Genomic DNA, 144179 nt, shown 5'->3' with positions numbered 1-144179 from the left:
TTGCTTGCCATTGCCAGTGTACATTTTATATCCTCTCTACTTCGACCATCATCAGTTATTTTGCTCCCCAAATAGCAAAATTCATCTACTGCTGAAAGTTTCTCATTTCCTAATCTAATTCCCTCAACGTCACCTGATTTTGTTCGAATACTTTCCATCATCCTCGTTTTGCTTTTGTTGATGTTCGTCTTATATCCTCATTTCCGTTCAACTGCTCTTCCAGTTCCTTTGCTGTCTCTGACAGAATAACAATGTCATCGGCAAACCTCAAAGTTTTTATTTCTTCTCCATGGATTTTAATTCCTATCTAAATTTTTCTTTAGTTTCCTTTACTGCTTGCTCAGTATATAGATTGAATAACATCGGGGAGAGGCTACAATCCTATCTCACTCCTTTCCCAATCACTGCTTTCCTTTCATGGCCCTCGACTCTTATAACTGCCATCTGGTTTCTGTACGAATTGTAAATAGCCTTTCGCTCTTTGTATTTTACCCCCTGCCACCTACGGAACTTGAAAGAGAGAGAGCTTAACTAGAACGCCTATTTCGATGTATTGAACGTAACTGTCACATATCGCTTTGCGATTTTGTTTCAGCTCTAGTAAAATTACGCAATAATTAACTGTGTGAGCTTGGTACATTTCGCTGGGAGTGGAAAGTATTGGATTTCTCGCCAGAAATGACTGGGTCTGGAGGGTTTGGAAGTCCTATAGGAACTGCACAAGGTTTTCCATAGTGTCTCAAGGGCAGGGAACGAGGGTCTCCTGAGTGGTAGCCAGTTCTCGCGGAAATGGTCCTGTTTCCCTAAATGTTTATTGTGGATGGTTCCTGGCACTAACCCGCTTGTCACTTGCACAGTGATTTCGGTTGCCAGAACTAAGGGTGCTTGAGAGTAAGATTTGTCTTTCCGCTCGAACATCCGATGGGAGCCACCTATTACCACTTCCCTCGTGTGAGAAAGTTCGTTACTTCCCTCCAGAATTGCCGACCGTCCAATGCGAAGCAGCGCCATCTCTACCACATGCAGTACGGCTGGTGCTGAGCAAAGGAGAGAGACTGTTGGGAACCAGTACTAGCCTTATGAATCGAAATGATGGTTTTTGCAATGTTTGAGTAGGAAGTGTCTGCAGCGTATTCGTTCGTCAGATTGGCAGCGGTATTCAGTCCCCCTTCCAAGTTGAGTTTGGGTATTGCGGGAGAGTTCAGGAGGGAATTTAAATTGCAGAGGATTCACTTCCCGGCTCTCATCTGGTGCTGACTGGTGCCCTCTTGTTGCACTTCAAGAATGTTACGCTCACTCGGGCAGCAGCGTAGATTCTCTTCTGGCAAGGGAACTCCCCATCGCACACCCTCACATTTAGTGGTAAATGTCCCAGTGGATAGCCCGTCAAAAACTGAACACAGATCAAAGCATGAAAACAGGAAGGAGAGTACTGAGCCGTAAAAAAGAAGCAAAATAGAAACAGTGAACGGTCCAAGCACAATATGTGCAATCCTGAACAAGTTACGAGAACAACGACGGTGTGGTGTTGGGGTCACACCGTTGGGCTGCAAAGCTGGAGATCTGTGTTCAAATCCCTCTCTCGCCATAATTTCTTTTTCACAACATTACGAACTTCCCCCATGAACCATGGACCTTGCCGTTAGTGGGGAGGCTTGCGTGCCTCAGCGATACAGATGGCCGTACCGTAGGTGCAACCACAACGGAGGGGTATCTGTTGAGAGGAAAGACAAACATGTGGTTCCTGAAGAGGGGCAGCAGCCTTTTCAGTAGTTGCAGGGGCAACAGTCTGGATGATTGACTGATCGGGCCTTGTAACATTAACCAAAACGGCCTTCCTGTGCTGGTACTGCGAACGGCTGTAAGCAAGGGGAAACTACAGCCGTAATTTTTCCCGAGGACATGCAGCTTTACTGTATGTTTAAATGATGATGGCGACCTCTTGGGTAAAATATTCCGGAGGTAAAATAGTCCCCTATTCGGATCTCTGGGCGGGGACTACTCAAGAGGACGTCGTTATCAGGAGAAAGAAAAGTGGCATTCTACGGATCGGAGCGTGGAATGTCAGATCCCTTAATCGGGCAGGTAGGTTAGAAAATTTAAAAAGGGAAATGGATAGATTAAAGTTAGATATAGTGGGAATTAGTGAAGTTCGGTGGCAGGAGGAACAAGACTTCTGGTCAGGTGATTACAGGGTTATAAATACAAAATCAAATAGGGGTAATGCAGGAGTAGGTTTAATAATGAATAAAAAAATAGGAGTGCGGGTTAGCTACTACAAACAGCATAGTGAACGCATTATTGTGGCCAAGATAGACACAAAGCCCATGCCTACTACAGTAGTACAAGTTTATATGCCAACTAGCTCTGCAGATGATGAAGAAATTGATGAAATGTATGACGAGATAAAAGAAATTATTCAGGTAGTGAAGGGAGACGAAAATTTAATAGTCATGGGTGACTGGAATTCGTCAGTAGGAAAAGGGAGAGAAGGAAACATAGTAGGTGAATATGGATTGGGGGGAAGAAATCAAAGAGGAAGCCGCCTTGTAGAATTTTGCACAGAGCATAACTTAATCATAGCTAACACTTGGTTCAAGAATCATAAAAGAAGGTTGTATACCTGGAAGAATCCTGGGGATACTAATAGGTATCAGATAGATTATATAATGGTAAGACAGAGATTTAGGAACCAGGTTTTAAATTGTAAGACATTTCCAGGGGCAGATGTGGATTCTGACCACAATCTATTGGTTATGAACTGCAGATTGAAACTGAAGAAACTGCAAAATGGTGGGAATTTAAGGAGATAGGACCTGGATAAACTGAAAGAACCAGAGGTTGTAGAGAGTTTCAGGGAGAGCATAAGGGAACAATTGACAGGAATGGGGGAAAGAAATACAGTAGAAGAAGAATGGGTAGCTCTGAGGGATGAAGTAGTGAAGGCAGCAGAGGATCAAGTAGGTAAAAAAACGAGGGCTAATAGAAATCCTTGGGTAACAGCAGAAATATTGAATTTAATTGATGAAAGGAGAAAATATAAAAATGCAGTAAATGAAGCAGGCAAAAGGGAATACAAACGTCTCAAAAATGAGATCGACAGAAAGTGCAAAATGGCTAAGCAGGGATGGCTAGAGGACAAATGTAAGGATGTAGAGGCTTGTCTCACTAGGGGTAAGATAGATACTGCCTACAGGAAAATTAAAGAGACCTTTGGAGAGAAGAGAACCACTTGTATGAATATCAAGAGCTCAGATGGCAACCCAGTTCTAAGCAAAGAAGGGAAGGCAGAAAGGTGGAAGGAGTATATAGAGGGTTTATACAAGGGCGATGTACTTGAGGACAATATTATGGAAATGGAAGAGGATGTAGATGAAGATGAAATGGGAAGATAAGATACTGCGTGAAGAGTTTGACACAGCACTGAAAGACCTGAGTCGAAACAAGGCCCCGGGAGTAGACAACATTCCATTAGAACTACTGATGGCCTTGGGAGAGCCAGTCATGACAAAACTCTACCATCTGGTGAGCAAGATGTATGAGACAGGCGAAATACCCATAGACTTCAAGAAGAATATAATAATTCCAATCCCAAAGAAAGCAGGTGTTGACAGATGTGAAAATTACCGAACTATCAGTTTAATAAGTCACAGCTGCAAAATACTAACGCGAATTCTTTACAGACGAATAGAAAAACTGGTAGAAGCGGACCTCGGGGAAGATCAGTTTGGATTCCGTAGAAATGTTGGAACACGTGAGGCAATACTAACCTTACGACTTATCTTAGAAGAAAGATTAAGAAAAGGCAAACCTACGTTTCTAGCATTTGTAGACTTAGAGAAAGCTTTTGACAACGTTAAGTGGAATACTCTCTTTCAAATTCTGAAGGTGGCAGGGGTAAAATACAGGGAGCGAAAGGCTATTTACAATTTGTACAGAAACCAGATGGCAGTTATAAGAGTCTAGGGGCATGAAAGGGAAGCAGTGGTTGGGAAAGGAGTGAGACAGGGTTGTAGCCTCTCCCCGATGTTATTCAATCTGTATATTGAGCAAGCAGTAAAGGAAACAAAAGAAAAATTCGGAGTAGGTATTAAAATTCATGGAGAAGAAGTAAAAACTTTGAGGTTCGCCGATGACATTGTAATTCTGTCAGAGACAGCAAAGGACTTGGAAGAGCAGCTGAACGGAATGGACAGTGTCTTGAAAGGAGGATATAAGATGAACATCAACAAAAGCAAAACGAGGATAATGGTATGTAGTCAAGTTAAATCGGGTGATGCTGAGGGGATTAGATTAGGAAATGAGACACTTAAAGTAGTAAAGGAGTTTTGCTATTTAGGGAGTAAAATAACTGATGATGGTCGAAGTAGAGAGGATATAAAATGTACACTGGCAATGGCAAGGAAATCGTTTCGGAAGAAGAGAAATTTGTTAACATCGAGTATAGATTTAAGTGTCAGGAAGTCGTTTCTGAAAGTATTTGTATGGAGTGTAGCCATGTATGGAAGTGAAACATGGACGATAACCGGTTTGGACAAGAAGAGAATAGAAGCTTTCGAAATGTGGTGCTACAGAAGAATGCTGAAGATTAGATGGGTAGATCACGTAACTAATGAGGAGGTATTGAATAGGATTGGGGAGAAGAGAAGTTTGTGGCACAACTTGACTAGAAGAAGGGATCGGTTGGTAGGACATGTTTTGAGGCATCAAGGGATCACAAATTTAGCATTGGAGGGCAGCGTGGAGGGTAAAAATCGTAGAGGGAGACCAAGATGGTGGTGGTGGTGGTTAGTGCTTAACGTCCCGTCGACAACGAGGTCATTAGAGACGGAGCTCATGCTCGGGTTAGGGAAGGATTGGGAAGGAAATCGGCCGTGCCCTTTCAAAGGAACCATCCCGGCATGGAGACCAAGAGATCAATACACTAAGCAGATTCAGAATGATGTAGGTTGCAGTAGGTACTGGGAGATGAAGAAGCTTGCACAGGATAGAGTAGCATGGAGAGCTGCATCAAACCAGTCTCAGGACTGAAGACCACAACAACAACAACAACAACATTACGAACTCTCCGTCCGATCATTGAGGTGTCTGTTCTTTTTCTGTAGTCTTGGCAATTGTCATACTATACATTGGTTACAGAATATGAGGCATCTGGTAAGAATATATTACCATCGCAAGTAAATGTGAAGAATAGTGAGAGCAGGCGAGATGCCGCATTGACCTCTCACAGAAATGCTAACAACAAATAATTGGGTGCGAACTATGTTACAACAAAGAAGGTACTTACGTCTGGAGGTCTTTTCCGGACACCTCGGCATTGCAAACGGTCGTTACGCCACGACACAGTCACAAATTTGAATACAGCGAAGAGATACGTCAATTTTGTGAAAAAAATATGTGTGGGACGGAAGGAGATTTGGACACGGATCTCCTGCTTCACAGCCAAACCCTGTGACCACAAAGCCCCATAACGGCAGTTCGACTTTCATCAATGTTGCCCATCTGAAGCTTGGACCGTTCACTGTTTGTATTCTGCTGCTTTTTTCACAATTCAGTACACCTTCTTCCTGTTGGCAAGCTTGATCTGAGTTCAGCTTCTGGTTGACTATCCAATGGGCCATCTTATCACTAAATCTGAGAGGGGAGTTTCCCTTGTGCTCAGCTCACAACTAACTCATTTGGCTGTGTCTCTTGAATTCTCAATTATCATCAACTGAGAAAAACAATACCGAATTGTCTAATTTAAAAATATTATTGTAATAGTTCTTATAAGGTTTTTAGGGAAAGAAGCACTGGAAAAGTTGCCCGGAAACTTGGAATATTCCAGAAAACCAGGAACTGTTTTTTCCTGTGGGATTTTTGTATGAACTCAAGACCATAACTCATAATTCGAACGATGGAAAAGCGTAATTCTTTTTGTGTTTTATTCTTTATGGTCCTGGAAAACATTTCAGGAACAAAAAATTAGGATCAGTTGCAAAGGGACGTGGGCAAAATTGGACAAACTTCAAAAATCATAATTCTGGTATGCACTCTCGATCATAGGTGACAATAGGAACTACATATCATGTTGATTCCTCTTTGCTTTGCTCGTTATGCTCCCGGAATGGAAATAACTCAGTTAAATCTTTTCAGACGAACAAAACAAAAATCTAGAGGCTTTGGAGAAAAATCGGGATAAATGCATTGCAGCCTAAATTGAAACAAAATTATATTCGTTTTCGTTTTTGTATTGTTTCACGATCTGTCAAACAGATGTGGTTATCTTCTTTCTGTTTTAATTCAAATTTACTTCGCTACTACGTGCGCAAATGTCGCTTGACAGCTGTTTGTCAAATTGTAAATCAAGCCAATACGTTACATAGCGACGAAAAATTGAGTTTCAGTTGAATTGTGATTTTTTGTAACCGATTTATTATTATACAGTAACAATAAAGTGAATCAGTTCTCCATTTTCAGTTTTATTGTGGTTATTCGTTTCGTAAGTAGTGGTGCAATCGCACAAGTGAAGTGAATTGAATTGACACCACTGAATCGCACTGCAATGACGCCAACGACACGGAACATTGGAAGTCATAGAACTCTCGACGCTGCAAACAAAACGTGTTTTCGACTTACTCAAACTGCAGAGCAATGCGAAAGAGCGAAATGAAATTGAACGGAATCGATTATCATTAAAACGTTCATCACATCCACAAGAGGAAAGAGAAAATGCAGACGAAGATCATACGCATAGAATGAGACATCATCGGCCAATAGGAAGCAATCGCCCGGCAACGAAAATGAATAACTGTGCAAATATTGCGCTGAATACTCATCGAGGTTTATTCCGTTAAACATGGCACCTGATTACGGTACACACCGTTGCTATTGGATCGATGATTGTTGTGTGGCATTGAAATACAGAAATGAAACCTCTGTATCGTGTTGCGCTTGTGAAAAAAGTCAAACTGGCTCCAATGATTCCGTCACCAGAGTCATGGCGCTCTTTGGTGTCTGGAGCAGAAAGAGAGTCCACACATTTCCTAACACAAATCCAGAAATGCAACCATTGCTTCCAAATGACTTCATTTGGTGAAGCAAATGTGGTTCGGGACAATTTCATGCCCAGTTTCAAGATAATAGTAACACAATCATTTTTCACACCGTAAATCTCGTATGTAAAATTTCCCATTGGTGAACTTCTGAACGTACTCCTCCTCAAATATCTATGACGACAGTCAATAACAGATACAATGATCACTCAAAAATATGTTCTTTTCTTATTTTTATTTTGTTTACATATTTCCATAAAAAAAACACTCCGTCTACAGGCCACAAGTGGCCCATCGGGACCATCCGACCGCCGTGTCATCCTCAGAGGAGGATGCGGATAGGAGGGGCGTGGGGTCAGCACTCCGCTCTCCCGGTCGTTATGATGGTATTCTTGACCGAAGCCGCTACTATTCGGTCGAGTAGCTCCTCAATTGACATTACGAGACTGAGTGCACCCCGAAAAATGGCAACAGCGCATGGCGGCCTGGATGGTCTCCCATCCAAGTGCCGACCACGCCCGACAGTGCTTAACTTCAGTGATCTCACTGGAACCGGTGTAGCCACTGTGGCAAGGCCGTTGCCATTTACATATTTCCACTAGCTTTTCACAAATTCACAAAACGATCACAAACAAATTTATTAAAATTTGGACAAGAGAATGTCTGCCAGGCCACCTAGTTTGTGTGAAATGTTTGTCTCACTTCCTTACTTTTGCGAGCTGCCCAGATGTGTAAATCCTGTTCATTTTAACTTCCTGTAGGGTTACAGTTAAGTGGGACTCCCACAGGGTTTAGACTGATTTTATTTTAGTTTTCTACAATTTCCAGAAAATTTCTGTCTATTATTCATTGTCAGTTATTCACTTGGTTAGATTAAATAGAAGTTTCGTATTCTGGACCTGACTTACATTTTGGAATCCCTCATGTCATACAACTTTGCTATGGTGAAGTGACTCGTAAATAATAAATATAACCAGCTGCATTTCTAGGAAGTTTGCTTCATTGTGAAGATCTTACGTTGTACGCAGTGGACAAAAGTTAAATAAATAAAAATATAAGAGACACAGTGTTTATAGCAGGTACAGTTGAAGCACAAACTACCGAGCCTCATATCCGCCTCTGTTGACTGCGTCACTATTCATGTTAACCGTGCCCGTGCACCTCGCCTAGGAATATTTTGCACATTTCGCATTTATTTTCCGCAGGCACAAAAACCCGCTAACTGAACGTCGGTATACGTCTTCTTTACAACACGAGGACGGTAATTTTCAGTATTCAGTAATTTGCTAGTGCGAACAGGGTCAAACGCCACAGTAGCTTGACACGAGGACACGTACACTGGCGACTTACAGTAGCGAGTGTGGGCCTCCTCCATCAAGGACTGCCACAGGAAAACATTCCATAGAGCGGCCACGAGGCGGCCCCGGCTGGATTGTCATCTGAACCGTGCATCAGCTTCCTACAATAGTTGCTACATCTTCTCTGTAATGTGTTAATTACTCGTATACTTTCTCACGATTATTTTTGTTTTATTAATTGCTGTATACTTATAAACGACTCGATCCGTGACCAAGTAACTTTAGTTCGCATGGTCCCTCCGAACCAGATAAATAAATAAACTGAGTTATCTACCATCGACATTATTAACTACATACTTACTGTTTTCTTAAACACTTTTCATACGACGTCTTATTTTATATTCTTTGTGATTCAAAAAAGGTTTGCCATAAGTTGCTTGTATATCACTTTCACGCATTTTATTCTATTTTATCTAAATACTATTGCTACATCGTGTATTACGTCTTACTGTTTACTCTTTGGCACACTAACTGTTGGTGTCATGGCCTGTAGTTCGGAAACTGGTTTGATGCAGCTGTCCGTGCTACGCTATCGTGTGCAAGCTACTTCATCTCTGAATAAATACTGCAACTTACATCCATATGAGTCTGTGTGCTGTATTCGTCTCCTATCAGCCGATCCCTTCTTCTAGTCAGGTTGTGCCACAAATTTCTTTTGTCTCCAGTGTTGTTGAGTACCTTCTCATTAGCAACGTGATCTGTCCACCTAATCTTTAGCATTCTTCTGTAGATATGAAGGTAGTAACTGTTCTCGAAAGAATAGATACCATTGATGACCTGTCGGCAGCTGAGGGTTTCAGTTAATTATCATTTATTACAGAGAAGCTGCACGGTTATCAATGGTATCTGTTGTTTCGAGAATAGTTACTGTCTTCATTTATATAGTTAAAGTCTACCCAGCCACTGACCTTCGTCTGTGGGAATGCGCACAGGTTGCCCGAACTCTTACGGGAATCGTCACTTAGCGTGCGCGAGTAATGAGTGTATGGCCAAATATCTATTAGGTACATTACGTATGTAGATTGTGGACAGTTGGGAATGTGGGTCTCACGGGAAGCGTGCAAGGGATAAGTCACTGCAGTCCCGCTATTCATCTGTGTCCTCGGTGGCTCAGATGGACTGAGCGTCTGCCATGTAAGCAGGAGATCCCTGGTTCGAGTACCGGTCAGGGCACACGATTTCAGCTGTCGCCATCGAGGTATATCAACAACACCTGTCGGCAGCTGAGTGTTTCATTTAATTATCTTTCTTCTGTAGCACCACATTTCAAAAGCTTCTGCTCTCATTTCGTCTATTTATCGTCCATGTTTCACTTTCATACATCGCTACACTATAGACAAATACTTTCGGAAAAGACTTCCTAACACTTAAATCTATATTCAATGTTAGCAAATTTCTCATATTCAGAAATGCTTTCTCGCCATTGCCAGTCAACATATTATGTTCTTTCTACTTCAGCCATCATCAGTTATTTTGCTGCCCAAACGACAAAGCTCATCTATTACTTTAAGCGTCTAGTTTCCCTTGTCTAATTTCCTCACAACACCCGCTTTAATTCGACTACATTCCATTGGCCTTGTTTTGCTTCTGTTGATATTCATCTTACATTCTTTCAAGACACTGTCCATTCCGTTCAATTGTTCTTCCAAGTACTTCACTGTCTCTGACAGAATTATGCTGTCATCGGCAAATCTCTAAGTTTTTATTTTTTCTACCTGACATTTTTCTTCGGTTTCCTTTACTGCTTGTAAACGCACAGAGTGAATAATATCCGACAGCTACAACCCTGTCTCACTCGCTTCTCAACCAGTCCTGCCCTTTCATGTCCCTCAACTATGATTACTGCCGTCTGGTTTCTGTATGAGTTGTAAACAGCCTTTCGCTCTCTGTATTTTACTCCTTCTACCTTCAGAATTTGAAAGATGGTGTTAGAGTCAACATTGTGAAAATCTTTCTCTAACCCTACACATGCCATAAACAAAGATTTGCCTTCTATTAATTGTCTCCTAAAGTAAGTCTTCATCATCTCCTAAAATAAGTCTACAAATGCCATAAACTTAGGTTTGTCTTTTCTTAATTATGTCCTAAAATAAATTGTACCGTCAGCATTGCCTCGCCTTCTCCTACATTTCTCCGATATCCAATTCTTTTATAAAGAATTCGTGTTAGCATTTTGCAATCGTAACTTTTTAAACTGATGGTTCGGTAATTTTCACACCTGTCAGCAAATGCTTTCTATGGAATTGGAATTATTACATTCTTCTTGAAGTCTCATACATCTTGCGCACCAAATGGAGGAGTTTTCTGATGAAATATTGTCTACTACCGAAGTCTTGTTTCGGCTGAGGACTTTTAGTGCTCTGTTAAATTCTTCTCACACTATAATATCTCCCATCTCATCTTCATCTACGTCCCCTTCCATTTCTATAATATTGCCTTCAGGTTCATCTCACTTGCATAGATCTTTTATATACTCGATCCACCTTTCAGTTGTCCCTTCTTTGCCTAGGACTGGTTTTCCATCTGAGCTCTTGACATTCATACAGCTGCTTCTCTTCTCTCTACAGGCCTCTTTAATATTCGTGTGGTCGGTATCTATCTTTCCCCTAGTGAAATATACTTCTAAATCCCTATGTTTGTCCTCTAACCATTCTTGCTTAGCCATTTTGCACTTCCGTCAATTTCATTTTTTAGACTCTGTATTCCCTTTCGCCTGCTTCATTTGTAGTATTTTTATATTTTTTTTTCCTTTCATCAAATGGACTCAGTATCTCCTGTGCTATCCAAGAATTTCTATCAACCCTTGTCTTTTACCTATTTGATATTTTCGTGCCTTCATTATTTCATATCTCAAAGCTACTCATTCGTATTCTATTGCATTCATATCCCCTTTTCTATTCAGTTGTTGCTAATGCTTCCTCTGAAACACTCAATAACTTCTGGTTCTCTGGAACTGCCAGGGTACGATCTCCTTCACTTCCTATCTTTTTGCAATTTCTTTAGTTTTAATCTACAGTTCATAACCAAAAACTGTTCTGAGACTCTACATCTGCCCCTGGAAATGTCTTGCAATTTAAAATCTGGTCTCTGTCTTACCATTATAGGATCAGTCTGAAACCTTCAGGTGTCCGTAGGTCACTTCATTCTTTCATGATTCTTAAACCAAGCGATCGCGATGTGTAAATTAAGCTCCGTGCAAAATTCTACCAGGCAGCTTCCTCTTTCATTCCTTTCCCCCAGTCCACAATCACCTACAAGTTTTCCTTCTCTTCCTTTTCCTACTATCGAATTCCAGTCCCCTATCACAAATTTTTGTCTCCCTTAACTATCTGAATTACTTCCTTTATCTCACCACACGTTTCTTCAATCACTTCATCATGTGCGTAGCTAGTTGGTACGTAAATTTGTACTACTGAGGTGGGTGATAGCTCTTTGTCTATCTTGGCTACGCAAATGTGTTCACTATGCTGGAGTGTTGGTAAGCTACTATGCTGTTTATAGTAGCTTACCCGCGTTATAATTTTCTTATTCATTGTTAAAGCTAATCCTGCATTACACGTATTTTATTTCGTATGTATAATCCTGTATTCATCTGACCTAAAGTCCTGTTCCTCCTGCCACTGAACTTCACTAATTCCCATTATATCTAACTTCAACCTATCCATTTCTCTTTTTAAACTTTCTAACCTATCTAAGCGATTAAGGGATCTAACATTCCACGCTGGAATCCGTAGAAAATCAGTTTTCCTTCCCCTGATGATCACCTTCAGAGTTCCAAATAAGGGCTATTTTAGCCCCGTGATATTTTACCCAAGAGCGTAACTTCATCATTCAGACATACAGTAGATGTCCTGGTGAAAACCTACGGCTGTAGATACCCTCGCTTTCAGTCATTCGCAGTACTTGCACCGCAAGGGCATTTTGATTGATGTTACAAAGTGAAGACAGTCAGTCCTCCAAACTGATTCCCCTGGAATTACTGAAAAGACTGCTGTCCGTCTTGAGGAACCACACGTTTATCTGGTCTCTAATCAGATGCGCTACCCCTCCGTTGTGGTTGCACCTGCGGTACGCTCTCTGTATCGGCGAGACATGCAAGTAACCTCAACAACGGCAAGTTCCATGGTCCATGGAGTAGTAGTAGTAGTAGTAGTAGTAGTAGTAGCTTTATTCGTTCATAGATATCTTTTTATAAGGGTATAGGACATGACAAAGTATTTACAAATTTAGATCAATTTAAAATAAGCTAAATCGTGTACAGATATATATTTACAGACTTTTAGTTAGAGACAATCATTAGATTTACTCCTGGTATACAATACTTTTTTTACAAATAACTTATTAAATAATGTAATGCCACATTGTTCACTCATATCTCACTATCAGTCACTGCACACACTATACGCACATTGTTTCATAACACTTCACTCACTGCACACACAGACACACACACACACACACACACACACACACACACACACACACACTGGTGAGCACTGAAACTTCCCATTTGCTATCCTAAAAAGCTGGGTCAGCATCCCTCCATAATGAGTGAGATGTTGAGCTCAGAAAGAGGAAGAGGTGTTAGTATTGGGAGAGTGGACTATTTCAACTAATGATCATGAATATCCTATATAAAGAATTGAATCAGTGGTGCTGAACACTTACGTTACCTTATCACTGGAGACCTCCGCCAACTATAACTCTTGTTTGCGTAAGTTGACGATAGCCTGAAGCCATCGCTAGTTCTCGCTCATGAACCTGCATGTACAGAGTTTTTGCATTGATGATCGTATCAGAATATTCGTAAGTGTGTGTTAAGGCCATCCGCTATGATATCCTTAGTATGTACTGTTAGTTTCTCCTGATGATGAACTCCTCCTGAGAATCCCCGCCCAGAATTCCAAATAAGGGCTATTTTAGCTCCGCGATATTTTACCCAAGAACGTACTATTATTTCGCTGTACACTTGGCCTTCAGCCATATTGTTCCGTTCTTATTTTTAGTTACTTACATGCTCCATTAGATCATCTGAACGATTCTTTTATCGAAACGATGTGAAACGAGTCAGTCTGCAGGCCGGCCGCGGTGGTCTCGCGGTTCTGGGCGCGAAGTCCGGAACCGTGCGACCGCTACGGTCGCAGGTTCGAATCCTGCCTCGGGCATGGATGTGTGTGATGTCCTTAGGTTGGTTAGGTTTAAGTAGTTCTAAGTTCTAGGGGACTGATGACCACAGCAGTTGAGTCCCATAGTGCTCAGAGCCATTTGAACCATTTCTTTCAGTTTACAGGATATGTAAACAAATACGCACAGTATCATTTTATATTTACTCATGCAACTACACTTAAAATACTACATTGAAAAACAAGGTTTTTTAAATAGTGGGTACCAGTTTTTAAGTAGAAATTGGACTAGGAGGAGCTGTCCAGGATAAATTACTTTAAATTAGATTTAAACCTTGCTCCGCTATCTGTCAGACATTTTATATTATTGAGCAAATGATAAAAAATTTATTGCTGCACACTGAAGTCCCCTTTCAGCCAGCGTATTCTATCGCTGTTTTTCCATTTTGTGTTAACACTTGTGATGATAGTAGAAAGCTGAAACCAGTAATATTTTGAGTTATATGATAAAGTCAAGACGGACAACTTTTTTTCTGTTACTAGCACCACGTCTCAAATGCTTGAATTCTCTTTTGTTCCGGTTTTCACTGCCATATAGTGCTGCACTCCAAACGTATATTCTCAGAAATTTCTTCCTCAAATTAAGGCCTATGTTTGATTCTAGTAGACTTCTACTGCCCAGGAATGCCCTTTTTGACAGTGCTAGTCTGCTTTTAATGTCCTTGCAACGTCTACCATTGGTTTTTTGGTGACTAGGCAGCAGAATTCCTTAATTTCATCTGCTTCGTGACCATCGATCCTGATGTTAAGTTCCTGGCTATTCTCATTTCTGCTACTTCTCATTACTTTCCTCTTTATTTGATTTACTTTCAGTCCACATTGTGTACTCATTAGATTGTTCATTCCATTCAGCAGATCATGTAAACCTTCTTCACGTTCACTCAAGATAGCAATATCATCAACGAATTTTATCTTTGATATCGTTTCACCTTAAATTTTAATTCCACTCTTGAACCTTTCTTTTATTTCTGATGTTGTTTCTTCGATGTGTAGATTGAACAGCAGGGCCACAAGACTACATCCCAGCCTTATATCCTTTTCAATATGAGCGCTTCGTTCTTGGTCTTCCACTCTTATTATTACGTCTTGGCTCTGGTACATGTATTACCCGTCTCTCCCTACAGCTTACCCCTATTTTCGAACATCGTGCGCCATTTTCCACTGTCGAAAGCCTTTTCCAAGTCGACAAATGCCATGTAGGTGTCTTAATTTTTCTTTACTCTTGATTCCATTATCAACCGCAACGTCAGTGCTGCCACTCTTGTCCTTTATCTTTCCTAAATCCAAGCTGATCGTCGCCTTACACATCATCAATTTTCTTTCCCACTCTTTTGTATATTATTCTTGTAGCATCTTAGATGCACAAACTGATTGTGCGATAATTCTCGCACCTGTGATCTCTTGCAGTCTTCGGAATTATGTGGATGATATTTTTCGGAAAGTCATGGTATATCGGGAGACTCATACGCTCTACACACCAACGTGAATAGTCATCTTGTTGCCACTTCCCCCAAAGATGTGAAAAATTCTGATGGAATCTTATCTATTCCTTTTGCAATATTTGATCTTAAGTCTTGCAATGTTCTTTTAAGTTCCGACTCTAATACTGGATCCCCTATCTCTTCTACGTCCACTCCTGTTTCTTCTTCTATCACATCTGACAAATCGTCCCCCCCATAGAGCTCTCCAGTGTGCTCTCCCTGCACAGCTCACATCGTACAGGATTGGTCTTGTGACCAAGAGGATAAATCGTCGTATCTCCCCTGGCCACCACAGTTATCAGATCTCAATATTGTTGAGCCTTTTCGTTCTTAGTATTGCGTGTATCCAAATACAAGGGCTAGACGAAAATATGGAAACACTACGAGCAATGCATGCTTGAACGTAAATACAGATGCTAGCCAAGCCTTCAGGTTGCACTGTTGTATTCGATCACGAACAGCACCTGTGAAATGCTCTCAATACATTGCAAGTGTCAGTCGTGGACAGAACAGTGTTCTGGTTAGTTGAGAATGCATTACGTCGGAGCTAAGTAAATTCTAAACGTGGGCACATTTTTGGTGTTCGTATGATGAGTGCACCCTAGCCAAAGTAACCGAAAGTGTGGTGTTCCAGTAGGCTCCGTATCGAATATTTATACCGTATTCAGCGAAGGCGGAAAAATAACAGTCGATAAGTCACAACGCGGACGAAAGTATGAGTTGAGTGATCGTGACGGACTGTCACTGAAGAGGATTGTGACGAAAAATAAGAGGACGACAGCATTCACAGTCACTGCAGTACTGAATGTCGCACACGCGACCACTGTAACACCAAGAACATGAAGGAAACGCCAGAAACAGAGAATTTAAGGGCGAGCTGACATTCCGAAACCGCTCATCAGTGATACATCTACATCTACATCTATGTGATTACTCTGCTAATCACAATAAAGTGCCTGGCAGAGGGTTGAATGAACCACCTTCAAGCTGTCTCTCTACCGCTCCACTCTCGAACGGCACGCGGGAAAAACGAGCACTTAAATTTTTCTGTGTGAGACCTGACTTCTCTTATTTTATTGTGATGATCATTTCTACCTATATAGGTGGGTAACAACAGAATGTTTTCGCAATCGGAGGAGAAAACTGGTGACTGAAATTTCATGAGAATATCCCGTCGCAAAGAAAAACGCATTTGTTTTAATGATTGCCACTCCACTTCACGTATCATGTCTGTGACACTATCTCGCCTATTTCGCGATAATACAAAACGAGCTGCCCTTCTTTGTACTTTTTCGATGTCATCCGTCAGTCCCACCTGACGCGGATCCCACACCGCACAGCAATACTCCAGAATAGGGCGGACAAGCGTGGTGTAAGCAGTCTCTTTAGTAGACCTGTTGCACCTTCTAAGTGTTCTGCGAATGAATCTCAGTCTTTGGTTTGCTCTACCCACAATATTATCTATGTGATCGTTCCAATTTAGGTTATTTGTAATTGTAATCCCTAAGTATTTACTTGAATTTACAGCCTTCACATTCGTGTGACTTACCGCGTAATCGGAATTTAGCTAATTTCTTTTAGTACTCATGTGAATAACTTCACACTTTTCCTTATTCAGGGTCAATTGCTACTTTTCGCACCATACAGATACCTTATCTAAATCATTTTGCAAGTCGTATTGATCATCTGATGTCTTTACAAGAGCCGTCCGGGGTGACCGAGCGGTTCTAGGCGCTACAGTCTGGAACCGCTTGAACGCTACGGTCCCAGGTTCGAATCCTGCCTCGGGCATGGATGTGTGTGATGTCCTTGGGTTAGTTAGGTTTAAGTAGTTCTATGTTCTAGGGGACTGATGACCTCAGAAGTTAAGTCCCATAGTGCTCAGAGCCATTGAACCATTTTTGAACTTTTCAAGACGGTTAATGACAGCATCATGTGCAAACAATCTAAGACGGCTACTAAGATTGTCCCCTGTGTTGTTAATATAGATCAGGAACAACAGAGGGCCTATAACACTTCCTTGGGGAACGCCGGATAGTATTTCTGCTTTACTCCATGACTTTGCGTCTATTACTACGCACAACTGAGGCGATACTCCGTAGGCACGCAGTTTGGTTAGAAGACGCTTGTGAGGAACGGTGTCGAAAGCCTTCTGTAAATCTAAAAATATGGAATCAATTTGACATCCCCTGCCGATAGCACTTATTACTTCTTGAGTATAAAGAGCTAGTTGTGTTTCACAAGAACGATATTTTCTGAAACCGTGCTGACTATGTGTCAATAAATCGTTTTCTTCGAGGTACTTCATAATGTTCGAATGCAGTATATGTTCCAAAACCCTACTGCAAATCGACGTTAGTGATATAGGCCTGTAATTCAGCGGATTACTGCTACTACCATTTTGGGTATTGGTGTGACTTGAGCAATTTTCCAGTCTTTAGGTACGGATCTTTGGCTGGCTCTGCGCACTATGCGACTTAACTTCTGAGGTCATCAGTCGCCTAGAACTTAGAACTAATTAAACCGAACTAACCTAAGGACATCACACACATCCATGCCCGAGGCAGGATTCGAACCTGCGACCGTAGCGGTCACGCGGTTCCAGACTGAAGCGCCTTTAACCGCACGGCCACACCGGCCGGCACGGATCTTTCTGTGAGCGAGTGGTTGTATATAATTGCTAAATATGGAGTTATTTTATCAACATACTCTGAGAGGAACCTGAGTGGTATACAATCTGGACCTGAGGCCTTGCCTTTATTAAGTGATTTAAGCAGGAAAATTTGGTGCCGAAGCCATAAAATCTGGAATACCGAGAAGTCGAAGAAAGTGATTCGGTGAGGTGTGTCTTGTCTCACACTGTTTTCTTGTCTGATAATGTTTCCCAATTTCTGACCGAGTTTACGTACCAAGATAGAGGATGTTCGGTAACGATTTGGGCAGCCATATCGTGGTACTGCATTGGTCACATGGTTACTCCTTGAGGTCGAATTACTGCCAAGTATTATGTGACCATTTTGGCTGATCAGGTCCGTCCCACGGTACAATGCTTTTTCAGGAATAGTGTTCCTATGTTCCAAAACTGTAGGGCCCCTGTCACATAGTAAGCATAGTCCATGACTGGTTCTGTGAGCCTCTATCGCTACCTGAATTTGCCACGATTTTTCAGGAAGAATTGCATAACATTGCCTTGAAAACCATACAGGAACTATACTTAGCCAGTCCGAGATGAATGGAAACTAAATGTGTAAGTAGGTTGTTTAGGTTTTTGTGTTGGTAACGCCACGTAGCGCTCTGTTTGAAAATCACTGACTGTGCTGTTGGCAGTCTGTGGCTGGTTGGAATTGTTGGAATATTCGCTATTGTAGCATTGGGCAGTTGGATGTGACCAGTGTGTAGCGTTGGGCAGTTGAGGTGAACCGCCAGCAGTGGTGGATGTGGGGAGAGAGATGGCAGTTTTGAGAGCGGACGATCTGAACGTGTGTCCGTCAGAAAAAGGAAAATTGTAAGACTGGATGTGAAGATAATGCCTTTTGAACACTACTAAGGTAAATACATTGTTTCTTCTCTATCAAAATCTTTCATTTGCTAATCGTGTCTATCAGTAGTTAGTGCCTTCAGTAGTTAGAATCTTTCATTTAGCTGGGAGTATTGGCGCTCGCCGTATTGCAGTAGTTCAAGTAACGAAGATTTTTGTGAGGTAAGTGATTCATGAAAGGTACAGGTTATTGTTAGTCAGGGCCATTCTTTTGTAGGGATTAGTGAAAGTCAGATTGCGTTGCGCTAAAAATATTGTGTGTCAGTTTAGTGTTGATCAGAATAGGTAAAGAGCGAAATGTCTGAGTACGTTCACTTTTGCTCAGCTGTTTGAAAATCAAATAACGTAGAGGTTTTCCAGCACTGTCATTTATAATTTTCCAAAGGGGACGTTTCAAATGCCAACTGGTTTCCTACACCGTATTAGGCTCGGTAATGTGTTGTGACTTTCGTGTTTCAATATTTCTGTCTAACGCCTGTATGTGTTACTTTTACTAAAGGAGATAAATAAGGAATTCGGAAGCGTATGTCACTTACAAGAGAAATCACACAGCTCAAACGGTTTGAATAGAATAATAATGTTTGGTATATCGCATTGTCTCTTCACTGACTTGGACTTCTGCTTAACCTTGAAACATCGACAGCATATTTTTGCGGATAAAGGACCTTATGAGTGATAGAATGTACACATCATCGCATTTTGAAATGATTCTTATTTGATTTTAGCCGCTGTAACTTGGACACTTTCGTTGTCAGTGAAGTAAGTAATCATTTCTTTCCTCTTCTCTCAGTCTCACGCATTTAAACTTGTGAAACTGATTGAACTAAAAATGTCAGAAATTTCGTGACGACCTTAATACCTTTATGATATATTTCCTTTTTCTCTCCTTCCTTTCCCGTTGTATCCAATTAGCCGCATGTCCAAAAAAAATCTGTAGTTATTATAGTAGCTTATTTTACTTATCCTTTTCAATTTAGTGAGAATAAACTACGTTTATCCCGCAACGCTACAATTCCATTTCGCGATACATCTGCTGCCACCTGGAGTTAACAAAGCGATGACGTGTGATACAATTTGTGCATCAAGTTTTCATTGCAGTTTATCAGGCAATCGCAGCTTTGGATCCCAAAATCCTCGCAGAAATCCGACGAAATTAAAACTGATTTCATCCTCGTTACGACTTTGAAATCTGCGTAATCACGTATCGCTCAGGAAGAGTCTTTGGTACGATCATTGGCGTTGGTACTCGCCGGGGATATTGTTTTCATTCCGAAACCAATCTCGTCCCCGGTTAATCTTCCGTAGCAGAATTACGCTACAGTTACAAGGGCGGGCAAATGCGCAATAATCGATAGCTGTGGTAAGCCTTGATACAATTCAGGTCACACGCTGTCGGAAACTGTGCATTTCCTACTGCTGTTGGTGGGACAAGAATAACAGCTTCGCTTCTGTTTTCAGCGAATTTGTGTGACGCGTAAGTGTTGAGGAGTGGTCCTTCTCGATTTTTTTCTACATGCTCTATTAAATCACGTTGTTAACTGCCTACCTCTTCCCAAGGTTTCAGCTTTTTATACATCCGTGTTTTTTTAGTTACAGTAGGGGCATAGGGCCTACACATTAAGCTTTTCTCTCATAACCCAGGGTACACATTTTCATTTTCCTTAAAATTTTATTTCAGTAAACTCTACTTTTCCTTTGTCTTTCTTGTTTAATCGCGAAGATTCGCTTTCGAACAGGAATTGCCGTGATATTGTAAAATCTCAGCTTTGTAACCTTCCTTGTTTGCCACCCCGTATTCTGTGTATTGTGCCGCAAGTACTTTGAAACTTTTTAATTCATTAATGAAGCAATTCTCATATTCACAGATAATGTCGCAGCCTAGCAGCAGAAAAAAAGACACCAGTTCTATTGATTGTTCGCTAGTAATATTTTGGAGCGTACTGGAAATTTCCTTCCGAGGCTATTAAGTTTTCTTACTGAAATTTTTAGATAATAGTTTTTACGTGCTTCATAAATGGAAATGCCGTGTGGCTAGGGCCTTCCGTCGGGTAGACCGTTCGCCTGGTGCATGTCTTTCGAATTGACGCCACTTCGGCGACTTGCATGTCGATGGGGATGAAATGATGATGATAAGGACAACACAACACCCAGTCCCTGAGCGGATAAAATCTCCGACCCAGCCGGCAATCGAACCCAAGCCGTTAGGTACGACATTCCGTCTCACTGACTACTCAGCTACCAGGGGCGGACAACGTACTTCATGTAGGCGATGTATTGTAAACTGGAGGTCATTTTCTGTCTGTTATGAATACAGTGGAACATTTTTTGTTAACTTGGATAAGTGTTGTTCTCCTCTACGTTGATTGTGCTTCTCAATTTATACCAAAATGGTATGGAATGTTGTTGAAATTGTGTGGCGACGGTCTGTTCCAGGTCTTACCTCGCATATTATCCTGCTTTACTTCATACGTGATTAGCATATCAAACTATCGTTCCTTCATTATGCTTTCCGAATCGTTCTGTATTTGTCGTGCATTACTCGCTACTTTAAGGATGTAGCTCATGAGTGGTTAAGATGCAGCTGCTAGTAATGTAGAATGGTGATCATACTGGATTTTGATATCGAACTCACTTCTGGTGAGATTCAGATTTCTCCATTGACCGAAGAGGTCTGACGAGTGACGTAATACCAAACACGTCAGTCACCTGGCAGTATACAGTTGGAGAGAGGCAGCGAAAGTGCAAGAGTGTGTTTACTGTACCCAACACGGCTTTTAAGCTGCAGCAGTGAGCGTCAATTACATTTTGCGTTCTTCTTGACGAAACTCCATCACAAACATTGGAAACGTTGCAGCAAACTTACAGAGAGCAAGCCATGGGGAAAACACAAGTTTTCGAGTGGCATAAACGATTTCGGGAGGGTGAAAATGAAGATCCAAACCAATGTCAATACAACTGGCGTCATGTTACGGGAAGACCATCGCGTATCGTTAACAAAGATCGCAGATATTATGAATATATCCTACAGATCAGCTGGAGACATTGCACGAAACGTTCTAGGTTACAGAAAAGTTGCAGCAAAATGGGCGCCTTGTGTGATCAGTGGCCGGCCGGTGTGGCCGAGCGGTTCTAGGCGCTTCAGTCCGGAACCGCGCTGCTGCTACGGTCGCGGGTTCGAATCCTGCCTCGGGCATGGATGTTTGTGATGTCCTTAAGTTAGTTAGGCTTAAGTAGTTCTAAGTCTAGGGGACTGATGACCTCAGATGTTAAGTCCCATAGTGCTCAGAGCCATTTTTTGTGATCAGTGACGAACAGAAGGCTCGCCGTGTGTTGGCGTGTTAACAATGAAAGGGTAGGCTTCATTGCGAATCAGATTTTTTGGACAAAGCCATCACATGCCACGAATACTGGTTTCATCATTATGACCCACAGACAAAACAGGACAGTGCCCAATAGAAATATCTTTCAAGTCCAAGACCCAAATAGGTTCAAATGGCTCTGAGCACTATGGGACTTAACATCTTAGGTCATCAGTCCCCTAGAACTTAGAACTAGTTAAACCTAACTAACCTACGGACATCACAAACATCCATGCCCGAGGCAGGATTCGAACCTGCGACCGTAGCGGTCTTGCGGTTCCAGACTGCAGCACGCCAAAGTTCAAACAAGTGCAGGAAAAGTCATGCATCTTGACTTCTTCGATAAGCAAGGCATTATTTACGATCATGTGGTGGATGAGCAACGTACTGATACTACGAATTACTATCGTGATGTACTGAAAAGGTTATTAAGAAGGAGAATTGCAATAAAAAGACCACATCTTGCTCAGATGGGATGGATCCTTCATCAGGATAATGCGCCGGCTCATCGCGCTATCAAGGCTCAAGAAACAATCACCGAATTACGCACTGAGTTGACGCCACATCCATGTTATTCACCGGACCTAGCGCCGCGTGGCTTCTTCCACCTGTTTCCTGCAGCGAAAAAAGAACTTCGGTGTCGTTATTTTCAGAGTGCTCGAGAGCTAAACAACTAAATTCCAGGTGTAAATAACTATGAAAAACGCTGGAATTGTTGTATTGTGTCTGAGGGAGATTGCTTTGAAGGTCTGTAATGGAATCTGAATAAAGTTGAGCAGTATTTTGCACTAAATAAATAATTTCGGTAATTTTTTGACAAATACTCGTCTATATACTTTACAGTACGTACTGTGGTTGCACTGCTTCCAAAAATAACCTTCGGCCGAAGCACCTGCGGGACGTCATACCGGACTTCGTCAAGCTCGTATTTGGTGCGTTATATATTATAACCACATTTTAACTTATGCTCTGTAAATAAATGCTGTTGCAAAGCACCAGTACCTAGAGGATCTCTCGAAAAGATACAGTTTATTAAATTAAATGTCAAAAAATGAGTTACCGGTTAAAGGATTTAGGAGATTTACGACACAGGACGAAGTTACGATTTGTACCTCATTCTAACGCTACAGTCGCTAACGTCCACAATGAGAGGTGACGAGGCGGCATCTTGAGTGCGATGGTTGAGGTTCGCGTCCTGCCGTCAACAAGAGCTTTATTATTTACCATCACGTTTCTGAGAGCTTCAGGGACTTGTCATTGCCAATAATTTACAAATTAAGGGTGAAACACGGAAATGCGAGTGCATATTCAAAACACGTAGATTACCCGGTAAAAACAAACTACAGCTTATGGTCAAAACAAAAAAACATAAAGACTTGAGGACATGACAAAAAATTAAAAGGGGACTTAGCTCACTCTCAGCAGCCTATGTAGCATAAAAGAAAATTTACAAGATAGTTATTTTAGGAGTCTTCTTTCTGAAGTAAAGATGTCTTCGAATAAAGCACATATGCAGACGAAATATAGTCTGGTACTGGACTGATGACCTAGCACTTATGTCCCATAAAATTTCACACACATCTGAACTGGTACTGGCATATTCCTGCTGGTGTTTTTCGTGTTGTCCCAGTTACTTTCAAGAGCAAAGGAAGAAGTTTACTTTCATGGCAGTGATTTTTCGTACAAATTACAACACACTTCCTACAACTTGCACATTTATTTAGTATTGGGGGATCTTCTTAAGTATTGTAGATGGAATGTTGAACGAAGATGGACACTGTCAGGATGTGCCGTATTAAAACTCGTCCGATTTTCCCCAAGTAATTTATTATTTCCAGCTACAGTGCCCCCATTCCTCTCGGTTTGCGTCACTGGGTACTGCAATGCTGAGGACACCGCACTGCTCTCTGCGAAATGGCTTGGCGCGGAATGGCTGCCTCAGTGACACGTGCAACACCCAGCTGTGTGTCAGCCTTGTACGGCCGTGGAGTTGTGTCGATGTCAGGATGCGCCGGCAGTCGACTCAGCAGCTACCATAACTGCCGTCTTAGACACCACTCGCAGGAAGCCGCAGGGCGCCCGCAGCGTGCTTCCTCGCCGTCGTGGCTAGGATCGCAGGTGACGACAAGCGCTCGCAATCCGGCGTCCAAATCTGTGGCTCTCACCTCGGGATGCCAGGATGCCTCTGGCATGTGTTGGGAGCCAACAAGACTGCCAACAGTAGCGAGCCGTGGTGTGGCCTGCTGCTGGCTGGTTGCGGACCTCTCGTTGGCCTCAGAGGGTCGAACTAACGACCTGCCGTGGACTGGAACGCTGGCGCTGATGCTGGGTGTAGCCAGTGGTTTGGCAAACCCCGCTGTCCAGGAGAGCTGTCACACTTGAATGCCTTGTTAGTGAACCAGCGCCTGTTTATACGTGGCTGTGCGCCTCTGTTTTGCTAACGTGCCACTCCGAGTCAATACTCATACTGGATTGGGCCAGTGGGCCCCTTCTGCCTGCAACTTGCGCCATGCAAACTGCTGCATTTTCTATTTTCAGCGGGTGTACAGCCCTGTGGCCCCCATTCTACTTCACAATCTCTATTAGCATAACTTACTGTCAACAGGTCTGCGCCTGGCTGTAACTTTTGCACTCCGAAATATTGCACTGAAGCTAACCTTTCCCCATCTTAAACAGTGGTGCCACTATAGTATTCTTCGCACTACATACCGCTATGTAGTGCTATGTAGTTGGTAGGTTCTCACTTTCAAAGAAACAAAAGTCTGCAATACTTGTCAAATTTCCAATAAATAAACCAGCCGAACATGCAAAAAGCTTCTGCTTTAATTTGTCTGCTAGAATGGCTGTCGCTGTCACGACGGTAACTTGATATCAGAGACAACTAGTGATGCCTTCGTGAAAGTCTATGTATATCTTTGAAAGTAGCGCAGTCAAAGTACCTCTCTTGGCGCATAAACAAATAAAGGCATGTGTGGCGAGTAGCGATCGAGAGATTGCACTGAAAGCGCTCAGGCTTGCTTTGCTTACACTAACAGCCTGTACCTCACGATAGCCGGGTCGAGCCTCAGCCCTTGTTTTCGCTGTCCACAGTGAAACTGGCTGCTATTTTTGCTCTTGCGGCGTTTTCTCGCTAAGGCAGAATTATTGACGTGCCTGTTCTCAGAAAACCTCACCAGCGCTTCTTCCGTGGGAATGAGGCTGGGATCCTCCCTAAAATTTGCAGAACTCCCCATTTTGGAGAACGCGCCGTTGGAATCTTCTACCCTGCCGACTAATGACGCTACAATTTTCATAGGCTGATGAATGTTAAACCATATGGTGAGAAACAGGGAAACACAGAGGTCTTTTTGCTGTTTGGAGGCAAAGTGATTTATTTATTTATTTTTCTACTGGAAGGTCTTACAGAGTTAGTTGGAGGTTGGTAGGAGATAAAGGAAATGGCTGGACTCCTGCCAACTCATTCCGGAGCTATATTTTAATTTTTTTCGCGACTCTGAGCTTATTCAACCACGTCGCTATCGACAACACATTCTCGGCTTCACGCACTAAACACGCTACAACTAGCGGCATTCTCCATTAGCAGCTCTCAGCCATCAACAGTCGGCGCCACCACCACGGCTACGATCACCGTGGCCCCGGTTAAGACTAAACTGCGGAGTACTTTCGCAATGGCAGCTTACGCAGAACAGAGGCTTAACCTCGATTTACAGCTCAGTTCGAGTTTCTGAGACACAACTCTAGTTACGTGAAGTCATGCATGTCTGTCCTTCTAGGCAACTTTTCTTTTCTGGGGTATTTTCAGTCGCCAACCACGTGTGGATCAATTGACTGATGCTGTTATCAGCTGTAGGTTTCGCGATTTTTCTAATGATTTTGTAACACTTTGATTTCAAATTCCATTCCAGTTGTTGTAATGTTGTTACTTTAATTTGCTATGAAATCGGTGCTAATAGCCAATAAAAGCGGGTTAAAAGCTGTGAGCTGTATGGGGAAGTTAACCATGCATTACTCAGCAACTGTTTCACCAGGTATCCAGTCTAGCTTACCAAATTACCAACCAGACTAACATTAATTATAATCTTTTAATAGTCATACGACAACCGGTGATATGTATACAAAAAAGAGAATTTAAATAAAAAGAAATAAATCAGTTTATATTTGGAAATTTATTTTAACATTGATCATTGAAATTTCAGCATATTAAACTCGATTCATAACTAAGCTGGTGCCTTATTTAGGATTGTGAAAATGTGAGATTGTAATCTTACGGAACACATCAAATATGGAGCCAAGATTGGGAGACTGCATACAACACTGCATTCATAAAATAACACACGAAGAACGTTGAAACATATGCAAGAGGAAATTAACCACAACCAACCGATTCAATTTTCACCCAAAGAAGTTACGTTCGTAGCACAATCCAGTCCGTCATGTAATTACCACACACTGCTATACTAAATTCATACTAACTCTCCGTGAAATCTTCCCGAAAAGAATAGCTGAGGGCTACTTTGATTTCACCACATGCTTCACGTGGTCAACTTGGTTTACACAAAGAGTGTAACTCCACAATAATTTTGATGATTAAAATAAATTAGATCGAAAAGCAATTTACAAAAGAAAAACCTCGAACTGGTTACTATCGTCTTACTATTAACCTGATGGGTAAAACAATTGTATAAGCACGTGGTACTGGTCTCACATAGTACACCCCACGTGGGTTGAACATAAAGAAAAGTTGCTATATTGAAAAATATGTCAAGACGAGACGTTATAATCTCACGCACATTCGCATTGAAGATTGATGATGCTAGTTAGAGTTACTGATCAACACGTGGTTCCACTTTACTCATAAAGTAGTGACAAAGCAACTACCGGAATATATTCTGAACTTTACACTCGAATTGCAATTTAAGATAACATTAGATATTTTAGAGTTAAACCTGAAATAAAGGTGACTAAATTTTCAGTTAGGCTGAACTTAAGAAATCCATTGTCCTACGGACTTAGCAGACACGCGCTTAGCCGGAGATCTTACCACTTCAGACGCTCGCCGCGGACCGACTGCCATGGTCCCTTCCTGAGGGGTGGCTTCTGTATACAAAACGGAAGTGACCAGAGAGGCAGCTTCCTATACCAACATGACAAGGGACGGACAGGACCATACTAAGGATAGAAACCTCTTTGCTTTTAGAAAGCGTAGCTACCTGTTCCGACGTTGGTCCTACTGTTCTCTGGCAGACAGGCTTGTCTGCTACCATCCAGCATGCAACTAGAAATGCATTTGCTCATTCATCCTCTCACACAGAAGGGAAGGGGGATGACAGTATCTTATCATACACAGTATATAAAAGAAAGCAGATGTAGGTTCCGTATGAGACTGTGTGACATGAAATACATATAAACTGTGTTTTAAAGCGTAGTAGAGTGACAGATCGTTCTTGTTTATGTGTAAAAGTAACACGTTTCACTGCTCAGTCTCCTCCCAGATAGTCAGAAACACCACAGTAAATTTAGAAGAGGAATTTATGCCGTAAATGACAACAGACTTACGAAATTAACATGAAAGGAATCCAACAGAGACCTTTCATTGTATACTCTGCTGATGTCACGCTAATTTGATTTCTTTTCTACCACGATTTAAATTATTATATGCGTGTGGATAAATTCTTTTATGGCCATCATTTCAGTAAATTTTTCCAGTATAATGCTGGTGGCGAGCCTCGGTAACTGATTAATCAAAAATACATCTTGTTAAAGAAAGCCATATTTCAACAGATCTTGTGTTTACAGTCAATTCATGAAGTTTCCTGATTTATCTAGTTCCTTCCTGAATTAAATGATGAAATGTTACCTGATCCAACTCTCTCATTTACATGTGGGCGCTGCAGTCATGGACTGTGCGGTTGGTCCCGGCGGAGGTTCGAGTCCTCCCTCGAGCATGGGTGTGTGTGTTTGTCCTTAGGATAATTTAGGTAAGTAGTTTGTAAGCTTAGGGACTGATGACCTTAACAGTTAAGTCCCATAAGATTTCACACACATTTGAACATTTTTTTTGAGCATGTGGGAGATGTCTGCTCTTTCGGACATGTCCGAAAGAGCAGACACTACATTTATAATTAAGGCGAGGACGGCCAATGACCTCTTCAGTGGGGATGCACACCACGCCCGAAATCTTACGGGAATTGGCGGAATGCCGCGAGTAATGATGAAAGTTGGGAAGGGGCACTGCATCAGTTGTGCGTGGATAAGTAGGGAAGTTGCGTCTGCCAGGAGACGTATTGGGGCAGTCCGTGCAGTTGCGATGATCACTGTGTACGCATGGCGCAGGATTAAGCGCATGTACTTCGTATACATGCGCCTGGATTCGAATCCTGGTCCAGCACAAATTTTCAGCTTTCCCCATTGATTTAAATCAATGCCGAGTGGCAGCTAATATCATTAATTCCTCTGTGTCTCCTCTCATTTAATAGTTATTATATTACCTCCCATATTGATTACACTAATATTCTAACCATAAGCTAGTGGACGAGACACCCTGATAGTTTCAGGGACTTAATTTCAGCATTTCCTACGCGCGAAAGTCGGTAAATCCGTGTAGTCCACGTGCTTTCTATAAACATATTGTCTGTTTGTGATAAAACTGAATATATTGATTTCAAAAAATTTCTCCTCGTGTTACTTGTCTTTAGATATCGTGTTCAACTGCTGAGCAAAACTGACTGATCGCTAGGTCTGTGTTGGGCAGATCAATAGTGCCTTGAAATAAAAATTTAAACTTCACGAAATGCAAAATTTTAAATTAAGAATTTGAATCTCATTAAATGCCATAATAAAGTAATTTTATGTACAACGAAAACTATATAACTAAAACTCAGTACCGAAGTACATTATGAACGTTGACTGATGTGAAGTGCAATCTTTGACTTGGAATATCCACAAAAATAAATTACTACTCTACACGGGAGAAAATAACTATTTGAAATTACCAACACTGTTCACTAAAAATCAATTTGCTTGCTATCATGACACCCTACAATCCCGACTACACACTGTTTGCTCAAGAATGCAAGGTGGGACCTGCCCTGACCTAAAAGTGACTTACATCTTGCTCAGCATGCTGTTTTGTGTCTGATGTACTGACGTACTCGAAAGCAAATACAAATCAGCAGATGCAGCAGCTAAAGACAAATAATCTACCTAACTCTGATTATTGAGAAAAAGACAGCACAACCAAGAAGATTTCAACAATTACAAATTCTCTCATTACAAACAAACTACAAACACACCTTGAAAATCCCTCTAAAATCTTCTCGATCAATATAAAGAACGAGAAAGTATTATAAATGAGTTTCAATCTCCATAATACGAGAATCGTTCAATAAGTAATGCCCCAATTTTTTTTAATCAGAACATATTTATTGTTGAGAGAATTTGGCGACAATATACATCAACATGTCTTATCATCCATGTGCTATTTTTCTCCGTAGTCTCCATCACGTTCTATGGCAGTACGCCATGTATTCCATGCTGGTAAAACCTCTTGTCCTGTAGGCGTAGGCATGTTTTCACTTCATGACTGACACTCTCGTCATCTTCAAAGTGTGTTCCCCACAGAGAATCTTTAAGAGCCCCAAAGAGATGGAAGTCGGTGGGTGCCAGGTCTGGACTGTAGGGTGGATGAAGCAATGACGCCCAACCCGAGCGTGGCTGATCATGGAGATCTGTTTCTGCATTTCCTGAGGCGGTAACTTTCTTTACCCATCGCCCAACTGTAGTCTTATCCACTGCAGCATCGCCATACAGTGCACACAGACGTTTTTGGATCTTCACCACGGTTTCTTTTTCTGCATACAAGAATTCAATAACAGCACGCTGCTTGTAAAGTGAGTCGTATGAAGATCCCCATTTTGACGCTGTACTATGACTCTGCCATCTGCCAGAACGGTTCGAAACTTCACCGGCGCACAGAACAAACATCAGATGTGAAGTGCCAACAAGGACATTTGTCCATGTATGTTAATGGCTTTAAAAAAATGTGGGGCACTACTTATCCAACGACCCTCGTAAATTATTCCAGATACACTACTGGCCATTAAAAATGCTACACCACGAAGATGACGTGCTACAGAAGTGAAATTTAACCAACAGGAAGAAGATGTTGTGATATGCAAATGATTAGCTTTTCAGAGCATTCACACAATGTTGGCGCCGGTAGCGACACCTACAACGTGCTGACATGAGCAAAGTTTCCAACCGATTTCTCATACACAAACAGCAGTTGACCGACGTTGCCTCGTGAAACGTTGTTGTGATGTCTCGTGTAAGGAGGAGAAATGCGTACCATCACGTTTCCGACTTTGATAAAGGTCGGATTGTAGCCTATCGCGATTGCGGTTTATCGTATCGCGACATTGCTGCTCGCGTTGTCGAGATCCAATGACTGTTAGCAGAATATGGAATCGGTGGGTTCAGGAGGGTAATACGGAACGCCGTGCTGGATCCCAACTGCCTCGTATCACTAGCAGTCGAGATCACAGGCATCTTATCCGCATGGCTGTAACGGACCGTACAGCCACGTCTCGATCCCTGAGTCAACAGATGGGGACGTTTGCAAGACAACAACCATCTGCACGAACAGTTCAACGACGTTTGCAGCAGCATGGACTATCAGCTCGGAGACCATGGCTGCGGTTACCCTTGATGCTGCATCACAGACAGGTGCGCCTGCGATGGTGTACTCAACGACGAACCTGGGTGCACGAATGTCAAAACGTCATTTTTTCGGATGAATCCAGGTTCTGTTTACAGCATCGTGATGGTCGCATCCGTGTTTGGCGACATCGCGCTGAACGCACATTGGAAGCGTGTTTTCGTCATCGCCATACTGGCGTATCACCAATTGAAAACGTCTGGTCAATGGTGGCCGAGCAACTGGCTCGTCACAATACGCCAGTCACTACTCTTGATGAAATGTGGTACCGTGCTGAAGCTGCATGGGCAGCTGAACCTGTACACGCCATCCAAGCTCCGTTTGACTCAATGCCCAGGCGTATCAAAGCATTTATTACGGCAGAGGTGGTTGTTCTGGGTACTAATTTCTCAGGATCTATGCACCCAAATTGCGTGAAAATGTAATCACATGTCAGTTCTAATATACACTGCTGGCCACCGTAAGTGCAACACCAAGAAAGACAAGAGGTAGCACAACAAAATTTATTTTGTAGATAACATGTTGACCAAGTATCAAATGATTACGTTTACAGACGTCTGTGACATGTGGTTCCTGCCAGAATCAGTAGCCAGAGTAGCCGCCATTGTTGGAGATCACCGCTGCCACACGTCTCGGCATTGAGTCAAAGAGACGTTGGATGTTTTCCTGGGGTACAGCAGCCCAAGCAGCTTCCACACGTTGCCAAAGATCATCTGGTGTGGCAGCTGGGGATGTAATCTGGGTCACTCGTTGAGCAACCATGGACCACATGTTTTCTATCGGCGAAAGATCCGGAGAGCGAGCCGGCCAGGGAAGCAATTCAATCTGGTTATTGATGAAGAACCTTTGGACAATGCGTGCCACGTGTGGCGGCGCATTATCCTGTTGAAATATGGCTGTGGCCGAGCCCTGAAGGTAAGGAAGGACAACTGGCTCCAGCACCTCGGATATGTAGCGCCGGCTATTTAAAGTACCGGCAATGCGTACTAGAGGCGTGCGAGAGTAATATCCAATACCGCCCCATACCATAATACCCGGTGCAAGACGAGTGTGGCGGTGCATAATGCAGCTGTCCAGCATCCTCTCTCCACGGTGTCTCCACACTCGAATCCGACCATCGTGGTGCTGCAGACAGAAGCGTGCCTCGTCAGTAAAGACAACGTCATTCCATTCTGCCGTCCACATCCGTCTGTCATCACACCATTGGCGACGGAGACGTCTGTGGTTCTGCGTCAATGGTAGTCGAAGCAATGGACGTCTTGCGGACAGGCCACTCTGCTGTAAACGGCGTCGAATGGTAGCGCAGACACTGGATGATGCGTTACAGACGCAATGTGCTGTGCTATGGTTCGGGATGTCACTGAACGATCCGTCACTGCCATGCGCACAATTTGCCTATCAGCACGTGCAGTGGTGCACCGAGGTGAATGCGATCGACCACGTCGGTCCGTCGTACCCTCCTGCATCCAACGGTCACATATCCGCATTACAGTTGTTTGGTTTCGTCCAACACGACTAGCGATTTCTCTGTATGATAATCCACAATCTCGGTAAGCCACTATCCTTCCTCTGTCGAACTCGGATACTTGATCAAAAGATGTTCGCTGTTGTCTACGAGGCATAACTGATCGTCTTGTGAAACAACCACAAGGTAAACACACGTGCCGAATGTACACTCGTCGAAATCGCCAAGCTTTAAATGGCGCTATGAGGTGGCGCCACAGGCGCGCGTGATGTGCGTCTGCGCTGAAATTCTAATCAGTTGCATATCTCATCGCTGCAAACTCATGGTGTAAATTTCACTTGATTCGGATGCTTCCTTCAGGGTGTTGCATTTACGGTGGTCAGCAGTGTATTTGTCCAATGAATACCCGTTTATCATCTGTATTTCTGCTTGGTGTAGCAATTTTAATGTCCAGTAGTGTAGTTTCTCCCAGATTCACAAGTAACAGTTCACTTTCTCTGAAAAAACTCAACTGCTCGCTCAAATAAAAATGCCCAAGCGCTGCACTGCGGACTGACTAGAAAGTCTGCTACAGATAAAACTGAACGCGGAAATAAGGATCTTAGTCACTAGTGATGCAGAGCGCTCATTCATCTGCGTCTCAGTGCAGTAAAGGTGAATTATTTACAATAGCAAAAAAACATGAGAACCATTCACTATCAGGATCAGGTACGATAAATAAGCAAGATTTCATCATTTGAATACCCGTAACGAATTCGCTAAGGCGGTGTCTGTTCTCACAGAAAACTGACTCCTGGAAGACTGTTTGTAGTAGTTTGGACGATGGGCGCGGGTTGCTATTAATATGTTACGTAATAATCACTTCGTTTGGAAGTAGTACGTTAAATTCGACTGTGTGAGCATATATTCGAAACGTGCGACTACTTCTGTACGTCAGTAAATTGCGCCACAGAGCTGTGACTCAACGTCTTGCACAGGCACTTGGCGAAGATACAGTTGCAGAACTGCGCCGCAAGCAATGAAGAGGCGCCGTGAGGTGGAGACGAATCGGCGGCGGCTGACGCTGCTCGGTCTATTCGCGGCAGCTCATCTTTCGCCGGAGCCGTCCAATAACAAGGGATCCGGCGCGGCCGGGCCGCTGAATAATTCCGGCAGTCGGGCGCGCAAAGCCGCCCTAAGCCGGCCTCCTTGCCGGAGTCGCCGTAAGGCGCGATGATTGCCGCGACTTAGCCGCGGGCATTTGTCCGCGTCGCCTCCACGCCGCCGTCGCCGCCGCGTGTGGTCACCGCGAGGAAGGGCCGCTGCCGCGCCGAGTCAGCGGCGGCCGCGAACACAGTCGTTTCGACACACTGGGTCACGTCTCTTTTCCTGCTCACTCAGCTTGACGGGACAGCTAGAGAGATCGAAAGCGGAGCGGTAAGGCTACGATACGAACGGTGAGCGGTTAGTGGCGGGTGGTAGAGTGGCGCCACTCGCTGTTATGTTTACATTGAGTTCAGTGGAAATATGGGACAGCCTCGAGTTGTGAAACTACCGTAGGCTACAGTAGAATAACGTAACTAAGCGTAGACTGCTTAGTTTTACTGTAGTTCAGTTCTTTTATCTTGGCGGCTCGCGCATGCCCGCCCAGACGCGGGAGATTGCTGCGTTGCCAGCTGCAAACGACGCACGCGCCAAGAGAAGCAGCGCCATAATATAGTATAGTTCGCAGACTTACGTTTAGGGGGAAGCGCGCAGTTTATGAAGTAAAGCCACCACGGCCGCATTAACCCTTTCGCTGCTATAGAGACGTGCTCCCCGCATTCCGCGCTGTGCGCGATTTTGTCATCACTGCACTGCTCGCCTGTGCAGACACATGGTGTTTTGACTGCTTTGACACACTTTATATACGATTTCACAAAAACTATTTGGCCCAAAAAATTTGATTTTTATACATCTTCTTGACTGATACCTTCCCCCCATAAATGACTTAATTTTGTTTCGATGTTCAACGCAGTTATTGTGCATCATTAGATGTAGTAAACCATTGAACGAAATTTTGGTGAGTTTGCAGAGGTAAAAAGTCCATAGCGTATACTTTCCATATGGTCGATTTTAGATGCCGCTAGAAATTTCAAAAAATTACATTCAAACGAATAAAATTCATGAAATAAGACACTTCGATGTTGTTTTTAAATAAAGAAAATATTAAGCATCGAACAAGGTTTGAACTTGGAATCTTTCGCGTAGCAATCAAACGTATTAACCATTATGCTAACACAGCTCGTCAACCAATGTTTTCCCGGAGGACTTTATAGTGTTCCGCAAAATACCGACAAACCCTGTTGGTATGACTATGAATTATTCACGTTTTGTCGAAGTACAATAGGAAATAATAAATTACCGCTGTTCTTTATTGCGAAAAAACGGTTAGTGAGAATGATACAAATACCTTTCCTTGCTATCGCCTGAATTAGTAGGCTTATTGCTTGTTTGGTTTAATTAATTAATAGAATATGAAGCAATTGGTATAAAGAATGCTTTTTCCAAACTTTCTATAAAAGAAAGTCTGCTATCAAGACATTGCTTTTGTTCAATTATTTTATTTATGACTGAACGTTTCTAAAACTGAGAACACTCGTCCGTGCTCTGCACTGCAGCCGAGCTCTGGCAACGTCGTTCTCTGTTCATTGTCTGACTGTGTTTTGTGACGTCAGATGCGCACAACGAACCTAAACTCGGCCGCCGTCGTAAATGACGCGCACTTTAGTAGCCCTGGCCGGTTAAGACCGTAACTGCGTTACCTGTACGTTAGGTGACTTGCATCATTACCTTTTTTCGATCATTTCGTTTATGTATGATCAGTATCTTACTAGGTTCCCCTGGAAACCGGTAGAGGCGAAACGTCTAGAAACTGCGAATGGATGTATAAAGAGCCATGTAAGCTGTGGAACGTTTTTGTTCTAGATAGCTGTCCTCCTGTCTGGTTCAAATGGCTCTGAGCACTGTGGGACTTAACATCTGAGGTCATCAGTCCCCTAGAACTTAGAACCACTTAAACCTAACTAAGCTAAGGACATCACACACATCCAAGCCCGAGGCGGGATTCGAACCTGCGACTGTAGTGGTCGCGCGGCTCCAGACTGTAGCGCCTAGAACCGCTCAGCCACCCCGGCCGGCTGTTGCTTAAAGATAAACAGTATTCATAGCAAAGTAGAAATTGTCAATGTTTAATACAGGTTTTATTCGAAAATTGTTAATTTTTAACGTGAAGCAGAGGGATATTGTAGTAAAAATAAAAAACAATACAGATTTATCACATGTTGCTAAAAAAGGTAATTTCCTAAAAAAAAAGAGTAAAATTTAAGAAAATGCAGAGCAAGAACTTACCAAACACAGCTTCAGTACTTCGTCAAGCTTATATAAAACATGCTACTGTTAATCACGAAAAACTTTCGCACTTATCAATAATAACAGGTAACTCTCGTCTTTGGTCATGCTGGAGAACGTTCTACTCAGGACAAAGTAACAACAATAATTATATAGGTTTTTATGTTTGTGCATCTAAAGTGGAATTGCATCAACCAAAATTACGTGATCAATTAATTTTTATTACTTATAAATTGCAATTTATATTATGCAAGGATATAAAATACACAATGAACTACCACTGAATGATATGCAAACACTGAATTAGGTGCAAACAAATTAACAAACAAACAAACAAAAACAGAGAGAACTCATCAACTCTAGCTGGCTCTCTTACATATTCATTTGAGGTTCTTTCCCTACCAAGTCTACCTGTGCCACCGGTTATCCTACCATTCACTACGTCATTTATGTAGTGTCCCAAAAGTACCAAACCGTAGCTTAGGTAGGACGGAACTCTAAGACGGCCGGCTAGGATAAGCATGAGTTGTAGGGCGAAGCATGTAGCCGCTTGATCACCACCAGTCACCGCTCACCCTAGATGTTAATTTTCGCTTACCATTCAGTGTCTTTTCCAGTTGTTTAGAAGCTCTCGTGCAGTAAAGATGACCGAGAGAAGAAAAATGACAAACATCAAGTGTGAGATTTTGATCTAGGAAGTTCAATCCAGACCATGTCCGTGGAACGACAGACATACTAACTTCAAAAACAGTATTGTCACAAAGAAACTGTGGGAAGAAATAGGATGTGCACTAGACTTATCAGGCAAGATTAAATTATTATATTAACCAATTTCATACAAATATTTTTATTCTTCAATGACTAATTTTTTCTTATTACATACCACAGTTGGGCAAGATCTAGTTCAACTAACAACCGGTAAAAATATTATTGTAACTTTAAAACAGGTCACCAATGATTACCAATGAATAATGCCTGTTAATTAAAATAGATCATAAATTTATTACTTATTTCTGCTACGTCGGTGGTTGGTGTTCGATATGGATCTGGAAATGCTCAACTGAGTCGCAGTCTCTTGATGGAGAAATGATATGTGGCCTGCAACGTTAATACCATCCCATGTGCAATACGTAAGCAGTTTGTACAAACTTGTTTATTTTTGACATTTTTGGTACTTGTAAACATCTCCCTAAAAATCAGTTTTCCCCGTAACATTCCAACATCACGTTAAATGGTTTTTCTAGCTTTTGATAGAGCGGTACTGAAGTTTTCTTGATATACCACTATACGTTTTGTTGGAACTGGGCATATAAGGTACGGTTTCAATGTGAAGGCTTCATTCCCAATGATAACGTGTGGTGCTGAAATACTGATGTATGGTACGATCTTTTAGAGAGGTACATTAAATTTGTTGTTTTCCAGCCGTCTAAATAATTCGCTGTGGTAAAAACTCCTCCACGACTTCGTTTTCTTCTAGCGCCTACATAAATAACCAAAAACTTTTTATCAGTAGCAGCAATACCCGTTAGAACCACAGGAAAGTATTTCAGATAGCTGAAATAGCTCGATCCAGCATGTGTGGAGATTTAAGTTCACAATGGCGTCCATCTATTGCTCCAAGGCAGTTTGCAGATTTCCATAACAGAAAACATTTTCCTGCTACGTTGTTGAGGTGTTCTTCGGTGGGTAGCGGCATTACTCCAGGTCCAAACTCTTGCCACGATAGCTGAGCACATGTCTTAAACAACTTCCAAGTCTAAATTCAAATGCTAGATGTCTAAAAGTGGCCCCTGTCGTCAAAATCCTGAAGTACAAGAGAAAGTAACATTTTAGTATGAAATAATTTAATTAATATAGTTAAAATTAATTTACGTTCGTATATTTAAAGAAATAATTAATATCTTTAATCATAATGGAAATACATAATTAAATAAGTTTGACGCTTAATAGCGATTAAGATCCAGTCCTGTTTATTTATGTCTTTTCCTTATAAAGAATTAAAAATAGCAGAAATATTTTAATTTGGTTGTACAATAATAATAATAATTTGTTTTAATGAAATAAATTTTCTTTGTTCCAGGGGACGAATGCAGAAATACACAAATCAAATAAAGTTTTGCCTCACCTCGGTCCCGAGAGTTCCGGAACCTGTACAGAAAACTGTAATGTAGATCAAAATAAACATCATTTTCGCCCTTCTGATTGCTCATGAAAACGACACATTGCTTGTTGTACCACCGTACATCGAGACCGTCAGAGGTGGTGGGCCAGACTTCTGTACACACCCGTACCTCTAATATCCAGTAGCACGTCCTCTAGCATTGATGCATGCCTGTATTCGTCGTGGCATACTATCCACAAGTTCATCAAGGCACTGTTGGTCCAGATTGTCCCCCTCCTCAACGGCGATACGGCGTATATCCTTGAGAGTGGTTGTTGGGTCATATCTTCCATAAACAGCCCTTTTCAATCTATCCCAGGCACGTTCGATAGGGTTCATGTCTGGAGAACATGCTGGGCACGAGAGATGTCGTTATCCTGAAGGAAGCCATTCACAAGATGTGCACGATGGGGGCGCGAATTTTCGTCCGTGCATGGACCTCGCCACAGATATCGGGAGTGAAGTTGCGCATCATGCAGCCTATTGCGCAGAGTTTGAGTCGTAACACGACGTCCTGTGGCTACACCAAAAGCACTATTCAGCGTGGTGACGTTGCTGTCAGGATTCCTCTCAGCCATAATCCGTAGGTAGCGGTCACCCACTGCAGTAGTAGCCCTTGGGCGGCCTGAGCGAGGCATGTCATCGATAGCTCCTGTCTGTCTGTATCTCCTCCATGTCCGAACAACATCGCTTTGGTTCACTCCGAGACTTCTGGACGCTTCCCTTGCTGAGAGACCTTCCTGGCACAAAGTAACAATGCGGACGCGATCGAACCGTGGTATTGGCCATCTAGGCATGGTTGAACTACAGACAACACGAGCCGTTTACCTTCTTCCTCATGGAATGACTGGAACTGGTCGGCTGTCGGACCCCCTCCGTCTAATAGGCGCTGGTCTTCCGACCCCGAAGGCAGGAAATCTTACGTCTCCACGACAGGAAAAAGAAGAGGAAGACACCAATGTCATAAATAGCAAAATCGCAGAGACAAATTTCGCAGAACCTAACTAGCAGCGGCTTCCCCCGTCGGAGGTTCGAGTCCTCCCTCGGGCAGGGGTGTGTGTGTCGTCCTTAGCGTAAGTTAGTTGAAGTTAGATTAAAATAGTGTGTAAGCTTAGGGAAGATGACCTCAGCAGTTTGGTCCCATAAGACCTTACCACGAATTTCCAATTTTTGTTTTCCTTACTAGCAACAGGGCACACTGCCTTCCCATTCTGAATATGACTATATTCCACCGTTCCAACAGAAACAAACGACAAAAAAAAAGATCTAGAAAAGCAAATGATGGGACTGGAGAGGAAAAAATTCTATTTTAAGTATGGGGAAACAAACAGATGATATGGAGATGATCTTCATTTATTTTAAGTTTACTTCCGTATGTGAGTCGTTTTGGTGATCTTCAAAAGCTCCATCTCTGCCCCAAAATTCAAAACTGAGTGTTGGAGGGCGTAAAAGAACATGAAACAAGGAAGGAAGATGCACCAGCGGTAGCCTCCACAGTATGAGCCATCGTCGGTCACCAGTAGTTATACTGAAGCGAAAACAGCTGCTTCAAAAAAGGACCGCCTTATAAACCAAATGAAAATTTCATGTATTTTAATATTCAATACTGAAAGGTCTCTGTTGGATTCCTTTCATGTTTGATTTCTCAAATTTGTTGTCTTTTATGGAATAAATTCCTCTTCTAAATTTACTGTGGCGTTTCTGACTATCTGGGAGGAGACTGAGTAGTGGAACGTGTTACTTTTACACGTAAACAAGAACGATCTGTCACACTACTACACTTTAAAACACAGTTAATATGTAATTCATGTCACACAGTCTCATACGGAACCTACATCCGCTTTCTTTTATATACTGTATACGATAAGATACTGTCATCCCCCTTCCCTTCTGTGTGAGAGGATGAATGATCAAATGTGTTTGTAGTTGCATGCTTGAGGGTAGCAGACAAGGCTGTCTGCTAGAGAACAGTAGGATCAACGTCGGAACAGGTAGCTACGGTTCCTAAAAGCAGAGAGGTTTCTCTTCTTAGTATGGTCCGGTCCGTCCCTTGTCATGTTGGTATAGGAAGCTGCCCCTCTGGCCCCTTCCGTTTGTCTTTGTGAGCGACTCTCAGGAGCACGCTGGATAGTAGGCAGTTGCAGTCCGGCAGTTGGAGAGTAGCAGTCTGGCGGTAGGCAGTTGCAGTCTGGCGGTAGCGAGCGTCTGAAATGGTAAGATCTCCGGCTAAGCGGGTGTCTGCTGAGTCCGTAGGACAATGGATTTGTTAAGTTCAGCCTAACTGAGGATTTAATCACTTTTATTTCGGGTTTAGCTCTAAGATATCTAAGGTTACCTTAAATTGCAGGTAGTGTAATTCTCGTGTGAGGTTCATATTTTCCGGGAGTTGCTTTGTTACTACTTTGTGAGTAAAGTGGAACCACGTGTTGATCAGTAACTCTAAGTAAGATCAATCTTAAATGCAAATGCTTGTGTGATTATAACGTCTCGTCTTGACAATATTTTTAATATAGCAACTTTTCTTTATGTTCAACCCACGTGGTGTGTACTTTGTGAGACCAGTACCACGTGCTTATATAACTGTTTGACCCATCAGGTTAATAGTAAGACGTTAGTAACCAGTTCAAGGTTTTTCTTTTGTCAATTGCTTTTCGATCGAATTTATTTTATTATCAAAATTACTGTGGAGTTATACGCTTTGTGTAAACCAAGTTGACCACGTGAAGCATGTGGTGTAATTCAAAGTAGCCCTCAGCTATTCTTCTTGGGAAGATTTCACAAAGAGTTAATATGAATTTAGTATACCAGTGTGTGGTAATTACATGACGGACAGGATTGTGCTACGAACTTAAATTCTTTGGGTAAAAATTTGAATCTGTTTGTAGTGATTAACTTTCTCTTGCATGTGTTTGAATGTTCTTTGTGTGTTGTTTTATGAATGCAGTGTTGTATCCAGTCTCCCAATCTTGACTCCATATTTTATGTGTTCAGTAAGATTCCAATCTCACATTTTCACAATCGTAAATAAGGCACCAGCTCAGTTATAACTCACGTATAATATGCTGAAATTTCAATGAACAATCTTTAAAATAAATTTGCAAATATAAACTGAATTCTTTCTTTTTATTTAAAATTCTCCTTTATATATATATATATATATATATATATATATATATATATATATATATATATATACATATTACCGGTTGTTGTATGACTGTAAAAGATTATAATCAATGTTTAGTCTGACTGGTAATGTGGTAAACCTAGACTAGATACCCAGTCGTGAAACAGTTGCTTAGTAATGCAAGATTAACTTCTCCCCAGACAGCTCACAGCTTGTAACCCGTTTTCATTATCTATTGGCTAGCAGTAACGCTTCCATCATACTAAATTAAAGCTAAAACGTTACACATGGCGACCCTGTTCTGTGATTCCGCTAGACTCTGGAATCTCTGATACGTTAGATTGCGAGCGTGTTATAATCTTAATTTTTTTTCCCTACAGCGCTCAAACAACTTTTGCGTTGTTTCCGAGCAGACGTTCAAAAGATTCACGGCGTTGTTGAGCGGCGTTGTGTTGTTTTGTTTTCTATATTTGTGTGTTTTATATGTGTGTGTGTTTTTTGTTCTCGCTTGTACATTGCACTGTTTCGATCAAAGATAAAAATTTGTTTTGCGTGTGAAAAAGTGCGTACTAGGTTGGGTATCTTTCGTGTGACTGTCGTAATTTTTGGGGGACACATTTATTGAGATTAGTGTGTTGCGTACTGGGTGTAAATTGCACTAATGCTGACACGTAACCAAGCTAAAAGTAAGCGGTCCGACAACTTAAGCAACATGGACCAAGGGGATAATTTGATTTCCAATATTAACGCGTCGGGCGGTTCCGAAAATGCAATGGAAAATACTTCAGACGAAATGCAAAACAGCACGAACGGGCTCACATCAGAGCCAGAAATTAGTTTGCCCCCAACTAACCAAAATGATTTGGCAGAATTCATGAAAGCCTTTATGCAACAAAGTAAAGAAAACGCACAGAAATTTGAAAAATCGATCCGCGAGCTAGGCGAACAAATGACGCATACATTTGAAAAATCGATCCGCGAGCTAGGCGAACAAATGACGCATACATTCGATAAATCGATCCAAGAGCTAGGCGAACAAATGACGCATAAATCAGAAAAACTAATCCAGCAGACAAATAAAGTCGACAAGTCGATGCAGAGAGTGTCCGATGATATCTCACAAAGAATAAACAATCTGGCAAGTGAAATAAAAAGTGATATTATGAAAGAATTAGGCCGTACATTTGAACAAATCGATGATCGTCTGCAAGCCTTAGAACAGAGTAAGCGGAGTGGTGAGGCCGAATCTAAAGAAAGCGAAGAACGGCTCCTTAGGAATTTCCAAGAGCTGAGAGAAGAATGCCAAAGGAAGCACCAACAGGTACTCTCGAGGGTCCAAGAGGCGGAAACGCATTGTCCCACGGTCGTTAGCAACACAATAGCGGACAACAGTTTAGCGATCCACGCGTTGGAACAGCAGGTTGAACAATTGAAGCAGACTGGGGCGGAGGGCAAGAGACAAATAGATGAGAAGATTGCGGCATTAGCGGACATTGTAGGCACGATGAAGCTGACGGAAAGCGAGAACAATACTACACCGGTAGCTGCCGCAGAGACCGAAGAAGTGCGTTCGCTTCTTAAATTTCAGAAGGGACAATTCGAAGTGAACAGACAGCACAAAGCTGTAACAGGCGAATTACAAGAACGCGTGGCGCATCTGGAAAACCGCATGGCGTGTGATTCCGAACTCGCCAATAGCAATAAAAATAGCCGTACGAACAGTGCAGAGAGGGACTCCGGCCACGAGGGAGATTTTGACGACAGGGAAGAATGTAATTTAAGGGGCAGACATGAGAGAAATAGAAACATTCAAGGGCCTCGACAGGAGGAAATGCGGGGATTTGATTTCAAACATTTCCTTACGGTAAGAAAGTTTGAGATATTCCGAAATTCTCAAAAAGGCATACATCCACGAGCATGGCTCGAGCAATTTGAGTTCTGTCTTCCTCCCGACTGGGCAAGTTCACATAAGATAGAGTATATGTGTGGCTATTTGGAAGGCGAACCGGCGAGTCGCATGAGGTCGGCAGCGCGTCACTGCAACTCCACTCGGGAGTTTCGACAAGCCTTTCTCTCCGCCTATTGGTCGGAAGCGGCACAAGATAGGGTCAAACATGGCATAATTATGCTGCCAAATTTGAACCAGTCTGGTTTCGGCAGCCCTGCACGCCTATTCGACCACATGCTGCAGGCAAATCAATTTTTATACGACCCATACGGGCCTGCGGAACTAATTAGGATATGCATCACCAAATTGCCGATGCACTTGCGGCACGTCATTCTTGCGGGACGATGCAAAGAGGACGTGGAAACCTTTAAAACACTTCTCCAAGAGTTGGAATACAATACAGCAGAATGCCCGCCTAATCAGGCACAAAGTTATTACGGGGCACAGCAGCGCGATCGCAGTCGTGGCCGTCGTACTAATCAACGGCGTGACTGGTCGTCGCGACGCGAACGGAACAATAATCGGGACAGGCCGTATAGAAACTGGGGTAACAGTCGCGAACACAGGTGGAACAACAGAAATGATAGAGGATGGGGACAAGATCGTGAACGCAACAGGTACGGCAACCAGCATCGTTACTACGATGAACACGGTGGGAGTAGGATTGTAGGCGGAGCCCCACATGATGTTGAAATTCGGCCGGCCAACCCTAGACATAATCCAGCAAATGGGAATGAACGAAACCGGCAATGACAAACGATCAGTCCAGAAGGCGCCAAATCGGAACAAATGAGCGACATGGCAAATGTGTAGAAAGGACAGTGAGAAGTAGAGAGGACGGTGAGGAGAAAGAATTGATTAAGTTTAAATTTGTGACGTATGCATTTTGAATAATATGTTGGTAAAAATAATGATAAAGATGTTTCTATGTGATTGATTGAAGTGATATTTTAATTTTTTTCTTTCCTTGTGCAATTAGGATTTAGGTTGGTTCTAATGTGAACATAAAAGGTTTCCTTGTGAACGAGTGAAATGCTTTTTTTTGTGTGAGTAAATTGAAAAGGAGTCGCTCCTGAGAGAAGCACGATCGTTGCTGAATTAGTGCAAGAACTCAGGGGAATATCCGATCTGTGGGTATTATGGGTCTGGCAAACCCAGGTCCCCAGCTGTTAGTAGCCTTGTTTCCGATTTTCTGCTTTCAGTGCTACTATCTATCTATTACTATTCTATATCTGTCAGTATAAATGAGGATCTCTTACTATAGTATGCGTGTTGTATGAATATTTTAAGAAAGGAGAACTCTGAGAAAGGAATGAGTAAGTTTGGAATCTTGAAAACAGGATGCGATAATACGATTGTTTAACCATTGGCTTCCCAATATGCGATGATATGTTAACATTGATGATATATGTCTTTTTTGTTCTTTATAGCTGAGTACGTAAAGTGCTGTCTGTGGATTTCGTAAGTATATTGATTCCCTTCAAGGTGAAAGAAGAATTGTGGTTTGTGTAATTTACGTGGCCCTGAAATATTATTGTGGTAGTCAAATACGAGCAGTTTTTCAGCAAATGGAGAATGGAACGGAAATATGGATCCTTTTTGTAGTCTTGATTGATGTTGAGCAAAAGCCTGAAAAATTATTCTGCGTTAATACTTGTCCCAGAAAAGCGACGTTTATGTGTTTTGCTGATGCTGTGAGCATTACAGCCTACTGTTTTCGCTGGTGCGGGATGCACTGCAGCTTATATGATTTGTACTGAGGAAGTTTCCCTCTTGAAGGTAGAGGATGACTAAATAATTTTGATTATGGGAACGAAGGAAAGCTTGGTTTAAGGTAATAAGGATGAAGCAAAACATTTGTCATTTAAACTGCAGGAGGATTCGGATCTTTTGTGTCTGTTGTAAGTTCAATATGTTAAGATGAAACTGTTTTACAGAATAGAGGTGACCACAATTTTTCCATTCATGAGAAATGAATCCAGAATAACCACCACAGGCGAAATAACTGATTTGGAAGCGAAAGGTAACGTAAAGAAGGAACGAAATCGAAGCAAAATGGGTAAGAGAATGTAGTATAACCTGTATAATTAAAATAATTTAACCTTCTCAGAGCCATCTGTGTGATTAATTCTAGTGATAACGTAATTTTAGATGAAATTTTCTTACTGTGTTATGTGTGAATATATGAGTATGATAAATGTATAATTGCGAGTCTCTTTTCAGGTGTGCGAACTGGTATAAATGTTTTTGCGTGTAAATAACCATTGTTCTTTTTACTGTGTATGTTTAAGGAAAGTTCTCCATTTATCATGTGACAAGACGTATGCCGCGAGCGTCAAGAAGAGGGCGAATTAGAACATTGCTGTAGTGGCGTAAACACTTTGTTGAAGTAGCATTGAAGTGGCTTGTGGGATTAATTAGTAGTGGATAGAAGTAGAATTTTGAGTAATGCATGTTTATGGGTAGTTAGTTTGTAGAATAGACAACAGGTGTGCATGTGTGTGTGTGTAAATAACTTGTGAACCCTATGCTGTCCTGACCTATACTTGCACAAGGGATAATCCTATTCATTTTAGTTATTTAATAAATAGCATTTGATTTATTAGAACGTAAGTGAACCACATTAGTGATGTGGATTTAAATATTATATTGTCAGTTCATTTAATTTTTTATTTTTACATTGTAAAGTCATTTCACTTTTATTTTTTTACATTGTCAAGTCATTTAAATTTTATTTTATATTGTCGATTCATCTAATTATTTAAAAAAAAATTAATTAAGTCTCACTTTGTTCTTAAAAATTGTGAAAGACAATACTAAGTGGTATTATGTATGACATTGTGTAATCACATAAGGATGATTAAAAAAATTTCTGTGAATGCAGTCGAGAACGTGAAAGCGAACCGGCAAAACTCTTAAGAGACAGCGGGAGCAGCCGGACTAGTTGTAAACTGGCAGGTTTCCCAGCGGGATACGCTGTCAGCCAGGCCACTTCGGGAGCGCGGTCAACCACAAAAGAAGGGCCGCGGCAAACACTTTCCCTTGTACCTGCTGCTAATGGGTGGCCGCCCCGGGCGACCCTTTCCTGAAGGGAATGACCTGAGATGGGCGAGTGGTCCACCGCGCGGAAATCCATCTCCTGGCAATGCACCTCACGCACGCGACCGTGACGAGACGGCCGCGGTGAAACAAAACAAGGGGTGTGGAGCCTTTTGACAGGTACTGTCCAAAGAAACTTGCAGACGTCAACGACGCCTATCGACATTTCCTGACGGATGCCTACTGTCAAGCGACAGTAAATCATGGTTCGATGTTCTCTGGTCGCTAAGGGTGACACAAAGAAGAGCCATTGAAGTGTCATCCTTGCCCAGGAATATCAACCTGGCGTGTCAATCGAGGATACCGCACGAATTTGACAACACAAACATGGAACCAAATCGAGATGTACGTGACACAGACCACCAAGAGAAACTTCATGAGAGGGCAGAGACGGCGGGATTGCACGCAACAGATGGACAAAAAATCCCTATTGACAGCTGCGGCGACGAACCCCCTCCCCCTCCCCTTATATTGTGCCTCGGAACAGTGGAACTAGTGAGTGTATCAGTGAACAGTGATTATACGGTTCTTAATTCAATGCATATACGTGTGTTTCTGTCACAGAAACTTTGACTCGTGTGTTTTGCAGGGACTCGATTTATTGGTGTTTATTAAACTCTGACTCTTGTATTTTGCAGGTGTTCTATATTTTTTTTAAACTTTGACTCTTGTATTTTGCAGGTGTTTTATTTATTGGTGTTTTTTTAGATGTTGACTATTGTACTGTTTTATTGATCAATGTTTGTTCCTGTGTGATGTATTAGATTTGTGTTATTTTGTTTCGTAAATTCATTGCAGTGGCATTGCTTCGTTTATCAGTCAGATTGCTATTCATTCTCATTGGGCTGTGATCGATTAGCCTTTGCGTGGGGCATATTTATTGTGAGGAACCCCTTAAGGGTAACAATCACACAATTATTGTAGTTTCAGTATAATGACACAGTGCTCATTGTTTGCTAACTAACTGAAATATTGTAGAGTGATTAAATTAGTGCCACATAGTTAGGTTAATTCTACAGATTATTAGTTTTATAAGATATAGAATTTTTTTGCGATAACCACTTTGTAAAACATGTTTTTTCTCTTATCATTTTTTTTGGTTTTTGCGGATTGTGCATTGTAATGTTCTGCCTTGTAATACTGATGTTATTTCATGTTCCTTTTTAATTGCTGTGGCACCTTTGCTATTTTCATAAATTTTGCCTGTTAATAAACAGTCATAAATTTGCCTGTGATCAGTTGGCTCTTGCAATGAGCAAATACTGGTGAACTCCATAAGGGTAACAACCAGAAATTGTTTTCATATTAATGACACAGGAACCATTGTTTTTACTTGCTGACCGATTTAGGTCTACACGATCTTTTAAATAGGTGTCACAGATTGTGTGTTTTTTTTTCTCTCTTTAAAATTGGTAGATTGTAAAGATGATTGAAATTATTGTGTTTTAGCAAGTAGCTGGTGACCTTTTGCCTTTTCTTTACACTTTTGGTTTAAGTAGGGTGTGAGAAGCCTGCTTGGGAATGTCCTAGCATGGCCAGAAAATTCCCTGCACAGTCTTCTCCCGGAGCGTTGGGGTTATGAAAGGTCTCTGTTGGATTCCTTTCATGTTTGATTTCTCAAATTTGTTGTCTTTTATGGAATAAATTCCTCTTCTAAATTTACTGTGGCGTTTCTGACTATCTGGGAGGAGACTGAGTAGTGGAACGTGTTACTTTTACACGTAAACAAGAACGATCTGTCACACTACTACACTTTAAAACACAGTTAATATGTAATTCATGTCACACAGTCTCATACGGAACCTACATCCGCTTTCTTTTATATACTGTATACGATAAGATACTGTCATCCCCCTTCCCTTCTGTGTGAGAGGATGAATGATCAAATGTGTTTGTAGTTGCATGCTTGAGGGTAGCAGACAAGGCTGTCTGCTAGAGAACAGTAGGATCAACGTCGGAACAGGTAGCTACGGTTCCTAAAAGCAGAGAGGTTTCTCTTCTTAGTATGGTCCGGTCCGTCCCTTGTCATGTTGGTATAGGAAGCTGCCCCTCTGGCCCCTTCCGTTTGTCTTTGTGAGCGACTCTCAGGAGCACGCTGGATAGTAGGCAGTTGCAGTCCGGCAGTTGGAGAGTAGCAGTCTGGCGGTAGGCAGTTGCAGTCTGGCGGTAGCGAGCGTCTGAAATGGTAAGATCTCCGGCTAAGCGGGTGTCTGCTGAGTCCGTAGGACAATGGATTTGTTAAGTTCAGCCTAACTGAGGATTTAATCACTTTTATTTCGGGTTTAGCTCTAAGATATCTAAGGTTATCTTAAATTGCAGGTAGTGTAATTCTCGTGTGAGGTTCATATTTTCCGGGAGTTGCTTTGTTACTACTTTGTGAGTAAAGTGGAACCACGTGTTGATCAGTAACTCTAAGTAAGATCAATCTTAAATGCAAATGCTTGTGTGATTATAACGTCTCGTCTTGACAATATTTTTAATATAGCAACTTTTCTTTATGTTCAACCCACGTGGTGTGTACTTTGTGAGACCAGTACCACGTGCTTATATAACTGTTTGACCCATCAGGTTAATAGTAAGACGTTAGTAACCAGTTCAAGGTTTTTCTTTTGTCAATTGCTTTTCGATCGAATTTATTTTATTATCAAAATTACTGTGGAGTTATACGCTTTGTGTAAACCAAGTTGACCACGTGAAGCATGTGGTGTAATTCAAAGTAGCCCTCAGCTATTCTTCTTGGGAAGATTTCACAAAGAGTTAATATGAATTTAGTATACCAGTGTGTGGTAATTACATGACGGACAGGATTGTGCTACGAACTTAAATTCTTTGGGTAAAAATTTGAATCTGTTTGTAGTGATTAACTTTCTCTTGCATGTGTTTGAATGTTCTTTGTGTGTTGTTTTATGAATGCAGTGTTGTATCCAGTCTCCCAATCTTGACTCCATATTTTATGTGTTCAGTAAGATTCCAATCTCACATTTTCACAATCGTAAATAAGGCACCAGCTCAGTTATAACTCACGTATAATATGCTGAAATTTCAATGAACAATCTTTAAAATAAATTTGCAAATATAAACTGAATTCTTTCTTTTTATTTAAAATTCTCCTTTATATATATATATATATATATATATATATATATATATATATATATATATATATATATATTACCGGTTGTTGTATGACTGTAAAAGATTATAATCAATGTTTAGTCTGACTGGTAATGTGGTAAACCTAGACTAGATACCCAGTCGTGAAACAGTTGCTTAGTAATGCAAGATTAACTTCTCCCCAGACAGCTCACGGCTTGTAACCCGCTTTCATTGGCTATTAGCACTGATTTCCGCATAGCAAATTTCTGTAGCAATATTACAATACAAAGAATTGATTATTTTGTGTTTATTTTCAAAATATACTGCTTATTATAAAATAACGTCAACTCTTTGGTAACTTAAAAACAATAAATATAAAACTGAAATGTACTTATTTTTTAATTTTTATTTTTTTTTTTTAATTTTTAAACAAAGTGTCTGTAATGTAGCAAATGTCTTCTTTTTGTACTTCAGTATTACAACGTGTCAAACGCACAATGACAAATACTTTATGTAAAAGATCAAACACAGTTTGGAGTGCGATGAACGTCATGTACCTGTACCTATTTTTAGAGGAGACTGCATATACGACTTCAAAGGGAAAATCTACTCAATGAAGGGTGGCCGGAGTGGCCGTGCGGTTCTAGGCGCTTCAGTCTGGAGCCGGGTGACCGCTACGGTCGCAGGTTCGAATCCTGCCTCGGGCATGGATGTGTGTGATGTCCTTGGGCCAGTTAGGTTTAAGTAGTTCTAAGTTCTAGGAGACTGATGACCTAAGAAGTTAAGTCGCATAGTTCTCAGAGCCATTTACTCAAAAATGGCTCTGAGCACTATGGGACTTAACATCTATGGTCATCAGTCCCGTAGAACTTAGAACTACTTAAACCTAACTAACCTAAGGACATCACACAACACCCAGCCATCACGAGGCAGAGAAAATCCCTGACCCCGCCGGGAATCGAACCCGGGAACCCGGGCGTGGGAAGCGAGAACGCTACCGCACGACCACGAGATGCGGGCAGCCATTTACTCAATGAATTTCGGCAAGCAGGATGTCCCTTCTAAGAGTCGCCTGGTTCCTTTTCTCTGTGTTTTGGCAAATATTTGTAATTTCGTTTCTGCGATGTAGTAGTTGGTGTCAGCCCAAACGGATTCAGGTCATCACGTCTTTCATGTGACGCCCAATGCCGACGGAGAGCGTAAGTTTCTTTCCTCTTACATATAAAATGAAATTTGAAGCGGAATTTTACGCGCCCATTCAATAGAGCGGTCCTAAATTAGTCTATTGCAATATTCGTTTTATCGGTATGTATTAACAGAGAGAGTACAACACAAAGAATAACCGGTATTCCAACAGCGACCCGCCTGCTGCTCTGGCCCGCGATGACTGCTGCCACTGGTAGGATGTAGCAGCGGTGCTGGAGAAGTGGTTATTCTTCGTGTTTTGCAGTCCGTGTTAATATCTGCCGATAGTACGAAGGTCGCATTAGATTAATTTGCCACCACTCTATCGAATGGGCATGTAAAATTCGGCTTTAAAAATAATTTTGTTTACAAAGGAAACAAACCAATGGTTTCCGTCGACACTGGGTGTCACTGAAGGATGTGCTGAGCAGTGTTTGTTTGGGGTGACTCCAGCTACACACCGTAAAAACGAAATAGCAAATATCTGGTGGAACACCAGAGAAAATGCACCCGGTTTAAACAGCTGACAAAGTTGCGATATGAGGAAGGATGGTGAATAATGAAACTTGATTTATAGTGAGCAGATGAAAGGTAGCTGTCCTATTTGCCATGAAGACATTCAAGCAGTTTTGACCATAAATGTAAAAGAATTTGATAAATGTACTCAACCTCTGTAGTATCGATATAACCATATTCTTTGAAAGTCTCTTCTTGAGACCACAGATGTTGGTCAGAGAGGTTACTTCTTTTGAAGAGAGTAGCAGGCAGTGTGTGTTGGACAGTCTGGCTACGTATCTGGTTTGAAAAGGATGGAAAGTGACCTGTCGCGTAATGGAGGCAGCATTATTTAAAAAAATGGTTTTGTAATAACATGTTTTGTGAAAAAATTTTGAGGAAATGAGATGATATGGCTGCAAGAACGATAAAGCCAATTTTTTAATGTAATTCAGTCCTTTTATATTTGTAACTGTGTAGATTCTCACTGTTAGAACATTGTACATATATCGCTGTAGAAATTTTTTAGTGAAGCACATAGATTTGTCCTCCGACAGTTGAAACAAGTGTCAAGGAAATAACTGTACACAAGAGAGTTATTCAGAAATAGTTTTGCTAACTTGTCTGTGTGAAACTCTATGAAAAGGTGTATTGTTGTTATGGCTTAATGAAGCATATTTATACTTGGAGTCTTTGTTCTCATTTATTAGTCGTTAAGTTTAGTGTCTCATTTTTCATTCCTTACTTTCATGACTGTGTTTGGATTCTTGCATTACACATCGCGAGTAGGGCAAATGAAATTTGGCTTTTTTCAAATCAATAATCCTAATAGTAACAGCTCGAGCATTCCGGTAGCACAGGTATGCCAATAAATTTAATCACCATGAAAGTTCGTGTCCATCGTAAGGCACAGTGACTGTCGTAGTGTATTTTATAAAATGTCATATCATTTCAGAAGCTTAATACCACTAGAATATTTCAGTAAAGTGCTGTCTTGTGAATTTTCAAGCAGTTTTTCAGAAAGTCAGATGCGTGAATTTTTTTCGTTCATTAGCTAAGTATTACAGGAACAGTCCTGCTACAATGGTTGTTTACGAGACTAAGGCGAAGATTAGCTATTTTCAGGGGCAACATTTTAATCTGAGTTATTTTGTCCTTGAAAACGAATTGCTTTCTCGCAGGTGAATTGTCCGGACTTAGTATCGCGTAGCGTGAACTGCAGATATTTCCTGTTCAAACAAATTTCGGGCTTGCAGCCGGTCGTCGTTCAATACCTCGCACGATATTTCAACTGGGCACCTGGCGGTATATGGATGACACTTTCATAGTGTGGCCTCATGGAGAAGATAAATTAATGGAGTTTCTACATCACCTCAACTCCATTCATAGCAACATCCTGTTCACCATGGAAATAGAGAAAGATGGTTGTTTGCCTTTCTTGGATGTCCTGGTTCGAAGGAAGAATGATGGTTCTCTAGGGCATTCAGTTTACCGGAAACCCACTCATACTGATTTGTACCTGCAAGCATCGAGTTGCCATCACCCATCGCAAACCATGAGTTTGCTTAAAACGCTTGTTCATAGAGCTCATACTGTCTCAGATCTAGATAGCTTATCTCAAGAACTCGCCCATCTAAAGACAGTATTCAGCGAAAATGGGTATTCCATCCGGCAGATTAACAGGGCACTAACAGTTAAAACTAAGAAGCAGGAAGTGAATAAAGAGGAGAACATGCCGGAACAATCTTTAGCTTTTCTTCCTTTCGTTGGCAACACTTCGTTTAAAATAGCGAGAATCCTCCGAAAATTTCAGGTAAAAGTGGTTTTCCACCCACCATCGAAGATTGCGGACCTTGTGGGATCAGTTAAGGACAATCTGTTACTACGAAAGGCCGGAATTTACAAGATACCGTGCCAATGCGGTATGGCTTACATAGGTCAAACCACACGCACCGTGAAAGAACGCTGCACTGAACATCAACGTTACACCCGCCTTTTGCAGCCAAGCAAGTCCGCTATTGCTGAACATTGTATTTCTACTGGACATTCAATGGAGTATGAGAAAACAATGATTTTGTCTACAGCAACGTCTTTCTGGGACTCCATTATTAAAGAATCCGTAGAAATACGACTGGCGGAAAATCTGTTAAACCGTGACAGCGGCTACCAGCTGGACAGTGCATGGAATCCCATCATCTCCACGATTTGCTCAAATGGAAGACGACAGAGTGCGTCGACGGCCGTGGCAAACAGCAACGCAGAGGGCGACTGAGTTCCGCTATTCCACCAGCGAGGGCGCTGCCGGCGGGCAGTGTTGGTTCAACTATCAAGTTTTCGACGCATGCGCAGAATAGTTACAATACGCTATATATTGCGGAGCGGAGAACCTTATCGCCAGTCTGCGACGGCTCACCTGAAGATGACTGGCAGGTGCCCAGTTGAAATATCGTGCGAAGTATTGAACGACGACCGGCTGCAAGCCCGAAATTTGTTTGAACAGTCAATTCGCCGGGAAAATTTTAAAATTCACATGCAGATATTTCCATTCGGTATTAGATTTTAACACAAATCTGTTTCCCCACACTGAGATTTATATATTTCTATATCAAAATCAGTCTTAGACATTTTCATATATCAACCAGATACTTAAAAAACACGAGCTTAAATAAATAGGAACACATTTCACAAGAACAACAAATGATTAAATTTGTGATTTGCTGATGTGCAGCAGGGAAACAAGAAATTGGTGCACTGCACTGGCATGACAGAAGTGGGTACGTCATTCCAGGCAGCTTCACCTTTGTGACAGAGTTCCTACCGTAGCAGCTGGCAAGGGCTAGCGTGACAGTCCCTCGGAAAACCAAGACCAGATGTTTTCAATGTGGAGAACTTGCTGGCCACGACAGTTTTTGGGCACCCTCTTTATCCAAGTTCGTCTGGACAACACGGATAACATAAGATCTCACGCTGTCTTGTCGAAAGATAAACGTCACGGAGCCCTCAAAGGTAAGGCACAGCTACTGACCTTAACGCTACAGAAACGTACTGCCTGCTGTGCAGATTAATGGCTATGCGAACCAGAGGTGTACCCCATGGCACGTCATGCCAACACGCCAGGTGCCACGTCCATATAACGGTCACGATTGTTGTCTGGCAACGCTCATTCTCCCAGCAGCCTCCATACATTGACACATCTGCCTTGATGTGGAATGCAGAACGGGTGCTAGACAGAAAAAACGATATTTTGCCTCTCCTGTGTCCAGCGCTGTCGTTGAACGCACTACTGTCGACGCACACGCACAACAAGTGTCGCCTCCTCGACGCTCCGTACTGCTCCATACGTCGTCACGCTGATACGGCTGTACGATGCTCTCGGGCACTCGTCGTACACGGCTTTGAGTACGGCCCTTCTGAACACTCGATTTCGTATTTCCATGACATTCGAAGGATTCCAACCAACGCGATTAGCAATATTGTTGAAAATAAATGGCTGCCCACAACCCCACTTCTGTGGAATTACGACAAGTCGTGGGTAGACTTTCTCCTTTTTCAGTGACACCCAACATTCAAATGCGTTTTCTGAATAAGAAATCCTCTGTAGACTATTTATTTATATACAACTGTAGAACGTATAACTCTCGTCCTATTTTTGCAGTTGCGGTAAAAATCTTAATTATACGCATATTCATTTATGTATAATGGTACACTTCTTGCAAATTTGACTTTAGTTGTCTGGCGTCCTAATGATGTTGCAGTTTCAGTGGTCATGACTGTAACTGTATCTGAGTCTGTATGTAGCTATCGAGATTGGTAAGATTTTTGTTTTTAATTAGCTAACTACCAGGCGTTGCTCAATCATCAATTACTTACTTCTCCCTTTCTTCCGGTCCCTCCAACTTCCACCAACAAATAAGAGTGTTTGCGACAACGAGGTCATTAGAGACGAAAAACAAATTCGTATTAGGAAAGGATGGAGAAAGAAATAGTCCGTGCCCTTTCTCAAAGGAACCATCCCGTCATTTTCCTTAGGTGATTTAGGATGCCCGGACATGGGTTTCGACCGTCGTTCTACAGAATGGGAGACTAGTATGTTAACCACTGCGCTACACCGCTAGGCTTTCTTGCACGGTTCTAACCGAGTGTTTTATTCGTTATCGTTTGTTAAGACGACTCATCTGAAGTGCAAATAAATTCTAATTTGTTCGGAAACAGTTGAAAATAACAGTCGTGAAATGGGAACATATCGCCTGGTTGGTTGAACGAAATTTTCTTGTTACAGGGTGTATACCTCGATGGTCATGACCAGATACGACATTATTCAGGCGAAAGGTAACTCGAAACATACACTGCGCCAAGGACGAAAGCCGGTGGGAGCAATGTTATGCTACAGGGACTTTCGCCTGGTCTTCTAACAAGGGAAAGTCCCAATCGCACCCCCCTCAGATTTAGTGGTAAGATGGCTCAGTAGATAATCCATCAAAAACTGAACACAGATCAATCATGAAAACAGGAAGAAGGTGTACTGAACAGTGAAAAAAAGCAAAAAAGAAACAGTGAATGGTCAGAAGACAAGAAGTACAATATAGAGTAAATTATAAATGCTACGGCGTGGTGGTTAAGTAAGTCAGCCTTTGGCTGTGGTGAGGCGCGCACGCCTTGTTTGCGTCTCGCGTGTTGTGCTGTTTCCTAGCGAGCGCGCGTCTGTTTACAATTGATCAGCATGGGATTTTCTTACCGCCAAGCGACAATGAAATTAACTTTTCCGTTAGATCACGAACGATCGAAGGCGTATGAAGTTGAACAATTTATACGGGAAGAAATGTGCCTACCGCCACAAGGTGTTCTCGGAATAAATTTTTCGATCCTCAGTACTACTGTGTGCCTAACGCTGGCGAACGACGAGCTGTGCGCGGACGTTGTGCGGCATCACGCTAACGATTTAAGTTCCGATACTCTGACGGACATATAGGGATGTCGTGGTTTATCACGCTGGTTTTCTCCAACGAACGTTGCGGGTTTTCGAACTCCCGTTTGAAGTACCGTCGGACGCTGTGGTGGCCGCTTTTAAATCTTACGTCAGCGTCGTCAGTCACGTGGCTAAAACGTGGAAGACCGTCGAAACGTACCGTGTCCTCAGTGGTGTTCGTCAGATAAAAACTGAATTACGGAAACAAATTCCTTCCTACTTGGTTATTGCCGGCTGCAGGGCTGTCGTCATGTATGATCGCCAGCCGCGCTCCCGTGCACGTTGTGGCTAAGAAGGCCATGCCCGTTCTGAATGTCTCCGACGTAGACTGGTTCAGACGCCGATCGGAGGCGTCGCTCCTCCTGCGGCGCCCACTTTGTTACCTTTGTCTTACGCGTCTGCCTGCGGCGGCCTATGAATCAGTCGGTACCGGCGTCGGCTCCTCACGACTACGCGATGGACGTTTCGCCTGTCTCTCCTACACCCCTGCCGGAGGTAATACAAATGAACGACGACCGTCAGCAGACGCAAGCTATCTGCCCCACCCCATGGTTGTTGATCATGGAGCTGTACCTACCTCCGCCTTTCTACCATCTGGCCACATGTCGGACGATAGCCGCGCGCCATCCGGCACAGAACAGTATGTAAGGAATCAACGGTCGCCGAGGAAACGGAAGAGACAACGCCGTACCCCTTCTGACGACTGCGTCAATCGGAAGTCTGCACAGGATGACGACTCTGCTACTGATGGTGTGCTGTCCTCTGAAGCCCTGACACTTGACGACGCGAGGTCCTTCCCTGCCTCCATCTCCAGTCAGCATCCACCTCCGGACACCGACCTTCCTTCTCCTGCATCTGATTCGGTTTATTCCCTTTCTGGGTCTAAAGCTACCTGTGGGCCCACCTCTGACATTGTTTCACTGAATCGGCCCGGTAACACGTCTGTCTCCTGGGTGGGAGACGTCGATGTCGAGGATGGACATTCTGAAGGTGTACAGAACGATCGACCCACCTTGGTGGGGTTGGCTCCCTCCCCATCACAGTGATGTGCCCTTCCGTGGGAGTCTAACACGGAGTTTCCTGTGCTTCCCCCGTGTTTGAATCGCATGTCCTCCTGGCGATGGCAGCTTTCCAGACTTATCGCATAGCCACGGTCAATTTCATCACTATTCGCGTACGCCACAAACTGGCTTTACTCCATGGCATGCTGTATGCCGCGGACGTTGGCGTAGCTCTCTTTCAGGAGGTGCATGTTGCCACTTTCTGGGCTCCCCATGTTTTAACAGCGCATGTCTCTCATCCCCCCCCCCCTTGTAGTGGGGTGCTGATCCTCTTAGGTGATGGTACCCTCACTGATGCATTTGCCTATCTCCCTGATGCCAGAGGTATGGCTCTCACGTTTAGTGGCGTCAGGATCGTCAATGTCTATGCGCCACCTTCTTCTCAGAGACAGTCACGTCTGTCTTCCTGGGACGGCAGGATGCATTGATCATGGGAGGCGATTTCAACTGCACACAGGCACCCAAAGACCAACTACCACGTCAATCTCCGTGCGCGGCGCTAGCAACAATTCTCCGGCACCTCAGACTAGTGGATTCTCCGGAGCATGTTCATTGCAATTGTCCGGGGTTTACCCATTTCACTAGCCATTCTTCCAGCCGACTCGATCTTATTTACATCTCCCGCAATATTGTCAGTGGGGCGCAGGCTCCTGAAGTCTGGCCCACTGCATTCTCTGACCATGACGCGCCTGTCTGCGTCATCAATCTCTGCCGCCAAAGGGTGTGGCACGGCCGTGGACCATGGAAACTGAACACGATCCACCTTACCGACTGCCGGCAGCTCATCGAGACCACGTGGGCAGCTTGTCGTGCCCTGTCTTGGTGGGTGTACTGTGAAAAACCTGCTTTCCTCAAGGCCTTGATTGGTTATGGAAGGGAGGTTCCAGCATGGCGTGATGGACTCAGGAATCCTATTTCACCATTCTCCGGGGAAGTACTATTGTGCAGTATTTGCCAGAGCGCCAGGCAATGGTGAATCATGCCAAGACAAAGGCTACGACCCTTTCTCGCCGCCACCTTGAAAGAGCTATGGTCAGGGCGCACACACACGATGGGTTAGTACAAGAGCGTCCATCTATGTATCATGTCATAGCGGAACGGCGCCACCGTCGGAGTAATTTGATTAATGTTCTTACGACTGATGATGGGCAGCGTTTTGGTACCCAAAAGGATATTGGGTCTGCTCTCCATGAACATTCTTCTGCCCTGCCAACATTACGGTGTTCTGCACTCTCCTTTGATACACCTCGCGGTCTGAAGCGCCTTGCCACGGTTCGCACGGCTGCACCCGTCGGTGATTCGAGTCCTCCCTCGGGTATGGGTGTGTGTGTTGTCCTTAGCGTAAGTTAGTGTAAGTTAGATTAAGTAGTGTGTAAGCCTAGGGATCGATGACCTCGGCAGTTTGGTCCTGTTATATCCTAGCCAGTAATGCCAACCGAGCCCGCTGCCAAAAAGGTTGGCAGCATCAAAGTCCGGACGCCGTCCGCATAAGCAGCGCCAGAGATACAGGAAATCGCCGCAAGTCTGCGCGCGCCACCGCTGGCTTCTGGCTTCTTAAGCGCTGGAGTCGCGAGCGCTAGGACAGTTCTGTACTCGCCGCTCAGTTGTATACTCGCCACCGAATTGTGTACCTGCTAGTCAGTTGTGTGTTCATCGCAGCAGAGTTGTTGTTTGTCGTCAGCCGACGCTGACCTAGCCGCTCCGACTCGAACTAGACAGATTTCTGTAGACCATGTTCACCACTGTGTTCTTTATCGTCGTTAATAAAGATAAGTACCGACTTTCATTTAATCCGAGTGTTTGGGTTTTCATCTTTCTGTTCACTGTTCCAGCGGACCGGTCGGCCCGCTATTAAAAGTGCGGCGGTGACTTCGTAGGCCGTTTCTACAGCGAAGTGTTGTCGCTACGAAGGCCGCCACAAAACTGGCGACGAGGGCTTCCGAACTCGTGTGCAGGGCTGGTTCAACTTGTTTCTGGTTATACTAATTATAGCGATAACATTTTGGGGGCTGGTTTAATTTGTGTTCACTATGTCTGCCGAATTACAACAGTTGATCTTGTTACAGAGTCAGCAAATACAAAGTCTGGTGTAAGCAATCGCCAAACAAGCGGCTAATCCTCCAACACAAAAGGAACAAACACAGGCAGCACCGCCTTTCCGTGCTTTTGATGCATCAAGAGAAGAATGGCGAGAATATTTCGCGCAGTTGCAGGCGTACATGACAGTCTACAAAATCACGGGTACTGAGCGGCAGCTTTATTTAATTTCCACTGCAGGCGTGGAAGTCTATCGACTACTTTGTAAGTTGTTCCCGGAATCCAAGCCAGAAGCTTTAGACTATGACGTTGTTGTTAACAAGCTTGCTGAGTATTTCGAGTCGCGAGTTCATGTGGCAGCAGCCAGATTCAAGTTCTTCAGATTAAAGAAACTGCCACATCAATCTAATAAACAGTGGTTAACAGATTTACGGGGCCTCACCCGTCAGTGCCGATTTAATTGTGTGTGTGAGCTTCCTACAGTGATGTCATGTTACGAGACGCTATCACTCAAAACATTGCAGATTCTCGTATTCGTGCTGCTATCTTAAAGTTGCCTGACCCGTCATTAGAGACTGTGATGAACATTATTGAAGCCCAAGATACTTTTGACTATGCTGAGTGTGAGTTAGATCAGCCATGTATTTCTCAAATTGCCTGTGCTAAGCAAGTTATGTCACGCCCGCGGCCCCACCAGCAGAGTCAGACTGTAAACACTAGCCGGCCGCGTCATGTTAAACACATTCGTCAGCCGCGTGTGCAAAATGATAGACTTAAGTCTTGCCCTAAGTGTGTTCTTGCTCATCCTCGTGAACGTTGCCCGTTAAGAAACGCGGTTTGTCACTTTTGTCAAAGGAAAGGACACATCCAGACTGTTTGTTTGCGTAAACGCAAGAACAATTCTAGTGCTGCCCAGCCCATGGATATTCATGTTCTTCAAAGCCAGCCCGCCCAGAAGGTCGCGTTTAAAGACTCTTCCACGGTTCGTGTGGGTAATAAACTTGTTCGCAATAAGCCACCCACCCAGCCCTCTGCTATGCGACCCAGGCGTAATTCAAACGCTGTAAATAGTAATGTACAGACTGCAAGTGAAGCGGGAGTTGTTGTTCCACCCGCCCAACCCACGAGTTGTCGTAAGCAGCGAACACGCGCTAAACGCGCTGATTTTGTGTCTACCGCCTCCACTGCACCGATCCAGAGACAGTGTAATAAACTACTTGTGAAGCTACGCATCCAGGATAAGACCTTCAATTTTCAATTAGACACTGGTGCGTCTGTGACTCTCATAAATAGTGCTACATATGCGGCTATCGGCCGCCCTAAACTTTCAGCGGCAAAACATTCTTTGGCTACTTATAGTGGAGAACAAATTCCTGTGTTAGGTGTATGTAGCGTGCCAGCCACATTCCGTGGCAATACAAAAACAGTTTCCTTCACAGTGCTCCGCGCTACAGACAGTGTAAACATTTTCGGATTAGACTGTTTTGACTTGTTTGGTCTGTCTATCCAAGACAATGTGTTGCAAATTAATTCTGTTGTTGTTCCTCAAGACAGCATAACCGATTTGTGTAAACAATACAGTGACATATTTAAAGACGAACTAGGTTGTGCTGCGAACTTTGCCGCTCATATTACGTTAAAAGATAATGCTCAGCCTCGATTTTTTCGTGCTCGTCCAGTGCCTCACGCCCTCCGGGCACCTGTAGAAGATGAACTTCGTCGTTGGCAAAACAACGGTGTTATTCAACCCGTTTCAGCGAGCCAGTGGGCTTCTCCCTTAGTTATTATAAAGAAACCGTCTGGCAAGTTACGTTTGTGTGCTGATTTTAAGTCGACAGTTAATCCTCAGACTGTCATTGATGCTTTTCCTTTACCTAGACCGGACGAGCTGATGGATAAGTTAGGGGAAGCTCGTTTCTTTTCCAAAATTGATCTCCGTGAAGCATATTTGCAATTGCCCCTCGACGAGCAATCACAACAGTATTTTGTCATAAACACGTCGTTGGGGTTGTTCCGTTTTCTGCGTTTGCCTTTTGGTTGTGCGTCAGCTCCAGCTGTTTTTCAGCGTTTTTTGTCACAACTTCTGGCTAATGTGCCATCGTGTTGCAACTATTTAGACGATATTGTTGTGTCCGGTCGGACGCCTGCTGAACATTTCCGTAATTTGGAGTGTTTGTTTACAGTGTTGTCTCAGGCAGGCCTACGTTGCAACATCGATAAATGTTCATTTTTCCTTACGGAGATGGAGTATCTGGGACATGTTATTAATGCTCAAGGCATTCATCCCTCCCAGTCTCATTTAGCAGCTATTCGTGATTTGCCCGCCCCTCGCAATCTGTATGAATTGCAAGCAGTTCTTGGCAAATTGACATATTATATTAGGTTTATACCTAATGCATCACAGATTGCTGCACCGTTGCATCGTCTCCGCCGTAAGAATGTTCCGTTTGTGTGGTCAGCTGATTGCCAATCAGCCTTTCAGCAGCTTAAAGAGGCTTTATTGAATGATCGTTGTCTGGTCCATTACGACCCTAACAAGCCTCTGGTGTTAGCTTGTGATGCTTCTTCTTTCGGCCTCGGTGCTGTGTTGTCTCACCGAGTCGGTAACACCGAACGTCCTATTGCGTTCGCATCTAAATTGTTAAACAAAGCTCAGTGTAATTATAGCCAATTGGACAAGGAAGCGTTGGCTATTGTGTTCGGTGTCACAAAATTCCATCACTACCTCTATGGTAGACCATTCTATTTAGTCACAGATCACAAGCCCCTGACGTCGCTGTTTTATCCGTCTAAACCAGTTCCTCAGCGGACAGCTCAGAGACTACAACGTTGGGCTCTTTTGTTATCACAATACCAGTATGAGATACTGTATCGCCCAACAGCTCAGCATGCAAACGCTGACGCGCTTTCTAGATTGCCGATTGCTGCGGATGATGTCTTCGATTCCTCTGACGACTCTTGCCATCAGATTGACGCCGATGAGCATCAATCCCTCCGGGATTTTCCGATTGATTATCGTCAGGTGGCACGTGAGACAGCTACGGATCCTCATCTGAGTTTACTATTACGTTTTGTTCAACGTGGTTGGCCGTCCAAGGCAAAGGACATATCGGATCCTGTGGTTCGTCGCTATTATCCGCAACGTCATCTGTTGTCTGTTTCGCACGGAGTTTTGCTGTTACGCACCGAGAATGACCAGCTTCGTGTAGTGGTTCCCCAAGTGCTCCAATCCAAGGTCCTCGACTTGTTGCATCAAGGTCATTGGGGAGTGGTCCGCACCAAGCAGCTAGCCCGCCGTCATTGTACATGGATCGGCATTGATAAGCAGATTACGCAGATGTCTACAGATTGTTCGACGTGTGCCGAACACCAAGCTGCTCCGCCTCAACGCTATTTTGAGTGGGCACGCCCTGCCGGTCCCTGGCAGCGAGTACATATTGATTTCGCTGGTCCATATTGGAATTCTCGTTGGCTCATCGTGATAGATGCATTTAGTAATTTTCCGTTTGTTGTGCCCATGCAGTCTACAACGTCTGCACAAACTATATAGGCGTTGACTTCAATTTTTTGTATTGAGGGTCTTCCAGAAGTTTTAGTGTCTGACAATGGTCCACAATTTACCTCTGCTGAATTTGAAAGTTTTTGTTCTGCCAATGGCATTCGCCATGTTCTTACTCCGCCGTTCCACCCTCAATCGAATGGTGCAGCGGAACGTTTTGTACGCATATTCAAGGATCATATGGACCGCCTTCGTGCTACGCACTCTCGTCAGCAGGCCCTCATCACGTTCCTGTCGTCGTACCGGACCACGCCACGCGACGGCCCTTCGCCTGCGGAGCTTCTCCACGGCCGTCGTCATCGCACCCTACTACGGTTGTTGCACCCCCCGGATCGACCCGCCGCTTCTGAGCATCGCACGCGTTTTCAGCGCAACGACGCCGTTTTTTTCAGAGTTTATCACGGTCGCCGTCATTGGGAACGTGGTACCGTGATAAGTGTCCAGGGTCGCGGTTTTTATACTGTTCAAGGTGCTACTGGGGTGCACAGGAGGCATCAGAACCAGTTGCGCCGCGCTGGCCGCCCGGATTCTCCCGCTCGTTCTTTGTCCACAGATTTGGTCCGCGGCGGGTTCCAGCCGCGCCTTCCGACTTCGCTGCCGCCCCCAGGGCAGCAGCAGCAGCCGTCGCCGCTACCACGCCGACAGCCCGTCCCGTTGATGCCTCCCGCGCAGCTTCATCCGGGAGCGCCCCAGGTGGTTGCTCCGGCGCCTGCGGTCCCTCTTCAGTCGCCACCGCCTTCTGAGCTGATGGACGTCGACCCCTCAGCCGGGCCGCCTTCCCAAGCGGTGGCTGTGCAGCCTGTCCTGCAGCCGCTTTCCTTGGGCACCCCCAAGGAGTCTGACACCGCAGCGCCTTGTCCGGCGCCCACTCGGCAGCCGTCGACGCAGCGTCAGGAGACGCTGCCTCTCTTCGTGGGTCCCGACGCCCCGTCGCGTCCAGTACCAGAAGCTGCGCCCGTGGTCACAGGCGTGCACCCTGACCTCGGTTTTCCGTCGGTGTTTCCCGAGGCCCCGCGCAGCCAATGCTGGGGTCCGGACCGGGGACTGCCACCGACAACAGTCTCCGCCCCGGTCTCTTCTGCTACGTCTGCGGCCAGACCCCTCCCCCGCCGTCGACGCTCGCCACGTCATTATTCAACGACGGTGCGGCGATTTGGGGGGGAGGAGTGTTATATCCTAGCCAGTAATGCAACCGAGCCCGCTGCCAAAAAGGTTGGCAGCATCAAAGTCCGGACGCCGTCCGCATAAGCAGCGCCAGTGATACAGGAAATCGCCGCAAGTCTGCGCGCGCCACCGCTGGCTTCTGGCTTCTTAAGCGCTGGAGTCGCGAGCGCTAGGACAGTTCTGTACTCGCCGCTCAGTTGTATACTCGCCACCGAATTGTGTACCTGCTAGTCAGTTGTGTGTTCATCGCAGCAGAGTTGTTGTTTGTCGTCAGCCGACGCTGACCTAGCCGCTCCGACTCGAACTAGACAGATTTCTGTAGACCATGTTCACCACTGTGTTCTTTATCGTCATTAATAAAGATAAGTACCGACTTTCATTTAATCCGAGTGTTTGGGTTTTCATCTTTCTGTTCACTGTTCCAGCGGACCGGTCGGCCCGCTATTAAAAGTGCGGCGGTGACTTCGTAGGCCGTTTCTACAGCGAAGTGTTGTCGCTACGAAGGCCGCCACAAAAGGTCCCATAGAAACTTACTACAAATTTCCAATTTTGCGCTCTCCTTTGGCTCAGTTCCAGTGGATGCCACGACGGATCTGATTGCTAACGTCACGGACAGCGAAGTCCATGGCGCTATCCAGGCGGGTTCTACGAACAAGTCGCCTCACCCTTATAGGCTCCCACTGGAGTTTTATCGGACATTTCGTCCCCTTCTGGCCCTAGTGTGTACGGAAATTAGTCAGGACCTTATGTCACCTTTCGTGCCGATTCCAGACGGTTTCTTCGATGGTTTCCTCATTTCCACCCACAAGCCTCGGGGTACCTCACGGATATGCGATTATCTCCCCTTGACGTTACTCAGCAGCGATACAAAGATCTTTACCCAGCTGCTGGCTGCGCGGCTTAAACGGACAGCCCGGTACGTGGTTTCTCCGGATCAAACTTCGTTGGGAGGTACCAATAACAGCCGCACTGCCCTCTGCCACTATCGGTACATAGTCGCTCCTGCTCACGTTCGTCGTTTGCTTGGACTTTTGGCAGCTCTTGACTTCAGTCAGGCGTTCGGTGCCTTTTACGGGAAGACAACTCATACCCATTAGTAACTTCGCTTTGTATATATTCATGGGTGTGACTGTAGAATTTTCATATCAGATGTTAGAAAAGTGTGTAAGCATCTGAAATTACAAAATGCACCCCAGACTCTGTTATGAAATGCACGCAGTGACGGGTATTCCACACACAATGAAACTGCCTACCAGATTAAGGATCGAAACTGGACTCTTGTCTTTCGAAGGCATATTCTTACCAACTGAACTATTTAGAGAGGTACTGGAAGGTTGAAGCTTTTAACTGCGCTGATAGTTGTGCCTGAACAGTTAGTTGATTTAAATCTACTAGTCATCAGGTCAGGTTTTCCTAAAGAAGAGGAACACGTGTGCATCGATCAGTGTCGCAATCCAGCTTAAGATGGCCAGCAAAGTATGTGGCTGCACCTTGTACTGATAGCTGTAATTTATGACGAAAACTGGAAAATTAACGTGTCATTACATAACAAAAAATTGAAAAAAATTGTTTCTCATGCGTAACTCTTTTTCATCTGTCATGAGAGAAAGGAGAAGGTTAGGTTCAAATGGTTCAAATGGCTCTGAGCACTATGGGACTCAACTGCTGAGGTCATTAGTCCCCTAGAACTTAGAACTAGTTAAACCTAAGGACATCACAAACATCCATGCCCGAGGCAGGATTCGAACCTGCGACCGTAGCGGCCTTGCGGTTCCAGACTGCAGCGCCTTTAACCGCACGGCCACTTCGGCCAGCGAGAAGGTTAGGCAACTAAAAGTCTTCAGACGGCAACTTCACCGAAAATTTCGGTTCTGGGTACTGAAATATATTAGACCATTTGTATACGTCTGATATATAAGGCACACAAGTCTTTTGAGCGATGATTTCTTGTGGAATTTCAAAATGTAGGCTAACTGCCCAAAGCACAGCACGTGCGGAAGTGACGCATTCCGGTGTTCGTGCAATACTTGACGCGCACGCACACTGGTTATTTTTGAATCTCACAAGAAGCGCACATCTGCTGCAGGCCGAAACTACTTACTCTCGTGGCAGGATCTCGTCAACAAGTAGCTGGCTGTTGAAACACGCGTGTCTAAACAGTATTTGTGTCGCTAGAGGATTCCGCAGATTACCTTGTTACGTTACTTTACGGGAATATGGTAGATATTCAAAAGCGAAGAATGCCTAGCCAAAACGTCAATCGTCATCATTTGCGACGTTATCTGAAGATTATTGCAACATACGTTTTAACATCAGCTACGAAATCGTTACTACTATAATAAATTACTTTCGGAAGCCTGTTAAAGAAATAATATTGTTCAGAAATTTTCAGACGTTTACTATCGTTGTAGAATAATTGTAGCCATCCTTTCAACGACTGAGAATGTTCTGCGAAGACGGATCATCGAATATTCACAACTGGAAGTTCATTGTTGGTACACAGACATGGAGTGGAATTGATGAAGTACTTGAGGTTCGAAGAGCCTGCCTGCCACACAGTCTTTAAAGACGCAGAAAAAACGTCGAAGCAAGTCCGTTCATTAAAAACTAGTTATTGCAATTAATGACTAAAGTAATCAAGCACCTACTTCGCAACAGTACTAGCTGTTAGAAATGAGGTACGAGAATGTAAGTGTGCGAAGGGAAAACTTAGGAGGACAATGTTCTTACTGGTACTTAAAATGAATATGTACACCTGCAGAGTATTTACTGCATAAGAATAAATTTAAAAAGTTTGCAAGTTGTGCGAGAGTGAAGTTATCACGACAGTGTGGTCGTAAATGAGGATACTTAATATAAATCCAAAAATAAAAAGTTCGAATGTCCATGACGATTAGACATTTCGCGTGAAGATAGTAAATAACTGTCCACCGATAGCCGTAGATGGAAGTAAGATATCGGACAAGATAATCCTTTGAATCAGCATGTATCTAAGATAGGACCTGAGAAAACCAGTACGACTCTAATACGTCAAACGTAAGTTGGTACATGCACGATCACTTACTCCGTAAACGTTATGTTTGTAATATTTTCAGAAAAGAATGTATAAAACTCAATGTTGTTGTTTCCTTGCGTCTTTAGACAGGACTGTTGCAACCCCCCCCCCCTCCCCCAAGAACATCAGTGTCAAAACAGAAAACAGGGAAATCTCAACTGAAAATTGTGACAGTTAACAATAGCTGTGCAGGGAGCGAGGTATCGAAAAATAATGCAAATTAAATTAAGCCAAATGTTTAAAGGGAAGCTAGCCACCGTCTGGACAAATTTTCTGTTGAGTTAATGTATGTTTAATATCACATGAGATAGTAAGTAACCTGCGATGAGAGACTGGAGCATCAAACTGAAAGAAAAAAAAGAGATCGACATTGCATTTGAAAAGTTCAGTAACATTAGTAGAAAATAAAACCACGGATGTTTTCTCATGGTATAAACAGCAGTTACAGGTGCTCATCACAGAATTTTTTTAAAAGTCTGTTCCAATCATTTATCAAATATGCCACGTTCACAAAATCGGCTATCATGTAACAGAAATTATGTATTTTTTTAACTCCAAACGCTGACCATAATTTAAAATGAACATTGTGCAGCATACAGCTAAAAAAGGTAGAGCTGTGGTTTCTTGTTGAACTGAGAAAAACGTGCTACCGATTACCGAATAGAGCTAGGTTAAAATCTGTGCGGGAAATACATAGCGTATTCCTATTCATTTGCTTAGTTAGTTTCTCCGTTGCAACTGAAATAGCTCACACACAGGGAAGTATTTTCATATTTTTTACCTATTAAGCAGCCATTCCGAGTTTTGAAATTTTCTTTGAACACGGCCAGGACTTCCATGGCATCTGATATGAACTACAGTCGTGTACTGCTGACTCTATATTGGCATAGAAGTATAAAGAAACAAATTCTATGGCCAGTTTCCAATTTTGAATGAGGTGCCAGAGGGACAATATTATATTTAGCATTTCAGATCACTTCAAATGTTGGACAAGCTGAATCTTTTCACTGAACTTGAAAACATATATGAATGCCGCATGAAGCTCATAGCAGCTCAGGTTTATTGACCAAATTGTCAATCGGACGAGGTTCTCAACTCTATTCAGAGTATCCTGTATAACAACGCCACACAGACCAACTGATGATCCTACTGCAGTTTCATCTGAGTCTCACATTCGTCTAAAACACAGTTGCTTGATATGTGATTTTTTTAAAATATCTTTGCAGGTCATTATTACTCATTCGGTTTGTTGACAAACTGTGGATAAAAAAAAAAAATGTTCAAATGGGTGTGAAATCTTATGGGACTTAACTGCTAAGGTCATCAGTTCCTAAGCTTACACACTACTTCACCTAAATTATCCGAAGGACAAACACACACACCCATGCCCGAGGGAGGACTCGAACCTCCGCCGGGACCAGCCGCACAGTCCATGACTGCTGCGCCCTAGACCGCTCGGCTAATCCCGCGCGGCTAACTGTGGATCATTGCAACCTATATCTACAGTTTACATCACCAATAAATAACCTAACAATTTTAAAGTCACTTAATTTTCTACCTCCAACGGTACTATGCTAATATTAATGTAACAAACATTATTATACCATCTTGTAGGAAGTATTTCCCTGACATTGGTTTCCAAACACGGTTGTATGTCCTTTCTGGTCGCAGAACAAGATCACTCATTTGTAGAGTAGCTGCGGTTGAAACAATACAGCAGTAATGTACCATTTCATGATATCGTCAGCTTCCTTGAGGTTTGCCTGGTGCGGAGTTGAACGGTGTAAATCTTGATTTCTGTAGGGTTTCAGTTTCTTTAATAGGATTCTAGTCCACTTCATCAAATATGCTCTCTTGTGCCACTATTTCTGAGTAATGAGCGTAAATACAACTATTTGTAATACTGAACATATATTGATCGTCGGCATATATGTTAAATGAAGTAGAGGAGACGATACTTCCTTAAAGCATTCGACTTTTTTTTCGTTATGACATCTGTATTGACGCTCATTTAAATTGCAACACCAAGAATGTAGCAAGTAACGAAACTGTATTTATTATGGATATAGAGTATAGTGTGAAGAATGCTTTATTACATTTGTAGGCGATTTCGTGGTACACTGGAGGTGAAGTATGGTACAAAGTGCTGTCCCTGGTGACAACAACGACTCAACTCTGTTGAACATCGAGTCGAACTAGGATGCCATATTCGGGTATGTGATTAAATGGTGCTCAATGCCAGAGATCACCGATCGCAGTGGCGAATCGTATCCTGCCACTCTCGACAACTCATGATCAAATGTTTGCAACGGATGAGAGATGTGGAAAACGTGCTGTCGAGGACAGTTTGCGGTCTTCCATCATTTCAAGTTCTTGTCGTAACTTTTTTACTTATTTTGTTTTCTGGCATCCATGTTAACGCCAGTTTTGATTGAAGTATTTGCCACACATCGACTTTATTACATGCTAACAAAAACAATTAATGTCTCTAAGCAAAGTAGACTATGTTATATCTTCGTATGAAGATCTTTGTAATAAGTAACAATTGTATAGCACGTGCTGGATGCTGGCAGAGTTTCGTGACTACGGTGTGTATACATACACTGATAAAACCAAAACATTATAAGCACTGCCCACAGTGACGTTGGATACCGCTGGTGGCGTTGCCGCCACGTGACGCGGTAAGAAAAGTAGGTAGGCGGAGCAGACACGGAACGGGTATCATCCTAGCGAAGATATGGGCTGCAAATGTCGAAATCCGTTGAGATATGCAACTTTGACAAAACGCACATTATTATTAGCAGAGCCTCTGAACGAGTATGTCGTAAACGGCGAAGATGGTCGAATGTCCACGTGCTACTGTCGTGAGCACCTACGGAAAGATGTGAGAAGATAATGAAACTACCACAATGGGCTAAATGGTTGGAAGTCCACAACTCTTCACGGAACGTGGGGTTCGAAGGCTTGTCTGCCCTGTAAAACAGGGTAGATAGTGATCTGAGGCACCTCTGCCGAAAGAGCACAGTACTGGTGCACGCACGAATGGGGCCATGGAGATCCTGCACGGCGTTGCGTTTGGTCCTCCTGAACCCATCGATTCCGTATTCCTATGACAGTCGTGAGATCCCGAACAACGCGAGAGTAGCAATGTCGGAACGAGACACTATAGCCTCGATAGGTCAAGATACCACCACGTTCGCCGGCCGCTGTGGCCAAGCGGTTCTAGGCGCTTCAGTCCGGAACCGCGCGACTGCTACGGTCGCAGCTTCGAATCCTGCCTCGTGCTTGGATGTGTGTGATGTCCTTAGGTTAGTTAGGTTTAAGGAGTTCTAAGTCCTAGGGGCTGATGACCTCAGATGTTAAGTCCCATAGTGCTCAGAGCCATTTGAACCATTTTTTTGAACCACCACGTTCGAATTCCGACACGTGTTGGAGAGGTTTCTCCTTTTTACGTTAGGCATAACACGATCTTCTCATAAACAACCAACATTCACTATTTACGGCATAGACATGGCAAAATTGCACGGAGACCGGCGAAAGTTTTTTTTCCTTCGTCGTTTTTATGTGAAAATGTTAGTACAACATACAAACTATTCGAAAAGCATGTTGACTCTATACAGTATTAAACAATAGTTTGCTTGTATTACATACATTGTAACCCAAAAACGTCGAAGCTTTTTTACTTATCATTTTTTTCTTGAAATTAGTTATTCTGATATTAAATATCGGGGTCCACACCTGAAATAAATTAAAGGAAACAACATTCCAATGTGAATTCTGAATAAGAAAGCATTGTTTAATGTTTTCTTGTTCTTTTGCTACCTTTTAGGAGCCAGTTTCTTCTGCCAATCTGTCTGTCCATCTCTCCTTACGTGTTTCAATATCTCTTTCTCCTGACAGTTTATAATCTAAGGCTAGGTTGGGAAGTTGTTTACTGTCCATTCTCTGCATGTTTACGTACGGGATGTTGCGATAATTGGTTTTTCTGCATTAAATTGGCTCTGCTTTTAGTTCTTGTCGCACTTTTACGTTTTTTAATGTGGTCTGTTGCTGAGTCGCCTTTTGTCGTTCTTATAAATTTCATTTCTGCAGTTTTCTTGGCTGTTACTTACCATTTATTCATTTTCGAAACAGAGCTTTTGGGACTGGTGTCCATTTAGCTTCGTTTTATGAGAAATCCTCTTGTTATGTTTTGGGAGGTATTCTTCAGTTTCACGGCGTTGACTGTTCTCATATTGGATGTTTGTTTGTACAAGGAGCACTCAAATGAAAATGAGACCGATGGCAAGAAAGTAAGGAAACTGTTTGTTATTTCAAAAGTAATCTGCACCACAGTTAATACATTTATCCCACTGTGAGACAAGACGGTCAGCGGCTTCATGGAAAAAAGTTTGCGGGTGCATACGGATCCATGATTGTACCCTGCCGTGCACCTCTTTGTCCGGCGGCCGGCAATGTCTCCCTTCAGGGCTCAAAAAGATGGTAACCGCATTTGACAGATCGGAACTCTATCGAGTATATGTAAAGGCTCCCCAGCGAAACTTCTGTAGTGTAAAGGGAATAAAATTGGCCCGCCCCCATGCTGCAAAGGTGGTTTCCACTACGCTGCAGAAGTTTCGCTGGGAAGCAGTTACACATCCTCTATACAGTCCCGAATTCTCCCCAAGCGATTTCCATATTTTTGGAACCCTGAAGAAAGATACTCGTGAAAGTCGACTTGCTTCGGACGGAGAGGTGCACTGTTCGGTACAATCATAGTTCTTTAGACAACTGAAAACATGTTTCCAAGAAGGCTTTGACCGTCTCGACTCATAGTGGGGTAACTTTATTAATGGTTATGGCAATTATTTTTGAAATATTTGCTTTTATTCACCTGTATCTTTTCATTTGACTGCTCCTGATATAATTAAATATGAAGCTTCTTTTCCAGTTGCCTGGAATGTATCACACCCTATTTTTAATTTGTTATTGCTCCATGTTTTGAATGTCTTGTGTCGGGATTTTACTGTCTGCTCATATCTACATTCCAGCACGAGGCTTTTTTTACCGCTATAAAAAATTTGGTTTTATAACTGTTTTGATATTTAAATTTGAATTGTTTTCAATTTCCTCGTATGAACGTTTTCACTGAACTACATATTACTACACTCCTCTTACGCACTTAATCTTCTTGGAAGAATAGATCCAAATGTTGATAACACACTTTTTCCATGCTATCGATCATCGACGACGCTTTTCGCGATGATCTCGTTTTAACGTGGACGGCACTTTATTCAGGTTCTTCTTACCATGTCTTTGTAGGTAGGGATTCTCAGTGCATACCATTTTGCAACTCATCTTCAAAATTAGTTCAAATGGCTCTGAGCGCTATGGGACTTAACATCTGAGGTCATTAGTCCCCTAGAACTTAGAACTACTTAAACCTAACTAACCTAAGGACATCACACACATCCATGCCCGAGACAGGATTCGAACCTGCGACCTTAGCAGTCGCGCTGTTCCGGACTGAAGCGCCTAGAACCGCTAGGCCACCGCGGCCGGCGGTTCAGTAAAAGCTGCGTCTTTGCCAGTCTAGTAAAATACGTCTGTGCACTGCCGCTACTAGCCTCAATAAAAGTCAACTATATCACTTACCAAACAGAGCGAACCATCGCAAATTAGAGATGCTACTAGAGATTGCGTCCGGAAAAACGCCAAAAGTAGCGACTCATATAAACATGTCGTCTCTTCAAATATGAGTGTTGCCTCAGACAAACTTGTTTTTATCATGTGGAACATCGTGGTGTGGCTTACACACACACACACACAAACACACACACACACACACACACACACACACACACACGAGCGCGCGCACGCACACACTGACTCACTGACATTATATTCATAGGATACTAGGAGGTTTTTTTCCGTTTCGCGAAGTACTCGATTTTACATTTCTGAACATTTAACGCAAGTTGCTAACCTTTGTACCACTTCGAAATCTAATCAAGTTCTGACTGAATATTACTAAAGCTTCATTCGGAGTACACTTTAATCGATAGCTGCATCACCTGCGGAAAGTCTGAGGTTACCATTGCTATCGTCTACAAGCTCACTAACATACAACATGAGCAACAAGGGACCCAACACTCACCCCTCGTGAACACCAGAAGTTACTTCTACATCTGTCGATGACTCTTCATCCCAGATAACGTCTGTGTCCTTCTGCCAACAATCCTCAATCCAACAACAGATTTCGCCTGATGCGCCATATCGTCGTACTTTTGATAGTAACCGTAGGCGTGATATTGAGTGAAATGCTTTTCGGAACTCGAGATCCGCGCGGGATTAGCCGAGCGGTCTGAGGCGCTGCAGTCATAGACTGAACGGCTGATCCCAGCGGAGGCTCGAGTCCTCCCTCGGGCATGGAGTGTGTGTTTGTCCTTAGGATAGTTTAGGTTAAGTAGTGTGTAAGCTTAGGGACTGATGACCTTAGCAGTTAAGTCCCATAAGATTTCACACACATTTGAACTTTTTGAAATCGAGAAATACTGCGTCTTCCTGTCTTGATCCATAGCTTTCAGGAAGTCATATGATAAAAGCGAGAGTTGGGTTTCACGTGATCTATGTTTCCGAAATCCATGCCGGTTGGCGTGGAAGAAGTCTTCTGTTGGAAATACCTCATTATGTTTGAACTCAGAATATGTTCAAAGGTTCTACAACAAACGTGATGACAAGGATATTGGGCGGTAGTTTCCCTTCTTGTAGACAAGAAGACCTGTGCTTTCTTTCAGCTTTTGGTTATGGTTTCTTGTTCGAGGGATCTACGATAGATGATAGTTAACAGAGGGACTAACTTAGCCGCAAATTGGGTATATGATCTGATAGAGCCACTGATATTTGTTCACTTTCAAAGATTTCAGCTGTTTCTTAATGCCACTAACACTAATATCTACTGCACTTATTTTGTCAGTAGCACAAGGATTAAATTGGACAATACTCGTGCATTTTTCTTTATAAAAGAACATTGGAACACAGAATTATGCAATTCTGCTTTTTCTCTGCTACTCTCAATTTTAATTCCTATCTTTCCCATGAGTGGCTAGACAGTACCTATGGCGCACTAATAGTAATAGTCTTTATATATGAGCAGAATTTCTTTACGTTTTGTGAGGATCTTTGGACAATATTCCTTCACGGCAGCCATTGAAAGCGTCACGCACTGTCCTCTTCGCTGCCAATTGCGTTTCACTCGGCATCTTTTATCTGCAGCAATATGGTTGTTTTTTACCTATTACACAGTAGTCTCTCTTTCTTTAGAAGTTTCTTTACAGTGACTTTATACCATGGACGATCTCTCCCTTCATGAGCTGTTCTACTCGTTACATATCTAACCAGAGTATGGTCAACTATACTTTTAAACTAGAGGCATAGATCTTCCACATTCTCCTACCCTGAGGCAGAAGTTTCAAGTTCCTTATTGAGATATGACACTACTGCCTCTTTGTCGATTTTGCTTACTGTTTTCGTCTCTTGGTCTCTTCAATTTTTAAATCCACATATCTTTCCATTAAAAACTGTCGATTCCTTTATGCCTCGGGATGTATCCTATCAACCGATAGTCTTGACTTTTAGTAGAGTTGTACCACATATTTATTTTTTTCCCAATTCAATTTACTGTTTCCGTATCAGTTACTCTATCTACGCATTCAATATTGACCATTCTTCCGGCGAAAGAATCTATTATGTTCTTGTCTGAGCTGCTTATCGTCCACGTTTCACTTCCAGTAACACCCTATACAGATAATTTCAGAAAAGATTTCCCAACACTTAAATTTATAATCACTGTTATCAAATTTCCCTTTTTCAGAAATACTTTACTTGTTGATGCCAGTCTGCATTTTATTACATTATATCGGTATTACAAAGCCCAAAGTTTTTATATCTTTTCCATGAACTTTATTTCCCAGTTCAAATTTCTCGTTGTTTTCTTTACTTTTTGCTTAATGTTCACATTGAATAATGTCCCTGTGCCTTCTCAACTATCGCTCCCCTTTCATGTCCTTTGGTTATTATAATTGCAGTTTGGTTTTTGAACAGGTTGTAGATAGAATGAAATTTTCACTCTGCAACGGAGTGTGCGCTGATTTCAAACTTCCTGGCAGATTAAAACTGTGTGCCTGATCAAGACTCGAACTCGGGACCTTTGCCTTTCGCGGGCAAGTGCTAAACCATCTGAGCTACCCAAGCACGACTCACGCTCCGTCCTCACAGCTTTACATCCGCTAGTACTTCGTCTCCTACCTTCCAAACTTCACAGAAGAGCACTTGCCAGCAGAAGGCAAAAGTCCCGAGTTCGAGTCTCGGTCTGGCACACAGTTTTAAACTGCCAGGGAGTTTCAGGTTGTAGATAGATTTTAGCTCCCTTTATTTTACCCCTACTAACTCGATAATTTTAAATAATGTATTGCACTCAACACTGTCAGAAGCTTGCTCTAAATCTATAAACGCCGTACACGTAGCGTTGCTTTTCTTTACAGTACCTTCTAAAATAAATTGTAAGGTGTAACATTATGTGATTGCCTTATCATTTTAAATCATTCACTAATCGAGTAGTCGCTCGGCAACAGCTACAGTTAGCAAATAATATTGCGAGAATGTAAAAGGTGAACGACCTGTGACGTAACTTGTTTATTGTCGTAGCGCCGTCAGAGATGCAGTGAGTTATTGACTTTGAAAACCGCGGCGCGAAAACCGGACAGAAGAAGAACACTTTTACACATGGTTTTGATGTACGAGATATTCTCGATGAACAGTTGCTCATTCTTCTCTTGTCTCTTGTAACTTGTGTCGGACGCGCATGTCTTGCCGCCGTATTATTATCGTTAAAAATAATATTATTTTAGTGTAAAGTAAAGGTGCAATACTAAAAGTGCAATACTGCACAGCAGTAAATTTATTGTGCGACGTGTATGTGAAAACGTCAAAGGAATTATTTTCATTACGGGAAGAGAAGTGCCAGTCAAAACGGCATCCATGTTAAATCCTTCATTTCATTGTAAGTTCATCTATTAATTGCCATAAATTCAGAGTCAAATGGAATTGGTGTATGGACTATTTATTTAATATAGAATCTATGTCTCACTCCTTCATGAAGTTATTTAATTTTCTTTATATTTCTGCCAAATAGAGAGTTCACAGTCACGAATTCTTTCGTCGAAATCGGACGGAAGTTGTATGCGGCGGAATATTTTCTCCGCGCCATATTCTACTGGTAAATGCATGATAAACTACGGTCCCTTAGGAAATTCATGTTGAGCTATCCAAAAATAATTATATTTTGAATAGGCATTTACTCTCCTCTGCAATGCAACTTCCGACTGATCAGACGATCCAACAAGAAACAGCCGCACACGGTCGGCGTTCGCAAATATATTTCCACCGCTGATTATAGCTATATGTTACAGCACAAAAGTAAACATATTGTTATAATTAGCGACTACGAACGGGGAAATTTATAACTGTATGTTTACGTATACACATTACGTAAACATATCGTTATAAAGGTTAGTATGGCTTCGCGTTTTCCTGATCTCTCCCGATTCGGCTTCTACCAGTTTTTCCTTTACTCTGCAAATAATTTGTGTCAGTATTTTGCAACCATAAATTATTAAACTGATGTTTCGGTAATGTTCACACCTGTCAGTACCCGCCTTCTTTGGAACTGGAATTCTTACATTCTTCCTGAAGTCTGAAGGCATTTCTCCTGTCTCACATATCTTGCACACCAGGTGGAATAGTTTTCTCATGGCCGCCTCTCCCGAGGATTTCAATAATTCTGAGAGAACGTCATCTGCTCCAGGTGGCTTCTTTCGAGTTAGGTCTTTCAGCGCTCCATCAGATACTTTTCGCAGTATCACATCACCTATCTCCTCTCCAACTACTTCCTCTTCCCTGTCTATAATGTTGTCTTCAACTTGATTTCCCTTGTATCGCCGTTCTATATATTCATTCCATCTTTCAACCTTCTCTCTCTCTCTCTCTCTCTTTCTCCAAATGGTTCTTTAATTTTTCTGTAAGCTTTACCTAGTATTAGTGATGCGTGCTTCTGTAGCCATTTTGCTTTGCCAGTTTGCATATGCTGTCCATCTCCTTTTACAGACGCATGTATTTGTTTTTCTCCTGTTTCATTTGCTGAATTTTATATTTTCTTTTTCATGCGTTAAATTCAATGTATCGTGTGTTATCCAAGAATTTGAACTGGGACTAGTCTTTTCGCCCATTCGAAGCTCTGCTGCCTGTACTGTTCCATCTCTCAAGAGAGAGAATCCTATTGTGTTCCTTACCCAGTCATGTCTGTCAAATTCTGTTAATGTAAGAAGTGGCATGGCTGTGAGGAAAGGAGAGTAAGTTTATTAAGAGTAATATTAAGGCAACGCACAAGACGTGGTATTAGGCAGGTATCTGGAATGGGGTCAGCAGTCCGTATGAGGTAAGACTTGTTGACAGTTTGAAACTGTTAGTGAGGGCAACACCCTCGGTCACCCCGGTGACTAGCAGGCACTGGCGTACAGCCAGGTCGTTCAAGAGCAGCGGCGGCTCGTGCAAAATTGTGCCAGTGGATTACAATGTTATGGCCTGTCGTAACTATATTGAATATATTAATTTTACTTATATAAACTGAACAGTTTAAATGTACTTAAATGTTAAAATTAATCGTTTAACATTGTAAGGAATAAAATCAAATGATTAAAGAAACAGTGGTAGCAGCAGGAATGTAACCCGTGCCAGTGAACTGATGGTTAACTATTGGGCGTGAACCACTGCTAGAAAATCCCTCATTCGCTGGGCGTAAATCTTGGGAGAGCATAAGCGCTGTTGACGTGTTTATGCATCTCGTCCCATCGACCTTCTCACTGCTGCAGATGAGCTACTTACATAGCTCGGTGAATAAAACGTTTCCAGTTTTTATCATATAGCGTATTATTATTTGCAAAAAAAAATTATTTCGATATATTGAACCGTTTACGAAATATGGTGATTGTTATGACGGCATGATTCCCAATGCGCAGAGATGGAGAAGTTCACATCGTGCATGACCGTTCACTACACAGGGTGTAAATTTTAAGTTGACAAACCAGAGTAACTGGAAAAATAAGCTTCACACGAAAAAAGGTGTAGAATCCAAAGTTGATTATTTTAGAGGGGGACATCTGCTGATGCTAAAATTAGCCCGCCACCCCAGCCCCCTGGGGGGCACTTTTAAAATTTCAAACGGGAACCCCCATTTTTATTGCAAAATCAGATTCTACATAAAAAACTACGTACGTTTTGTCTTAAACATTTGTTTTCATTCTTGGTAGTTGGCGCTTTAATTCAAGAAAATCCATGTTCTCAAAAAAATGGTTCAAATTGTGGTGTCACCGCCAGACACCACACTCGCTAGGTGGTAGCTTAAATCGGCCGCGGTCCATTAGTACATGTCGGACCCGCGTGTCGCCACTGTCAGGATCGCAGACCGAGCGCCACCACAAGGCAGGTCTCGAGAGACGGACTAGCTAGCACTCGCCCCAGTTGTACGACGACTTTGCTAGCGACTACACTGACGAAGCCTTTCTCTCATTTGCCGAGAGACAGTTAGAATAGCCTTCAGCTAAGTCCATGTCTACGACCTAGCAAGGCGCCATTAGCCTTAGATAGCTTGTATCTAAAGAGTCTCACTTGTATCGCCACAATCTCCAGATGTCTCATCAAGAACGATGTATACAAGGATGTATTAAAAGTTAAGTATTCAAGGAGCTACGTACTTTTCTTTATAGCATTCATAACGTATCCTGTTTCAGACCTCACTCCATCCTTCGTGAGTTAGCGCGTGCATCTTGGCCGCCTCTTTCAATTAGTGTGCGTAGTGTTGGCAAGTCTGCCGACACTACACAAATGGCTCTGAGCACTATGGGACCCAACTGCTGAGGTCATTAGTCCCCTAGAACTTAGAACTAGTTAAACCTAACTAACCTAAGGACATCACAAACATCCATGCCCGAAGCAGGAATCGAACCTGCGACCGTAGCGGTCTTGCGGTTCCAGATTGCAGCGCCTTTAACAGCACGGCCACTTCGGCCGGCCCCCCAGTTCTCATTTTTGCATGGAAAATGGTTGCGGATAAATAAAAAATACTTGGGTCTCTCTCTCAAACCCCACCCTATCTGGAGAGTTTTAGTTTTAGTCAACCAAAATTTACGAAGTAAATAAGTACTTTTTATTTATCCGCAACCATTTCCACGCAAAAATGAGAACATGGATTTTCTTGAATTACAGCGCCAACTACCAAGAATGAAAACAAATGTTTAAGACAAAACGTACGTAGTTTTTTATGTAGAATATGATTCTGCAATAAAAAAGGGGTTCCTATTTGAAATTTTAAAGTTGTCTCTCCCCCCACCCCCCCACCCCCCCCACCCTCAGGAGGCTGGGGTGGCGGGCTAAGATTAGCACTAGCAGATGTCCCCTTCGAAAATAATTAACTTTGGGTTCCACACATTTTCGCGTGTGAAGCTTATTTTTCAAGTTATTCTGGTTTGTCAACTTAAAATTTACACCCTGTATATAAAAACCAAAAACTGGAGAACAAAATAAGATATCGTTGTGCTCTCAATTTTAAATAAAATTCCGGTATCTCATCTACATTTCATACCTAGCAGTGTACGAGCTAAAGTGAACGATACACAAAAAAATGTGTTTCCCTCTGCAAACTCTTAAAAATCTCGTGCAATGCTTTACTTAATTTGATGCAACACAGCACTGCAAGTGTGATGAACAGCGAAAAGAAATTCAGTCCTTTATTGGGCGTAGATGTCAGACCGTAAGGTGCGCAAAAACAGAGTTTTTCACTGAACAGCTTTCTTAAAACCGGATCATAAACATTTCATAGCAGCCGGAACGTATCTCTCAGCGCAGGTACCAGCATTAGGTGAGCAATATAGCGACAACAAAGCCGCCCTCAGCACGGAATATAGAGCACGTCTGAAACGGGAATCAAACTCGAGCCTACGAATCGCCAGTCGGTGCGCTCGATCATTCAGCAACGGCACCATTACAATAACTGTTCTCGTAAATTACCTCATACTCTGTTGTGAACATAGTTCCACGTAGTCAGCGCGTACACAACTTTCCCACTAGAGCGCGCCCCGCTAAGCACAACAGCGCAGGTGCAGCGCTCGTCCGTCTCCGCACTACGAGATGGTGCTGCCATAAGGATGGACCAAATTCTGCTTACGACGATCCGCGTATTAATATGTAACGCAGCCAATGAGATTGCTGCTAACGTAGAACCTTTTCTCCTCGCGGATCACACTCGCGCAGTGATACCTGAACGCGCGAGGTATTATAACGAGTGTACAGACCTCCGATTAGTCAGTCTGCATTAGTCTGTACCAGTCTGCATTTGTCTGCACCTGTCTGTACCAGTCTGCATTAGTCTGTACCAGTCTATAGTCAAGTTTCAGTCTACACCTAATAAGATTACCATATTCCTGTACATAGCCATGAAGATAAATGTATAGACACTTTGTCAAGTATCAGAGATATGTGAGAATAGAATTAACGTACCAAGACCAAAGGAACTTCATATTGTCAATTGTAAACAGCATCCAAAATCAAGTTACGTAATGTCTATACTTTTTATTATTTTAATAAATGTGTGTGAAAATTAATAAAGTTCTGTTTAAAGTTGGTCACCGTCAGTCTGCTACTCTAGGCGTGCAAGTGGCATTTCTATCGTCTGACCTAACGGCAGAAGATAAACACGCCACAATAAGACCACGAGACATATTGCTGACATTCGCCTACTTCGTTAGAGCGACAAGTCAATCTTATGATGTGTGTACCAAAGGTCTTACAGTACGCACACCGCATACTCTATATGTGCTCAATATTTTGCACGCAGTGCTCAAAGAAAAATACGGACCTAATGCTGTGAGCAACGGAGCACGGTCAGTGCCAAGACGGATGACGTCACGACAGAGCATGTGCAGTCGAAAACACACAGCTGCGTCTCTGATCGTAGAACATCTGACCGTCATTTCAGCACTTCTAGTCATTTCGAGAGAGCGCTACAGAACATGTTTCCGTCCATTTTATTTGCATAAGAGCACAAATTCGAAGTGAACTGGCGTAATTTTATTGCAATTTCTGACTTGCATTCGAAGGGAAATGGCATAATTTTAGTGCTGTAGCACATTAGCAGATGATCGCCGCCTACCGCTGTTTGAGAACATTCTAGGTGGTTCTGGCAGAATCTCAGTCCTTAGGAAGACCTTCGAAAGAATAGAGAGAAAACAATTGCAGGGGAGAAACTTGGACAAGAATCACTGAAAAACCAATACACGATGAATCACCTAAAATTTGCACCGCATGGATTGCGGAAATGGAAAGTGCTATTGATGTCCGGTTTTCACAGAATGGCCGGCCGCTGTGGCCGAGCGGTTCTAGGCGCTTCAGTCCGTAACCGCGCTGCTGCTACGGTCGCAGTTTCGAATCCTGCCTCGAGCATGGATGTGTGTCATATCCTTAGGTTAGTTAGGTTTAAGTACACTCCTGGAAATGGAAAAAAGAACGCATTGACACCGGTGTGTCAGACCCACCATACTTGCTCCGCACACTGCGAGAGGGCTGTACAAGCAATGATCACACGCACGGCACAGCGGACACACCAGGAACCGCGGTGTTGGCCGTCGAATGGCGCTAGCTGCGCAGCATTTGTGCACCGCCGCCGTCAGTGTCAGCCAGTTTGCCGTGGCATACGGAGCTCCATCGCAGTCTTTAACACTGGTAGCATGCCGCGACAGCGTGGACGTGAACCGTATGTGCAGTTGATGGACTTTGAGCGAGGGCGTGTAGTGGGCATGCGGGAGGCCGGGTGGACGTACCGCCGAATTGCTCAACACGTGGGGCGTGAGGTCTCCACAGTACATCGATGTTGTCGCCAGTGGTCGGCGGAAGGTGCACGTGCCCGTCGACCTGGGACCGGACCGCAGCGACGCACGGATGCACGCCAAGACCGTAGGATCCTACGCAGTGCCGTAGGGGACCGCACCGCCACTTCCCAGCAAATTAGGGACACTGTTGCTCCTGGGGTATCGGCGAGGACCATTCGCAACCGTCTCCATGAAGCTGGGCTACGGTCCCGCACACCGTTAGGCCGTCTTCCGCTCACGCCCCAACATCGTGCAGCCCCCCTCCAGTGGTGTCGCGACAGGCGTGAATGGAGGGACGAATGGAGACGTGTCGTCTTCAGCGATGAGAGTCGCTTCTGCCTTGGTGCCAATGATGGTCGTATGCGTGTTTGGCGCCGTGCAGGTGAGCGCCACAATCAGGACTGCACACGACCGAGGCACACAGGGCCAACACCCGGCATCATGGTGTGGGGAGCGATCTCCTACACTGGCCGTACACCACTGGTGATCGTCGAGAGGACACTGAATAGTGCACGGTACATCCAAACCGTCATCGAACCCATCGTTCTACCATTCCTAGACCGGCAAGGGAACTTGCTGTTCCAACAGGACAATGCACGTCCGCATTTATCCCGTGCCACCCAACGTGCTCTAGAAGGTGTAAGTCAACTACCCTGGCCAGCAAGATCTCCGGATCTGTCCCCCATTGAGCATGTTTGGGACTGGATGAAGCGTCGTCTCACGCGGTCTGCACGTCCAGCACGAACGCTGGTCCAACTGAGGCGCCAGGTGGAAATGGCATGGCAAGCCGTTCCACAGGACTACATCCAGCATCTCTACGATCGTCTCCATGGGAGAATAGCAGCCTGCATTGCTGCGAAAGGTGGATATACACTGTACTAGTGCCGACATTGTGCATGCTCTGTTGCCTGTGTCTATGTGCCTGTGGTTCTGTCAGTGTGATCATGTGATGTATCTGACCCCAGGAATGTGTCAATAAAGTTTCCCCTTCCTGGGACAATGAATTCACGGTGTTCTTATTTCAATTTCCAGGAGTGTAGTTGTAAGTCTAGGGGGTGATGACCTCAGATGTTAACCCCCATAGTGCTTAGAGCCATTTTTTCACAGACTGAATTGGTAGTCAGGAGCTCGTATTGTCAGCAAATAAATAATAGTAATGAGATAACTGACCATCACCACCGGCAATAGCGATACACGCTTCCAATGTGACACTGAACGACTGATGCACACGTTCTAGAACTTCAGCGGAGATGTCGGAGCAGGCTGCCTTACCACGTCGTTGCATATCATCGAGTGCAGTTGGTGTGTCCTTATAGATAGTGTCTTTCAGCTTCCTCCACAAAAATAAGTCTGCAGGTGTCAAATCCAGAGAACAGGCCGGCCAAGGTACAGGTCCTCTGCGTCCAATACATCGACTTGGAAACAATTCGTGAAGAAATTCTGTAGTACTTCGTGCACTATGGGCTGAACAGCCATCATGTTGGTACCATAGGTTTCTCCTTTTCTATAGAGGAATATCTTCTAGCATCTGTGGAAGATGGGCTGCTAGGAGGCTGCGACAGTTGTGCAAGTGCCGTATGGGGTGGCCGAGCAGTTCTAGGTGCTACAGTCTGGAACTGCGAGACCGCTACGGTCGCAGGTTCGAATCCTGCGTCAGGTATGGATGCGTGTGATGTCCTTAGGTTAGTTAGGTTTAAGTAGTTCTAAGTTCTAGGGGACTGATGACCTCAGAAGTTAAGTCCCATAGTGCTCAGAGCCATTTGAACCATTTGAACTTGTGCAAGTTCAGTGTTCCGTCTATGAAAAACGGGCCTATGAGCTGACGGTTCACCATCCCACATGACACGTTTACACTCCACGGACGTTGACGTTCCACCTGACGAAGCCAACGGGAAATGTCAACAGACCAATACTGCCTGTTTCGATGGTTTACCTGGCCGTGATTGGTAAACGTGGCTTCATCACTAAGCAAGATACAAGATACAACTGGAGTGATGATGATGAGGTCCCATACTCCGAGGAGCCTAGGGGGCGATGCGGGAGACCCGCACCGCCGATTAGGCAAGGTCTTAGCGGAGGTGGTTTTCCATTGCCTTCCTCCGACCGTAATGGGGATGAATGATGATGATGAAGACGACACAACAACACCCAGTCATCTCGAGGCAGGGAAAATACCCGACTCCCCCGGGAATCGAACCCTGGACCCCGTGCGCGTTTTAAGCCATGTACAGAACTTGACACGATTTTCATAATGGTTTCCACGCAGCTCTTGTTGCAGAGATATGTGATAGGGATGAAACCTAAGTCGATGGGGAATGCGTAGGGCACTTGTCCGTCTCATGCCACTGCCTCGTGCCATTGCACGGAAGCTAATGTGAAGATCAGCTGCAACAGCAGCAAGAACATTTATTTCCCCCTCTTCTGTAGTTACTTGTTTCCTTCTGTTACGTTGTCTAGTTGTTACACTACCATTTTCACGTAACTGGCTGAAGAAGTTGATAAATAACTACCGAGATAGTTGACGTCTATTGGGATATCTTGTCGCATACGCCGTATAAGAAAGAACTGCACTCTTCGTACATTCCCCGTATACCATAAGCATGTCGGCTTTTTCTGCGTTGGTAAATCCCTTCGTCTATTTACGACCTACTGCTTGGACTGTCACACACTAACAGACTAGCAAGTCGCAATGCACTCGGGGAACACTCAAGAACAAGCAAATGTAACATCATACCTAGCAAGAACGCAGGCTGAATGGCTCAAACATGAGGCGGTATGGAAACTTTTCAAAATATGATGTCTCGTAAACGACTCGCACTAGAATCCTCCATAAACATGACTGACATTGTAATTCACCCTACTTTTTGTTTTTTAATGTCAATAGGCAATTATACATTTAAGAAAGTGTGTGTTTACACAAAAATTCACTTCCTAAGTATTATTACAACCTGTTTATTAGCTAACAGTACGAGCCTCTGACTACTAATTCAGTCAGTCGAAACCGCACATCAATAGCACTTCCCATTTCCGCAGTATTTACTGTACAAGTTTAGATGATTCAACCTGTATAAGCGGCTAGCGCAGAAGACGAAATGCGGTAAGACTGGCAGTCATTACTAGGAAGCAATCATGTTACTAGTCGGGGACAGTACCACTGCCGAGCCTCAAAGTCACTATAAAGTGATACCTCGATGCTCCTACAGTAAGAAGCCGAGAAGGCTGTACACATTCGAGGGAGGACAATTGAGTTTCCAACAAGCGTCCACCAGCAATTGTTACCCTAAGTCTTCTGCCTGATAATAATATGCACTATAGAGCTTGTCTCTAGCAGAAATTAGTAATATTTGATAATTTCTGTACGTCAGAATATAAAGAGGTACAAGCACAGTCGCCGGCCGCGGTGGTCTCGCGGTTCTAGGCGCGCAGTCCGGAACCGTGCGACTGCTACGGTCGCAGGTTCGAATCCTGCCTCGGGCATGGATGTGTGTGATGTCTTTAGGTTAGTTAGGTTTAAGTAGTTCTAAGTTCTAGGGGACTGATGACCACAGTAGTTGAGTCCCATAGTACTCAGAGCCATTTTTTTACAAGCACAGTCGCACACTTGTATCCTATTGTGATTAAGGTATTTATCTGCGCAAGTCACGAGTAATAGTTGACATTTTCTGTTCCAGAATATAGAGAGTAACAAGGGCTATTCGCACTTGTCTCCTAGTGTGAATTAGGTGTCTCACAGCGTACGTTGTAACTAGTAGTAGTTAACATTTTCTGCTCATCAGAATGTAAGGTACTTACTCCAATGTTTTTCGTTATACAAGAAAAATAAACTGCAGTTGGAAACACGTGTCCGAAACCATCATCCCGTAATCCACCAAGTAACGGAGCATCGCATTCGTAGGAGACAAGGCGTTTCTACACATCAACCAGCCCACCTTCTCCATTGGCGATCGTGGCAACAGTCGCTATAATTAAATAACAAACAACACTGCAAGACGTTCCTCCTACGGTCCGTAAGCGTACAGTGTCACGTTTGCTGTCAAAGGGGTAGACAAGTGGCATGATCCAGAGGCTATAACTTCGACACACTGTAGTGCCGGGGGATGACGTTCCACACACAGGTTCCTACCCTCGATTTCTTCTTCAAGGCAGCCTCTGCAACCCGTCGAAGTATGTCGCAACATTTCTAGGTCACTCTGTAGAGTGGTAGGGTGTACTCATTTGTAAAGGTATACAGTCACTGTAAGATATCTCCACGAATATGATTGAGCTATTCGGAAAATAAGAAAGAGCTATTTGGAAAATAAATTATTCTTAAATTAAATCCTTAAGTACTAATTCAGTTCCTACGAATCGCAGCTTCTCCCTTCTGTTCCACAATCGCATCTGCTAAGCATACTAGGAGAATTTCTCTGTCTCATTCCGTTGAATGTAACTTAGTTGATCCCAGCCCACACTGTCGTCAGCTTCCTGACTGCGAAAAGCAGACCACACCTTCGTCCAAATTGGTGATGGAACTTGTGCTGGGATGCGGCATCCCATGTTTCAGTGAATCATTGCGTAATGCTGCCTTTGAAACTCTCAGAAATCCCAGAATCTTTCAACCTATCCACATACCCCAGGTAGCACTACCTTTATATTCTACCTTTCCTTGGTTTATTCAATTTTAATCTGCAGTTCATAAGCAATAAATTGCGGTTCAGAATCCATATCTCCCTCTGGTATTGCTTTGTATTTTCAAATTTAATTTCGTAATCTGTGTCTTACAACTATGCAATCTATTTGAAACCTTCCGGTGTCCCGAGGTGCTTTCCACATAACAAAATTATTTAGTGATTTTTAAATCAAGTGTTAGTAGCGACTGAACTGCTCCGCAAAAATTCTTAGGTGGATTTCCCCTTTAATTCCTTTCTCCCTACTGTGGATGTGTCATGCCCTTCTCCTACGATAATTACATTACTTTATGCAGCAGAATGGTAAAAATAAGTGGTATCTCACTTGTTGGTTGGCTTCTTTATCACAATTTTGTACAGGCACTACGAACCACATTGAAGCATTTACGAGTACTTTTCCATTAATGGTGTCATTATTGTATTACTTATTGCACTTGAATTTTTTAAGACCACAGAAAAACGGTGCATGCATCTTATTATTAATGCTCACAAATAATTCTATAATTATGCGTGCCATTTTTTATGTTTAAATTTTTAAAATTTTTAAAACTGTTAATCTTAATATTCTAATCTAACTTCAGCTTATTTGTGATATTTTTTTCTGCATAGCCTTCTGAAGAAGGGCACTAAGTGCCTAAAACTAGTGAAGGAAATAAAATTTTTTGATGCAGTAGGTTGGTGATTATTGCAATATATACTACTACAATTGCTAAAGATGATAAAATACTAAATGTTGGAATAATTTGCAGATAATTCACTGTCTTCGCAAGATTCTTGCATAAAGGCACCTTGTGGCCTACAGCAGGGAGTCGGCATAGGCATAGAAGTCTCATGTTGCTGTTATATCACCACTGTGTAAACTAACTCCGCGACTCTGCAACTTAACTTCCTTCCAGCGAGAATACTTGCGTTTCTCACATGACCCTTACACCGTCACGTCATCGTGAAGCCTCTTTTTCTCTTCGCAGTTTGGTCGAGGCACTACTGACGGAATACCTTAGGAATGGCTGTACCCTAATAACTTTAGTACTGAAAGAACGGCGTGACATAGTGGATCGCTTTCGCACCATCGAACTTCACAAAGTCTAAGGCAAAAAACTAGTCGCAGGTGGCGGGCGGTGTGGGTGTGGTTTCCTCGGCGGCGGAGTTTGTCCGCCCCGCCCCCAGTCCGCCTCCCGCGTAATTACAGACGGAAGCGGTTCCCGCCGCCGCCGCCGCCGCCCCCGCGCCGCCCCATATTTCTCGCCATTACAGGGGCCCATCGCGCATGGCAGGCACGTCGCGGCCGTATTTTGCCGCGCCGGAATTAGTAGCTATGTGATCAGCATCCTCATGCGGCGGGCCTAAGTCTCCTCTGACAGGGCCCTCGCCGTCTGCAGCATGAATAACTGCCCGCACTCCAAACGCCCATAGCGCATTTCTTATTTGCTCCTACGGGCAACATCCTAGAACAAGCAAAAAGATTTCCACAAGCAACTGTAACTATGATTAATGGAACTAAACAGTGTTACTATCCCTAATTCGCAGAACACTGCCACAACTGCGTGGTACTGAGTATAAAGAAACTTACGTATGCAGGGTCGGAAGTATCCAGACACCCCTATGTAACGCGGAATTGACGACTAGTATCGCGTAAATTTTTAAAATGAATTTTAAATTGAATACTGCTTCAATACAACGATAACTGTGCCGTTATTCCTATTGTATAAAATGTTTGTTAATAGCCACGGCTAATTTTTCTCAGGGCGCTATCGCCAGAAATATCATACGTATCCCAACGTGAAGACATGCGTCTTACTCACGATGGATTAAAAATCTCTCTTTAATATTACGCGATAATCCATTAAACACAACGCTTAATTATTTTTTCTGTGGGGCTTGATGCTCCAGGATAGCTGCCTATGTGCAATGGCAGCGTACACATTTATAGGTATTACTATTAACAAAAAAAAACTGTACCTCTGGCCTAATATGAATTGGAAAATATTACAAGATGCCGTCTTCAGTTTATTGAGATTATTATTTTTAATACTTTTAGCATTAAGTGGCCGTTAAAAGAACTTATACGATTTTTGTCATCAATGGCGTCGCTACAATAATGAGCCTACCCAAAATGGCCAGGGCAACATTTAATTATTGCGTAACTGGATGATATGCAGGATAGGTACTGGCTACAGACAAAAACATATATTACCATAAATCATTCCATATACACTACTGGCCATTAAAATTGCTACACCAAGAAGAAATGCAGATGATAAACGGGTATTCATTGGACAAATATATTATACTAGAACTAACATGTGATTACATTTTCACGCAATGTGGGTGCACAGATCCTGAGAAATCAGTACCCAGACCAACCACCGCTGGCCGTAATAGCGGCCTTATTACACCTGGGTATTGAGTCAAACAGAGCTTGGATGGCGTGTACAGGTACAGCTGCCCATGCAGCTTCAACACGATACCACAGTTCATCAAGAGTAGTGACTGTCGCATTGTGACGAGCCAGTTGCTCGGCCACCATTGACCAGACGTTTTCAATTAGTGAGACATCTGGAGAATGTGCTAGCCAGCGCAGCAGTCGAACATTTTCTGTATCCAGAAAGGCCCGTACAGGACCTGCAGCATGCGGTCGTGCATTGTCCTGCTGAAATGTAGGGTTTCGCAGGGATCGAATGAAGGGTAGAGCCACGGGTCGTAACACATTTGAAATGTAACGTCCACTGTTCAAAGTGCCGTCAGTGCGAACAAGAGGTGCCAGAGCCGTGTAACTAATGGCACCCCATACCATCACGCCGGGTGATACGCCAGTATGGCGATGACGAATATACGCTTCCAATGTGCTTTCACCGCGATGTCGTCAAACACGGATGCGACCATCATGATGCTGTAAATAGAACCCGGATTCATCCGAAGAAATGACGTTTTGACATTCGTGCACCCAGGTTCGTCGTTGAGTACACCATCGCAGGCGCTCCTGTCTGGGATGCAGCGTCAAGTGTAACCGCAGCCATGGTCTCCGAGCGGATAGTCCATGCCTCTGCAAACGTCGTCGAACTGTTCGTGCAGATGGTTGTTGTCTTGAAAACGTCCCCATCTGTTGACTCAGGGATCGAGATGTGGCTGCACGATCCGTTACAGCCATGCGGATCATGCCTGTCATCTCGACTGCTAGTGATAAGAGGTCATTGGGATCCAGGACGGCGTTCCGTATTACCCTCCTGAACCCACCGATTCCATATTCTGCTAGCAGTCATTGGATCTCGACCAACGCGAGCAGCAATGTCGCGATACGATAAACCGCAGTCGCGATAGGCTACAATCCGACCTTTATCAAAGTCGGAAACGTGATGGTACGCATTTCTCTTCCTTACACGAGGCATCACAACAACGTTTCACCAGGCAACGCCGGTCAACTGCTGTTTGTGTATGAGAAATCGGTTGGAAACTTTCCTCATGTCAGCACGTTGTAGGTATCGCCATCGACGCCAACTTTGTGCTCTGAAAAGCATATCACAGCATCTTCTTCCTGTCGGCTAAATTTCGCGTCTGTAGCACGTCATCTTCGTGGTGCAGCAATTTTAATGGCCGGTAGTGTATATTGAACAAAATGCTATTATTACTACAGGTAATTGTATCAGTTACAGACCGTGAGAAATAAGCGTCCGTCAACTAGAACATCAGAATCAATAAGACCACGAAAACAAATCAAAAAAATACACTCATTCTTCTTCTACAAAGGGACGAAGATCATAATACAAATTTCTGTTCTGAGAGCGCAGATCACGCTTCCATTGTTGAGTATCGTTAACTTATTTATACTCTTTTTTTTACCGGCGTCTATGCCTCACTAGATATCACGAGAGGTGGAGCCGTCAGTACAGAAGTAGGCACGAAGTACTTTGTTGTCAGTGGAGATGCAGTAACAACAGAAAGGGGCGATCAGGGGAGCTCACTGACTTCGGTCGTGGACTACTCATAGGATGTCACCTGAATACCATATCCATCGAGGACATAACAATCTGTGTAAAGCTACCGCCAGCCGCGGTGGTCTAGCGGTTCTAGGCACTCAGTCCGGAACCGCGCGACTGCTACGGTCGCAGGTTCGAATCCTGCCTCGGGCATGGATGTGTGTGATGTCCTTAGGTTAGTTAGGTTTAAGTAGTTCTAAGTTCTAGGGGACTGATGACCACAGCTGTTAAGTCCCACAGTGCTCAGAGCCATTTTTGTAAAGCTACCGATGTGATTGTGAAGAGAAAACGTGAAGGAACCATCACTAAAAATCATGACCAGACGGACCTCCTGTACTGAATGAAATGAAATGTCGTGTGGCTAGGGCCTCCCGTCGGGTAGACCGTTCGCCTGGTGCAGGTCTTTCGGTTTGACGCCACTTCGGCGACCTGCGCGTCGATGGGGATGAAATGATTATGATTAGAACAACACAACACCCAGTCCCTGAGCGGAGGGAATCTCCGACCCAGCCGGGAATCGAACCCGGGCCCTGAGGATTGACAGTCTGTCACGCTGACCACTCAGCTACCGGGGGCGGACACCTCCTGTACTGACAGAGAGGGACCGTCGAGCATTGGGAAGGATGATTGTAAGAGAGATCACATCAAAGGATTGAACCCTTGTGAGTTCCAAGGTACTACCAGCAGTCCAGTAGTCTATCTGCCACAGTAACTACGTAGCGAGTAAAAGTAGTGTGGCACAACGGTCGAGTGGCTCCATATAAGCCACACATCTTTATAGTCAGTGTCCGTCTTAGTTGGGTGGTAAGGTGCTCGCCTCCCATGCAAGTGGGCCCGGGTTCGATTCCCGACCGGGTTGCAGACTTTCTTCCCTCGGGGATTGGGTGTTGTGTTGTCCTCAACATCATTCCATTCTCATCACCGGCGCGCAGGTCGCCCAAAGTGGCGTCGACTGAAATAAGACTTGCACTTGGCGGCCGAACTTCCCCCGATGGAGCCTCCCGGCCAACGATGCCACAAGCTCATTTCATTTTTGTAGACAGTGCTAAGCGACTCTTGAGGTGATGTAAAGAGCGACGTCACTGGACAGTGGATGGCTGGAAACGAGTGATCTGGAGTGAAGTATCACGTTATATCGTGCGGCAAGGGTTTGCGTCTGGCGTATTCCTGGAGGACTTTAGCTTCCGTCACGTGTAGTGCGAACACTGAAGCACGGAGTAGTACGGGAATGTTTTTCGTGGTTATGGTATTGACCAATTATTGCCCTTAAGAAAACGTTAAATGCGGTAGGGTACGAACACATTTTACAATATAATGTACTGCATACAGCAGAGCAACAGTTCAGGGACGATGACTGTATGAGCATCGTAATGCACCCTGTCATAAAGCAACATCTGTGAGGCATTGATTTTTGGACAATGACGTTCTTAAAGCGGGCTGACCTGCCCAAAGTCCCGACTGCACCCAACAAAGCACCTTTGCTACGGGTTAAAATGAGGGCACCACTCCAGACCCCTGCGTCCACCATTGTCACCTTCTTTGGTTTCGGCTCTTGAGGGAGAATGGTCTGCCATTTCTATACAGACATATAGATGCATTATTGACAGTGTTCCCAGAAGAGCTCAAGCCGTCATAATGGCGAAGGGTGGACCCACACAATATTAATGTTCGCCAATAGATGTCCGGATACTTTTGATCAGACAGTGTATACCACTGAATCGAAACAATGCGTTCTGAGTCAGCGTCTGTGCTCTCGAAATAGCGACACTGCCTTGAACCTTGGACGGCGAGTGTTAAGTATTGATTCGGACATGAGTGTAGATTACAAATATACAGTTACGAAATGTATGCTCTATATTTATACACTCCGAGCGGATGTGTGATAAGTGTACATTTAATGATATGGAAAATTCACTGGAAGAATTAAGACTGATATGTAATTTGTGCTTTAAAGTATGACTGAGACTTTCATGCATCGATTTACCAAGCTGAATGGTAGAGTTGCCAAATGTCATTTTTAAAAAACCTTTCGAAACTACTGTATTGTGATTTTATCGAATAACGTATTTGAATACGGTGAAGTTTTCTCAAAAGCACGTTGTACCCATTCCATCTCCATCATATCCTGTTTTGGTTTAGGCATCCTTGCCTGTTCCAATTTCAAGTAGAATGCAGCTGATTTTCCATCTCTTCTTAGGACGCCCAACATTCCTTTTCTCTTGACGTGTTTATTTGTATATTAATTTATGTATTCGTTTTGCTGACATGCTTTGAATGTGTTCGTGCTATTTCTTTCTGTCCGCCTCTATTTTCTGAAGTATGCTTTTCACAACCAGTTCATACCTTATTTCACTATTTTTTATCCGATGTATGAGTTGAAACCAGCTAGAGGTCTTAGGAGTCTTATCTCTGCTCCCCCTTTGACTGGCTGTTAGAATCCAAATCTCTGACCCGTACGTTCGAGCTTGTACTGGCAGCACCTTTTACACTTTTAGTACTGTCTCTTTTCTAACTTTTTTTGAAGAGTGTGCGATTTATAGTACCTACCAACTAATGGAATTTTTTAAATTTCTATTCTTAATCACTGTGTACTATATGAAACCTCTCACCCTAGGTATTTGAAAGTATTTATTTGTTCTAACGGTTTACCCTCAATTATTATATTTTCCTGGTTTTAGCTTTAGATATTGTCATATTATAATCATTTACTTCTATGTGAAAGGACCAAATTGCTCTCTGTAATTTATCTTATGAGTCCGCCAAGATTATTTGTTCATCTGCAAACAGGAGTGTATTTATAATTTTATTAGTAAGCTTAAAGTGGTGCACTACTTTATTTTACAATGTCTTTATGACGTCGTCTGTGAATATATTAAATACTGTGGGTGCTAAAGAAAACCCTTGTCTCACTCCATGATAGATGTTCTCGCAAACGGACTTCCTTTTTGTACTTTGATTTTGTTGCGTATACTTTAAATTACACTTACTTCTTTCCTAAAATTTCCCGTAATTTAACTCTGTTAACTTTATCAGAAGCTTTCTCATAAACAATACAGGCTATGTATGTGGAATGATTCCATTCCTTGTGTTTTTCAATAATTTGGAAGACTGGAAAAACACTGTCTAACCAAGATCTTCCCATCCGAAACCAATTCTGTTCTTCAGTAAAAAACTTTTCCGAAAGTACCTTTACTCTATTTTTTATTACTTTTGAATATATCTTGTATCCAGATTTCAGAAGACAAATACCTTTCTGCATCCCCCTTTTTAAATAATGGGATAACAACTGCTGTTTGCCAGTCCTCTGGTACGTTGCTGTATTTTCAGCTAGTATGTACAAAATTGAGTAGTGTCATGATCCCGAAGCACATTTGAATAATTCCACACTGAGATTGTAAACCCCTTGGGCTTTTCAGTTTTTAGATATTTTTAACACGCAATACTTCCACTGATCTAAGATCAACATGCTAGTCACTAAATGCATTTCGCATTATCCTCATCTCATTTCCACAGTTTTTGAAGTAATCCAACCACTCATTTCCTGAAACGGGATTAATTTGAACCACATCTCCCTTATCTTGATTGTTTCAGCATCCTATAAGCTTTAGTTTGTTTCCCATGTATATCGTGCTCCGTTTCACTCATAAAATGTTCCCAGCTTCGTTGTTTTATTTTTGTCCCTCTTTTGACCACTGCTGTGTGTCGCTTATACTCGATACAGTTTCCTTGTTTCTTTGATTGCAGATATTTCAGGTAAGCCTGTTTCTTACATTTTATGATGTGTGCTAGTTCTTGGTTCCGATCTGGGAGTCTCCTTCTGTTTTTATATTTCATCCTTTTCTCTAAAGCTTCATCAGCAGTTATGCGTATTATTCTTACTTCTTCTTTCCACTCTTCATTAATGTTCATTTTTCGTGAAAATGTTTAGTGCTCTATCTAAACGTTTTCTGTATAACCACCTAATTCTTAGATCTTGCAGCAAATGTATTCTACAGACTGATTTCCGTGTTTGTTTTTTGATTAGAGTTTTATTGTTATACTGTGCTATTCTTAGTTTTGATATCATCAGAAAATGGTCTATACTAACGTAATATCCTCTGTAGAGTACGGTGTCTTCTATTAATGGAATGGCTTTTTCATTTGGAATAACGTAGTCTATTGTGGATATAGCACCCCTGGCACTCGACGTAAATTTATAAATATCTTAATGGGAGAAAAATTATCTGTTATCCTTAAGTGGTTAAAGGTAAAATATGTCTTAACTTATCTCCGTTACAGTTTTTAGTATATTTTCCGTATGGCCGTACTATTCCTTCAATTGAAATCTCTAGCAAGTATTAAATTTTGTGATTTAAGTATTCCATTAATCGTCTCCTGCATGAATTCGTAGGTTTCAAACACTTCCTCTCTCTTTCCTTCCTCTGGCGCATATACACCAATTATATCCACTAGCTTTCCCAATATCTTTAACCTTAAATGTATCCATCTCTCATTTATGAACTCATGCGGTAGTTTTGATCATAACTGCCACTCCAGCTCCTGCTCGTTCAGTTCTGCTTACTCCACAGTGTATCATAATACAATCGTTAATTTCTTTAGAGACTCGTAGTCTCTTCTTTGTTCTGATATTACAGCTACGTCATTTCTTGCCGATTTTAATTCCCTTGTTAGGATGTTTTTCTTTATTGCTCATTCCTCTAACATTCAATGTGGCTATCTTCAGCATCTTTTATTCTTAACCTTTTTTCCTTGCTTTGGTCGTCATCAAAGGTCAGTCCATTTTTCTACTTGATTGTTGTGAGCGATGTTGTAGTTCCGCCGTTACGAGATACCGACCTGAAGCCAGAGTAGCTGTGCGGTGGCGCTGCCACCTTTAGGTGTACCAGCACACCTGTTTATCTTTACGGCTGTCTCCCTTTAGATGGTGCCGTCACTACGGCTTTGGATCCATCCCTCCAGGTTTTGTAGGGCTTCCTTCCCTGTTTTTAATCAATGTTATCTCCTCTAGGAGGGTGGGCTTCTCTATTGCTAAGAGTCCCACCCCCCTTGCCCGCTACGTTGAAGACTGCTCTTCGTTTGACTCCTGCCCAGAAGACCCGTCTGGTTACAGTGGTCCTGCCAGCAGCTTGCGCTCTCTCCAGAATAACTCCGTGGGTCATAGCAGTCTACAAATCTCTTCGCCACGATAAGGCGGCAGTCCTAGAAAAGGACCCATTCCTCTTATAGTTATACCTTCTTTTGAAAAATAGTAAACTGAAGTTAGATTTTCATGTCATTTCGACTTCAAAGTCCCTAGAGGCCTCTTACTAACGACGGTTCAATCCCGCGTCCGTCCATCCAGATTTAGGTTTTCCGTGATTTCCCTAAATCGGTTCAGGCAAATGCTGGGATGGCTCTTTTCACAGGGGACGGCCGACTTCCTTCCCCATCCTTCCCTAATCCGACGAGACCGTCTCTTCCCCCAAATCAATCCAAAAAAGCCTCTTACTAGCCTTGACAACGCCGGTAAATTAAAGTCGCGAGAGGGTTGCAGCAGGCCGGGCAAGGAAACCGTCCCCTCCACGATATGTGACATTTGCATTAATCGCTGCGCCAGTTGGCTCAATAATTTTTTTTTAGGAGGAACTTACCCGGTATTCGCCTGATGTAATTAAGGAAAAGCAAATAAAACTCAAAATCTAGACAGTCGGATGGGAATTTTAGTCCTATTCCATCCGAATGCGAGCTTGTTGTGCCACATTTTCCAGGTACGGCAGTCTACCAGGGTCATTCAAAAAGAAGATCGCCGGAGGTTGTAAAATGAAAATCACTGAAGTAACCGTAATGCCATTTCCTGCGGAAGAAGATGTGCTTCCTATTATTAAGGGCGCTGAGGCCCCAAACTCGCCGCAAGAGGGACACTATAAAAAATTCTTACTGCCAACAAACTCCTTAAGGAAGTCAGTATTGCATAATGTTTTACGGGCGAACACCCATGTGACGACAGAGCGAGCACGTGCACCAGTCCGCCGTCCACTGCACTCAGTAATGCTATAAAAAGAAAAGTCGACGTTTCGAAAGAAGAATGAAGTACTCTAGTACTTTTCCGAACAGTGGAAGGAGTACGGAAATTCATCGAAGAATGGTCCAAGTTTTCTGTGAGTATACTGAATGTCCGTGCAATTCCAACACTCACAAGGGGAGGCCACGACGCTTGGAACGCGGATTTACTGCAAACTTCGTACACTCGTAGTACCCCGCGAGGACAACAAAATGTGTAAGCAGTAGCGCGTACTTCTCAAGCGTTACTGAGAAAATCGCAAGATAATTTTGGTCGTCACATATATATTTGTGCGTGGCCATTTTTACCACGAGGCGCCGGCAGCTGAGTGGTCGCGGGCATGGTAGCTCAGCGTGTTCGGTCAGAGGATTAGTTGGCCTCCGTAATAAAAAAAAACTGAGTTAATGGATCAACAACGAACTGAAACGGGTGTCTTTCGACGTCCGCCCAGAGCAGTAACAAAGAACAAAAACGAACAAAATGAGATTTAAAAAAAAGTGGTTAGAGTTCAAGCCTCGTAATCGCTGGGTCGGTGGATCGAGTCCCACTCGTCACTTTTTTTATTTCTAACACAGTCATTTTCTTTACTATTTATATTACAGTTGATGTAATGGGAAAAATATTTGTAATCGGATGGACTTTTATTAAATTTACAACGTTATTTAGCAGTCTACAAATTTTTACTATCACAAATAATATAATATTCATAACTACCGACTATTAAACGGCCAAATGCATAAAGTCATACTGAAAATGTATGCATGTCCGTGATTTGAGAAATCCCTTATATCTGGAAGGACCCCTAGACGACTTGTTACCTCCAAGTTTTGACCGTCACAGACGGCTTTCGAAGGGTGTACAATTCATCGTCGCTTTCGACATAACGAGTACAAGTTGAAGGATGGTATTTTTCGTAAAAACATGAAAAACAAAGTTAAACGGCACCAGCTGCATTGAATAGATGCTATGTTTCCGCACACGCAAGGTCTTTTGAGGTTTTCCGTGGAAAAACAAACCTCGTTAACATTTTCAAAAACCTCTCTTTCAGTCGATAATGTGGAAGGAAACCATGCACAACGCAGCATTTCCTTCAATATCGGCGCTGATCATTGATCATGCAGTATCGAGTGTATTTTAATAGCGTCTTCACGAGAAGCAGTTTCTCGTTCTCTTTCGATTAAATACGAACAATTTTTGAAGACACGGACAAGCATATATTTTCAGTATCACTTTATGCGTTTGGTCGTTTACTAGTCGGTAGTTACGAATATTATATTATTTGTGATAATAAAAATTTGTAGAGTGACAAATAAGATTGTAAATTTAATAAAAGTTCATCCGATTACACGTATTTTTCCCATTACATCAATTGTAATATAAATAGTAAAGAAAATGACTGTGCTAGAAATTAAAAAAAAACTGACGAGCGGGACCCGATCCAGCGACCCAGTGATTACGGGATTTGAACGCTAACCATTATTTTTTTTTATCGTTGTGTTTGGTCGTTGTGGACGTCACATGACACCCGTTCAAGTTCGTTGTTGATCGTTTCACTGAGTTTTTTATTACAGAGGCCAACCTGCTCTCCGATCGAACACGCTGATCTACCGTGCCGGCTTGTCGCCGCTTCATGGTAAAAATAGCCACGCTCAGGTTTATATTTGACGACCGAAATTATCTTGCGTTTTCTCAATAACGCTTGAGAGGTACACGCTGCTGCTTACACGTTTTGTTGTCCTAATGGAATACTACGAGTGTACGAAGTTCGCAGTAAATCCGCGTTCCAAACGTCGTGGCCTCGTGATCTCTAGGGCAATGACTGCCACCGTAACGCGTCAGTATTCAATGATGAACAATGGTATCGGCAATGCGGTGTGGCGTTCCAGATCGCGCCTCATCGGCCAACGACTTACTTTCTTCCTTGAATCTCTTGTGCCTCGCCTTGACGCTTGCAAAGGACATGCTATGCTCTTCGTAAGCTTCTGCTTTTCTTTGACGAATTTCCGCTCCTCGCATTCCTTCTGCTGTCAGGAAATGCACTACACCCCTTTGCTCTTCTTCTGAAGTTTCCATTTTTATGTTTCCTGCATGAATGATTGCAGTGGGCGGTCGATGCGTGCAGGTACTCGCTCTGCCGTCACGTGGATGTGCACCCATGTCCCTCTAGCGCCGTGTTTGAGCCCACAGCGCTCTTGCAGAGATCACACCTTCATCCGTAGGCAATGGCTTACGATAGTTTCAGCTGTTTTCATTTTACATGCCTCCGGCACTTTTCTTTTTGAATGACGCTGACATTATCGCCACATCAGAATTAGGATATTTAGATATTAACAAGGCAATGAGGATTTCAGTGCTATTATTTGTTACTATACGGGTGTTGCGGAGGTGAACGAGGGACGCCAAACAGGTAGTAATAGTGTCCCGGTGTAGAGGTACTGTCCATAACTTTTGCTGGTCGCAACTGGAATTAACTCAGAAATTACTAATTTTTGACAAGATAGCGCTTTCAGATGCAAGCGAGCCCTTTGCGCCAAGCTCGAACAGTCGTTTACTCATGAACACACATGTGAGGTGCCACAGAAGCGGTTCTGGCCTTCAGAAGAAGTCAACGGCTAGAAACCTAATGCAATTCAGCCGCCTATCCAGAACTATGCAGATCAGCACCGTTGGGTTGGCTATGAAAAGCAGTGCCCTTTGAGTAGTCGGCCGTTTTCTTGGAAACCCGAGGTGTTACATGGCCACCATAGAAAAAGTTCTGTCTCACTGGAACCCGAGCTCTTCCGCTGACATCTTTCCGTGACCGGTACAGACAATCTATAGAAAACATGATCCCACTGCTACATTTTTAAATGAGTTTATGGTCGACTTTTATTTAAGTAGAATTGTGCTGCTCACTTTCGTCCTTAATCTACGCACTGTGATAGTGAAGACAAGGTCAAATCACAACTATAATAGGAGATGAATTCGATGTTTCAGTAACGGTCAGGGCTTTGAGTAGGGAAGCGGGTGCTCGTTTCCCAGCCACACACGTGGTTTCTCCTTTTCATGCGCTCGGTGCCTGATCCTCCATGCCAACTCAATCGCCGTAAACATATGCTTAGCTACCAGGCAGTATATCGATCGTTACAAATACGACAGTGACCGAGCGAGGTGGCGCAGTGTTTAGCACACTGGACTCGCCATCCTGATTTAGGTTTTCCGTGATTTCCCTAAATCGTTTCAGGCGAATGCCGAGATGGTTCCTTTGAAAGGGCACGGCCGATTTCCTTCCCAATCTTTCCCTAACCCGAGCTTGCGCTCCGTCTCTAATGACCTCGTTGTCGACGGGACGTTAAACACTAACCACCACCACCACCACCAAATACGACATATTTCTCATATTCATTAAACATTCTCCAACGTTTTCCTCTTCTAATGATGATTCCCTTCCAAATTTTCGGCAGTTTGCCCTCAGGTACCTAAATATTTGTGTTTAATAAATCATCAACGATATTGATGTGAAAGGATAACATACCTCCAGTTTTACAGTAATGACACTATGAGGATGTCAATGGCGGCCACGATGATGTGTGGGATATTATGTTGGCTGCTGGCGCTGCTAGAGGCAGTGCAATTTTTGTTGATGTTTAGGCTGCTGAAGAGGGAATAAAGCTGAAGGTTGGTGGGAAAACTGTAGCGGCTACGAATATGTTGTAAGGGAAATAGTAGAGATGGTTTGCAAGTACATCGAAACGCAACCCCGGGGTAGATAATGGTGAAAATTCGTACGTAGGGCCCGCCGGAGTGGCCGTGCGGTTCTAGGCGCTACAGTCTGGAACCGAGCGACCGCCACGGTCGCAGCTTCGAATCCTGCCTCGGGCATGGATATGTGTGATGTCCTTAGGTTAGTTAGGTTTAATTAGTTCTAAGTTCTAGGCGACTGGTGACCTCAGATGTTAAGTCGCATAGTGCTCAGAGCCGTTTGAACCATTGAACCATTCGTACGTAGGCAGGTATAGGGGGTGAAACAGTGCTAAAAGAGAACACTGGAAAAAAGTGCCTATGGCTACACTTCCTATCTCTACAATAAAGGATAAATAAGAAAAAGACTATGTTTCATACAATAGGTAATACCCGGGACGAACTGATGAATCAAAGGCGAAACACAATTCAATTACCTTGAGAGATTATGAAGATTAGGCAGGGGAACGGAAGGAGACGTATGTTGAAACATGGACAGCAGCTGTCCTGGGATGTCGAAGAGGGAGAAATGATAAGATTTTTAAAATCGAGGTTCCAGATAAAAGTGAACCATGGTGAGCTTAGGGCTTACTAGCCAAAACCGCTTCAGTATGTCGCTTCTTATCTGATTTCGATCAATATGACTTTGAATCCACTTCTTCAAAATTTCTTTTGGATTTTTTTGCTATCAAGAGTTTAGATATTGACAATGTGTAGAACGATCCTTGTCATTTCAGCGTTTTCCTGAACGTACGTGTTATCAGTCCTACAATTTTCTCAATGATTCTCTTGTGTAACCTCCTCCTCTTCCCTGATAAAAATTCATAGAATTTCAACCTCTCTTTCGGCACTAGAACTCACAGACTTTCCGGTATGCTTCCATACACCTAATTTTTTCTTCCTCCTCCGTGTACTTTCTGTAACTTTTCTTTGCTACAAAGTAACTGTCTTACGATTCTTTAATCTTATAATATCAAGCGTCTGCAGCTCTCCAGTTTTGTCTAACACAATACTCTTCAAGTCTTATAGTCCCGTTGGTATCACTGATGGTTTTTAATGTCTGTCCTCTATAATGCCTATTCAGTGTTAATTGATTTTCGTCTTTATTTGACTCTTGATCAAGTATGTTAAGTTGAATCCATGCCCGCAGTAACTCGACAGCCTTTGCTATTTTAACCATACCTTTTCTACGAGGGCAGTTCAATAAGAAATGCAACACATTTTTTTTCTCGGCCAATTTTGGTTGAAAAAACCGGAAATTTCTTGTGGAATATTTTCAAACATTCCCGCTTCGTCTCGTATAGTTTCATTGACTTCCGACAGGTGGCAGCGCTGTACGGAGCTGTTAAAATGGCGTCTGTAACGGATGTGCGTTGCAAACAACGGGCAGTGATCGAGTTTCTTTTGGCGGAAAACCAGGGCATCTCAGATATTCATAGGCGCTTGCAGAATGTCTACGGTGATCCGGCAGTGGACAAAAGCACGGTGAGTCGTTGGGCAAAGCGTGTGTCATCATCGCCGCAAGGTCAAGCAAGACTGTCTGTGCGGGCCGGCCGTGCACAGCTGTGACTCCTGCAATGGCGGAGCGTGCGAACACACTCGTTCGAGATGATCGACGGATCACCATCAAACAACTCAGTGCTCAACTTGACATCTCTGTTGGTAGTGCTGTCACAATTGTTCACCAGTTGGGATATTCAAAGGTTTGTTCCCGCTGGGTCCCTCGTTGTCTAACCAAACACCATAAAGAGCAAAGGAGAACCATGTGTGCGGAATTGCTTGCTCGTCATGTGGCTGAGGGTGACAATTTCTTGTCAAAGATTGTTACAGGCGATAAACATGGGTTCATCACTTCGAACCTGAAACAAAACGGCAATCAATGGAGTGGCGCCACACCCACTCCCCTACCAAGAAAAAGTTTAAAGCCATACCCTCAGCCGGTAAAGTCACGGTTACAGTCTTCTGGGACGCTGAAGGGGTTATTCTGTTCGATGTCCTTCCCCATGGTCAAACGATCAACTCTGAAGTGTATTGTGCTACTCTTCAGAAATTGAAGTAACGACTTCAGCGTGTTCGTAGGCACAAAAATCTGAACGAACTTATCGTTCTTCATGACAACGCAAGACCTCACACAAGTCTTCGCACCCGAGAGGAGCTTACAAAACTTCAGTGGACTGTTCTTCCTCATGCACCCTACAGCCCCGATCCCTCACCGTCGGATTTCCATATGTTTGGCCCAATGAAGGACGCAATCCGTGGGACGCACTACGCGGATGACGAAGAAGTTATTGATGCAGTACGACGTTGGCTCCGACATCGACCAGTGGAATGGTACCGTGCAGGCATACAGGCCCTCATTTCAAGGTGGTGTAAGGCCGTAGCATTGAATGGAGATTACGTTGAAAAATAGTGTTGTGTAGCTAAAAGATTGGGGAATAACCTGGTGTATTTCAATGCTGAATAAAACAACCCCTGTTTCAGAAAAAAAATGTGTTGCATTACTTATTGAACTGCCCTCGTAGTTTCAGTTAACCTTTGTCTCCAGTTTCTATACTCGACATATTCTGTCTCTTCATAGATAACTTTCGGGGCTAATTTCAAGCTACAAGGGTTACTCGGAAAGTAAGGTCCAATATGACGCGAAATGCAAACCACAGTGAAAATCCGATGAAGCTTTGCACAGATGTGTTGGGCAGTGTCTCTAGTAAGCCCGTCGATAGCGTCACGTCGCTCTTTTCAATTCTGAGCGTACAGTGAGTACGTGAAGATGCCTAGAAAGTAGTGTCTCCCGCCAGGTATGGGTGGCTGCCGGGAGATTTCGTTTGATTTCGTGCAGCCCACATAACGTAACTGTCATCCATTTACTTCTTCTTGACAGTTCTCAGCAGCTTACTGCAGGGGCAACGAAGACCGTCCTGCAGCGTTTTAGATGAGGAGTCTTTGATCGCCCGCTATACAGCCCGAACGTGTCTCCTTCTGATCTTCATCTCTTTGCTTATATGATTCGCTGGCTGTGAAGACAGCATTTTTGCACAGACAACGAACCGCAGACCAGCGTAGATGGTTCAAATGGCTCTAAGCACTATGGGACTTAACATCTGAGGTCATCAGTGCCCTAGACGTAGAACTACTTAAACCTAACTAACCTAAAGACATCACATACATCCATGCCCGATGCAGGATTCGGACTTGCGACCGTAGCAGCCGCGCCGTTCCGGACTGAAGAGCCTAGAACCGCTCGGCCACAGCGGCCGGTACCAGCGTAGAGAGCTGGCAGAAAGCACAGGCTGCCTTCTATGACGAGAGTGTTGGAAAGTTGGTACAACGCTACGACGAATGTCTAAGTCGGAGCAGAGACTGTGGAGAGAAAAAGCTGGAAGCTATGGCTAACTGCTGCAAATAAAAATTTTTTGTTTTTCTCAGTGGTTTCCCATTCGCGACTGATCGGATCTTACTTTCCGATTAATCTTCGAATTCCATGCAGATCCTCCACCATATATAGAGTCCCCTCAGTTTCAAAATAACAGGAAAAGTTGTAACCTCCCAACAGAAATATTACAATGATAATGATGCGCCAAGTGTAACCTCCCCGCACATAGTGTTTAATAATAATGCAAAAATGGAGCCAAGCTTAAACTCCCCACAAAATTGATAAATGAAAATTGACCAAAAACCACTATAATACCAATTAAATAATGGACCATGAACTGGATGTAACATCTCAACAGAAATAATTAAACCCGATAAATTCTATAAGGACAGCAGCGCTGACCTTCGGCCCTGTATTCTGAATAAAAAAGCGAAAACTCTTACCTCAATAAACTGCATCTATATCTGCTCTTATGTTGCAATTTTTTGACACAGCTTCGTACAATGCTGGCGTATATTTAATTTTTGATTCTTGGAGGAAATGCATAGGAAATATTCTTTAAATTGAAATGATTGTTTTTCTTTAAATGAGTTACTTTATGAAAGGAATTATTATTGGAGCATTTTTTGAACAAATTAATTACAATTAACATACATTATTAAATATGCGCAATGCTGCTTCATTACCTTCTATAACAATACTCATCGTCCAGCACAATCCTGACCAGAGCCACAGGAAGAGCACGCCGCCGACGCATGCCGACTAGCACGGACTACTACACCAGACTGCTACTACTATCCAACTGTCGACTCGCGCGGTCAAGCGCAGACTAGCAACGATAAATAACTCTCTGGTCAGAGATTCTGTCATGCCTCGCCATCGCTGGTAATGAATACATACGTGTTTCCAGCGTAGAGAGCTGGCAGAACCCACAGGCTGCCTTCTATGACGAGAGTGTTGGAAAGTTGGTACAACGCTACGACGAATGTCTAAAGTCGGAGCAGAGACTGTGGAGAGAAAAAGCTGGAAGCTATGGCTAACTGCTGCAAATAAACAATTTTTGTTTTTCTCAGTGGTTTCCCATTCGCGACTGATCGGATCTTACTTTCCGATTAATCTTCGAATTCCATGCAGATCCTCCCCCATATATAGAGTCCCCTCAGTTTCAAAATAACAGGAAAAGTTCATTGGCGAGAGCTAAGATTCTCCTACTGACATGTAGTTTCCTTATTTTTTCTGCTTGGGCTACAAACATTTCTCATGTTCTCGCAACTTTCTTCAATACAGTATTACAAAGGTCCGTTGTCTGTCTCCTGGTCCATCCCCTCCCTTTATTTCTAATGCATCTGAGATTTCCCGAAGACCGCTTTCAAACTATTTTTCGTATTCTCTTTCGTGACTTTGCTCTTTTTGTTGTTGTTGTGGTTTTCAGTTCAGAGACTGGTTTGATGCAGCTCTCCATACTACTCTATCCTGTGCAAGATTCTTCATCTCCCAGTACTTACTGCAACCTACATCCTTCCGAATCTGTTTAGTGTATTCATCTCTTGGTCTTCCTCTACGATTTTTACCCTCCACGCTGCCCTCCAATACTAAATTGGTGATCCCTTGATGCCTCAGAATATACCCTACCAACCGATCCCTTCTTCTAGTCAAGTTGTACGACAAATTTCTCTTCTCTCCAGTTCTATTCAATACCTCCTCATTAATTATGTGGTCTACCCATCTAATCTTCAACATTCTTCTGTAGCACCACATTTCGAAAGTTTCTGTCTTCTTCTCTAAACTTCTATACATGGCTACACTCCATACAAATACTTTCAGAAACGACTTCCTGACACTTAAATCTATACTCGATGTTAACAAATTTCTCTCCTTCAGAAACGCTTTCCTTGCCATTGCCAGTCTACATTTTATATCCTCTTTACTTCGACCATCATCAGTTATTTTGCTCCCCGGATAGCAAAAGTCATCTGCAACTTGAAGCGTCTCATTTCCAAATCTAATTCCCGCAGCATCACCAGATTTAATTCGACTACATTCCATTATCCTCGTTTTGCTTTTGTTGATGTTCATCTTATATCCTCCTTTCAAGACACTGTCCATTCCGTTCAGTTGCTCTTCCAGGTCCTTTGCTGTCTCTGACAGAATTACAATGTCATCGTGAACCTCAAAGTTTTTATTTCTTCTCCATGGATTTTAACTCCTACTCCGTATTTTTCTTTTTTTTTTCTTTACTGCTTGCTCAATATACAGATTGAATAACATTGGGGATAGGCTACAACCCTGTCTCACTCCCTTCCGACCACTGCTTCCCTTTCATGCCCCTCGACTCTTATAACTGCCATCTGGTTTCTGTGCAAACTGTAAATAGCCTTTCGCTCCCAGTATTTTACCCCTCCCACCTTCAGAATTTGAAAGAGAATATTCCAGTCAGCATTGTCAAAAGCTTTCTCTAAGTCTACAAATGCTAGAAACGTGGATTTCCATTTCCTTAATCTATTTTCTAAGATAAGTCGTAGGGTCAGTATTACCTCACGTGTTCCAATATTTGTCAGTCCCAAATTCCTAAAGTATGTTGTATAGTGTGTGTCACACAACTGAACCCTGTTCTGAGTTGAAGTTCACGAAACCGATGTTCTGACTCATTACAGATCTTGTTCTAATAGTGCTTTTAAATTATTTGCTCCACGCATCATATTTCTTTCGTGAAAGCTTCAAATTGCTGACAGTGTTCATCTAAACTTCGATTGTGAGCCTGTATACAGTGCAGTTGCAGCGTACCTGACTGACGTAAAAGAAACCCATACTTCGCAGTGTAGTTTGTGAGCAGAGCATTGCATTTTTTAATCATTAGTATGTTGGGATGTGTTAAATAACAAGGGGATGGATAGCAATAAGTATAAAAGGTTAAAAAAATTGCGTCGAGAAGAGCCTTCTAGTTTAATTAGGTGCATGAGGCTTCTTGTAGCTGATTAAACTATGTAAAGATCTTCAATTTACGCTCCTACTGCAGTTTCGTAATATTGGCGATGTTACGTACCACACACGTTTATCCAGGCCGATAAATGTCTACATATAACAATCGTTAATTCATTGTTGGACCAGTATTCAGTATTTTGAAATATCCGATTCCCGTTTAGACAATTATTTGGAACGGTGGAGCATGAGAATAGGTAGCAATTTCGTTTTTAGCTTAGCAACAAGACACACGATGCAGCATACGCTCTACTGTTCTGTGCCGAACAAATATCACTTCAGTTTCGTACTATCGAATGGCGTGAACTGCATTGGTATACTGTCCCGAAGCTTCCTCTCTCCGGTGATATGACGCACATGAGCGACTCTTCAGTAAAGTCTCATCCTGCAGTAGCTTTCTCTTTAGTGGCCAAAGAAGGAAGTAGATTTGAGCGCGGAGTATCTTCAGGGCTAATGCTACCCTTGCGATAATCTCTGAACCATGCAGATATGACACACCGACGTGAACTATCTTCTTCAGGCAATGTATATATTTCTTCGAAGTAATGTCATCAGAAAACATGTGTCGCAATACTGCTCATCACTTAATCCTACCTGACTAGCAGCTACGACAAAATTGATTGTACGACCTCTTAAACAAGTTTTCACCTTTACCCTCGGAGCCTCAGATCACATGCTTTTCGTAGAATCCATTGCCCTGTCTTCGTTTAACAGCAACAACAAAAGAATTATCATTTTCTCGTTTTAGAAGTAATAATCTAGTTCCCTGCCGCGCTTTTCTCTTTGTACGTGAAGGCTTATCTGAAGAATTGCTGCCCCTGGATACGAGCTCTCGGGTTCGATTTCCGGCCGGATTGGGGCTTTTTTCTGCCCGGGGCCTGGGTGTTTGTGTTGCCCTCATCATTTCATCATTACTCAGGAAACGGCGAGACTGGACAGTGAAAAGACGAAGAATTCGTACGGGAGCTAATAACCATGCCGTTGAGCGCCCCACAAACTAAAATCATCATCATTACTACTGCAGACGATTTGATACAGTTTTCAGAAATAGATAGATTAAATCTCGACTACTGCAGACGATTTGATACAGTTTTCAGAAATAGATAGACTAAATCTCGAGGAAGACTTGTGTGTATAATTTCTGACAAGTCGTCTGGTCGTATACATTTAGTGCTACCCTTGATAAGCTGGGGCAGGTCGCTAGTTTTTAAATATTTTTTAAACATGGACGAACTGGTTTTATAACCCGACAGTTATATGTATCACTTCACAGTACAAGTTGCAAAAATAAAGTTGCCAATATTTAGACACTAGATAATCCATAGACAAAGCTTAATTTTTTTGGTATTCTAGTAACTCGCTGACAATTCTGTATAAACACGTCAGAGTTAACAGGTAAAACTGCAAATACATAAAACAGCTGAATTAGTTTCAGAACTTATTGTAATTTTATTAAGTATGACCATTTCATTCACTCGTGGTTGACAAATACAAATGCGCTGCCTGACCAAACATGTGAAACACCCAGAAGACGTGGTCGGATGTTAACGTAACTTGGTACACGTAGCCTGGACACAATCGGCGCGTATGTAAATAATTAGAGTTACAATTCTCTGTGACAGGTAGAGCGGCCACCACAGACTGATGATGTAGCTCGTGTTTAGGGTTGTTGCCAGGCTTGGTAGCGGATATAAGGGGCGTGAAAAGCGTCTAATATTGAGCTATCTGTGTGAAGAACATGGAGATGGCGCGTACTCGTGGGAGGCAGCGCTATCAGCACCTGGCAGCGTTTGAAAGAGCCTCGTCGTGGGTCTGTACCATTCGCATGTGCCAGTGGCCTCTTGTTACACTGCATGGAAACATGAGGGAAGGTATACTCGTCGTCAACGTTCCAGTCGAACATGTCTGACCAGCACAACGAAGGATCGCCGTATTGTGCATCAAACATATCGTAACCCCTTGACATCTTCGCCTGCCATCCGATAACATTCTGTTGCGGCCGGATTAGGAAATTAACAGTCCAATCCGTCGACTGCCGTCAACACCACAATAAAAACGGCTGTGTTGGAGTGTTGGCGTGATGGAAAGCATGGGTTGCTGATGAAATGTGTCGCATTGCGTTCAGTGCCGAATCGCTGTTCTGCACGACCCCCGATGACCATCGTCGGCGAAAATGGTGTTGGCCTGTCCCCAAAGGATGGGGCCCCTCCATGCCCACACCAACGTGGTGACCAAACCAAAAGTTCTACTGTCACCTCCGTATAACATGTTAGTTTTTGAATCAGGAGTCACAGGATGCTGGCTGTGATGTTATCCATGCCTCTGGGTATGATTACTCATTAACATGGTCCATCAGGAGATAGGGAGTGGACGAAAGCGATCGAAGGGTAGCGGTTGTAAGGGCAGAGGAAAAAAAGTGTCAAGGCAAGCGCCAAGGGGAAAAAAACGTCTGCGACAGTAGGACGGGTAGTAAGGGCAGTAGCGGCTTGCTATCTGCGACAGTGCTTGCAAGGTGTGGTTATGTTAGTGCGAGGTATCGTGCATCGTTACCTTTGTCGTTGCGGAAGCTCGTTGTGGGGCTTGCTGCAGTTGATGCGTCCCTGAAACAGTTCAAGGTCGTCATACATTAGTGGGCGATCGGTCATAGATCGGCTCACAGACAGTGTAGGGGATATGTGTGGCTGGTTTGCGTGATGTGTACAGTGCGGTTTCCCTGCGGTTGCCTGTTTTTCGGCGGGTCGAGCATCTGGGGGTTACCAGTAGTAGCCGGGGCTCGCCAGTACTGCCGTGTTAGCGTGCTATGGACCATAGATGTTTAGTTCCTTGCCAATAATGTCTTTGGTCTATTATGTTTCCATCTATGGTTGTGGTCGTAGTTACCCAGAGAAAGGATAAACAGGTTGCGCGAGTGTCTCGTGTTATTGTACAGTCGTTTGGAGAGTTTTTGGAATATCTGCAAGATGGTATCTAGCCCATATTACCGGTGAAGGTCCGCGGTGCGTGTGTAGCGCGGAGCGTTGCTTATGATTTTGAGTACTTTGTTCTGTATGAGCTGCAGACGGCGCAGGCGTGTGGGCGCAGCATATCCCCAAACATGTGCTGCGTACGTCATCAGGAGTCGAATAAGTGTCATGTACATGGACATGGACATCCTCCTATTCAGTGTGCTACGCCTGTTAAGCATAGGATAGAGCTGTTTGAGCCTCGCGTTTGCTTTGTTGGTCACGTGTTGAATGTGGTCCCCTCAGAGTAGTTTCCGGTCCAGCCAGACACCGAGGTATTTGACCTTCACGCGGAAACGTATTGGGTGTGCATGTAGTGTTATAGGGTTGCAGTGCTGATGTTTGCTCTGTTACTTCGGTCTTCTAGTGAACAGAACGGCTTCGCACTTGTCAACGTTTACTCTAACACGCCATTTCACCAGCCAAGGCTCTGCCGCTCTGAGTGCAGTCTGTAGTCGTGAGTTAATGTTAGACGGCTTCCAATCTTGCGCAAGGATACCAGTGTCATCTGCGTAGACTGCCACCGTCGTGTTGTGTGTAGCTGGGAGGTCGTTAATGTAGAGGTTAAACAGTAAGGGCCCTAGGATGCTTCCTTGGGGTACTCCTGCCTAGATACCATGTCGTGTCGATTGTTTGCCCTGCACGTAGGTGTTGAAACTCCTGTCCGTAAGATATGAGTGCATGAGACGTACGAGCCCGTCGGGAAACCCTGCGTCGCTGAGTTTCCGTATAAGGCCGTTGTGCCATAGACGATCGAAAGCCTTTTCGATGTCCAGGAACACCGCCCTAGTTGCTTTGTTTGTGCTGTATCCGTGTGTTATGTATTCAACGACGCGGAGGAGTTGTTGTATTGTTGAGTGGTGATTCCTGAAACCGAATTGCTCCGGTCTCAGGGTGTCCTTTGTGATACAGTGTTTCGTGAGTCGTTTTAGTATTACCTTCTCAACGATCTTGCTGAGCGCGCTCAGCAGACTGATGGGTCGGTAATTTTGTGGGAGGGAGTGGTCTTTCTCCGGCTTCCTGAACATCAGGACTTTGGCCGTCTTCCAAAAGGCGGGGAAGTGTTAGTGTTTAAGTATGGCATTCGTGAAGTGTGTTAGGTAGTCTACTGCCTTCTCCGTGAACTCCTGGAAGACACGGCTTTGAATGCCATCGTGGCCAGGGTCCTTCCTAGCGGTGGTATGCATGATGGCCCATTTGACTTCAGCTACACTTGCTTGTCGGATGATGTTGCGCGCTGGTTGGGCCAGGATGCGTGTGACCCCCTGGTCCGTAGCAAGTGCGAACGCTGGGTCTGAGGGATCCAGGTTCGGTGTGAATGACGCTGCTAGTGTGAGGGCCATCAGTTCCGCTTTTTCTTCCGCAGAATATGCTGGTCCGTCGGGCCCTTGTAGCGTGGGTGTGTACAGTTTTTCCCTGGCGAAGTGTCGGGCCATCTGACACACGCCAGGTCGCGTCGTGTCCAGCCCTTAGAGTTTCTGGTCCCACTGTTGTGTTTTAAATGTTTGTATTTTGTCCCGGATTATTCTCTGGAGCCTGTTCATGTGCTGTTTGAAGTGCTGGCGCCTGGTACGCTGCCAATGTCTCCTGAGGCGGTTCCTCATTGATATAAGGCCCACGATCTCCTGGGGCAGGGCAGCACTGTGTTGTTGTGGTGTGTGGATCGGTATGGTGTCGGTTATTGCGTCTCGGACGGCGCTGGTAAGGGTTTCAACTGCCTCATCAATTTGGGCTGTCCCGTTAATCGCGTGGGTAGGCGGGATGCGATTGTCAAGCGTTTCCTTGAACAGCGTCCAATTCGCGCGCCTGTAGTCTAACATCCTGCGTTGTTCCATGTGCTGCAGTGTTTCTTCATTGTACAGTATAACGGGTTGGTGATATGAGGGCAGATCGTTTTCAACGGCAGCATTGAGTGTCCTTTTTATGCCCTCGATGAGAGCCATGTCTAACACGTCTGGCCTGTGTCCTCTCCGGTAGGGAATGTGCGCCGTTTCGGTCGGCGCTAGTGTGATGTAGTTTCGTCCTAGTGCGCGATAGTATAGTTTCTTGCTGTTGGAGTTTCGTATAAGTGAGTTCCAGTCAGGGTGTTTTGCGTTAAGATCTCCAGCGGCGATTGAGCATTGTGCTGATGTCGCGTGTTTTGATGTTTTTAGGGCTGTTGTATACTGACACCAGTGTGGTGTAGGCATCGTTGAACATGACCCTGACGGCGGTTGCCTCTAGTTTTTCAAGTTCAGGGAGCACAATGTTTGTGTGTTCTATGTCTTTGTGTATGATGATGGCTGTTCCGCCGTGACCGGAGCCGTCCGGTCGGTCGGTACGATAGACGCAGTAGCCGGTGAAGTTTAGTTGGTTGCGTGGTTTGAGCTTAGTTTCGCTCAGTAGTGCGATAAGGATACCCTTACTCTCCATGAGCGCGGCAAATTCCGCCCTTTTGTTGTTCATCCCGTCTGCATTCCAGAACAGGATCTGTTGGCCTGGAGAGAGGTCCCGTTATTTTAGTGTTGTGAAGAGGCACAGTGGTGTCACTCCTGGCGTCATAGTGGAGAAGCCTTCGTGTATTTCAGGTCACGACTAGTAGTGATTGAAGGAACTCTGACGGCACAACGTCACAGACATCCTGCGTCCTTATATGTCACCTCTCATGCGACAGTCTCATGGTGGCCCTCGTATTTTTCCACACATGCAGCGTGTCTCTATGAATGTGCATGATCTGTCTGCACGGTCTTGAGATACTCCTGTGGCCAGCAAGATCCCCGGATCTGTCCCCAGTAGAACACGTGTGGGACCAGCTTGGACGTCTACTTCGTCCCACTGGTAGAATACAGGATATCAAGGCCCACTTACAACAGTTGTGGGCCACCTTGCCTCAGGAGATGATCCACCGTTTTTATGACACCCTTCCTAACCAAATCACTGTATACGTCCAAGCCAGAAGGTGACAACGTTATATTGGTATGTTGGATCATACTAAAAGGCTCTTCGTAAATTAGATTCGATATTGTTATCACTGAAATAACATTACATACTATTTCAACCCATGACGTTTCATTCCATTTCTCCTCCAGTTCTGGATGCTTCACTGTTTTTGTCATGCAGTGTAGTTATCGTAATTAATTGATATCGATGTTTGCACCGTCGAAATAATGCTGTTAGAATATATGAATACAAATCAGTATCAGTGCGAAATCTTCTCTATAAGGCGAACTCTGTCTATCGTCCATTTCATTAGACCTGACCTTCCCAACCTTTTCAGCTGGCGGACCCCTTCTTCAGACGAAAATCCATGGCGGACCCCTAGTCAGTCAAGAGCACAGTAACTTTAAATTTCAGAGCGAAACCCATGGGAACTGAAAGCTTGTTAATGCAAGTGCCATGGTCCCAATGACCCCCTCCCCCCGAAGTATCAATAGTCTTCTTTGGTTTACAGATGAATGAAAACAACTTGAAATTAACGATTCAATTTGAATTCCCACTGTATCCAGACACTTACTAGTGGATTTACTCCCTTTGTTCAACACACTATACACTGATTAAAATTACTTGGTAATTGAAATTTCACATGATGGAGCTGTCTTCCTCTAAGAGCAATCAACGTCACGTCCAAACTGTTCGCTGTTGACAAGCTGCCGCTTGTGGTCTGTTCACTTCCACTGTTCGGCTACTGTTGTGTAAGGAGCATGCATATTTCGTAACAGTCGTGTGTGTGTGTGTGTGTGTGTGTGTGTGTGTGTGTGTGTGTGTTTGTGTGTGTGTCTGTGTGTGTGGTTGTGTGTGTGGTTTTTCATGAAATCCTAAGAAAAATGTTCAAATGTATGTAAAGTCTTCCTTTGGTCGTCCTCCCTCTTCATTCATTTCAACTGGAAACTTCCCTTGTTGTGAAGGAGATGGAGAAACTGCACCCTTCTTAATGATCCTGACTTCAGCCACCGATCCATGTTAGAAGTAATAAACTGGTCAAAAATCGACTTTTGAAGTAGGTAGTGCACTGACAAAGCAAGTTTAACATTTAATGATGCCTGGGGCCGAATACGTGCCAGCGAGGGCTGTGACTGGTCGACAAAGCTCGCTCCGCGCATGCGTAAAAGGTTTCAGCGCATCTAGCACCGTGAGCCGACGCACAAACGACCCCCGTATTGCTGCGAAAGAGTCTATCAGAGAAGCCGGATTCTCCGGCACTAAACTGTGTATGCGTTCTCACTTAGGAACCGCAAACGCTGTTTGGGAATACGACGTGAAGTAAAAGTACACATCTTTTTCACACGAAAAAAAATAGTAATGAATTTAATTTTCACATTTTTATTCAATAATTTTACTCATTATTTTACACGATTTGGTGAAAGGTGGCCGCGGACCCCCTAGAAAGAGCCGGCGGACCCCTAAGGGGTCCGCGGACCACATGTTGGGAAGCCCTGCATTAGACTATACATGACATGTTGCAAAATCCTCATGTAATAATACGTGCGACAAAAATAGAGGAGAAAGAGCCAAGTACATCCTACCCTATCTTATCTGTGGATACGGGTGACGCAGATTGAGATATTACTCTGACACTGCTCAACATTCGTCAATTGTGACGATAACCTAGATACCATTTTGTTAAGGTATACATTTGCTGTGCAACGAAAAAAATATAGGTTGCATACAAGTCGTTTACAAATTGCCCAAATTAGTTTCGTTTTTGTGCTTCACGTCCGATCTCAGAGAGAGAGGTCTGTTTCTTTCACCCTCATATCCAGATGAATTTCGATGCTTCAGCTTTCGTAAAGATTCGATTCAAAAAACTTATACCTCTATGTACACAATACGCAATCCAACGGAAGGTGTATGATGACAGGTACCTTGTACCACTAGCAATCATGCCCTTCTCTGATCCACTCGCAAATGGAACGAGGGAAAAACGTTTCTCTACATCCCTCCAGACGAGCCCTAATTTATCTCTCTTGTCCTCGCGGTCCTTGCGCGAAATGTACGTTGTCGGCAGCGGAACCGTTCTGCAGTCAGATACAAATCCCGGTTCTCTCAGTTTTCTGCAGTATTCATAGCAACGAATCAGGAAAAAAATATACGCGATAGATATAGTTATAGTGGTTTATGCATTTTCCATTGCCGCTTAAAGGGTTAGGGCGTTTCTGCGTAGTGTTTCTTGCATAATATCAAATACATACGAAAACATTTTGTAAAGTAGAACAAAATACAATATTTTAAAATTAATTCAGATTCCAAGGGCGAACGTCTGTCGGGACAATGGTAAAGTAATATGTGAGTCGTCCAGTATTTCTGACACTGTCATATTGTAAGAGGTATGCGCTGCCTGCAATAGGCAAGACATAGGAGAGTCTCTGACCAGAGAGCAGTATGTTGTTAGTTGTCGCTTGTCGCTAGTCTGCAGTAGTCGGCAGTAGTCTGCGCGTGTCTGCGCTTGTCTGCAGTCTGCTCTGGTCGGGATTCTGGAGGCTGAGTATTATTGTATAAGGTAAAGAAGCAGCCTCGCGCATATCTAGTAATGTATGTGAACTGTCATCCAATTTTTTTTTAAATGCCCTAATAATAATTTTATAATATAAAGTAATTTTTTAAAAAAGCATTCATTTCAATTTAAAGAATTTATCCAATGCATGATCATTCCTTTCACGAATCACTAATGTATAGGCCAGCATTGCGCGGAGCTGTGCCGAAAAAATTTTAGGTAAGAGCAGATATATTCGCCGTTTTTATTGAGGTAAGAATTTTTGCTTTTTTTATTCAGAATACAGGGCCGTGACGCAGCGCTGCTGTCGTCCTAAAATTTACCAGGTTACTGATTTTTTTTTTATTTCGGGGTTTAGGAATTTTTCTGTTTCGAACTTAACATTAAATGAGAAAAGAATTTTGTGGGTACATCAAATGTGAATGCATTTCTGTACGGAGATTATAAATGGGAACCAATTTTGTTCAGAGGTTACATTAAATTACAATCAAATTCATTATTCATATTTTTATTATTACGTGTGGGGAGGTTACACTTGGCGACATCCGGCCAGGATCGTATTTCTTTGTGAATCTTCTGATAAGTAGTCATATATCTGCTCTTATTTACTTAAACGTAGCTTGCATCTGGCGCAACGCATTTACTAATTTGTCACTCTTTCTTTCATAGATCATCGGCAATTTATTGCTCTTTGTTGTAATTGTGTTTGTTCCTTTTTTACCTTGTCTTTGTTTCATTTTGTGCTTAATTTTGATTTGTGAAAAATGCCGCGAAAAACTGTTAACAGTACATCGCGATGTGCAATGAGTGAAATAGCCGACTCGAATAGCTTGACCGATAATACTTGCAACATGCAGTGTAATAGCGATAATCCTCCATTTATTGACAATCAGTGCGTAGCGTCCACTAGTAATGATTTTAATTCTAATGATGAGCAAACAAATTCAATTGTGTCCTCTGTTAATTTAACGACAATTGATGACGCGGCACGTTCCATTACAATGAACGCTGTCCAGTTTGACACACCTGACTTGCAAAATTTACGCAATGAACATATAAATGTTTCTGACGAAGATGAACAATATACACAAAACACGACAAATTTATTTGATTGCGATGTAGTGACCAACAGTGCACATCCGATTGGCAAATCTTTTTGTTAATCAGACAATGACCAAATGGTTACCGGTACACAAAACGTGACAAATGCACATACACCATCAGACAGCACAGAGAATACAGCAGCTAATTTTGGCATGGATCAAGTTATGGCATTATTGCTACAAATTAATCAATCGAACAAACAACTTAATGAAAATTACAAACAAATTAATGAAAGTCTCAAACAGTCGAATGATAAGCAAGATAACAATTTCAAACAACTTAATGAAAAACATGACAACCTTAATGAGAAACTAGACAACAATTCCAGACAGCTTAGTGAAGAGATTACAGCCGTTGCCGTGCAATGTCATGATACTAAAGAACAATTACGTGAGGAAATTAAGGCTTGTGCTAGGAACAGTAGTGAAAAAATTAGATCTGTGGCACAAGAATTAAATAATACACATGCAGCTACAACTAAATTACTTAAGACGAAATTAGTGCAGTCGCTAAACAATGCTCTGAAAACGCAACACAGTTACGCGACGAGTTTAAATTAATGTCAGCAGAACTTTCGCGCACACTGGATGCAAAAGTAAACGCGAAATTTGACCAACAGAACAGCCAAATTGACGAACGTTTTAATCACCACCTACAAAACAGTGAAGCACGTTACCGTAAATTTATACAGGAACAAAATAAAGTAAAACGACAAGTTATGGAAAAAATTACTGCACAGAGACAGGAAGTAAACGTAAATTGTTTACGGAAGCAAAAACATACGTAGACAACAATATTGCTACAGTATCAGAAGAAATTAACACAATCAAACAGTTGAACACCGAATTGCGTGATGAAAAAAATGGTTCAAATGGCTCTGAGCACTATGGGACTCAACTGCTGAGGTCATTAGTCCCCTAGAACTTAGAACTAGTTAAACCTAACTAACCTAAGGACATTACAAACATCCATGCCCGAGGCAGGATTCGAACCTGCGACCGTAGCGGTCTTGCGGTTCCAGACTGCAGCGCCTTTAACCGCACGGCCACTTCGGCCGGCGCGTGATGAAATTTCCGATCTTAAATCAAAAACAGATACACACACAGTAGACTTTCAGACAGTGACCGACAGACTTGAACAATTAGAACTAATACAGGATCCCGATGCCATCAAAGCAGATGTTAAAAAGTTGAACAAAACCGCACGTAAAATACAAGAACAAATTAATGCTTGCGAGACTAAAAACGATGATCAGGTTAAAATACTGACTGAAAAATATGATGAATTGGCCAGTCGTATTGATGTTATCGAAAGTAATAATGACACCAAATCAGATGATACGTCACCAGTTTCGTTTAATCAAACACCTGAATTCCAAAATTTACAGCAGACGATCAATGAGATAGATTCGTCCAATAATACATTACGTAGAAAATTGTCAACTTTACTGCAAGAGGTAACACAGATGAAAAATGTTTCAGCGTTTAACACGTCACAGCATATGCCACTTTCCGAACATTTGTCAGACTCACACAGCCAGTATAATTTAGGTAATTTACAGAGAGTACGTGAGTTAGATTCCGAACAGTCACAGACAGATAGATTCTCATACAATCCTGAACCTGTTCAGACATACAGAGACGATAATTTTGATTACCAGCATTTTCTATCCGTGAGAAAATTTAAAGTATTTAAAAATGACAGAACACAGATTCACCCATTGGATTGGATACAACAATTTAGCTTTGCTTTTCCACCGACTTGGCCCGTAACACATAAACTTGAATTTATTTGCAGTTTTTTGGAAGGCGAACCGGCAACTCGTATGAGACCGATCGCGAGACAATGCTATTCGGTAGAAGAATTTCAGAATGCTTTTCTGTCAGCGTATTGGTCGAAGACGACACAGCGCGGAACCAAGGATCAATTAATTAGTTTACCGAATTATGAGAACTCAAATTTTTCCACTGTCACGCAATTTTTTGAACGCATGGTCCAACAAAACCAGTACTTAAGTGAGCCATACAGTGAATCTGCACTTATTCAATTATGTATTTCTAAATTACCACGATCATTAAGAGTGTCACTTTTAACGGGTCAGCAGAAAGAAAATATTTCGGCATTCAGAGATCTGTTACAGCTTTTGGAAGAGCAGCAATCGGATTATTCCTTCATAAACAAACATTTTTCATATAATAACCAAGGTCAACAAGCATACAGCAATTACGATCAGCCACGCAATTTCAATATCAAAGGTAATAGACGGTCCAGAAACGACAACCACCAGAACTTTAATAACAGACAAAAATTTAATTATCAGTATCGTCAAAATTATCAGCAACAGGAACCACATTTTGGTAACAATAGACGCTTTTCACCGCAACAGCATCAAAACCAACCGGTTAGCATACCTAACCAACAATGCAGTGTGCAAGGTCAACCAAGCTTTAATGTTTCGCCGCCTACGCATATAGCGTCAGCTCCAACAAATAGTAATGCACAGCAACAAGGAAATAACTATGTACAGAAAACACACCATTTCAATTCCTATCGCAATGCACCGATAGAAATGACTATCATGACAGACGTAAAAGTAATGAGCACAATTTTCAGCGTACGTTTAATAACAGTCGGTCTTACCAACAGCAAAATCATCCGCAACAACATATTATCATGAATGAACCAGACAGTAGATATCATCCCGAACGTAATACGTCAGGAAGAAATAACAGAACAGTACAAATAGTGGAAATGCCACAGCATCCTCCTGAAAATAATAGCACGTCAGATAGAATTTGACTAGATACAGTACATGTTGCATCTTCCAGTAACGCAAGCAATACTTTTGACACGCAGAATCATGTTCACGAAAATGTTATTACTTTTGACGACATCCGAGACACTCTTTTGCAGGAAAGACCAGTTATTCAAAAAACCATTTCACACCCTGTCATCGAAGTAAAAATTGGATCATCCAAATTTTCAGCAGTAATCGATTCTGGATCTCCTATGTCAGTCATAAATGAGGAAACTTTCAACTAATGTAACAAAGAGAATACCTATCCTACGTTACCCTTAGGCAAAACTAAAGTAAAAGGAGCAGTATCTGGTAAAGGAGTAGATGTAAAATTACAGACACATTTATCATTTTGTATTGCAGGTCATACATTTCACTCAAATTTTTGGATTGTTCCCTTATTGACAACAGACGTTATTTTAGGTACGAATTTTCTGGTACAACACGACGCAATTATTGACTTTCAAAACTCCTATTTAATGTTAAAGGATGAAAATGTACAACTGGCTTTAGAATTTCAGCACTCTTTATCTGCAGAAGAACAAACAATTAATCGTACAGAGGTCATTTCCGCATCACGTAACATAGACTGTCATTCCACATTGTTAACAGATACGTACGTACACAACTATAATACTCTAGACGAAGCCGACTATGACGTTATACAGATGATTTCTGATAAAGTTAAACAGAGCAGTGCAAATAGAGACGACGAACGCACGCAACTACGCAAAATTCTTTTACAGCAAGCTCCAGTTTTTGACAACGTGCCTGGTACTATGTCCGGTTTTATGTATGAATTTCAAGTTAAACAGCACGACACATTTAAAGCCAAACATTATCCCATTCCGTATATTCACAGAGAACAAGTTAAGAAAGAATTGCAAGCTATGCTTGACCAAGGAATTATTGAACCGGCAGTTAGTCCGTACATAAACACGCTCCATATTGTTAAGAAAAAGGATGGTTCACTTCGCCTCGTACTTGATTCGCGTCACATCAACGACATTATTATTAATGAAACGGATCGCTCTCAAACACCAGAAGAACTTCTACAGAAATTTCATGGTACTGCTATTTATTCCACATTACATTTGAAATCGGGATTTTGGCAAATTCAACTCCGTCCGGACTGCAGAAAGACCACGGCTTTTCTCTATTTTGGTGACTTATCAATTTTGTAAATTACCGTTCGGTTTAACTACTTCTTCAGCAGCATTTATTCGCGGTTTGAATACAATACTTCCGACAGAACTTAAAGACAGAATCACAACGTATGTAGACGACATTCTTATTGCAGAAGCTAACTGGTCTGAACACAATCTGATTCTTGAACAACTGTTACGAACTTTTCGTGCACAAGGACTCACAGTTAATCTCAGTAAATCGCACTTAGGCAAAACTTCTATAAAATTTCTTGGACATGTAATTTCAGCAGAAGGCATTGCGCCTGACCCGGAAAAACTTCAAGCTTTACGTGACATTACTGTTCCTACGACGAAGAAACAACTACGCAGCTTTTTGGGCTTAATTAACTTTTTTCGTAAATTTATTCATTACTCTGCTTTAGACACCCCTAGATTATGTCAATTGACAGGTAAAAACACTATTTGGTCCTGGGATAGCCAAGCACATTCTGAATTTGTGAACCTGGAAGAAGCTTTGTTGAATGCACCACTTTTATCACATCCAGATCTTACTAGAAATTTTTCCATTGCCACCGACAGTTCTAACACCGCTTTAGGCGTACACATTTTTCAGGAAATTGAAGAAGATGGCACTACAGTAATTAAAAACATCGCCTTTGCGAGTCGCATTCTGTCACCTGCTGAACGCAATTATTCTGTTACAGAACTTGAAACTTTATGTGTTGTATGGGCATTTACAAGATTTCGGCATTTTCGTTATGGAAGACATACGACCGTTTACACAGATCATAGAGCTATACAGTTTTTACTTTCCGCTAAATTTACACACGATAGGTCAAGCGGATGGAAACTTTATTTACAGGAATTTAATTTTACAATTGTTCACATTCCCGGTACACAAAATATTGTAGCAGACGCACTATCCCGTTCTCTCAGCAACAATCATCAAGACATCGCAACCAACTTCTGCAAAGCAAATTTCAGCGTCATGTACATTCAACAAGTTGCATTTGAGAATTTCTTTTCGTCGTCATTACGAGACATACCGCAAGAGCAGAGTAAAGATAACGTGTGGAAAGAAATTAAACACCTTTGGCAAGATAGGAATAATGTTACCATTAGAAACCATTACACTGTACGCAATAATATTCTGTTTCGCCGCTCTCACCCTGACAGCAACAATTGGTTATTATGCATTCCTGACGAACTTGTTAACAAATTAATTTGGTATACTCATTTAAGTTACGCACATTACGGAGCCAGAAAATGTTTTCTTACACTGAGACAGAACTGTTATTTTACCAACATGGAGAAACGTATTCGACGAGTTTTAGCGTCATGTAAAATCTGCCAGAAAGCTAAGTCAGATACGACTTCACATATTCCTCCATTACATCACATAGTACCTGTTAAATTGAGACACATGGCTGCTGTAGACATTTTTGGTCCGATTCCCAGAACTAATAGAGGTTTTTGCTACATCTTTGTCGCCGTTGAACTCACTTCAAAATTTGTTACCTTCAGTCCGTTACGCAAAGCTACTGCTAAAACTGTTTCGAAAGCATTTGTAAAACATTTTCTATTTCATGTAGGGCATGTATTGAAAGTAATTTCCGACAATGGATCACAGTTTCTATCTGCTATATGGACACGTATGTTACGAGCTAGAAACATTTCTCCGATCTATATATCCAGGTACCATGCTTCTTCGAACCCTTGTGAACAACTAATGAAAGAAATTGGTAAACTGTGTAGAATATACTGCCATAAAAAGCATATTGATTGGGACACACACATACTCTCATTCCAGGATGTAATTAATTCCATACCAAATGAATCTACTATGCTACCTCCGACTGTTGTACTGAAAAATGTTGAACCACTTAACAAAATTAAAGAATTAGTAACCTTTCCTACATCTCGTCGACTACGACACCATGAAATAATTGACATTGCGCTGAACAACATCAAACGTGCCGCAGAGCGCCGGAGAAGACAGCAAAAACAGGTTTGTACACGCCGTGACTTTCACATTGGACAGAAGATATTAGTACCCACACATTATTTACCTAACAGAGGAAAAAGTAGATGTAGTAAATTTGAGCTTCTATATGCAGGTCCATATCGAATTCGCAGCATTCCTCACCCCAATGTAGTACACGTCGAAACTCTGAGAACCGGAAAAAGTAAAGGCAATCACCATGTCTCCAATATTAAACCCTTTATTGAATGAACATACTTTATGATTTATCACACTGTAATGCCATTTCCTGATTTTTATATAACCACTTATGCAATTATATTTACATGAACACTTACTGATGATTATCGTATTTTTTCTTGGCAAGTGCCCGGCAAGCTAAGGTTAACAGGTCGCTTTTCTTGTCGTTACACATCAGACCATGCACATTTTTCCAGATAAACTTACATATTTTATGACCAATTATGCCATTCTATCTAGTGACATATTAATTTTATCAAATTCTTTCTCCATTAAAGTCTTCAACTCTCGCCTCTATCAACTACACAACATACAAGTTGAACAAAGAGAGGCATTTCTTGTCGTTACACATCAGACCGTGCACATTTTCCATTCTTCATGTATGTATGATTGTTTTCCTGTTTTGTTTGTATGCACTATGAAATATTTAAGATATAACAAACACCAGTTGACTTTGACATTTTGCCTTATGATATCTCAACATCGTGACTATTTCACATTTTTTTTTTTCTTTGCTGCTACATTGTGATACTCTGTGTACATTTTTGCACCTGCACACTGTCTATGTTTTTGACATATTACGTTTTCTGTCATGCTATGCTGTATGCTCAATTACATCAGTAGAAACCAGTTTTTATTTAATGGGTATATGATTTAAATGCAAGACATTAATCATTGTTCATCATTTTCAGAAAGCAATAACGTGTCAAAGAAATAAATTAAACAAACCATAGTGGATTACTGTGAAATAGGAATTTCACCTTCGGAATGAACGAAAGAAGATGCAATACCTCGTCACGAAGAGTAAATGGATCAGAATTAACAAGCATTAACAAGAATATACTATACACATCGTATGATAGCAGTCTTAACTAATTTTTTCTTTCAGAATACGAGGCGATTGATGCAGGCTGTCAGACGGAACTACACATCTTAGTTTTAGTGATGAAATATGCTAGAAATAAGGAACTCTATATTATGAATAGTTGTATGATGAAGTGTCTTTTTGCAGATGATAATGAATGGTGATGAATAGTGATGAAGAATATAGTAATATAAATAATGAAGTTTTTCTTTACAGGCGATGATAATAATGGAGTTATGGTGATATGAATAATGAAGTTTTTGTTTACAGGTGTTGAGAGTGATAAACTTTATATGGCCACTAAACACACCACTTTTAAGTTTTTCTTTGCAGATAAGGATAATGTTGAAGTTTATGTATTTATGCTATGTAGTTATTTAAGTATTTGTTGCAGTTCGTCTTGACAGTATGTCTTATGTCGCATGGTATGATGACTGAAGGTTTTGGAAAGGACAGCTAGAGAACATATATATTTAATACACATTTCATTACCTGTTAATTCGAAGTTCACTACTTTTCAGCATAATATGCGTTTCCTCTTTCAGCTTAATAATCCATTTTGTATTTTTTTTTCAGGAGAAGTTATTCATGAAATTAATGTGCTATAAGCAGTTGGTCATTAAACCTGTTCTAGTACTTGCATTTTTTTTTACCCATTTGTGTGTGTCATTCATGAATGTGATCACATATACTTTATTTGTTTCATAACCTTGCTACAGCTGACTCATGACGAATGACGTTACCTATCCTCATTTGCAGCAATAAGTCAAAAGCAAATATTGTTATGCCCCAGCAATTAATTATCAATCCCAACGCAATGCATTGCTAGCACAAAAAAAATATATTACCAGTTTAAGAGAATTCTGAGTAATACTGAATGATGTTTTCTAACCACAGACTTGAGTAATAGTTACAGTATGTTACATTTTAAATATGTCTTATGTCACTTGAATGATGAGTTCTGAGTAATAGTGAATGATATTTTGTAATAATGCATGCATGCTCTACACTCTTCTGTTTTGAAGGATGACTTCTGATGTTTTGTAACTGGCCAATGAGTGCCAATAATTATTTTTAAATATGTCATATGTCACTTGAATGGTGAAAAATGTTTTGTAATATTCAATACTTGCTGGCCAATGAATGCCACTGTTTCTTATATTTGTATTATGTCACTTTCATGCTATATATATGAATACCAGTAGCTTGATGCTACACTCATTAGCTCCTGTTTTGAATGATGACTTCTGATGATTTGTAACTGATCAATGAGTGCCAATAATTATTTTAAATATGTTGTATGTCACTTGAATGATGAAAAATGTTTTGTAATATTCAATACTTGCTGGCTAACGAATGCCACTGTTTCTTATATTTTAAATTTGTATCATGTCACTTTCATGCTATATATATGCATACCAGTAGCTTGATGCTACACTCATTAGCTCCTGTTTTGAATGATGACTTCTGATGGTTTGTAACTGGTCAGTGAGTGCCAATGTTCTCTGTAAACAGATGACTTATGAACATTATTCTGTAATATTTCATACATGGTACAGAAATTTCAGTAACTGGGCGATGAGTGCCACGAATTACTCAAATCAGTTGATAGACTAGTGTAATTATCAATGATGACTGGCAAAGACTTAATGTCCTTCACCTTCTGACCTAATTACCAGAAATTACTGCAATATCCGTTTGTCCTGTCTATCCTCATGATCATGGAGCACTATATTTGGTTTTTGCACTAATTCTACGTTGGTGTACCTTACAAGAACGTGGTGTTGACACGACATGCTGTCCACCACCTTGAGCGATGGAGATGTTACTATGGTCCCACTGTTTGGTGTACCTAATGTACTACCAAAATTATAACATGGAATTTTAATACGACATTTCAGTGTCTTGGCTACACTGATTAATGCTTCAGGGAAAAGAACTTCAGATTGTCTCACTTGGTGTTGTGCTTCTGTAGAAAGATATGGACTTTCAGCACAGCTGCGTGCAACCTAATGTGCTACAACCATGATGCAATCCTTCCCTTTCCTATCCTAGTTCTTGTAAAATAGTAAAAAAGTATATACAGTGCGTGTGCATTTTATATAATTTGTTAATATGATTTGTACTCATTGCGTATACATTTTGTGATTTCCTGATATGTTCTGTACTACAGTGCGTGTGCACTTTTGTCATTTGTTAATATGTTTTGTACTCATTGCGTATACATTTTGTCATTGCTTGATATGTTCTGTACTCAGTGCATGTGCAATATATTTTATTTCATGTTCTGCACTTATATATATGTATATATTCTGTGATTGTAAACTTAGTTAATTAAGAAAAATTTGTTGCTCATGGAAAGTCCAATTGACTCATCATCGCTGCCAAATTTTTGCCCCCCCAGTGGAGGGTTATGTAAGAGGTATGCGCTGCCTGCAATAGGCAAGACATAGGAGAGTCTCTGACCAGAGAGCAGTATGTTGTTAGTTGTCGCTTGTCGCTAGTCTGCAGTAGTCTGCGGTAGTCGGCAGTAGTCTGCGCGTGTCTGCGCTTGTCTGCAGTCTGCTCTGGTCGGGATTCTGGAGGCTGAGCATTATTGTATAAGGTAAAGAAGCAGCCTCGCGCATATCTAGTAATGTATGTAAACTGTCAACCAATTTTTTTTTAAAAAAAAATGCGCTAATAATAATTTTTATAATATAAAGTAATTTTTTTAAAAAAAAGCATTCATTTCAATTTCAAGAATTTATCCAATGCATGATCATTCCTTTCACGAATCACTAATGTATAGGCCAGCATTGCACGGAGCTGTACCGAAAATTTTTTAGGTAAGAGCAGATATATTCGCCGTTTTTATTGAGGTAAGAATTTTTGCTTTTTTTATTCAGAATACAGGGCCGTGACGCAGCGCTGCTGTCGTCCTAAAATTTACCAGGTTACTGAATTTTTTTTTATTTCGGGGTTTAGGAATTTTTCTGTTTCGAACTTAACATTAAATGAGAAAAGAATTTTGTGGGTACATCAAATGTGAATGCATTTCTGTACGGAGATTATAAATGGGAACCAATTTTGTTCAGAGGTTACATTAAATTACAATCACATTCATTATTCATATTTTTATTAATACGTGTGGGGAGGTTACAATATCGCGAAACAATCTGAAATCATTCTACACAAAATTATCACTCCCAGGCAGCCGAACTGTGTTAGGTCGAGGCCACCTCGTGTACCACTGACATTTCCCTCTTTTCTTACTACAATCGCGAATGCTGCACGGCAAGAACGATTATTGGTAAGCCTCTGTACATGCTCTAATTCCTCCGATTTTATAACATCGTCACTCCCCGAGATGCAAGTGGGTGGAAGTAATATGCCATTTGACTCTTCGTGGAGCATCGGTCTGTCTTTCATTATAGATTTAAGGGTTACCTTCATCAGTCAATTCTTATAACACATTTAGTAGAATATCGCACGAATCCGTCCCAATGGTAAACAGTGTTGATAACGTCGGTCTTTCAGTATAAAGCTGGTAAGCTGAAATCTCCCACTATGACCAAAGCATGTTAAAGACATGTGATCATGTCATTCTATTTTCCACTGAGGTTTTCTACCACTTAAGGCCCTTGGGCAAACTAGTGTTCAAAAGCATCCGATTACCATGTGTGACTCATCGTTGACGCCCACTTCCCCTCAGTAATTAAGCATACAGAATATGTACCTCAAAAGTTTACCTTCCCTCAGATTTTTTCACATATAAAATCTGTAATTACCTGAGTTCCGTATAGGAACAAATATGCCTCCGCTACTGGAGTCCAGCTTATTGTTGTGAAAGACATTCCAATCGAAATTAGGTGTTCCGCTGCTCTCCACTCCGGGTTCCAGACAAGTTTCTGTTTCTACTAATAAATGGTAGTTATTATCATTAAAGAGAGACTGATCCTGAGCTGTTACAGTGCACGCTGCAAAAGTTCCTAACAACATGTTACGGTCTGCGGCGTCTTGTCACGGTTCACGCGGCTTCCCCGTCGGAGTTTCGAGTCCTCGCTCGGGCATGGGTGCGTGTGTGTTGTCCTTAGCGTAAGTTAGTTTAAGTTAGATTAAGTAGAGCTTAAGCCTAGGAACCGATGACCTCAGCAGTTTGGTCCCATAGTCCTTACCACAAATTTCCAATTTCCAACAACATGTTAACATTTTCTGTTTTTCCCTTGAAAGAAAAAATGTTGCCCATTGTAATAAATTTTAAATATATCATTGTATCGAAAACAAAATCATTTAGGGAGACTGGATCTGAACGGCCTGCCTAACGTTTGGAGAAAATTTTGATGCCTCAGTGATGAAAACAAAGTTAGGAACCGTTTATTCAAACATTTTTGTGACAAATTTGCAAATGAAGATAAAATAAAATACTATACTTCGTTTGTTATATCAGTAAACTACGTAAGTACCTTTAAGTCCGTTCCGCCCTTTGCACGGGGTGGAATGGACTCCATTTTCTTTTTTTCTTTACTTTTTTCCGTGACACATCTTACAAGTAAGCTGGGCTTCATCGTCCTCGATATCTATGTCAGCACACGAGTTATCAGCCCACTGCTTCATGAAACCTACGTCCGGATGGTGAGCCAGAAATCCATGATCCTTACAACTCCATCCATTTTCTTCTCGTTGTGGAATGGGCGCAGGCATCCGTTTCGTTCTGTGGGTTGATGCGTTAATCTGCGCAGTTCTTTCATAGTCATACCAAAACGTCACTTCTGCAGATCCTTAAGATTTTTGAGAAATGCTAATTCATGAACCTCACTGAAAACACACTAATATTTTCTGCAGGATTTGTCAGTTGTCGAAAGGAATCGTCCTTTCTCATTTTTACGTATAGTTTTAAAGTAGTCAAAGGCAAGGCAAATGGTTTGGATGGTTTTTCGTGTCATTGTTTTATTAATTACCAATTCAACAGCTTGTTCCCTGTTTTTCGTGGACTAGTTTTCTCTCTCAGTTTTCCGTACATAATGAAGTACTATCTGCAAACGAGAAAGGCAAACCACGCGATAGAATTCGTCGAAGGAAGAAAAAAGACGACCAAGGAGGAAGGACTATATCACAAGATTATTACACACATCTATTGAGAAAACATTCAGTAACCACCGTAAATATTTTTTTCCAGTTGCATTGTATAGAAAGATACCTAACAACATGTGGATTAAGGTGGAATAAACGTTGATTGTGAAGAAAAAATTTCAACAATCTTACGTTAGTTAGAAGTGGTCCAGAAAGGCATAATAGAACAGCAAATTCGCTCACTTTTATAAGCAGACTACGCAACTCATGCGCGACAACAGTTGCACCCTTACTAAGCCGTAACAGACATTGGCTTGTTTAACACTTATCAGTCTGACGATACTCTAGAAATCGGACGAACGAGGCCGTCCTGTCCCAGTAGTCCTTTTCGCCCCAGTCTCCCCTATCGTTAAGGACCATTATCCTTAAGATCAATTCTGAGTTCGAATTTAATAAATTTTCTAGAGGCCGAAAAGTTGTGTCCTCGAATGAGCACAGTTGTAGAAAGCATCGCTCGTGGGGAAACTCTGCTTGCCCTTTTCTCACATGATGTACAGCGAACTATGGGTGAAGGGCAACTGGTAGAGTACAGAAAGGGCAACAGCCTCAATGGGTGCGGGGCAAAGCCAGGACATGCGGGGACCAAGCAGCAATCGGTATTGTAATTGTCAACTGTCGAAGCTGCGTTGGTAAAGTGCCGGAACTTCAAGCGCTGATAGAAAGCACCGAAGCTGAAATCGTTATAGGTACAGAAAGCTGGCTGAAGCCAGAGATAAATTCTGCCGAAATTTTTACAAAGGTACAGACGGTGTTTAGAAAGGATAGATTGCATGCAACCGGTGGTGGAATGTTCGTCGCTCTTAGTAGTAGTTTATCCTGTAGTGAAGTAGAAGTGGATAGTTCCTGTGAATTATTATGGGTGGAGGTTACACTCAACAACCGAGCTAGGTTAATAATTGGCTCCTTTTACCGACCTCCCGACTCAGCAGCATTAGTGGCAGAACAACTGAGAGAAAATTTGGAATACATTTCACATACATTTTCTCAGCGTGTTATAGTCTTAGGTGGAGATTTCAATTTACCAGATATAGACTGGGACACTCAGATGTTTAGGACAGATGGTAGGGACAGAGCATCGAGTGACATTATACTGAGTGCACTATCCGAAAATTACCTCGAGCAATTAAACAGAGAACCGACTCGTGGAGATAACATCTTGGACCTACTGATAACAAACAGACCCGAACTTTTCGACTCTGTATGTGCAGAACAGGGAATCAGTGATCATAAGGCCGTTGCAGCATCCCTGAATATGGAAGTTAATAGGAATATAAAAAAAGGGAGGAAGGTTTATCTGTTTAGCAAGAGTAATAGAAGGCAGATCTCAGACTACCTAACAGATCAAAACGAAAATTTCTGTTCCGACACTGACAATGTTGAGTGTTTATGGAAAAAGTTCAAGACAATCGTAAAATGCGTTTTAGACAGGTACGTGCCGAGTAAAACTGTGAGGGACGGGAAAAACCCACCGTGGTACAACAACAAAGTTAGGAAACTACTGCGAAAGCAAAGAGAGCTTCACTCCAAGTTTAAACGCAGCCAAAACCTCTCAGACAAACAGAAGCTAAACGATGTCAAAGTTAGCGTAAGGAGGGCTATGCGAGAAGCATTCAGTGAATTCGAAAGTAAAATTCTATGTACCGACTTGACAGAAAATCCTAGGAAGTTCTGGTCTTACGTTAAATCAGTAAGTGGCTCGAAACAGCATATCCAGACACTCCGGGATGATGATGGCATTGAAACAGAGGATGACACGCGTAAAGCTGAAATACTAAACACCTTTTTCCAAAGCTGTTTCACAGAGGAAGACCGCACTGCAGTTCCTTCTCTAAATCCTCGCACAAACGAAAAAATGGCTGACATCGAAATAAGTGTCCAAGGAATAGAAAAGCAACTGGAATCACTCAACAGAGGAAAGTCCACTGGACCTGACGGGATACCAATTCGATTCTACACAGAGTACGCGAAAGAACTTGCCCCCCTTCTAACAGCCGTGTACCGCAAGTCTCTAGAGGAACGGAGGGTTCCAAATGATTGGAAAAGAGCACAGGTAGTCCCAGTCTTCAAGAAGGGTCGTCGAGCAGATGCGCAAAACTATAGACCTATATCTCTGACGTCGATCTGTTGTAGAATTTTAGAACATGTTTTTTGCTCGAGTATCATGTCGTTTTTGGAAACCCAGAATCTACTATGTAGGAATCAACATGGATTCCGGAAACAGCGATCGTGTGAGACCCAACTCGCTTTATTTGTTCACGAGACCCAGAAAATATTAGATACAGGCTCCCAGGTAGATGCTATTTTTCTTGACTTCCGGAAGGCGTTCGATACCGTTCCGCACTGTCGCCTGATAAACAAAGTAAGAGCCTACGGAATATCAGACCAGCTGTGTGGCTGGATTGAAGAGTTTTTAGCAAACAGAACACAGCATGTTGTTATCAATGGAGAGACGTCTACAGACGTTAAAGTAACCTCTGGCGTGCCACAGGGGAGTGTTATGGGACCATTGCTTTTCACAATATATATAAGTGACCTAGTAGATAGTGTCGGAAGTTCCATGCGGCTTTTCGCGGATGATGCTGTAGTATACAGAGAAGTTGCAGCATTAGAAAATTGTAGCGAAATGCAGGAAGATCTGCAGCGGATAGGCACTTGGTGCAGGGAGTGGCAGCTGTCCCTTAACATAGACAAATGTAATGTATTGCGATTACATAGAAAGAAGGATCCGTTATTGTATGATTATATGATAGCGGAACAAACACTGGTAGCAGTTACTTCTGTAAAATATCTAGGAGTATGCGTGCGGAACGATTTGAAGTGGAATGATCATATAAAATTAATTGTTGGTAAGGCGGGTACCAGGTTGAGATTCATTGGGAGAGTGCTTAGAAAATGTAGTCCATCAACAAAGGAGGTGGCTTACAAAACACTCGTTCAACCTATACTTGAGTATTGCTCCTCAGTGTGGGATCCGTACCAGATCGGGTTGTCGGAGGAGATAGAGAAGATCCAAAGAAAAGCGGCGCGTTTCGTCACAGGGTTATTTGGTAACCGTGATAGCGTTACGGAGATGTTTAATAAACTCAAGTGGCAGACTCTGCAAGAGAGGCGCTCTGCATCGCGGTGTAGCTTGCTCGCCAGGTTTCGAGAGTGTGCGTTTCTGGATGAAGTATCGAATATATTGCTTCCCCCTACTTATACCTCCCGAGGAGATCACGAATGTAAAATTAGAAAGATTAGAGCGCGCACGGAGGCTTTCAGACAGTCGTTCTTCCCGCGAACCATACGCGAATGGAAGAGGAAAGGGAGGTAATGACAGTGGCACGTAAAGTGCCCTCCGCCACACACCGTTGGGTGGCTTGCGGAGTATAAATGTAGATGTAGATGTAGATGTAGATGTAGATGTAGATTCCACATTTCTAGATTTCCGACAGGCATTTAACATGGTACCCCGAAACTGTTAACGGAGGTATAAGCATACGTAATATGTCCCCAAGTATGTGAGCGGCTCGAAGACTTCTTAAGTAATATAACGCAGTGTGTTGTCCTCGACGGCAACTGTTCAAGAGAAACTAGGACACTGTCAGAAGTACCCCAGGGAAGTGTGATAAGACCACTATTATTTTCTGTATACACACATCAAAAAAGGTTTTGCATCACCTCGGTTCCGAGGGTTCCTGAATCTGTACAGAAAATTGGAATAGCTATCATTGCTCATGAAAACTACACATTGCATGTTGTACCTCCATACAGCGAGACCTTCAGAAGTGATGGTCCAGATTGCTGCGCGCACTGGTACCTCTAATACCCAGTAGCACGTCCTCTTGCATTGATGCGTGTCTGTATTCGTCATGACATACTATCCACAAGTTCATCAAGGCTGGTCCAGATTGTCCCACTCCTCAACGGCGATTCGGCGCAGATCCCTCAGAGTGGCTTGTGGGTCACATCGTCCATAAACAGCCCTTTTTAATTCATCCCAGGCATGTTCGATAGGGTTCATGTCTGGAGAACACGCTGGCCACTCTAGTCGAGCGATGTCGTTATCCTGAAGGAAGTGATTCACAAGATGTGCACGATGAGGGTGCGAATTGTTGTCCATGAAGACGAAAGCCTCGTCAATATGCTGCCGATGTGGTTGCACTATCAGGCGGAGGACGGCATTCACGTATCTTTCAGCCGTCACAGCGCCTTCCATGACCACCAGAGGCGTACGTCGACCCCACGTAATGCCATCCCAAAACAGCAGGGAACCTCCACCTTGCTGCAGTCGCTGGACAGTGTGTCTAAGGCGTTCAGCCTGACCGGGTTGCCTCCAAACACGTCTCCGACGACTGTCTGGTTGAAGGCATATGCGACACTCATCGGTGAAGAGATCGTGATGCCAATCCTGAGCGGTCCATTCGGCATGTTGTTGGTCCCATCTGTAGCGCGCTGCATGGTGTCGTGGTTGCAAAGAAGGACCTCGCCATGGACGTCGGGAGTGAAGGCGCGCATCATGTAGCCCATTGCGCACAGTTTGAGTCGTAACACGACGTCCTGTGGCTGCACGAAAAGCATTATTCAACATGGTGGCGTTGTTGTCTGGGTTCCTCCAACCCATAATCCGTAGGTAGTTGTCATCCACCGCAGTAGTAGCCTTTGGGCGGCCTGAGCGAGGCATGTCATCGACAGTTCCTGTCTCTTTGAATCTCCTCCATGTCCGAACAACATCGCTTTGGTTCACTCCGAGACGCCTGGACACTTCCCTTGTTGAGAGCCCTTCCTGGCAGAAATTAACAATGCGGATGCGATCGAACCGTGGTATTGACCGTCTAGGCATGGTTGAACTACAGACAACACGAGCCGTATACCTCCTTCCTAGTGGAATGACTGGAACTGATCGGCTTTCGGACCCCCTCCGTCTAATAGGTGCTGCTCATGCTGGGTTGTTTACATCTTTGGGCGGGTTTAGTGACATCTCTGAATAGTCAAAGGGACTGTATCTTTCTTCAGGAGTTCTGGAAACCGGGGCGATGCAAAACTTTTTTTTGATGTGTGTACATAAATGATCTGGCGGACAGGGTGGCAGTAAATTGCGGTTGTTTGTGTTGATGAGACTGCGGTGTGCGGGAAGGTGTCGAAGTTGAGAGACTGTAGGATGATACAATATGACTTAGACAAAATTTCTAGTTGATGTGATGAATGGCCGCTGGCATTAAACGTAGGTAATGTAAATTAATGCGGATGGCTAGGAAGAAAACCGATATTTTCGGATACAGCGTTAGTAGTGTCCTGATTAATACAGTAACATCGTTTGCAGAGCTGAACGTAACGTTGCAAAGCGATATGAAATGGAATGTTCGTGTGTGGATTGTGGTAGTGAAGGTGAATGCTCGACTTCAGTTTACTGGGAGAGTTTTGGGAAAGAATGGTTCATCTATAAAGGATACGGCATATAGAACGCGAAAACTCCGCTCGATCAGGCCATGAAGTCCCAAAGGTACCGACCGGCCGCAGTCTCATTCTCGGCCCACAGGCGTCACTTGATGCGCATATGGAGAGGCATGTAGTCAGCACACCGCTCTCCTGGCCGTATGTCAATTTACGAGACCGGAGCCGCTGCTTCTCTATCAAGTAGCTCCTCAGCTTTCCTCACAAGGGCTGAGTGAACCCCGCTTCCCAACAGCGCTCGGCAGACTGGACGTTCACCCATCCTAGTGCTAGCCCAGCCCGACGGTGCTTAACTGAGGTGATCTGACTGGAACCGTGTTACCACCGTGGCAAGGCCGTTGGCATATTGAATGCTATTGCGACCTATTATTTAATACTGCTCGAGTGTTGGGATCCGCATCAATTCGGATTAAAGGTAGGCATCAAAGCAATTCAGAGGCAGGCTGCTGGATTTGTTACTGGTATGTATGTATGTATGGATGTATTAAACTGGGAACCTACAAAAGACGGAGAGACTTCGTGCCGCTGTAGACCTCTGTGGTTCACAACCGCACAACAGGTCACAGCAGTCCACCCATCCCACCGCCGCCCCACAGCGAACCCAGGGTTATTGTGAGGTTCGGCCCCCAGTGGACCTCCCCCCACCCCAGGAAGTCTCATACCAGACGAGTATACCCTCAAATGTTTGTGTGGTAGAATAATTATGGTGTACACGTACGTTGGTTGGTTGGTTTTGGGGAAGGAGACCAGACAGCGTGGTCATCGGTCTCATCGGATTAGGGAAGGATGGGGAAGGAAGTCGGCCGTGCCCTTTCAGAGGAACCATCCCGGCATTTGCCTGGAGTGATTTAGGGAAATCACGGAAAACCTAAATCAGGATGGCCGGACGCGGGATTGAACCGTCGTCCTCCCGAATGCGAGTGTACACGTACGTGGAAACGGTGTTCGCACAGCAATCGCCAGCACAGTGTAGCTCAGGCGGAACAAGGGGGACCAGCCACATTCCCCGAGGTAGATGGAAAACCGCCTTAAAAATCATCCACAGGCTGGCCGGCACACCGGATCTCGACACTGATCCGCCGGGTGGATTCGTGCCGGGGACCGCTCGGGAAGCAGCGCGTTAGACCGCGCGGCTAGCCGGGCGGGCTTTTTGTTACCGATAGGTTCGGACAGCATGCAAGTGTTGTGAAAATGCTTCGAGAACTCTAATGGGAATCCCCGAAAGGGAGCCGACGTTCTTTTAGAGAAACACAACTGTAAAAGTTTAGAGAACCAGCAATCGAAGCTGACTGCAGAATGATTGTACTGCCTCCAACATACATTTTGCGTTAGGGGCACTAAGGTATGGTACGAAAAACAGGGCTCATAGGGAGGCATATAAACAGTCGGTTTCCCTCTATCTGCGAGTGGAACAGGAAAGGAGACGACTAGCAACGGCACGCATCGTAGGGCGGATTTCGAAGTATTTTTGTAGATTTGGATGCAGATTTAAAATTAAAAGTCTTAAAAGTTGGACCAACTAGATATCTCTACCAAAAGAAAACAATATAAACAATAAGAGAGTGAAACCAAAGTTGGTGCTCGGTGCAGTATTTGAGTACGCGGGCTTCGTGAACAGAGAGCGTCATTTTTCGCAGCTCACGAGTTGTCGCTGGTCGCGTGCCGCACACAGTAGCGGCGGAGCCGCGATGAGAAGCGCATGGCTGCCATTGTGCGGACTGAGCAAACAGGGCGGTGCGTGCTGCGTGCTGCAGCGGCAGCCGCGGACACACGCCACAAAAAGACTGCGCGCCGGGGAGTGTGCGCCGTGGGGTCGCCCATTTAAATAGCGACTCGCTCTGCTCTGGTGCCCCGCGAGTGGGTCTCAGCGTCGTGAGCGGAGAGGACGACACTACTAGCTCACCTTCAAAATAGGCTCAGTTACAGATTTCTGTGATAGTGCAATGTTTCTCTGTAAAAAAGTGGGAATTCGGCCCTGCAGTATCACTTCTTTTAGAAGTATTTTGAAATTTCCGTTTCATTGGTAAGTACACGATTTTGCATTAAGACTGATACTCCAGGAAAGATGGCAGATTCCCGGCGGGGTCAGGGATTTTCTCTGCCTCGTGATGGCTGGGTGTTGTGTGCTGTCCTTAGGTTAGTTAGGTTTAAGTACTTCTAAGTTCTAGGGGACTTATGACCACAGCAGTTGAGTCCCATAGTGCTCAGAGCCATTTGAAGCCAAAGATGGCAGATAACGGAATTTTACTTATACTCCGCAAACAGTCAGTATAAAGAATATACGATTAAATTTGTAAGTGATCTACATGTCGCGAAATTCAGAACACAGAGGTACCACCTGAGTCAGCAACAATGGCCCTGTCTCAGCTGGCCATTGAGTCGAAGTGACCTTGCATCCGTGTCTGAAAGAACAGACACTGTTGACGGTCCACTGCTGCCGAGTTCCTTGACATCGCCTGTGTTAGGTGCAGATTTACAACCCAACAAGGACATATGAAAATTAGTACCGGACCGGGACTCGAACCCCACTTATTGCGAGTGGTCGCTCTAACCACTTCGGCTATCCGTGCACACTCCCTGGATCGATAATAACTTCCATATATCACGCTGTTTATGTCCTTACTTCGCAGTCCACCAAATTCACCGCCTAATGCAACACTACAATGATTCCCGCAACAGAAGACGTGAGACAACGGTGTATCGAGGCCATCGCTGTTATCGTTCTGCCGGCCGCTGTGGCCGAGCGGTTCTAGGCGCTTCAGTCCGGAACCGCGCTGCTGCTACGGTCGCAGGTGCCTCGAGCATGGATGTGTGTCGTGTCCTTGGGTTAGTTAGGTTTAAGTAGTCCTAAGGGACTGATGACCTCAGATGTTAAGTTCAAATGGCTCTGAGCGACTTAACTTCTGAGGTCATCAGCCGTCAGATGTTAAGTCCCATAGTGCTTAGAGCCATTTTTTTGTAATCGTTGTGTGCCCGACATGGATGTACGTATTACAAGCCTAGGTGGGAATTTGACAGTAGCAAAACTGGACTCGAATCGTCGTTGTCTCATTCCATCTGTTGTGGGAATCCAAGTAACTTTGCGAGCATTAGGCGATGAATTTGGCACACTGTGATATAAGGAAGCAGACAGTGTGATGTATGGAAATTTGGGTCAGTCTTGAGAGAGTGCATGGGTAGCCGAAGTTGTTAAGGCCACCGTTCGAGATAAGCAAGAAATCCGGGTTCTAGTCACGGTCTAGCACATATTTTCATCTGTCATTACCGAGTAATAAATTTATCCTTAAAAAAGCTGATGTCAAGGAACTCACAGTCAGCGAACTAAATTGGTCATGGATGACAGATATGGGTGCATCATTCTGTCCTGCTTCACTCTGTGTTAGGTTTCATCAGTCGCAATGCCTGTTGAGTGGTGCAAAGGCAGTTTCTCGTCTACCTATCTCCGAAGTTTTCAGTGGGTGAGAGTTTCGTAGAACACACTGGCCAGGGCAACTGTCGTACACCCTCTGTATCTAGGTAGGTCGTGACAGAACGGGTAACAGCCAAATTTCAATTATTTCTTTCTAATGTAACGTCATAGAAACCTCGAACGTAAGAGTCATCAGCTTTTACACTTCAGGAATGTAACGGCTGCTGTTCAGATTATCGGCTAAGCAACAATAAATGATCGTAGGGTGTACCCGATGGCACCCCATACAGTTCCACAAGGTGGTGGACCCACATGACGACGGTAAATGCAGTTTTCAGCGTTCGTTTTGCTCGGAGGCTTCACACACGACTGTGGTCTTTGGACCCATCTGAATATTCGCCGTGGTGCCATGCTGCGTGCAGTGTTGCTGCTGGGCACACCGCCGCCGGTGCGCCCCTCTCTCTGGGGTAGCGTTAAGGGGACCAACAATGACCACCATGTTCATAGTCCGTGGTGCTTCAAACTTCGTCAGACTGACTCTGTAGATAGTTGTCACGCTGTAAAGATGTAAAGCATCGGAACGTGGCTGTATGATCCTGCTCGGTCAAGGGAACAACAAGCGTGTCCTCTCGGGCGCTAGTCGCGTAGGGATGGTCAGATCCTGCATGGCGTGGAGTACAGCCCTTCTGAACACATCGACTGCGTAATTTTTTGGCCGACATTAGCAAAACAAGCAGCAAAATCCTGGAACAATAGACCGCAGCCTCGATAGGCCACGATCCTACTGCTGTCCAAATCCGGCACGCACTGGTAGATCTTTCTCATTTTTACATGAGGAACCATTTCTCAAATTCGAACATCGTTTCTGAAAAAAAGAAATCCTGCATAGCTTTTCCTTATGTGGAGCTGTAGACGGTGCAACTCTCATCTGACTTGAACAGTTTACTAAAATGCTAATAATTTCCATATCCAAGCATGTGGTACAGTTCAACCCGTTTGTCAATGCTGGCGTGCTTAATAACGGAATAATAGCCGAAACTGATCAATAATGGAAAATTAACTATAATTAAAGTCCCTAGAGAAAGTGTTATAATTCCAGATATTTTGTGATATTGCTTTACCTGCCTGAAGGAAATTAATGGGAAAAACATTTGGTTCAAATGCAGTATATTAAACCAGAAAAGAAGTCAGTCATACGTTTGAGATGTGGTGCTCCAGAAGGTTAATTAAGTAGACTGAAAAGATAGAAAATGAGGCTATTCTCAGCAGATTCGGTGAGAAAAGGTATATTTATGGAAAATAGATTAGAAGAAGGGTCATGCTGACAGGACATGTGTTAAGGTATCATGGAATAATGTCCACGGACTAGAGCGAGATTTATGGGATAAAAATTGTAGGAGAAGACAGAGATTGGTACATATCCAACAAATAATTGTGAATAGTGGGTACGAGTGCAACTCTGAGAAGAAGAGGTTAGCTCAGGAAAAGTCATGGCGGATTGCATCAATCAAGTCAGAAGATTGCTGATTTAAAAATTATCATCCACTATGGTGACAGCAACACGGTTCGTTATAGTGAGTGAAATCACTCCTACTAAACAGAGTTCGTACCAAATTAAGATGAAACCAAATCCATATTCTAGCTAACATCAGCTGATAAAATCCTTAGGGATAAATTACGAAATGATTGTAACTTGTTCCTGGAAGTGAAAAGCAACAGCTTTACCTGGCTGATGGTGCACTATAATGCTACATAACCACACATGAAGCATCCACATCGTAGGACTACTAATTATGTGTTGTGTAAGACACTTCAGCAAACATGAGAGATACAAAAAAAATGGGTTACTATAGTCTAGAATCCATTTTTGTGCGATTGAGCTAGACACAGCTCAAAGACAAATATAATTTGAAAATGGAAACGTAGATAGAAGTTTAAGAAGAAAATCAGTTGTTGAGGATTTTTTTTTACAGAGAGAGAGAGAGAGAGAGAAGATTTAAAGCTTTCTGGAAGATTAAAATACGAACCCGAAACCTTTGCCTTTCACGGACAAAATCCCTATAGTCACGACCCGACCTCAACGCTCTACCACCGCCAATAACTGACAACGCAAAGGTTCCCCCTTCGGGTTCCCTTCAGCCACACAGTCAAATCAGCATACACTCCGCTGCAAAGAGAAAATTCATTCTAAAAAGAGGTTTTAAATTCTTATTTATGAAAGAAAAATTTAAAATTTCGACATTCCATTTTCCTAAGGAAGAAGAATTCTAATTTAAATACTTTTTATTAAGAAAAACGCGATAATGTTGTGGTGAAGTTATTATAGCCTAATAAAGAAATATGTTTTTTTTAATTCTATTATGGAAATAAATGGTGGAGAAGTAAAGAAATTAAAAGTTGTTCAGACGACTGCTCTCAATAAGAACGAGGTCTGGGACAAATTTTAGTTTGTCACGACGTATTGATTACGTACAAGGTGTCAATGAGACGAGTGAAGCACTCTGAATTTTGATTTGAAGAAGGCATAATCGTTTCTTTCTGTTGGCTCCAGAGAGAGAGAGAGAGTGACAGAAGAATGAAGACATTTGATATCGCACAACCAACCATTATAGAATCGAACATTGGTCGGCACAGGATTGTTGCACGTCGATTGGTCGAGTAATTCCTAGGGGAAGCCCCAGTTTTTCAGTCATTGGATTTGTACTCACAATTAGCAGAATTCAGACACTGTCTATCAAAAACGCGTAAAGATATTGACAGTACTGATGTAGCTTGGCAGTACTGATCTAATTTACAGGTGGAGCGGCACTTGTCAATGAGCTCAGTTTGATTCCTGTACCACACTTAGTGTAAGGCACAATGGAGCTCCTTAAATTAAATGTTTCCACATCTAAGTTATCTATTTTATTTATCAGGAATAGACACACACACACACACACACACACACACACACACACACACACAAACACACAAATGTTAAGCAGGCAATTGACAATTCATCTTAGGCCCAAATGATGCTATGAACAAAAATGAACTTGACCAAGCCTGTAACTGCGCGACACATACACTATGTGATCAAAAGTATCCGGACACTCGCAAAGAACATACGAGTTTCATATTAGGTGCATTGTGCTGCCACGTACTGCCAAGTACTCCATATCAGCGACCTCTGTAGTCATTATATTTCGTGAGAGAGCAGAATGGGGCGCTCCGCAGAACTCACGAACTTCGAACGTGGTCAGGTGATTGGGTGTCACTTGTGTCATAAGTCTGTGCGCGGGATTTCCACACTCCTAAACATCCCTAGGTCCACTGTTTACGATGTGATAATGAAGTGGAAAGTGAAGGGACACGTACAGCACAAAAGCGTACAGACCGACCTATTCTGTTGACTGACGGAGACCGCCGACAGCTGAAGAGGGTCGTAATGTGTAATAGGCAGACATCTATCCAGACTATCACACAGGAATTCCAAACTGCATCATGATCCACTGCAAGTACTATGACAGCTAGGCGAGAGGTGAGAAAACTTGGATTTCATGGTCGAGCGGCTACCCATAAGCTACACTTCACACCGGTAAATGCCAACGACGCCTAGCTTGGTATAAGGAATTTTTAAAATTCTCAGCAAATGTGGGCGGATGCCACCGAGCGCATAGCCGAAATGGGGGTGTTAGAAGTACCATTTGCCATTTCATTCACACATGTGACATTATTACATCCCTTTATGCAGGAAGATGTAAAACAGGAGTACTGAAAAAGGATAAGACCCCTTTGCTGCTTCGAATCACTTTCAAATTTCGTCGATTGGATCCACCCCGTACACCAGACCAAAATTTTGGTCGCACTGCTCTCTAAAATCGTCAGATCACGTTCATTGCGGTTGCCAGCCCACCATCTCCTTAGAGGCGGCTTCAAGCATCAGGGGGAGGTCAGCAATATCAAATATTGTCAGGAACATCTTCCTGTTGTTTTCGACCGCGAAATGTCCGGGAATCAATATCCCAAGGAGCGGAGTGATTTTATGGACGCCCTTTATGCCGCCCCCCTGACGCCTTTTAGTATCGATTCTGAGCGGCGGAATGTCTGAAATTTTTTCGTCGGCTACTCATAAAAGGAACCGCGTGATATCGACGCCGGTCGTCATGGTTGTGACCTCCATCTCAGAGGCGTCAAAAGAAGGGGTGAAATGTGGGTCAGACAGATGCGACGATCTTCCCGTCGCGTGACATGTCCACGGCGGCGTTTGGCGGGATTGTGATGAAATTTGGTGACAATACGACATCGTTAACTCACTCCGCACGTCACATGAGCTAATGAGCTGTGGCCTATTTTCGCAGCTGTCGACACCTTACTGTTTGTAGCGAAGCCAATCCCGAAGGTGACATCGCAAGGCGTCACACCTTTGCACCATTACAGAGGAATTTTGTAGGCACCTAAGAGCAAAATTTCAAATTTTTGCGTCGCAATGGGAGACAATTCCTGGGTTTCTAAAAAGTGATTCTTTAATTCTGTCGCTCAGTGTAGTATTCCTTATACACGCATCCGGGACGAAAACTTACTCTCCGGCGAGCGGCACGTCTGTTCCTACGTCTGCGGAGCTTTCATTGCTTGCTTGCATGACGAATTGGATTCTGAAACAGACTGTACAGTTTTAAGTTATGTATTATCTCACAGGTTGTGTGTGAGTGAGAACACGATGTGGTTTGAAACCAATCGATTTAAAAATCGACGTTGAAGCTTGTGGTACTGGTTCAAAATGTGGGAGCTTATCCATACGAAATTCCGCCTCCGTAGCGTAGCAGTAGCGTTATCGCCTATCACGCAGGGGGCCCGGGTTCGATTCCCGGCTGGGGACTGTGTGTTGTGTGTCCCCGATGTGGCGTCACCTAAAAAGGGCTTGCAATACGGCGGCCGAAGTCCCCCGAATGAGGCTTCCCGACCAACAATGCCACACGGTCTTTTCCATTTTTTTTAATAACATGAAAACAATTAATCGAGCGAATAGGGTTACAATGGGGCCAAAAATGTGGGAATTTATCCATACGAAAAAAATTAATCGAGCGAACAGGGCTTGCAACGGGGCGAACAGGGAATAACGTGAAAGGCGGGAAAATCTAAAATAAAATAGGGAATGTGAAAACGGGTTTCACTGTAATTGTACTGTTAGCTTGTTTATGTTAGTTACTAAAAGTGCACTGTAGAAACCAATAAGAGAAAACAATAAGCAGATAACCATGTCCTCAAAATTTCTAAATCACATGAGTGAAGAAAATGTTTTGCTCCTACTGACCTGAAAACCTGCAGGCGCCCCTGAGGTAGCTCTAAACTGTAGTATAAAATCGAGTTGAAGATTTGCCTGCGCATACGAACTTATGATCAGCAAATTTACTAATCTTTTATTGCTGATTCAATACAGATATTGAAAATGTTCGATAAAAAGAGTCACCCTTTTTTTTACCCTTTCGTTTATGCTTACATCCATATTTCTTCATCCCCAACTCTCAATACAGATGTTAATACTATATAAGAACTCATTATGACTTTTAATAAGTTGTACGGCTCAAATGGCTCTGAGCACTATGGGACTTAACATCTGAGGTCATCAGTCCCCTAGAACTCAGTACTACTTAAACCTAACTAACCTAAGGACATCACACACATCCATGCCCGAGGCAGGATTCGAAGCTGCGACCGTAGCGGTCGCGCGGTTCCAGACTGAAGCGCCTAGAACCGCTCGACCACGCCGGCCGGCAATAAGTTGTATGAATAGCCATTTTCTTTCGTTATTACTGAAGCCTCTGGAAATTTTCGTAAATGCTTTAATGTAGTCAATGAATAAAGTAAGCGTTACGGGTTTCCAAGGTTAACTCTCGTCTGTTCTGGATTAATTTTTTCTCATGAAGACACAGTCGCAACATAAACGCCATCTTCTGATACTATGCTGAAAGAGATTCGTCACTGGTGTTTCGGCACCTTGTAATAATTTGTCATGGACTTTATATGGTGTTTTTAATAGACGTACGCAACTTACCAAACAATGGTTAGGCTACTGCTGATCATGTGCGGATACCATAAAAGATACGTGTGGATAGAGAGAAATGAAAGTGTAGCCTATAAAAATACATGATAATTAATTGAAACCCTCAGCTGTCGATAGGTGTTGTTGATATACCTCGATGCGGACAGCTGAAAATGTATGCCCCGACCGGGACTCGAACCCGGGATCTCCCGCTTACATGGTAGACGCTCTATCCATATATATTTTTCACATTTTGTTCCATATTGTTTGTTGAATTTATTCGTCGCGGACGCCCGATGACACCAGTTCAGGTTGTTTATTGATCCCTTCAGCCAGTTTCTTTTATTTTTATTTTTTTTTTATTTTTTTTATTACAGAGTGTAGGTAAACCCTCTGACCGAACACGCTGAGTTACCGTGCCAGCTGATCCATCTGAGCCACCGAGGACACAGATGATTATCGCGACTGCAGGCACTTATCCTATATCGAGGTATATCAACAACACCTGTCGGCAGCTGACGGTTACAATTAATTATCATTTATTCTATAGAAGCTGCGCGGTCATCAATGGTATCTGTTCTTTCGAGAACAGTTACTATCTTCATATATATACTATAAAAATACGACTGAAATTCCACTAGTTATATTAATTGCTGCCACACCTCCCTCTTAGAATTGTGTGGGGTAGATTTTATACTGTGATTCGGGTGCTAGCGGCGACAGGACCTCGCTCCTGCCCCAGCGTCCGTCCGCTTCGTGTTGCTACAAGCCAAAGCGCCAGACCAGACTGGCCCGCCGTGTGGTGGAGAAAAATGAAAACTGGTGACTAAAAATCACGTCCCACGGTGGAAACGATGCCAGCTAAATAGCCGTTGCAATTAACTTTTAATTAGGACAAATCGCGAGGCGCGCCAACTGCGACGCTAGAAATCAATTTTCAATTACGCGTCACGCGTAAGTAAGGTCCGCACACAATTTTAAATTAAATAACACGGTACGAAATAATTAGTTTTTTTCCTGCACCGATATTACAGAGACCAGTTCCCGTTTGCGTACGAAAAATGAGCGGGCCACGTGCCATCTGGCTGCGTGGACAAACTCGTGACAGTTTTGTTGACATATTCCTTTATAAGTATGGGCGTCAACACTTGTGTCATAACATCCTAAGTAATTCTTTACGATAGCAAGTACTAGACTCGTTACTAGCAGTAAATGCCTGTCCATATGCTTAAATATCTTTTCAATTGCAAAGCTACGCAAATACAACCCAGTTGTCATTCTAATAGCACATCAAGACCTTCCAAAAACACTCCATATATCGTCATCCAACAGACTGGCTTAATGAAAACAACGCCAAAACTTTTCTTCGCATCATTACGTGAGTCTCCAGAATACCTCAAATGTATCTACATTGTACTTAAAACAGTAGTACA

General features: G+C 43.0%; 1 protein-coding gene across 1 annotated transcript; it reads left to right on the top strand.

Moving 5' to 3' along the window:
• Positions 1-33152: 33152 nt before the first annotated feature.
• On the top strand, positions 33153-87401 carry LOC126237501 (proline-rich protein 2-like). The gene is made up of 3 exons (XM_049947699.1): positions 33153-33336; positions 62791-63308; positions 87270-87401. The coding sequence occupies exons 1-3, from the start codon at positions 33153-33155 to the stop codon at positions 87399-87401; spliced, it is 834 nt and encodes a 277-aa protein (XP_049803656.1).
• Positions 87402-144179: the final 56778 nt, after the last annotated feature.

Source organism: Schistocerca nitens, chromosome 1 (genome assembly GCF_023898315.1).
Source record: "Schistocerca nitens isolate TAMUIC-IGC-003100 chromosome 1, iqSchNite1.1, whole genome shotgun sequence".
In the NCBI taxonomy this organism is placed as follows: Eukaryota; Metazoa; Arthropoda; class Insecta; order Orthoptera; family Acrididae; genus Schistocerca; species Schistocerca nitens.
This window is presented reverse-complemented; position numbering and strand designations above follow the sequence as displayed.

Coding starts and splice junctions, on each gene's coding strand:
- LOC126237501 (XM_049947699.1), top strand. CDS start 33,153: ATGAAGAGGCGCCGTGAGGTGGAGACGAATCGGCGGCGGCTGACGCTG. Junction 33,337..62,790: donor GCCTCCTTGCCGGAGTCGCC/GTAAGGCGCGAT, acceptor CTTTGTCCACAG/ATTTGGTCCGCGGCGGGTTC. Junction 63,309..87,269: donor CGACAACAGTCTCCGCCCCG/GTCTCTTCTGCT, acceptor GCGTAATTACAG/ACGGAAGCGGTTCCCGCCGC.